Source organism: Pelobates fuscus, chromosome 4 (assembly GCF_036172605.1).
Source record: "Pelobates fuscus isolate aPelFus1 chromosome 4, aPelFus1.pri, whole genome shotgun sequence".
NCBI lineage: Eukaryota > Metazoa > Chordata > Amphibia > Anura > Pelobatidae > Pelobates > Pelobates fuscus.
The window spans coordinates 331771919-331916097 of NC_086320.1; positions in this window are offsets into that span (position 1 = coordinate 331771919).

Here is a 144179-nt window from a genome sequence, read left to right on the forward strand (position 1 = left end):
TGTTATGTGGCTCTTTGGCGTAGGTAGGGAGTCCTAGCATATTGAGCAGGGCTGGGCTTTTTTTTCTGGGTCGGAGATCTTATAGGTTTTGTCGTCCTTGGTGACCCATAGTGTTTTAGGGGTTGCCCATCTGTACGTGAGTCCGGCAGTTTGGAGAGAGGTGGTGACGGGTTGCAAGCTTTTGCGCCGTAGCAGTGTGGCCCTGCTTAAGTCCTGGAAGAAGTCAATGCGGCACCATTCAAATTCGGACAGAGATTTCCCCTTAATGGACAATAGGGCTATTTTGAGCGTCGTGTGTGGCTTGTGGTGATTTGGCAATCTGATATACTCAGTTGAAGTTGAAATGTTTGGCCTATCTTGAGGGTAATAGTGAGGCTTCAAGGCGCCGTATGAAGTGGGCAGTTCGTCTAAAGGTATTGATTCCAGGGCCCCTTTGATTTTTACATTCTTCTTTCTCCTTCTGTCGTCCAGCAGGGTGACTTGCCTGGTGAGTGAAGTGTGTGAGGCTTACATTTGTTGCACTGTGTCTCTCAGGTCATTCAGACCTCGTTGTAGGGTTTGCACCTCTTCCTCTGTGGCCTGGGTGCGGGCCGTGACTGTTTGGACTTCAGCCGCCAGGCCTTTAAGGTCAGCCTGCCACATTTGTTGGAGGTTTTGTTGTAGCCCAGTCAGCATTTCTTGGATGTCTTGTTTAGTTGCTGGGGCCCTTGTCCCACTGGTCTGAGGGGTCTCCCTATCTGCTGTGGTTGGTGCTAAGCTGTATGATGGAGCTTCTTCCACTGACTGTGTAGGTGAGGCCTCATGGTAGGTCTGGGCCCGTGTTGATGGCGTTTGCAGCATTATGCCTATGTCCCGCGGGAGAACATCGTTTGGGATAAAGGGTTGTGTTGCTGCCTCAAGAGCAAAAAGGAGTCACTTACGGAGCCAATAGCTTATAGGCTCCAACCCACGTGAGTGGTTTCAATCAATTGCTACTATTATTCATTTTTTATTTTTGTAAACCATCTGCACTATATTCTCTCTTTTTGTTGTTTTACTTTGTATGTACATTTGGACACATTGTATCACTATGTTGGAGGGGTGAGTATACCCCCTCATTATTTATATTAATATTCATTATAGCGCTCCACTCGCTGGTATATTGTTTATACCTTTTTATTCTTATATTTTGCACTTTATTGTGGATTAAGGTATTCCACTTTTTGTGTTGAGCTGCTTTTATTCAGGCACTTTAGTATATCACTCACTATCTCAGTAAGGGATAGTTATTGTTTTCTCTGTATGTCCCGCTGTGTCTGGAGCGCCTGCAGCATTGTTTTCTGGGACCTTCGCCCCATCTCCTGGTGTGAGTAGAAGTCAGGGGTGGCTTGCTGTATGCCGGTCTCTAGCCATGTTGCTAGCTCACCGGCTAGGTCTAGTGGTTGGGTGCCCGTGTGGTAGGCCGCAGTGCCTCCCTTGCAGCGTTTCGTGCCCAGTGTGTGAAGGAACGGCATCTGCCGGCTCCGTAGTGGGCTAGGAAGTGGGTCCCGCTCTTTGTTTCTGCAGGCTTGTCTTGGTTCGTCGGTTATTAGCCTTTTTTCGCCCTAATCCGTCGGAGCCGCTGGAAATGGCGACCGCTCTGGTGTGCTGCTAGGCTCCGCCCCCTGGTATTGGTTACTTTTGCTCACTTGATCTGTGAACAAAATGGTGGTAAAATGCTCCTAGAAATATACTGTATAATATTTACATAATATTATATTATGTAAATAGCTTAAAATACACTGAATGGCCCATTTTAGCTCCCTCTTTGTTTGCTAAATTCAGTTCCCAAACTGATTTAGTAATACTGAAATTCTGCTAAGCTAAACCGACATTTGGCTAAAATTTGTCAGGTATAACATACTTTAAAAGTTGTTTTCATCTCCTGCTCTATAGATTGAACTTTAATAATATACAGGGATTCTACATGGTCTAGCAAGCTATTAACAGAGCAGGAGATAAGAAATTCGAAATTACAGGAAGTGTTTTGGAAGTCTGTGTAAGTCACATTCAGGGAGGTGTGCCTAGATAAACAAAGTGATTTAACTCCCAAATGGCAGAGAATTAAGCAGTGAGACAGCAGGGGCATGAGCTATACAACGAAACTGCTTCAATAAGCTAAAGTTGTCCCTGGTGCAGTAGCAGTGACTTCAATGGCAGTAACATGAAGGATATAAGTAGAAAATTGATGACTCCGTTGACTGTGAAGTTATATTATTTCTCTACAGTTTATGCGCGGTGTAATAGTTAAGAGGGAGGGGCAAGTGTACACATTAAACTAAAATGAAAAGTTTGTAAATTATCATCATTACAAAATTTTTTTTCACAAATATGTGACTGGCGGAAACAGGCCTTCCATCTAGGCACTTAGGGAACTTAGAATAATATCCAGTTAGATATATTAGGGTTAAAAGAACACACCAAGCACCACAAACACTACAGCCTGCATAGTGGTTATGGTACTAGGAATACCCTGGCATCATCCTGGTGTCTGCGCTGTTTCCATTTTTCTTGAGCAAGAGGTGCTGGATGGTAATGCAGACATCCATTCACCAAGGGTGTTAACTGAGCACTCTCTGCCAAAGAATGAGTTCTTGTTGTCAATAAACATTACCTTCCAACATCGACAAAGTGTGACACCTTAATTTTAGCAGTGTGAGTGGGTGTGTGGCTAGGGGAGGGGCTATCCTGATATATTTTAGTTGACTATTTACAACAGTTTATGCAAATTAGATGTTGTTTATAACAAGAACAATGTATCTTACTTACACAGACTGATTTCTTAACACATTTACAGTAGTTTAAAGATACATTACTGTGAGTATTATTACTATTGAGCTCTGTTAAACACTCAGACACACCAACAACAAAGCTCCTAGAAATGAGGGGCATTAGTGTAGCAAAGAGTGACAGAGGGGTACAGATGGATTTGGTTCAGAAATAGGGACTGTGCCTCCTGAATAGGGACACTTGGGAGGTTTGAAACCGACGCTTGACTTCTCCATTTACAGAAAACAAGAAGCAGCTCAAACATCTGACTGTCCCAGCTAAATGTTAAACCGTACTAAACCTTGATTTCTGCTGGAATTCAGCAGGAGTGAGATACAGTAAAGCAGATACCAGTTGCACTATAGTTGTATGCTTTTTAAGTCTATAGATGGATTTGGTAACCTCACCTGGCTGGTGGAGTGAGGAAGACCTTGCGTTATGAGGTACATTTTGGAGTTACTAGGCCTAGAGAGATTATCCAGTCCAAGACCTCCAGCTCTCTCCTTTATATACATTTTTAATGATCTGAATTTATTTATTTACTTATTTTATTGTATGTTTTTTATCGTCTCTAGCAGGGTTTAGCTCAACACTGCCGTGTCGTTTTTAATATTTTAATTTTAACACACAGCATTCCATTTGGCAACAGGGAAAAACAGACTTACAACAACATTTACACAGGAAACCTTTATATTTCTGAAAATTAGATTAGATACTATACAAATCAAAACATGGTTTGTTTTTTTCATGCAAGAGAGATAACACCACATTCCTTGGGGCATTGCAACAATTCTGGCTACAAAAATAAATAATGTAGTAACAATTTGCAAAGATGTTTGCCCTTATTGTCTATTTAGGGTCTCAATTTCATATTTTTGTATAGGTTTTTCAAATGATTACATATGTTTGAATAAATATTTCAAATATTTTTGCAAAAAACTTATAATATGTAAAAATATATCAATAAATCAAAAAGATATAACAAATATTTTCAAAATATCATAACATTATTTGAAAAGCTTGTCCACAAATATTAAAAAGAGGCCTAAATTGGCAAAAAAAATATATAGAATATTATGGATTCCTATAGTTACAGAAAAGTATATATTGTCATGCTACAGTTATACAGATTTATTTACTAAACACTTACTAAACACTTGTACTGTACAGTGAGGGGGAAAAGTATTTGATCCCCTGCTAATTTTGAACATTTGTCTACTGACAAAGAAATGATCAGTCTATAATTTTAATGGTAGGTGTATTTTAACAGTGAGAGACAGAATTGAAAAAAAAATCCAGAAAAACACATGTAAAAAAAGTTGTATGATTTGCATGTCAATGAGTGAAATAAGTATACGATCCCCTATCAATCAGCAAGATTTCTGGCTCCCATGTGTCTTTTATACAGGCATCGTGCTGAGATTAGGAGCACTCTCTTAAAGGGTGTATAAAAGACACTTGTCACAGAAACAATCAATCAAATTTCAAACTCTCCACCATGGCCAACACCTCAGAGCTGTCTAATAGACATGTGCAATTCGTTTCGGTCCGAATGAAAATTCAGCCGAATTTCGGGCAATTCGGACATTCGCGTGCTTCCGAATGTCCGAATAGCTGAATTGCCGAAGTGCCTAAGTGTCGAATTGTCAAAGTCCCAAAGTGCCGAAATTACCGAATTTCCGAAGTGTAGTAGTGCCGAAGTGCCGAATTGCTGAAGTGCCGAAGTTCTGAGGTGTCAAAGTGCCGAAGTTCAGAAGTTCAGAAGCACAGTATTGCCTAAGTACTAATAAACTTACCCAGTGAAATTTTAAATAAAAAGTATACAAACATGATTCAGGATTCAGCTGTAAGCATTTGCAACACTTACAACAATCAAGTAACACACATATAATATGTAAGTTACTTGGCCAGTCAATGTAATGACAGGAAAGAATAAGTAGATAACTCCCTAATTCCCACGGTATTAGGGAGCTATCTACTAAAAGGCTGAAAGACCTGAATTGGTCTTTCAGCCAAATTTACTAATACTAAGTAAAGATTACTTAGTATTAGTAAATTATACCCCTACTCGCTATATCGCGAGTAGGGGCATGTTTGTTAAACAGAGAGCAGGTCACCCCTTAAACTAAAGGGGAGACCTATTGCCCCCCCCCCGCCCCCACCCCTGAGCAGCGGGTGGGGGCCCTAAAGTAAAAAAAGGGGGAGGACCTTTTGTTCTCCCCACCGGCGTCCCACCCCTGAGCGGCGGATGGGGGCCCTAAAGTAAAATAATGCCTCTCAAGGGTGGGGGCCGGGGGTGGGGGGGCAATAGGCCCCCAACGCCCGGCCCCCACCCTTGAGAGGCAGCTGGGGGCTCTAAAGTGAAAAAAGGGGGGAGGACCTATTGTCCTCCCCACCGGCCCCCACCCCTGAGTGGTGGGTGGGGGCCCTAAATAAATATGGGGGACCTAATGTCCTCTCCCCTGACACCTAGCCCTGAGCGGTGGGTGGGGGCCCTAAACAAGAATAAGGGGGGGACCTAATGTCCTCCCCCTGGCCCCCACCCCTGAGCGGTGGGTGGGGACCCTAAATACAAATTGGGGGGGACCTAATGTCCTCCCCCTGACCCCCACCCCTGAGCGTTGGGTGGGGGCCCTAAACTAGGATAAAGGGGGGACCTAATGTCCTCACCCCTGCTCCCACCCCTGAGTGGTGGGTGGGGGCCCTAAACAAGAATAAAAGGGGGGACCTAATGTCCTCCCCCCTGACCCCCACCCCTGAGCGGTGGGTGGGGGCCCTAAATACAAATTGGGGGGGACCTAAAGTCCTCCCCCTGGCCCCCACCCCTAAGCAGTGGGTGGGGGCCCTAAATACAAATTGGGGGGTACAATAGTTAATAGAAATCACAAAAAATCACAAAATATATACAAATTATGTACAATGTATCATAATAGTGATTTATTTTTAAATACGTTATAGTTAGAACTTTAGTTTGAAATTTGCAATTAAATTAAAAATCCATTATAATTTGATGTTGGTAAATAGACTATTTACAGACTATTGTTCAATATTTACTTTTATATTTTAAGTTAAATGAATTCTTTATCTCCTGGACAGGCGACATGTTTTAGTTGTAAAACAAATGCTTTCATTCCAGTCAACTGCATGTCTGCACAGTATGAGCACTCATGCTTAATAATTAAAGGAAGTAATGTATTATTGTATAATTTCCACGATATACATCCTAAATTCCATTTTTATTAGCTTGTATAAAATATTCAGAAATTAAAAGGGAACAGAGAGTAATTTATGAAGTTCAGAATTTGTAGCTGATTTGCTAACTTATTTTACTATAGCCAACCTGGATTAAAATAGTTCAGTAGTCCTTGAATTTGCAATCTATTTAGTTACATTTGGACATGCTGGACAGCTATAAGCAAACTTGCAGCTTGACAATTTCTCACCATTCTAAATTAACTGCTCCAAAATCTCTTTAGTAAATACAAATTCAAGGGTAATGTTTAAAGGGGCACTGTAGGCACACAGATCACTTAAAGAGACTCTATAGGCAGCAAAACAACTTTAGCTTAATGAGGCAGTTTTAGTGTATAGATCATGCCCCTTCAGTCTCACTGCTCAATTCTATGCCATTTAAGAATTAAATCATTTTTGTTTCTGTTTATGCAGCTCTAGCCACACCTTCCTTTTTTATTTTCAGTCAGATGTTAACTTGATTAAAAGTAGTTATCTATTGCTCTGTAAATGGAACTTTATTCACACATAGGAGGCTCCCGCAGGATCTACAATGCTATTAACAGAGCAGGAGATAAGATATTTTAAACAGAATGCGCAAAAAGAGAAAATATAAACATTAGATCTCACTTTACAGGAAGTGTTTAAGAAGGTTGTGCAAGTCACATGTAGGGAGGTGCGGGTAGAGCTGCACAAACAAAGTGATTTAACTCCTAACTGGCAGATAATTGGGCAGTGACACTGCAGGGACATGATCTATTCACCAAGTTGTTTTGGTGACTTAAGTGTCCCTTTAACCTATTGAAGTGGTCTGGGTGCAATGTCCCTGTCCCCATAACCCTGCAATAACCCTCGGCAGCATCCAGCTTCTGAAATTTCAGATTCAGAAAGCTTGGAGGGCCACCAGGCAGGAGCGTGGCTGATTGGCTGAGATGGTCAGCTGACGCTGGTACGAATCTTTGCAGGACAGTTTTGTAAAAGGGGGAGTCACTTATTGGCTGAGAGCGTAAGCTGATCGTTCTCAGCCAATCAGCGGCTCCCCTGCCCGTTATCCCTCCGCACTTCTTGAATCAGACATTTCAGAAGCCATCTGCCACCGGGGGGGAGCTGAGATTGTTGATGGAGGCAACTTCGCCGTGAAACCATTCAAAAAACGATTTAACCGCTGAAGGTACAAATGCGCCCGTGGGTTTCCTGGCACCAAAACCTTCATTAAAATAAAGTTGTTATGGTGCTGTATGAGGCCTGACCTGTCCCTTTAAGTCTCCATTACATGATTAAAATAAATATATATTTTTATTAATGTAGAACTAGATAGATGAGGTAAAATTGTTTTGTATTGATATAAATTATGAAGACTATCTTAAAGAAACAGCAAAACCTACATGCTATAAGTTTAATAGTAATATTATGTAACATATAAGTTTTCCTATGGAACAGCCAAATGCTTTTAAGCAAAGAATATTTTACAGAATTTTAAAATGCTGTATTTATACGTTTACCTTGCTACTCAATCAGCATGAATTCCAAATTCCACAAGCCAGCACAAAGATTGTGTTTCTAAATTATTTCTGATCTAATCAAATTAATGTATTCCGTGTTTGAAATATAATTCTCTCTAAAACAGTGCTCCTACCCATACTTTAGATTTATTTTCAATACTATATTATATACTGTTTATTATTTAAACAGTTCCCGATTACATTTGCTTATAAACTTCAGTAGCAGACACTCTCTTACAAAACGGATCAAGATTATACATTTAGCATTTATCTCATTATCTTCTCTGTTTATGTTTTTTTTATGTATTAACAATTTAAGAAAATTACAATTGTAACGAAAGCCAAACAAAAACTACAAAACAATGATTGTGTACCAGACATTACAATAACAATCTAAAGCATGTATAAATAATACTTGAAAAAGAAAAAATATATAGGGTTCTCAGAATTGTGACAATCTCAGTTCCCCTAAGCCTAGCCGAGTAAGATAAGAGATAAGCTAAGTAATTGGTAATATCACATACATTACAATACATGGAAATATACCCTTGGTGCTGCGTGTTTTGTAGTTCACACAGTGCAGTTTGTCTTCCATGAAAAGTCTGCTGATTTATACAATATCTGTATATTTATATTCTGCCAACTGTGCCAGGAAACACATTGGTAGAGGAAAGAATATTGTCGACAGCACATATCGCTCGTCAATCTACTATTTAGACACTGTGTAGTTTACTTTTTGTTATGCAGCTGCTGGGGAGATTTTTTTATTTTTTTGAGAATTATCCTGGAAACAAATGTCTTGGCTTTCCAAAAGAGAAGCTGTTGAGCACAGACCGCAGGTGGTCATTATTTGGCTTGTATTCAATTGTCTAGAACTCTTAAGGATAAAACTTAACCATCCATCTGCTTGTTCGTTTACAACAGACTGGGCCCAGTTTCTTCCTAGGAGGGTTACAAAAACACTACAAAAGCCTCTTATCTCAATGCCTTGTGATTGTGCCAACCAGAAACTGAATATTCAATTAATTTACATAATCCACAGTGAAACCTAGGGGATTATTTCCATTTTAATTCCAAGTATATAGTTTCCCCTTTTCTGTTTATTACCTATTTTTGCATAATGGGAGGCAAGTTGCGTCAATGTTTATTTCAGTGGGTGTTTTTTGTTTTTTCTCATGGGAACGCACAGTGACTTAAAAGGACAACACAAATGCTTTAATACCCAAATCAACATACAACAAACACAGCTGGAATTATTATGTTATAGGTGTAGTGTCAATATTGATGCAAGATGCAAATAGTTCATGTTTGGTTATATTGTTTACAAATTTGTTGGTTCACTCTTATTGCTCTCATAATTATTGCTTTAACAATATTTTGCCTGCATTTCATGAGGGCAACTTTGTTAAACACATATAGACCTGCTCATGAATGTCTAAAACAGGGGTGCTTAACTCCGATCATGCTTTGCGTGCCTTTAGAATAATTTAGATTGACAAAGCATCATGGAAGCTGTTTGAAAATATCTGGGGATCTACCTTTTGGGCACCCCTGGTCTAAAACGATTTGAAGCAACACAAGTCATTAAATTTGAGATCAAGAAAGATAGAGCTCTATTTTTTTTAAACAGGTCACTGGTTGGTTGCTTTTTCAACTTTCTCAAGATCACAAGATCACTTTACAGACTACCACAAGTCCTTTTGTTATGCTATCTTTGCAATGACCTGCAGTTTTAATTAAAGCCAGAAGCCAAAACAATGATGTTCCAGCTAAGTTACAGAAATATAATATTTATTAACTGGAATATCTCTGTGATGACAGAACAATCGTCTCCACAAGAATGTAAAAACTCCAATAGAAAAGCTTAGAAACCACAATGTCAGTTTTTATTTACTAGACAAGCTACGAGACTTGGATGCAAAGCTGATAAGTTTTTGACATTTATCCAACACCTCCTCAGAATATGGTTAGAAACTGGCAAGATCAAGGAATCCCCAGTGGCGTTGGTTGTTGTCTCATTTTCAAGACCAAAAAGCACCAAGATTTAATATATTTGCCAATTGAATGTCTCTTAGATAAATTAACCCATTTGGCACCAATGAAACAAAAAGGAAAAGCCCTTACAAAACAACATTCATCAATATCTAAATAATAAAGCTACAGTTCACCAACTATAGACCACATTTAGAAACATTTGAAAAGAACACAAAAATGCACATACACACACGTGCAATAGATCATGTATCCAACAATACGAGAACCTTATATTCATGAGTATTCAACTTGACAAGGAACAACCAATCAATATTAGCCAATATGTATCGATATTGCATGATATATTGTATTGCTGACTATGTTTTCCTTTGACAGTCCTGGGAGGGGAAGTTGCCTAAAATGCAAATACTATTGCTGCAATGAAAGTTCCTGCTGCTGTTGCTTTTTGTTAATGCTCTTGTTGATGGCCGGAAAACTGCTATGCTAAAAACACAATCACTTCAGTGATTGGACAGTATTAGGGTAAGTAGAACACACGTCTATCACGAAGGGTGATACTATTTTAAAATTATATAGCTTGAAATAATAGAATCTGTCACCTTATACTTAGCAGCATCCTACACCTGTATCTCATTATCATTGTCGGTAATGACGTTATTAGAAGGGCTCCCACTCCTTTTATGGAAAGCAAGGGGTGTCACATGTGTGCTGTATTTTCTTGGAACTGGTCCCTTTTAGACAATGACTAGATTTACCTGCACATCCACATTCTACTGGATCCTGCCCAAGACATTATGAAGACTCTGTGGCGGAAACCGCCTTGCCACGGGACATTGGAGGGGCCTGGCTGCCTGCCTCCTACCTGCTGACTATGGCCCCTGGAAAATTGGTAAGTTTGAACTATATTTGGGCATGTTTTAGTTTATATTGCTGCTGCTGGCCCTTTTAGAATCATCCGTGGACATATTGGGACGTTTGGGAATAATGTCCCTTTAAGACTTTGTAACATATCACAGTAATACTGTCTTAAATATTATGTAGGTATTTATGTGTTCGGTTAAACTGGGGATATGTAGAAATGTGTGTTTTATGTGTTAAATGTATCAGTATGTAATTTTATGTATTTTACTGTCTTTTTGTCTGCCATGTGGGTAATGGAGTTTTGCCTCAGTCCTTGGAGATAATTAGATTCCTTCCCCAATTATGTCCAGGCCAGAGGGGAGGGATTGTGAGGCATTGTGGGAGGTAACCGGTCTGAGCTGGAAAGTCATGCTGACAGGGGTTTTAAAAGATACTATTACTAACTTTTGAACCCCTGGTCTGATTCATGCCATTTTTTAATATGTTGTTCCCCTGAATGGATTGATTGTAGATATGTATTTTTATGTGAATGTGATGTATGGTTTTGAAGTTATAAATATTGGGTAAAAAGTATATTTTAAACTGTATGAATAATGGGATTATGTGTCACACTAAGGGGAGGGGATGTGTGGGTTGCACCCGTGATGCTATTGGTTATTTTAGGCCTCCCCCTGGGTGTGGCCTGTATGTGTACAGTTGTAATAAAAGCCAGGCTGGATGTGCCAGTCCAGAGTTCCTGTTTAACCCTCAAAGTGAAGTGTCGTCTCATTATTGGGGGAGGATTTATTGCATGCTGTTCCAGTTTGACTGCTAGGAGTGCAAACCTATTCGTATGGTTCCTATTCAACTGTCTACAGCATTCAGAGGCTTCAGAGGATTCATATGCTTCTCAGATTCGGTGATTGTGGTGTCTGCAGAGTGCTTGGAGTCCTCAGGAAGCGCTAGGAGCATCCATTAACGGAGGTACCCAGTCGGGGTGCCAGGCGATCCATTACAGACTCACTCCCTGATTTGTACACCCTAAAGTGGCATAGGATAAAAGCAGAATTCAATACAATGGACTGCACACATATAGCCATTGTTGATTCTCTGGATTATTGAGAAACTCTTTAGAAACCAATAATTGCATTTTCTAAAATCTGCTACATGTGATTCTAATGAGCTTGCAGGATTTACTAGACTATGAACACCTGGTCTTGTGACCTAAAACAAGCAATTTCTTATTCAGTAACTAGTTTCCATTTCAATTATCTAGCCATTCCTTCAAACTTTAAAGTGCTTTTGTTTTGATGGTTCCAAGTCACACACATTCTTAATAAAAATGATGATTACATTAATTATTTTGATTTTACATTATGATATTATTTAATTCATTCATATATTAATATTTACAGCTCACTCAACTTAGCTGAGTCTTTAAGTTTTAATGTTTTAAAGTGGGTCTCATGGCTTGATCAGACTCGTGACTTTCTTCAGTCAGATGTTCCTGGGAGATTAAAAGGGATTCTGTAGTGCCAGGAATACAAAGCTGTATTCCTGGCACTACCGATCCCTCTGCATACCCCTTCCCTCGCGCCCTCTCCTACCCGGTAAATGAAGGGTTAAAACCCCTTTATTTACTTACCTTATACCAGGGCCGATATCCCTCGGGGCTGAGTCAAAGCTCCACCCACTTCTTTGTCCCGCGACGAGCGGGGTCTAAGGAGCATGCGAGGCAAATGTTGTTCTATTAATTGGCATTATGGATCAGTCAATATTTAATATCAAATCTTATTGATTTTATTTCCAAAGTTCTAGTTTCCTATAATGGTAAATAAAATTAAAAATCTATTTTATTAACACCTTTTTATTTAATATGTTTCTTCTTGGCTTTGTGTAGTTTTTCTCTGAGTAGGAAAACAAAGTAGTATGATATTTCATGCCAAAATCTATTTTTGAAATTGATGCAATGCTACATACACCCGTCTAGACAGTTACATTAGTTTCACTTGTATGGATTAAATGATTTCAATCTTAAGAGTCAGCTGAACTTTCACACGGTATTTAACAGACCTGGCCAATGAATTCCTAAATGTAGGGCAAGCCGCTTTGTTTGACCTGGCTATGGCATTGTTATGTCTGGGTAAAGTAGATTACAATGGAGGTGCAGTGTTCCTCGTACCAGCACAGCACTTATTTTGTTTAGCTTCTCTTCAAAGTATTTCATGAAAGCTTGTACATATGTTATGTGTGTTCCCAAATATGTTATTATAACAGCACACGTTGTAGTCATAATAATGATTTGATGTTGACATTATCTAAGTAAATTCTGTGTCAGTTACTGAACAATAGTATAATTTAGATATGTCAATTAACAAGATGTGATTACTCGAGGTGTGCCCAAAAGGTAGATTTCCAGATGTTGTAGAAATACAATCTTTAGAATGGCAAAGGATCATGGAAGCTGTAATTGAAATATATTTGAGATCTACCATTTGAGCAGCCCTGGTTTAACCTTCTCAGATCACAGATTAATATTTACCACCTCACCGAGTTATTTTGTTTTACAAAATATATAGTTACTGGCGGAACGATTATAGAGAAGGCCCTGGTGCAATAATTTGTTTTGGGCCCATTTCTAGTGCAAAAGTGGCCAAAAGGTTAATCCCCACCTGCTGTACCAAGTGAGGATGTAACATTTGCCTATCCTTGCAGGGTTTGAATTGTGAGCAGTGTTTGTGCATGTGTAAGCATGTTTTACTATAGAGAATGTGTGAATGTAGCGGTGTATATGTATGTACTCTTAACTTTGGAATGCAGTGGTGTACTTGTGTGTAGTGTTTGTGTGTAAATGCAGGGGTCTGTTTGTATGTGGTGCTGGCTTTTAAATGCATTTGTGCGTTTGTTGGTAGTGTTGGTGTTTGCAGTGATGTGCTTGTATTTAGTGTTATTGTTTAATAGCTGGGATGTATGTTCATATACACATACATACTTACTAATCCAGATATACATTTGCATTAACACACACACAGATACACACATATAAACACACTGACACATACACACACATTCAGATACACATTGACACTGACACATACATACATACACTGACACATACACACAACCAGACACACAGATACACACAACCTGACACACTGATACACACTGAAAAATACAAACGCACATGAATGTCATAATTTTTATATTTGTAGTCACCCTATTGTTAACATACCTTTTATGTGCAGAAGGGTGTGGTTTTTGGGGTCTTTCTGCTGGCTGAGGGTGATGTAAGTGTGGGGCTGGAGCAACTCTCTCTCTCTCCTTGTTCTCTCCCCCTGCTACCTGTGCTTCTTTCTCTTCTCTGCCCCCCACGTGGTGCTCTCCCTGTAGCTGGGAGGAAGGGACTTGCCCTAGCTTCCTCCACGACTGCCGATATGCAGGGGCTGAGGATCTAAAATGTTCTAAAAAGGTTCTAGTGCTTCGTGAGGCTACTTACAGTAGAGGAGCTGGTGACTCCCCAGGTGAATATCAGAAAGGAGTGCTTGGTAATAGCTGCACACTGCTCTCTTAGTTAGGTAGCATGGCTGGGTCACAATGAATACCTGTCAGTGCAGCAGCTGTTTTATATCTTAGCTATGCTTTCATTTAGATCCCTGAGAGCTTCAATAGTATGATGATCAGGTGTGGAACAACTGGCACCAGAGCCACAGGCACAGCCAATCAGGTGGCGTGCCAATTTCCATTGCTTTCATGAGCAATATGTGGCCATTTCCAGGCTGGCACCGTTGGAGATTACCATGCTGAAATAGAGGAAGGCGTGGCTATAGGGAGTCTCACCGGGGCCAAATGTGAAGTTTGCACAGCAGGAAGGAGAGCTGGACTTAGAGAGAGAGTGAGCGTATCTATGTGTTTGTGTTGCATGCATGTGGATCAGTGTGTTTTGTTTCTCAGTAAATAGATGGTATGTATCAACTGCAGCTAATGAAACACATGCAGTGTGTCCCAAGCAGTGGCGGATCCAGAGCCTGATCTCGGGAGGGGCACTTGTAGATTATTTAAAAAAATAATCCAGGAACAATAACCACTACAGCTCAGTTTAGTAGTTATGGTACCAGTAGTGCCAGGATCCCATCCCAGAGTAAGTAGTCAAACCGTTTAAGAACAGTTTGACAACTTACCTGGGGTCTGCTGGGATATAAGGAATAGGAGCAGTGGTATGTGTAAGGGGTGATGTGTGTGTGTGAAAGGTGCAGTGTGTGTGTTTGTGTGAGCGCGAGAGGGCGGCAGTGTATGTCAGGGTTGCAGTGTATGTGTGGGGCAGTGTGTGTGTGAGAGAGCTGCAGTGTGTGTGTGTGTGTGAGGGGGCAGTGTGTGTGAGAGTTGCAGTGTGTGTGTGTGTGATGCTTGCAGTGTATGTGTGTTTGGGGCAGTGTGTGTATGGGGGCACTGTATGTGTGTGTGGGGCACTGTATGTATGTGTGGGGCAGTGTGTGTATGGGGGAGGACTGTATGTGTGTGTGGGGCACTGTATGTATGTGTGGGGCAGAATGTGTATAGGGGTAGCAGTGTGTGTATGGGGGAGCACTGTATGTGTGTGTGGGGCACTGTATGTATGTGTGGGGCAGTGTGTGTATGGGGGAGCACTGTATGTGTGTGTGGGGCACTGTATGTATGTGTGGGCCAGTGTGTGTATGGGGGAGCACTGTATGTGTGTGTGGGGCACTGTATGTATGTGTCGAGCAATGTATGTGTGTGGGGCACTGTATGTGTGGGGCAGAGTGTGTATGGGGGGTAGCAGTGTGTGTGGGGCACTGTATGTATGTGTGGGGCAGTGTGTGTATGGGGGGTAGCAGTGTGTGTGTGGGGCACTGTATGTATGTGTGGGGCACTGTGTGTATGGGGGTAGCAGTGTTTGTGTGGGGTACTGTATGTATCTGTGGGGCAGCAGTGTGTGTGTGTGGGGAGGAGGGTAGGGAGGCTTTTAAATATTTTTTTTTTATTTAATAATATAAATATTCATTATGTCCCCCCTCCCTTCTTACCTTTATTGAGGAGGAGGGGGGACATTTCTGGATCCCTGGTGGTCTAGTGGGGATTCCCTGGTAGTCCCAGTGGTTAGAGTGAACTCTAGCCCATAGCTACAGGACTAGAGTTCACTCTCACGAGATTTGGAGCGTTGCCGTGGTAACCGTGGCAATGCTCCGTGCTCGCGAGAGTAGGACCAGGAGGAGCTGCAGGCTGAGCTCCCGGGTCCTCTCTCCCTCCCTCCCCCCGCCGGCTGTCAGCACAGGCACATTGCAGGGCTGGCACAATGTCCGCAGGCACATTGCAGGGCTGGCACTTGGACAATGCCAGCCCTGCACTAGCCAGCAGGGGAGAATCTCGGGTGGGTGGAGGGGGCAATTGCCCCATTGCCCCCCCTGGATCCGCCACGGGTCCCAAGAAGGGAAGCCAGAATTTGCCCACATACAGTAAGAGCAGTTACGCCAAGCATCTGCACTACACTACCAGGGTTATTCATAAAAGTGAATTTCAAATTTAAGGTTAAAATAGCTGAACTGGAAACATTTCAATTCTCACTTTAGTAAATAACCCTGTAGGCTATACAGAAGAAATAAAAGATAGGTTAGCGCTAATAATACAATGGGTAGGCAGCGGCCTCACAGAGGGTAACCCTCTAACCCTCTTAGATAAGAATGTGTAACAAAAGAAAGAAAGGCTGCGCCAAAATTTAAAACAAAATAAATAAAATTAGTCCCAATATATATCAGAGGATAGAATATCTGTTCCACAGGTTCCACTGGTAGGGTATTTTCTCTGTCTGTGATACTTCAAATCGTCTCGTGATATGGAAAACACAAGAGAGAGGACCAATCGTGCAGAGTGTATAAAATAAGTAGTTGTAGAATAATAAGATATATTACACTCACATTTACATGAGCTATGACCAGCTCAAGGGTAACAGGTATTCAGCAGAATGATACCTGCTTGTAGGATATTTCGAATGCTTGTCCTCTGGTGTGTGATGGTATCCAACTCTCAGGAAGAAGAGAAAATAGGAACAGCAAATAGTGCTCTCTGATAGTATGATGAAATATAAATAAATAAAAATGAGATCTACTCACAAAAGTAGTGCAAGACTTACTGCCCTTTGAATAAAGCGTGGGCGGTATAATCCCCACCTCAGGATATATAAAATGCCAGGAAAGAAAATAATAAAATTGTGTAAAAAATAATAAAATAAAAATATATGAGTGGCACAATAATATAGCCAAACCTAATTTATTATTAAAATACACAATTTTAACCATTAACGCGTTTCACCACTGGGGTTTTATCAAAATGGAATCCTGTAGGCTATAACTGCCTGCAAGTATTCCTTAGCGTGCAATATTTTTGCTTCTAGAGTCAAAACAATTACTAATGCAAAAGGATAAGTTAGTGGAACTTTATGGGCTAAATTTAATTGTGTATCATGGTTAGGTCTCTATAGTTAGATGTCTGTTATTGAGGTATGAGTGAAAAAGTAAAAGGAAACTCCAAAATAAAGTGTGTATTTCTTAAATAAAAAATGAATAAACTATATAAGGTAATACATAACAAAAAAAATAATAATAATAATATTATTATTATTAAAAATACAAATATAATTACCTCTGTAAAAAAAAAAATATGAAAATGTTTAAATTAGTAGTTAAGGGAAAGGGGCCCTGTATGTATATGATAACATACATCCCACTTTAACCTAAACATAGGTTAAAATAGAATGTGTATATATTCAGTTGTTGTCTCATGTATGCAAGCCATAAGTAAGAAGCATAATAAAATATAAGCAGTTGAGCTATATGCCACTATGAAAAGTACATATCCGCTGGATATCAGTCTAAAGGAAAGGAAATTAGTCATTTAGGTAGCTCTGACAATGGCATGTGGGTCCTTTGACAAGTATTTATTTTGAATTATGTGGGTTTTGTTTATTGCTGTCACAGTCGGGCGAAGTCGTAAATGTCAATTGATCAATTTTATTATATGGAATTTGAAAGCAATAACAGTATAAAATATATAACACATTATTCCTAATCGATTTACGTTTATTTTAAATTCATTGTCACATTTCCAAAAAGCTTAATGACAAAGACATATAATGTATCTTTTTTTTTTTTTTTTTTTATTAGTAAATAGAAATCTATGGTTATTTTATGGAACAATATATAGTGAATTTGCAACTGTAAAAAATATCTCATACTTGTATTAACACATACATGTTACCTAAGTCTAAAACTTGTTATCCAACTGTAGGGCATTATTTGGAAATATATATTTTTATCTTCCTAATGCAAGTGCTGACTTACCATTAGTATGGTCATCCAAAGCTTAAAGGGAGATTCTAGTGCCCAAAGATAAACAAAAATCACTGCTTAGTAGATATACCCCAAATAAAAACTTGCAGGCATTTAATTATGCACTTTTTTTCATTGTACTTATATCTAAAAACAGCTTGCAAAAACTGTGGATTTCTTGTCTGCTGCCTTTGCAAGCCAACCTTTTCTAACCCCACCCAGATTCTCTGTGGCTGTCCAATCACAGACTTCCCAATGTAGTTCAATGAGAAGTTTTAGCAAGGCAGGTGCCCTGGGCAATTTCTGCCTCTTGAGTTCAGTGCAAATAAGCCAACCAAACCAGGAAGTAATAGAACCTGCTGTCTGCTTAAAAAGCCTGGGTGTGTAACCGGTATAATTTATAAAAGTGTCAATTTTTATTGAAATCTGCACTTTTTCCAAAATGAAAAAAATGACAAACTCTTAACACATTAAAGCTTTTCAGCAAGCTAAATTGCTTTAGGGGTCTGGAGTGTCCCTTTAACTGCTTCAACCTTGAGGATTCAGAGTACAGCACCTAATGGTGAGAAATTCTAACTGAATACAGCATCTAGTGGCATCTTGCATTATAAATTCTAACTGAATGCAGATAAAAATCTAGCAATTAATTTACTTAACACTCAACACCCAAAGAAGGGCAATGTTTACATTAACCCCACTCTAACCTTAAACCCATTTTGACCCTAACCACATCTTGATTTGAACATGTGACGTAGTAATTTAATGTCAACGCTCCCCTACATATAGCTGCTAAAAGTTCGAGTTACATATTGCATTTTATAAAAGATGTCCATACTAAATTATAACTACATATTAGCTATATTTTGTTGTGGTTGTTATGTTTTTAAATGGGAAAGCATTTGTATTTATTAATTTGTCTTGTATGTCATGTTGTCATGGTACAACTAAGCAGATTAAAATGAATAAGCACCCTTAAAGGACCACTATAGTGCCAGGAAAACAAACTAGTTTTCCTGGCACTTTAGTATTAATAGGTCCCCCTCACCCTCATGGCCCCACTTCCGCTGGGTTGAAGGGGGAGGAAGGGGTTAAAATCTTACTTTTATCCAGCGCCGGGCTCCCTCGGCGCTGGGGACTCTCCTCCTCCTCCTTCGGACGTCATCAGCTGAATGCGCATGCGCGGCAAGAGCCGCTGCACGCATTCAGTCAGTCCATAGGAAAGCATTCTCAATGCTTTCCTATGGACACTGGCGTCTTCTCACTGCGAAAATCACAGTGAGAAGCACAGAAGCGCCTCTAGCGGCTGTCAATGAGACAGCCACTAGAGGCTGGATTAACCCTAATGTAAACATAGCAGTTTCTCTGAAACTGCTATGTTTACAGCAGGCAGGGTTAACCCTAGATGGACCTGGCACCTAGACCACTTCATTGAGCGGAAGTGGTCTGGGTGCCTATAGTGGTCCTTTAATGCCACATGCAACACTATTGCACTAATGCCACATGCAACACTATTTAAAAAAAAACAGAGGCATGTTCTTGTACAACACTTCCTAAGCAGATGCCTGAGCTGCACCTTTACCTAAGCAAGGATTTCAATAGGATGTTGTGAGGTGAGGGAATTAGATCTCTTTCACAGTAATGAAGTTTTATTTTTAATGTGAGGATTGTCTGTTTATGACCAGATTCTGACCTTGTTCTCTGTCTTCATATTTGATTTCCTGTTGTTTGACTCAAATTGACTTTTTACCTTTGCTGTCATTCCTTTTACCATGCTGCCTGCCATAGCACCCTAAGATCTGTATGCTTCAGTGCTCAAAGAGGAAAAAAGTCAATATGTGCCCAGTTGTTGCGCACAACAAGTACGCTGGTGCTGCATCAGGCACACTTTCCCTGTGGTCCTGTGGCTCTGGTTGATGGAAGTCAGAGTTCCCATGCGGACTCCCTCCTATCCTTTCTCCTCCCTTGCGGCACGGTGATTGCTGGGAGAAAGTGACTGGGCAGTCCCTTCTTCCCAGCGTCTGACCTCATCACAGGGGACCCAGTCACGCTGTTAAAGCGCTGCAGCGCTGACCGGGCCCACTGGAAATTCATTGCCATCGGATGGCCAATGCTGTTAGGGGCTGCGTTACAAAGCCGGCAGGCATCTCTGTCGCAGGAGTCCTCAGAACGGCCGCGCCCCCTGGAGTGATGGGCCTAGTCGCAGCTGTGATCCCTGCAACTGCGGTAGTTTCGCCACTGGACAAAGGTAAAAATTTGCAGCAAAGTAATAAAAGTACATAAAAAGTCCAATCATAGGCGTGCGCACGGGGTGTGCCGGGTGTGCCTGGGCACACCCTAATCCCCGCGGCACGCCTATGGATTAAGTCCTGCAGGAACGGAGTTCCTGCACTTTTTATGAGCAGGAACACCGTTCCTGCAGGCACTCAGCGGCCTCAAATGCTCCCCTTCCTCCCCCTGTCATGGGGGGGGGGGGGCAAGAGGTGATGGACCCCAAACCCCCCTCCTCCCCCGGTCGGGCGCCTGTCTTTATCTCAGCCGCGGCGAGGGATATTCCGGCTCCCACCTACAGCAGACAGCCCGCGCGGTGAGAGGGAGCAGAGAGCATACAGCTCCCTCGCCGCGGCTGAGATAAAGACAGGCGCCTGACCCACTGGACCCCAGGGACAAGTCCACGCCAGCACTCCAGGTAGGGAGGCTGGGTGGACATTTTTTAATTAAAAAATAATAATTTGTGTGTCTGTGAATGTGTGTGTATGTGTGTGTCTGAATGTGTGTGTATATGTGTGTCTGTGAATGTATGTATGGGTGTCTGTGAATGTATGAGTGTGTGTCAGTGTATGTGAATGTGTGTGTGTGTGTGTGTTTGCTGTGAATGTATGAGTGTGTGTGTCTGAATGTGTGTGTGTCTGAGTATGTGTGTCAGTGTGTGTGTGTGTGTGTGCACATATAGATATATATATATATATATATATATATATACACACACACACACACATTGGAGTGTATATTATTTTTGTTGGGGGGGAGGGATCTTGGGAGAGTTCCCACACTTTATTCCCCAGGACTTTATTCTCCCCTGTCAGCTCACACAGAACCGGCGCTATCTGAGTGCCGGCTCTGCTCTAAGCCTCCATGGGCCGGCGGGGAGATCGAAGATCTACCTCACTGGCCCACAGCAGCATGGAGGGAGGCAGGAGAGGACCCGGGGAACTCCAGACAGCAGCTCCGCCAGGTTCCTCTCGCGATATCTTAGCTCAGATCTCGCGAGAGTTAACTCTAGCCCCGCAGGCTAGAGTTAACTCTCCACTGGACCACCAGGGATGGCACATGGCAGCAAGGATCCCCCCTCCCTACATAAGGTACGAAGGGAGGGGGGATATTTACTAATCTGCCCCCACCTCCACAATCCCTCCAAACATACAGAACACACACACATACAGCACCCACACACAAACAGCACCTACAGAAATACAGCACCCTCACACAAACAGCACACACACAGCACCCACACACATACAGTACACATACAGCACCCACACACAGCACGCTCACACACACAGTAAACTAACCACACTCTCACAAACACACAACACCCTCACACACAGCACACTAACAGCACCCTCACAAATACACGACATCCACACACATCACACAAACAGCACCATCACACACACATCACACAAACAGCACCCTCACACACACACAGCACACTAACAGGACCCTAACAAACACACACACACCCTCACACCCAAACAGCACCCTCACAAACACACACACACAAACACCCTCACCCACATAGCACACTACCAGCGCCCTCACACACACATCACACTAACAGCACCCTCACACATACACACACACAGCAGCACCCTTACACACAGTACACTAACAGCACACACACACACACAGCAGTGTGTGTATGTATATCTATGTATATATATATATATATATATATATATATATATACACACACATACACATGCGGCGTGTATTTGTGCTTTAGGGTGCACACCCTAATGCAATAGGCTGCGCACGCTTATGAGTCCAATCAAATCCGACACGTTTTGTGCTTCTCAGAGGATTTCTTCAGGGATATGTTAGACTCCTGTGCGTTATTCCCTTATATTTCCACAAGTGATCGAATAATCCGTTCCAGCTAATCATGTAGTGTTCCGGCATGCGTTCCACCTAAGTGCGCATGCGCGTAATTCATTTCCGCATACGTCATCCCCGGGGTGTGAAGTAAATGGCGCTTGCGTTCCACCATATGCGTTCTATCTGCTTATGATCATAATATCAACAGTGGTGCACGTTCCCACACATTACATATAAAAAAGAAACGAGAGCAAAAATGCATATATACCCAGAGATACACAGCACTACAATACCCTATGTATGTAAAGAAGAAAGGAAAAAAAGGAAGAGAAAGGGGGGAAAATTCTACCTACTGCAAAATTATTATTTTTGTATATGTTTTCACCTAGTTGTGGGTATACATATATATTTTTCCTGTCATATATTAGTGAGACACATTAAGGTTGCTCTTACTTTATACTGAGTGATTTCTTAAATTTACTTAAAATTCACTTACACCATATGGGCATATTGTGTTAAGCCCACCACTACGTCACAGTACTCCAATATCGGTGGGTACTACACTAATTTTAACATGGGAGATTTACATGACAACTTGCAATAACTACTTTAAGAGACTCCTCAATTTATGCTTTAACTGGATTTCTAAATACATTTTTAAAATGTGTCCGCTTTCTTTCAGTGAAAATTTCAATAGAAATTGGCACTTTTATAAATGTATCTGGTTACATTCCCTGGCTTTCAAGCAGACAACAGATCCTGTTACTTCCTGGTTTGTTTAGCCCAGTGGAGCTAAATTAAAACGCTTCTCATTGAGCTGCATTGGAAAGTCTGTAATTGGACAGCCGCAGAATTTCTGCGTGGGGTTAGAAAAGGGGGGCTTGCAAAGGCAGCAGACAAGAGATCCGCAATTTTTGCAAGCTGTTTTTAGATATTAGTACAATGAAGAAAAAAAAAGCATAATTAAATGCCTGCAAATTTTTATTTGGGGTATATCTACTAAACAGTAATTTTTGTGCATCTTGTATTTGGGCAGTAGAATGTCCCTTTAAGCTTTGAATGAGCAAACTAATGGTAAGTGCATTAGGGAGATAAAAAATATATATTTCCAAATAATGCCCTACAGTTCGATAAAAAGTTTTAGACTTGGGTAACATGTGTGTTAATACAAGAATGAGATATTTTTTACATTTGTGAATTCACTATACATAGTTCCATAAAATAACTATAGATTTATTAAAGGCAGCAGGCAAGAGATTGGCATCTTGTGCAATGAAACAAAATGGCATAATTAAATGCATGTATGTATTCATTCAGGGTTTATCTTCTAAACAGTGATTTGTATATTTTTATTTGGGAGGGGGGGGCGTTGGTGTGGCCGTTTAATTATGTACGGCAGTACTGGGACAATAATGAGATATTATGATAGAAGTTCCAGTTTTTGTCTCCTCTGCTTGTCTCCCACAATATTATCATGAGAGTAAAACTAAAATGACAGTAGCAGCTGGAGCATAACTCCCATTAATCTCATTCATGATAGGAAATGTATGCCCCAGTTCAAGCCTGAGCTGCAGTATAGACACAGTGACAGTCAAACCATGCATTATGCAAACATTAGAGTTTTCAAAGGTTAGGAGATGTCAGTGTAACTGTTTTGAAAAAAGGTACATCATGTCACTGATAATATTTGTCAGCAAAGAAAAATGTTATTTTGTCTGATTGAGTTTGAATTCATGTGACAAATACATTTTCTGTTTAAAAAAAAACAACTTATTGGGATACAGTCTTGTTTCCACACTCACTGAACTTCCATATATTCTTTAAAAATGCAATTAAAGCATTGTGTTACTTTAAAACTGTAAAAATAGCTAATAATTAAGTGTTCTTGCATAGCAAGACCACTTAATGTTATCTCACATATATATTCTTATTCTTATTATAGCCAAATTTACCACCCTAACTCCTCTCACAGTTTTTACACTACATAGACAGTAATATACCGAAACGTGCGGATTGTTCCCGATTAGATTGCTATTACTTTATGGAACGTTTCGCCGAATGGTTCACGGCATATCGTCGTTCTTGTGGCGAAATTGATCCCATAGGAATGAATGGCAAAATGTTCAAAACTAGAATGGGAGCTGGCAAAAGCTGAAAAATCAGGACATGATTTCTAAACTGCCACCACTCCCTCATTTTCAAGCCCACCTACACAAATCTTATATCAAAAGTTCAGCTATCCCTGCTGCCACTAAAAATGTCCACGGCTAAGTCCTGATAGTTTTCACAATATGACCATTTGTTTGCAACTCACGCCATCCATTGACATTCATTGAAACTTCACTCTGCAAAGCTCACATTTGTAGGGCAATATATAAACTGCGACTGTGCCTTCATTTTTTTATATTTCAGAGACATACCATGCATCAAAATGTAGGTCTGGGTCTTGTGATTCTCACAATATAAAGCTGTTTGCTGTAGGATGTATAGTTTTTAAAATACGATCGTTTGAAGATGGCAACCGCCAAAATACTACTGACCTGTTCCAGGCTGGAGCAGCAAGTGATGTCATAGACAGGGCCTTTTGCACCTGCTAATGGTTTGTATAACTGTATGTTTTAATGTAACTGTGAAGCACTTTGGGCAACAACGTTGCAATTAAATGTGCTATATAAATAAATAATAACAGTTACTCCGACCACTCCAGTTGTAGACTACTGGTGGAGGCAAGAACACTTCACACAATTTCCTCAGAAATTGTAGCTTTTCTAGTTGAATATATTGTTCAATATGGTCACTTGAGAAATTATCTTTTCCTTGACTATGCCAGAGGCCATTTGTACTTCTAATACAGCATCATACATTACTAAACAATACAATGTTTAAAAAAAATACTATAATTACAAAAAAACACTGGAACGTTAAACAAAAGTTATAAAAAAAAAAACAGCAGAACAAAACATAACATATGATGTTATTCATCTCCCCTCTCTTGATCGTAACCAAATGTTTAACAGTACCTGCCTGATTATTAACCAAAATTAACTTTTCAGGATCTCAAGTGAAAATATGGTACTATTATCATGGATGTATCATGTACAATGGACAGGAGTTAAAGAGACTCTATAGTCACCAGAACATCTACAGCTTAATGTAGTTGTTCTGGTGAGTATAGTATGTCCCTGCAGGCATTTTCATGTAAACACTGCCTAGAGAAACCTCCAGTAGCAGTCACTCAGACGGCCACTAGAGGTGCTTCCTGAATAAGTGCTGCACGTGGTGTTCAGTGACTCCACACTCTGCATGGAGGAGCTAAACTTTTCCCAATAGAGATGCATTGATTTAATGCATCTGTATGAGGAGATGCTGATTGAACACTGCAGTATTTGGCTCAGCCCCCACTCTGCCTTCATGGCTGAAATCATCAAAATTGACAATCTCAGCCAACTCAGTGCTTTACCATGGTAAAGCATTGGATTGGCTGAGATCGTCAATTCTGTTTATCTCAGCCAAGGAGGAAGGATTGGAGTTGGGGCCATTGTGCGGCTGGAATAAAGTTGAGTTTTTATCTTATTTAATGGGTGCAAGGGGGTGCTGGTCACCTAGATAGTGTTTTTTTTTTAACACTGTAGGGTCAGAAATACACATTTTTATACCTGGCACTATAATGTTCTTCTAAGCATTATTATGCAAAGCCACCAATGCCAGTAGTTTTTTTGTTGCTACTTTTTAAAACATCATTACAGGCTCTGTAAAATAGAATTGGGCTTATTTATTTAACTGGCTAATGACTTGCAAAGGAAACTTAGTAGAAAAATAAATACAGAAAAAAAATGCAGGGTTATGTACTAAAATGTGAATTGTCAAGAATTCAAATTTAATTCAGTCAATTTAAAATTTTAGGCCATAGTACCCAAACAGTGTTCTTACTTTGCTATTGCTATTTTGGCCTAACTTTTGACATTTATTTTGCATTCACTTTGATTTTCAACACTATTGAAACTAGTGGTTACACCTGTAAATAATTATTTATAAGACTTATTTATAAGATATTTTTTTTCAGGAAGACGGATTTTAGTCTTATGGTGTAAGTCAGACAGAGGAGATGTGGCTAGAGCTGCTTAAACAAAGTGATTTGATTCCTAAATGGCAGAGAATTGAAATTTGAGACTGCAGGGACATGGTCTACACACCAAAACTGCTTCTTTAAGCAAAATTTTTATTTTTGGAGATTAGAGTGTCCAAGCAGGGACTCTTTGGTCAGAAGCACCTGGTATCTACCAAGACTAAACACAGTTTAAACAGTTGAAATCATCTCAAAAGGCAACTGGTATTTTCATGCACACTAGCTCTTGGTCACCTACATTTTGATTGGACAATCTGTGCTTCTGTGACCAAAGAGGATTTAAATATGGCTGCTTCCATGGATCATAGCATATACCATGAGAAACACTGAAATAAGGTACTGTAGGCACCCAAACCACTTCAGCTCATCGGGGTGCAATGTCCCATGTCCCTTAACTCTACAGTGGTAGCTATTGCAGTTTCTGCATGTATATTAGGTCTCCCCCGCTGACTGACATTGGCAGGGAAAGAGCATGGGCGGAGCTGACCCAGCACAGAAGGACATAGGTGCTGGATTCAGGTCAATGACTGAAATGATTTTATCCTCTCAGCACCATGGGAGGAGGTGCGAGGGAGGGGGCACTGCAGGGGCCTATAGTGCCAGGAAAACAGGTTTGGTTTCCTGGCACTATAGAATCCCTCTAGCGTATTCATTTAAAAAAAATAATATGCAGTAAGACTATAATACAAGTAAGCATTTATTTGAAATAATAATGAAAAATAATTGCTTTCTTTTCACTGTTTCATAATAATGAGACTTGCTTGTATTGTTCTAAGAAGCTGGGGAGATATAACAGTCTGTCTGCACTGTAACACTTTTTGTGTTCATTATCATTAGTTCACAATGAATGGGATTAACAAAATCTCCAGTGATTACTATGGTTTTATTCATCTTTGTTCTTGCAGTGCTGGCCTAATACTAGTCTGGCCTCTTTCATAGCCATTTATGTAACTGGGCACATACGAATAACACAAAGTGTTTCTATTTTTCGAGCTAACAATATTCTGGCACTCGAGGCATAGACAGATTATCAGCCATTTCGAGAGGATTGTTAGGAAACACTCCCTACCTCTGACAGTTTGTCTTTGATGTGAGTTGATGGCTTTCTTCCAATAATCTTATGGTATAATGTGTGGCTCATTCTGTTTTTGTCTTTTACTTTCCCTTATAAGCTGCCAAGTAGTTTTATATACTGAAATGAATTCTTCAGAAAACAGCAATTTGCCTGTTGAATGTTAAGTGCATAAAATATGTAATGAGAAAAATGTGAATGCATATTTTCACTGTTTTAAGTGCGACTGGCACAATATTCTAGAATGTTGGTCATTGTCAGAATTTGTATCCTTCTAATAACTTGAAACAAAGGAGGTTATGTATAAAGAGTGCTTCTAGGCTAACCATGTAATAGTGGAAAATGTATTTCTATGGCAATTCGCTACATGTTTACAACCGTGACCTAGAATATATATTTATACATAATACCCCCACCCATTGTTTGAAAATGAGCAACAAAAATGTGAAGTGTGTAAGATCCACTGTTTTGTAATAATATACATCATTGGAGCTTGTTGATTAGTTTAAAAATTAAAGTTTTCCTCTCTCCCCAAATTATTTGATTTCCAATGTTTTTTTCTACTGGTGTACATTTACATGTCAAATAACTACATAGTAATCTAGGTTTTAAAAGCCCATCAAGATGAACCTTGCACGCATCATGTTTTATGAAAGCAAACACTCAGGCCTTTAAAAAAAAAAAAAAAACCTTTTTGAGCAGATAATTCACGTTTATTATTTTTACTATAAAGAACTATTTCTTTTGCTGTAGACAAAATGTTCTTTCTTTCAGTTTTAACGGATGACCTCTTGACTGTTATACATTCCTGCTAATGAACAGGTTACTATATAGCTGTTTCTGGTCATAAATAAATGTCTTTAATGCTAACGTACACACTCTGCAACATTATTAAAAAAAGAAAACAAATACAGTTTTCTAGCCTTCCTTTGTAACTAAACTCTTCCATTCCCCGCAATAATTTTTGCAGAACACCTCTGCACTCTTTCAAATTTCATACCATCCACTTGGGAGATCAGGTAGGGGACTTTAAATTACAAAAATGGGGGGTGAACAGAGTACTTCTTTCCCCCCTACGACCAGCTAGTAGGGGAAATTATATAATAAACTGGGTGATATTCTAATGTCCTCCTGGCCCCCACCAGTGAACAAAGGTGGGCTACCTATTAAACATGGGAACCAGGGGGTAAGTGCTATAACTCACCATATGGCAGGTGGGGCATAATGGAGATTAAAAACAGTTCATATAGTAATATAGGGGTATTGTGAATTCCCGTGGGCTTTTTATTTGCTTACTTGTTTACATTTTAAGCTGACACCATGGTTAACCTTCGCACTCCTGAGGATTATATAACTATTTGCTGCTGGCAAAATGATTGATTTTAATCTGTACATTTAATGACCAAATTCTGACTGGATTTGGCTTTAGTCTATATGAGAAGTGTCATTCCATTCAGAATTTGGAAATTTTCACCAGATTTTGTCCATCCAAACAAAATACAGTGTTTAGTGAAGAACTCAGTAAGATCACACTTTTTTCTGCAGTTGTTTGCAAAATTATTATTTTTCATTGCAGAGAGCCATCCATGAGTGCAGTGATTAATTTTTTTTTTAAAATAAAAACATACAATGTTATTCACTAATATGAGAATTCAGGGTGCATTCCAACTGAATTTCACATTTAAAGGAGCACCATAGGGTGAGGAACACAAACATGTATTCCAGACCCTCTAGTGTTAAAACCAACTTCTAGCCCCCTTGGAACTCCCTGGCCCCCCTAAATATAGCAAAATCTAACTTTTATTTCAGTCTGCTGTGGCTCTACCCCTGATCTGCCAATTGGCTGACATCATCAGAAGTTATATTCTGAGCCAATCACAATCCTTTTACATAGGAAAGGAATTAGATTGGCTGAGACTGTCAATGAGGCAGATCAGGGGCAGAGCCAGCAGAAGTCAAACACAGCCCTGGTCAATCAGCATCTCCTCAAAGTTCAGAGTCTCCATGCAGAGGGTGGAGAAACTGAATGGCAGTGCTGCACAATGTGCAGCACTGCCTCGGGAAGCACCTTTAGCAGCCATCTGAGGAGTGGCCAGTGGAAGTATCCATAGACTATAATGTAAACACTCTAATAAAAAAACAATGTTTACTGCAAAAAGCCTAAAGGGAATGATTAGGCTCACCAGAACAAATGTAATAAGCTGCAGTTGTTCTATAGTGACTATAGATTCCCTTTAATTAAGGTCAAAATAGCAGAACTGGCAACATTTTCTAAGTCAGTTATGCTCACAGTTCAACTACATTGGCCTTAAATTTGAAATTCTCTTTGAATTCACTATGCATTCTCCCTTTAGTGAATAACCCTGGTAGAGTAATTGTCTTGAATATACAGCAAACTCCTTTACCATATTTATGTTTTCTCAGCGTTTCCTTGAGGTCTCAAAAGGTCGATTTTTTCAGTTATTTAAACATTTAAACACTCCTGTAAGTTTCAATTTCACACAAAAGAAACCAGGAAACACTGTGAGACAATTCAACTACAGAAATAAACTAGAACAGCTACAATTTCTGGGGAAATTCTGTGAAGTGTTCTTGCCTCCACCAGTAGTCTACAACTGGAGTGGGCGGAGTAACTGTTATTATTTATTTATATAGCACATTTAATTGCAACGTTGTTGCCCAAAGTGCTTCACAGTTACATTAAAACATACATTTATAAAAACATTAGCAGGTGTACAAAAGGCCCTGTCTATGACATCACTTGCTGCTGCAGCCTGGCACAGGTCAGAGTATTTTGGCGGTTGCCATCTTCAAACGGTCGTATTTTAAAAACTATACATCCTACATCGAAGAGCTTTATATTGTGAGAATCACAAGACCCAGACCTACATTTTGATGTATAGCAGGGTGCCCCCACCCTCAGGGTCCCAATCCCGTGGCGCTGAAGGGGGAGGAAGGGGTTAAACACTTACCTTTTTTCCCAGCGCCGGGCTTCTCTGAAACTGCTATATTTACAGCAGAAAGGGTTAATCCTAGATGGACCAGGCACCCAGACCACTTCATTAAGCTGAAGTTGTCTGGGTGCCTGTAGTGGTCCTTTAATAAGGCTATAATACTCGAATTGGAAATATCAATGACTTAGAGAATGTTTCCAATTCAGCTATTTTAACCTTGAAGTTGAAATTCTCTTTAAATTCTTACTTTAGTAAATAACTCTGCTAAACATGGGATTTTCGATTCATTAAACATCCCTTTAAATTCTTACTTTAGTAAATAACTCTGCTAAACATGGGATTTTCGATTCATTAAACATCCCTTTAAAGAGCAGGATTTTTTTTATGTACCTTGTCTAAAATTTCCCAGAAAAACATTGTCAAAAGAAACAATAAAGACTATGATACTAAGTAACATTACAAAATATGGTATCACTTAATGTTTCCATCCACTGTTAAAATTTATTTTTCAATTTTGTATTAGCAACCATCATTTAAAAATATAAATTATAGAGCACTTCTTTTCTCATGCTCTAAGGTCAAACTAAAGTCCACCTGGATATTGTTTGTCATTTTATAAATTAAATTAACCTTCATTTGCAAACAGTTTATATAAAATTCCGCCTTCACCTTCACAATGGAAAAACCAAGCTGTACAAATGTTAATAATGGAAATACACAAAACCTATGCCAAGTAATAACCAAGCTCTTTTAAAACAGTAAGAGCAGCGTAAATGGAAGACACATACAGAGCATGTGGGATAAAATCTGATCTTGCGATGGTAGGCAATTTAGACAGATTTCAAAAACTTTTAAAAATTAAAAAATCTTACTTTAAAACTTTCATATTGCATACCAATTCTTCCGCATATAAAACTACCAGGTAGCGAGCACACTGCTAGTTAAATGGAACTCAAGTTAATGATCGCAAGATGTCTGGACTAGGATCAAAGCAAAATCAACTTTATTAGGTAGGCATGGAAAATAAAGTGACAATGTTTTGATCATAGTCCAGAGTGTGTCGGTTAATTTATTTAATGTAACACAGGAGTATATGGAGCAAAGTATACCTAACACATCGATAAGATGTCATGCAATGTTTGGGATTATGTTATTTTAACTTGTCAATTAGTTTCATTATATTTTAAAATAGTAGATGACACATATTTTATCATATATGACCCCCCTCTCCCCCCCCCCAACACATTGGAATACACATGGTGAAACAGATATATTTTGTAACTGTTTTTTTGTAGCAAAATAATTGTTATTATATGTAAGTGTCAAGGGGTCGCTAGTCTATTGCTGTTATTCCTTCAATCCTCCACTAGTCCTAATTCCAGATGTGCTGAATATTGTGATAGTATTATCTCTGTGTAGAGTTTCCCCAATATAATGGACGCAACCTGTCGTATTGGGTAGAAGAAGCAAACTGAGCTTAAATAGGCCACACTCAGCATTTTATACAATTCCCCTAGTATGGGGTTTCTAAGACAAAATCACAGGGGTTTCCTTCCCACAAGCCCTTGCATTTGAGAGACAATTGAGCTCTAATTAAGACAACTCAATTATCTCTCAAACATATATGAAAATACATGAAAACAGTACAGGAACCCCACAAAATTATAAGCCTGAATAGCCCCGATCTGAGCGCACAACATATCCAAAAAGCATTAAAATCGGCTCTGTAAAACGAGAATTATGTTCGAGCAAAGTTTTCACCAACCGGCTATGAGGTGGTAGCTCAAAACAGTTCCAGAAAATTGGTCAGGCTGGCAGGTCGACTTTCGGGGGTTCCTGTGCATACACCACTGAATGAATCCCCTGGTTTTTAAGAATTTAATGCTTCCCTTGTTCGGTAGTTTCTTACTCCCAAACTCTGTTGCAGCCCCCCCCCCCCCCCCCCACCACCACCCCTCACTACAGCCCCTGTCCCACCAATTGCAGTCCCTATCTCTTCACTACAACCCAGAACACCCTAACCACAACTACAGTCCCCCTATCCCTCCACTTGCAGCCTATATCCCCCCACTTTCAGCCCTTACCTCTATTACAACCTCTAATCCCCTTTTACACCCCATACCCTCACTACAGTCTCTATACCCCACCCCTGCCCCTATCTCTCACACTTCACACACTTCAGCCCCTTTCCCAAATGTTAACCATCCCTCTATTTCAGTCCTTACAGCCCCTATCCCCGACTATATTTTCTAGGCCCCCAATTACAGCTCATACCCTCCACTACAGCCCCAAACCCTCTGTCTCTGGCACTTATAAGATATTTGGGCACAAAGATGGCACTAGTGAGCTATTTGAGCACAAAGATGGCACTGGAAAGCTGGGCACAACAATGGCACTTTTTGAGGGCAAGGCTGGAACTGTAGGAAGTTGATGAATTGTTACCTGGTAAGGTTGGGGGGCCCAAAGAGATGGAATGGTTTCCATAGAAAATTGATGTGGTTAGAAGTGTTATGTTTGTGAAAGGGAGGGGTTATCAATATAGCCACACCCACGTGGAGTGTCAAAAACATTTCTGCAAACAGGCGTCAGTGACCCCAGGATCAGCCCTGCTAGCCATGCTCTCTGAATTTACAAACATTTGTGAAAAGAATGTGGCATTTTGAACTGTGACAGGATGTCACCTTTTGCAATAAGTCAGTTCATGAAATGTCACTAGGAACAGTAGCAACTCAACCATGAAGATGAAGACTACATTTATTCACAGAGTGGGATCACCGAGGGCTGAGCTGCATGGCGCATAAAAGTCGCCAAAGCTCTAGTAATTCCATAGCCGAAGAGTTCCAAACTTTCACTGGCATTATTTTCAACACAAAACTGGTGCTGCGGGAGCTTCATGGAATGGTCTTCCGTGGCCAGGCAGCTGCATGCTGCAAGCCTCACATCACCAAGTACAATGTAAAGCGTCGGATCGAGTAGTGTAAAGCACGCCACCACTGCACCCTGGAGCAGTGGAAATGTGTTCTGTGGAGTGACGAATCACGTTTCTCTGATGGGTGAGTCTGGGTGGGTAAGTTTGTCAGGTGACAGGAGAATGCCACCTGCCTAACTGCATTGTGCCAAGTGTAAAGTTTAGTGGAGGATGGATAATGTTAGTTTTACAGGGGTTGGACTAGGCCCCTTACTGCCAGTGAAGGGAAGTCTTAATGATTCAGTAGAGATGTCCCGAATAGTTAGCTGGCGAATAGTTCCTGGCGAACATAGCTTGTTCGCGTTCGCCACGACGGGTGAAAATATGAGATGTTCGGTCCGCCCCTATTCATCATCATTGAGTAAACTTTGACCCTGTACCTCACAGCCAGCAGACACATTCCAGCCAATCAGCAGCAGACCCTCCCTCCCAGACCCTCCCACCTCCTGGACAGCATCCATTTTAGATTCATTTGGAAGCTGCATTCTTAGTGAGAGGAGGTAGACAGTGTAGCTGTTGCTGATTTAATAGGGAAATCGATAGCTAGGCTAGTGTATTCAGTGTCCACTACAGTCCTGAAGGACTCATCTGATCTCTGCTGTAAGGACAGCACCCCAAAAAGCCCTTTTTAGGGCTAGAACATCAGTCTGCTTTTTTTTTTTCCTGTGTAATCTAATTGCAGTTGCCTGCCTGCCAGCGTGTGTGTCAGGCTCACAGCGTATACTGTGCCCACTTGCCCAGTGCCACCACTCATATCTGGTGTCACAATAGCTTGCATTAAAAAAAACAAAAACTTTTTGACTGTAGTATAATAGCAGTCAGTTTCCTTCACACGTGTGTGTTTCAGGGCCTGCCAGGGCACAGTGTCACACCAGTGCAACTCATATCTGGTGTAACAGTAGTGTACATTAAAAAAAAAAATAGAAATTTGACTTTGAAATAATAGCAGTCAGTTTCCTTCACGCGTGTGCGTTTCAGTGCCTGCCAGGGCACAGTGTCACACCAGTGCAACTCATATCTGGTGTAACAGTAGTGTACATTAAAAAAAAAAACTAGAAATTTGACTGTGAAATAATAGCAGTCAGTTTCCTTCACACGTGTGCGTTTCAGGGCCTGCTAGGGCACAGTGTCACACCAGTGCAACTCATATCTGGTGTAACAGTAGTGTACATTTAAAAAAATTATAATTTTTGACTGTAATAGATTGCATAGCAGTTAGTTGTCTGCAAGCGTGTGTGTCAGGCCTACAGCGTCTACTCTGCCAACTTCTGCCAGTGCACAGTGCCACTCATATCTGTTGTCATAGTAGCTTGCACGCATAGTACCACTAATCGAAAAAAAAATGACAGGTAGAGGCAGGCCACCCCGCAGGGGCTGTCGTGGTCATGGTGCTGTGATTCCCTTTGGCCCTAGAATAATGCCCAGTGTTCAGAGGCCACGTACCCTGAACTCGAAAAGTTCTGAGGACATAGTTGACTGGCTAACACAGGACACCCAATCTTCTACAGCTTCCGGAACCTTGACGCACCATCCTCCTCCAGCTTAGCTTCGGGCACCTCTCAAGTTACCACTCGCCCGCCTGCCGCCACCACCAACACTAGCACCACAGCCGCTTCACTCTGTCAGAGGACTTATTTACACATCAGTTGGAAGAAATGAGTGATGCGCAACCATTATTGCCCGAGGATGTAGATAACAGGGATATGTCTTAGTCAGGCAGTATTACACACCTGGACGTACGGTGTGATGATGATGATGTTGTACCCGCTGCTGCTTCCTTTGCTGAGTTGTCAGATACAAGTGAAGCGGTTGATGATGACGATGCGTCCGTGGATGTCACGTGGGTGCCTGCTAGAAGAGAAGAAGAACAGGGGGAAAGTTCAGATGGGGAGACAGAGAGGAGGAGGAGACGAGTTGGAAGCAGGGGGAGGTCGTCGCAAGGAGCTAGTGGCACAGTCAGACAGCATGCATCGGCACCCGGGGTCAGCCACACAGCACGCCAATCAACGCATGCTGTTGCCACCACCAGAATGCCGTCATTGCAGAGCTCAGCAGTGTGGCATTTTTTTTGTGTGTCTGCCTCTGACAACAGCGATGCCATTTGCAACCTGTGCCAAAAGAAACTGAGTCGTGGGAAGTCCAACACCCACCTAGGTACAACTGCTTTGCGAAGGCACATGATCACACATCACAAACACCTATGGGATCAACACATAGCAGCAGACAAAATCAAAGCCGCCATCCTCCTCCTGGTCCAGCATCTTCAGCCACGTCAACCACTGCTGTCCTCCTTGCCCCCTCTCAACCATCCGCCACTCCGTCTCTCACCTTGAGCAGTTCCTGCTCATCAGCCCACAGTCAGGTGTCTGTCAAGGACATGTTTGAGCGTAAGAAGCCAATGTCACAAAGTCACCCCCTTGCCCGGCATCTGACAGCTGGCTTGTCTGAACTCTTAGCCCGCTAGCTTTTACCATACAAGCTGGTGGAGTCTGAGGCGTTCCAAAAATTTGTAGCTATTGGGACACCGCAGTGGAAGGTACCCGGCCGAAATTTCTTTACACAAAAGGCAATCCGCAACCTGTACTCGATTGTGCAAAAGGAAGTAATGGCATGTCTGGCACACAGTGTTGGGGCAAGGGTCCATCTGACCACTGATACCTGGTCTGCAAAGCATGGTCAGGGCAGGTATATCACCTACACTGCGCATTGGGTAAACCTGCTGACGGCTGCCAAGCATGGGATGCGTGGCTCTGCAGAGGAGTTGGTGACACCGCCACAACTTGCAGGCAGGCCTGCTGCCACCTCGTCTACTCCTCCTACTCCATCCTCTTCCATAACCTCCTCGGCTGAGTCCTCTACTGCTACTGCGTCTTGCTCCACATCAACGGCACCCCCCCAGCTCCCCAGGTACTATTCCACATCCCCGATACGGCAGTGTCACGCCATCTTGGGGTTGACTTGCCTGAAAGCAGATAGTCACACCGGACCAGCACTCCTGTCTGAACACACAGGTGGATCAGTGGCTGACTCCGCACCAACTGGAGATCGGCAAAGTGGTTTGTAACAATGGAAGAAATTTGTTGGCGGCATTGAATTTGGGCAAGTTGACATATGTGCCGTGCATGGCACATGTGTGTAATCTGATCGTACAACGCTTTGTGCATTAGTACCCAGGCTTACAAGATGTCCTGAAGCAGGCCAGGAAGGTGTGTGGCCATTTCAGGTGTTCCTACACGGCCATGGCGCACTTTTCAGATATCCAGTGGCGAAACAACATGCCAGTGAGGCGCTTGATTTGCGACAGCCCGACACGTTGGAATTCAACACTCCTAATGTTCGAACGCCTGCTCCAACAAGAAAAAGCCGTTAACGACTATTTGTATGACCGGGGTGCTAGGACAGCCTCTGCGGAGCTGGGATTTTTTTTTGCCACGTTACTGGACGCTCATGCGCAATGCCTGTAGGCACATGCGTCCTTTTGAGGAGGTGACAAACCTAGTCAGTCGCACCGAAGGCACCATCAGCGACATCATACCATTTGTTTTCTTCCTGGAGCGTGCCCTGCGAAGAGTGCTGGATCAGGTCATAGATGAGCGTGAAGAGGAAGAGTTGTGGTCACCATCACCACCAGAAACAGCCTTATCAGCATCGCTTGCTGGACCTGCGGCAATGCTGGAAGAGGATTGTGAGGAAGAGGAGTCAAAGGAGGAATGTGGCTTTGAGGAGGAGGAGGAAGACCAACCACAACAGGCATCCCAGGGTGCTCGTTGTCACCTATCTGGTACCCGTGGTGTTGTACGTGGCTGGGGGGAAGAACATGAGTAGCTCGGCATCTAACCTTGTGCAAATGGGGTCTGATAAGAATAGTACTGATAAGAATAGTACTACTTAACACACCACTCCTATCTGGTGGCACATTAGATTGCACGGGCAGTGCCCCAAATTTGAAGTAGGAGGACCGACCAGGCATCTTTTTCCATCTCCCGGTTCCTAAAATTGATGCCAAATACACGTCCCCTGATAGGGGACGTAACAGGGATTAAACTGATAGGAATAGTACTACTTAACACACCTTATAATAACGCAGAGAGAGACAACGCAGAGAGAGGAGTCTGAAGAAGAGGAGTCAGAGGAGGAAGGTGGATTTGAGGATGTGGAAGACCAAACACAGCAGGCGTCCCAGGGGGCTTGTTGTCACCTTTCGGGGACCCTTGGTGTTGTACGTGGCTGGGTGGAGGAAGAGCTTGGTATCCAACCTTGTGCAAATGGACTGTTTGCGGTTGTTTGCAGTGCGTTAAACGGGGAGTTTGGTCTGTCACTGTGAAGCGGGCGTAACCCTTAAACTACCTGATCGATACAACATCATACCTGATGTTTTAAAGCACTTTATTCCAAACAATTTAGGAATGTTAGGTGATTTATGCCCTTTATGGATTAAAACCAGACTCTGCATCAACTATGTAATTTTCCATGGGAGTTTTGCCACGGATCCCCTTCCGGCATGCCACAGTCCAGGTGTTAGTCCCCTTGAAACAACTTTTCCATCACTATTGTGGCCAGAAAGAGTCCCTGTGGGTTTTAAAATTCGCCTGCCTATTGAAGTCTATGGCGATTCACGATCATATGTGGAAATTCACGTTCGCCATACGCGGACAGAACATTTTATGTTCGCGACATCTCTATGATTCAGTATACCAAGACATTTTGGGCAATGCTATGCTTCCAATTTTGAACTTTGTGAGAACAATTTGGAGAAGGCCCTTTTCTATTTCAGCGGCTGAAGTGGAATGGAGATTGCAAGCCAGACGTTCCCGTCCAACATCTGTGCCAGGTCTCACAAATGCTCTACTGAATAAACGGGCATACATTCTAATAGAAACACGCCACAATTTTGTGGAAAGCCTTCCCAGAAGAGGGGAAACTATCATAGCTGTAAAGGGGGGACCAACTGCATGTTAATGTCTATGTATTTAGAATGCAACGTCATAAGTCATAAATGTTGGTGTAAAGATCAGGCATCCTAATACTTTTGTCCATATAGTGTGTGTGTATATATATATATTTGATCTGTGAACCAAATGGTGTACTGCATCAGTGTACTGCAAAATATATATATATATAAAAAAAAATATATATATATATATATATACAAGCGAAGAAAAATCAGCACTCCCAGGATTTATCCAAAGTGAAATGTTATTTCTTTATTCCAGTAGTCAACGTTTCAGTTCCTCTGGGGAACTTTCATCAGGACAGAATACAAAATACAAATAAAATCAATCGAATTAAATAAGGGAAGTAATCAACTTTACTCACAGTTCAGGTTTGCAAGGAGTCAATCAACCTATCCTCCGAGCTTCTGGGCGGGTGCAGGGCGGTTCAATAGATCTAAGCGCGCGTTCAGATTACTTTCTGATTGCCCGCGTCCTCCATCACCATGGAGACGTCGGGCGCATGCGCGATTGCTTAATGAAATCTATCTCTGCTTACTGATCGCCCGCGTCCTCCATCCCCATGGAGACGTCGGGCGCGTGCGTCCTCCATCACCATGGGGACGTCGGGCGCATGCGTACTTGCAGATGAAAACTTCCTCTGCACCTTACCACTCGCACGGAGGCAGGAGAGCGCTCAAAATCAAAAATTGAACTCCCTCTTACCGGGGGAACATAAATCCATCCTCCTAGATAAGAATAAAAGCCTCCATAAATCAAGTATATAAATAACCTTAAAGTGACAGAAAACAGAATGACCATAGTTAAAGTGACATATTAATACATTAGACAATTATCAATATTATCTCAAACTCCATCTGATTATATGTATAGTCAGAAAATTTAAATCCACATGTAGTGAAAAAGGTCTATATAGACTATTTATAACTGCTAAAAAAGAACACTGAAAAAGTGATCAATCTAATGTGTGACATTACTATATTACTGTGTCCACAAAAGTAAGTGTACCAAACTTTTTGTCAAAAATTTAAAGTGGAAAAGTTTACTATTGATATCATAATTTTAAAGTGATGCTGCATCATCTGAAAAAAGATATACAGTGTTCAAAAATATACGTTCTGATGTGAACCTACTACAAACTCCTATAAAGGAGCATACAGTGTTGCGCATGTGTGCCTGCCCTTTTCAGAAAATAAACAATAGAAGGATAATTTTAAGTATGAGTCAAGTGCTCTCTCTATGTGCTCTACAAACTACTCATAGTAAGCACATTGCAACATGATTTCTATTTCCTTCCCCATCATAACTGGAGATCTCGAGATTACTATAATGAAATACATCTGATTTCTCAAAAACAATTTTAAAAAATCTTGGAATTCATCCAAACTTAATGAAATTTAAAATAAAGGAACACCCAATTCTTCTACCATATTCTTCCCTTATGCTATCTCTAACTAGCCCATATTTAGACTGTCTATAGCATATATCGTATCAGAGAAAAGACATATATGAAAGTTTCTCATTTAGGCCATTGGGAGCCAAAGTCCCCAACTTCTGGATCCACCAAGTCTCTTTTTGTAATAATTGTTGTTGTCTGTTACCACCTCTTCGGGAGATTGGAAGATGATCAATCGCTATACACTTAAGTGATGACAGTGGGTGGTTTTTCTCTAGGAAATGTCGTGCCACTGGTTTATCTGATTTTGTATCCCTATAGGCCAGTCTAATGCTGGACCTATGTCCTCTTATTCTTTCACATAGGGCCGTTTCCGTCTTGCCTACGTAATTCAATCCGCAAGGGCATGATAGCTTGTAAATCACGTATTCTGTGCGGCAACTGATTCTATGTTGTATTTTAAAAGATTGACCCGTATGGGGATGGTTGAAGCTCTTACAGGGTATCAGGTGTCCACAAGTCACGCAGCCTAGGCATCTTACACACCCATAATTTGTCACATTTTTACTTGTAGAAGTGTAGCTCTTGATTGGATCAGTGTGGACCAACAGATCTTTTAGGTTCTTATTATTTCTGTATGAGAACATTGGTTTATTGTGTAGACCCTTGGGGAGACTCTTGTCTTTCTCTATAATGTGCCAGTTTTTGGTTATCGAATGGCAAATTTTTGTTGTTGCTGAATTGTGAGTCATTGGGAATGGAATCCTATAACTCTTCTCCTGAGTTTTCTTTTCTGTTTCCCCCCTTCGATCTCTTGCTTTAGTCAGTGCTTTGCTCAACACTTTATTAGTATACCCTCTCTGTAGAAACTTGTCATACATTTCCTGTAGCTGTTTCTCACATTGGGATTCTTTAGAGTTGTTTCTCATTACTCTTAAAAATTGCGAGAATGGTAAAGAATTTTTCACGTGTTTAGGATGTGCACTCTCGTAATGGAGTAACGTGTTGCGATCTGTTGGTTTTGTATAGAGTTGATATTCTATATTTCCTTGGTCATATAGTATCTCCAAATCCAAGAATTGAATACTATGACTGCTGATATTCGAAGTTACTTTTATCGGGGTTGGCAATTTATTGAGATCTCCAACAAATTCCATCGCTTGTTGAGTGCTTCCTTTCCACAAAATTAAGATATCGTCAATATAACGAAAGTATTTAATAATTTTATCTTGCTGTCTGTTGAGAATATGCTCCTTTTCAAACTGGTACATATAGGCATTCGCATACATGGGGGCCATAGCAGCCCCCATGGATGTGCCAGCCCTTTGTAGGTACCACTTCGTTTCGAATCTAAAATAATTATTCTTCAATGCAAGAGATAATAGCTCAAGGGTATATTCAATTGGTGGTCCAGAATAAAGTGTTGTCTCGGATAGTAACTCTCTCATAGCCTCTATTCCCCCTTCATGGGGTATTACCGTATAGAGGCTAGACACGTCTAAGGTCATTAATGTGACTGTTCCTTCTAAGTTTTTAATATTTTTCAGTTCTCCTATTAGAGTAGCAGTGTCCTTAATGCACGTAGGAATTCCATTGACAGGTGATTTGAACAAAAAATCTAAATATTTTGCAATTGGTTCTAATAGGCCACCCACTGCCGAGACTATTGGCCGTCCCGGGGGTCTCTCTAGGCTCTTATGGATTTTTGGGAGCGTGTAAAGGATAGGAGTTTGAGGATTGTCTTCGTGCAGAAATTGGAACAGTTGCAAGTCAATAAAGCCCGCTGTAAGTCCAAATGTTAAAGTTTCATCAATAGTTTGTGCTATCTTTTTGGTGGGATCTCCAGTTAAAGTTAAGTAGGTGTTCTCGTCTTCCAATTGTTTATGGATTTCTAATGCATAGTCTGCATAATTCTGTATGACTATGCCTCCACCTTTATCTGCAGAGCGTATCGTAATGGTGGGATCTTTTGAAAGGCTTTGAATGATCTGGTTTTGTTTCTTAGAGATGTTAGGATGCTGAATCTGATGTTTTGATATTAGCTCCTCTGTCTCTGTTTTTACAGCCATTAAAAAGGTCTTGATAGTTGGATGACAAATTGGGGGGTCAAATTTGCTAGCAACTTTAAATTTCTGTTTTGTGATTTCCTCTTTTTCTGTTTTTCCATCTTGTGATTTGTGGAAAAAGTCCTTTAGTCTAAGGCTCCTCCCAAACTTGAAGAGTTCCACATCCCACTGGAATTTATTAGGCGATATCATTGGGATGAAAGAGAGACCTTTGTTCAGAACCTGTATTTCCTCAGCTGATAGGGACCTCTCTGATAGGTTAAACACCGGAATTAGCTCCTGAGAGGTGGTTTGTCCTTGAGTCCAGTGGGAATGCCCCCTCTGGCCCCTTCTTGTGATATGTCTCTTACGTTTCTGCGACTGCTTCTTGTCACTTTCCGAGGAGGGGACAGTGTGTCCATTTGATCGTTGTCCCCTAAAAAAGTCACCGACTTCTGTGAAGAGGTTCCTTCATTTTCGGAGGCAGATTCCCCTGAGGTGATGTCTATAGTCATAACATCTGGTTTAATAATCTTCTTTCGGAAGCGTTTGGGTCTGTGTCTTTGCTCCCCCATTAACCATTTGTACACCCGGTTCTCTCCATAATCCATCCTGACTCTTTCCATTTTTTGACGTTTAAACCTCACTAGTTGATTTTTGTATTTTAAAACTTCCTCATTCAATTTGATACTTAGACTAATGCCTTCTGGTGAACTCAATATAACAGCATTCTCACTTTCTGCTTGTTGTATTTTTAGTCTAATATCCTGGAGGTCTTCTTTTACATCTTGAATTATGATGAGCATCAGGTCCATAGAACATTTGTTCATAACAGCTACCCAGTTCTTTCTTACTTTGGGTTTCATTCTTCCTATTGTGGGCGCATTTTGCACCCTAAAGCCTCTTGGGATTTGTCTAGCCTTATGATAATCCGACAAGAAAAGACCATGTAGGTCCAAATCCACCTCTCTTTTCTTGAGTTTTAATAATTTGAAATAGACATCTTTGGAGGTAACAGTAGTGGGAAGCTCCAGACTAGTGGTGTCCCATAAGATGTTTAAAGCCTGTTCCTCCGTGAAGTGTAATAATTCCAATTGTGGAGTCTCTTCTCCTGACAGTAGATTGTCCTCCATTATCCCTTAGCGAGAGTTACTAGACAGGACTGATATTATTCCGAAAAATTGCAAAAAATAATCTTTGTATTAAAACTTCACCTTTATTATGTTCAATTAAGAATATCCAAAAACAATCCACAGCAAACCAAAAAAGGAAAAAATACGTAGAGGCTCCAAATCAGCCTATATGGTATTCATTAGCATCCACATAACAATGTAGATTCAAAAAAATTGTTTTTTAGATACATCTTGGGTTCCTTTAAAAATCCAAAATCTTACTGATTCATAAGATCTTATCTAAAGTACTTATCAATGTGCCGTCTGGTATGGTACAAATGCTTTAAGGAAAAAGATCTTATTTTCCATAAGGTGCATATATACACATAATTCTCATAGCAAAGGTCCCTTTAATAGAATCACTTGCTGAAATGCACTATAGTGCTTTTTGATGTGTGTGTTGCTTTAAATCAATTTCCATTTGCTGAAGTGCACTATAATGCCTTTTGATGTGTATGTTGCTTTAAATCAATTTCCACAGGGCAATCCCCAAAACCATACGGTGTATAGGCAACTCTTGATACTTTAGCAAAAAAGTTTTTTTAAAATCAAAAATTACTTCAAATTTCTTATCCATCGACAGACAATTTTAAGGTTACTTTTAATCCCTTTAGGGAAAAATAGTGGGTGCATAGGAAAGGGGTAGTGCCAAATCCCCCCTAGTATACAAAAAAGAAAAAATGCCTTGCACTCCAACTCACATCAATACGGACCCGGTGCTTGATTGCACAGAATAGATACAAGCGAAGAAAAATCAGCACTCCCAGGATTTATCCAAAGTGAAATGTTATTTCTTTATTCCAGTAGTCAACGTTTCAGTTCCTCTGGGGAACTTTCATCAGGACAGAATACAAAATACAAATAAAATCAATCGAATTAAATAAGGGAAGTAATCAACTTTACTCACAGTTCAGGTTTGCAAGGAGTCAATCAACCTATCCTCCGAGCTTCTGGGCGGGTGCAGGGCGGTTCAATAGATCTAAGCGCGCGTTCAGATTACTTTCTGATTGCCCGCGTCCTCCATCACCATTTCATTAAGTTTGGATGAATTCCAAGATTTTTTAAAATTGTTTTTGAGAAATCAGATGTATTTCATTATAGTAATCTCGAGATCTCCAGTTATGATGGGGAAGGAAATAGAAATCATGTTGCAATGTGCTTACTATGAGTAGTTTGTAGAGCACATAGAGAGAGCACTTGACTCATACTTAAAATTATCCTTCTATTGTTTATTTTCTGAAAAGGGCAGGCACACATGCGCAACACTGTATGCTCCTTTATAGGAGTTTGTAGTAGGTTCACATCAGAACGTATATTTTTGAACACTGTATATCTTTTTTCAGATGATGCAGCATCACTTTAAAATTATGATATCAATAGTAAACTTTTCCACTTTAAATTTTTGACAAAAAGTTTGGTACACTTACTTTTGTGGACACAGTAATATAGTAATGTCACACATTAGATTGATCACTTTTTCAGTGTTCTTTTTTAGCAGTTATAAATAGTCTATATAGACCTTTTTCACTACATGTGGATTTAAATTTTCTGACTATACATATAATCAGATGGAGTTTGAGATAATATTGATAATTGTCTAATGTATTAATATGTCACTTTAACTATGGTCATTCTGTTTTCTGTCACTTTAAGGTTATTTATATACTTGATTTATGGAGGCTTTTATTCTTATCTAGGAGGATGGATTTATGTTCCCCCGGTAAGAGGGAGTTCATTTTTTGATTTTGAGCGCTCTCCTGCCTCCGTGCGAGTGGTAAGGTGCAGAGGAAGTTTTCATCTGCAAGTACGCATGCGCCCGACGTCCCCATGGTGATGGAGGACGCACGCGCCCGACGTCTCCATGGGGATGGAGGACGCGGGCGATCAGTAAGCAGAGATAGATTTCATTAAGCAATCGCGCATGCGCCCGACGTCTCCATGGTGATGGAGGACGCGGGCAATCAGAAAGTAATCTGAACGCGCGCTTAGATCTATTGAACCGCCCTGCACCCGCCCAGAAGCTCGGAGGATAGGTTGATTGACTCCTTGCAAACCTGAACTGTGAGTAAAGTTGATTACTTCCCTTATTTAATTCGATTGATTTTATTTGTATTTTGTATTCTGTCCTGATGAAAGTTCCCCAGAGGAACTGAAACGTTGACTACTGGAATAAAGAAATAACATTTCACTTTGGATAAATCCTGGGAGTGCTGATTTTTCTTCGCTTGTATCTATTCTGTGCAATCAAGCACCGGGTCCGTATTGATGTGAGTTGGAGTGCAAGGCATTTTTTCTTTTTTTCTTTTTTATATATATATATATATATAATTATAATGTATTTATACAATGTATTTATTTTTTAAATCAGTTTTTATTAAGAAGTAATCTTTTTCACAGGTTACAAGAAAGAGAAAAGCGTGAGACTCACAGGTATTCCAATGCAAAAGCAGGGTTACAGATTACATTGCGCCAAGTAAAAAAACAAGGGTTTCAAGGAACACAAAATACAGCATAAAAGATAACAGTTGGTAACTGGTGTACTCTAATCCAGTTGTCTGTGTATCAAAGAAACCACATCTAACTGGGTACATAGCAAGAATCAAATGTGAATAAGGAATGTATCTGGGACATCAATGAGTGGAAATCGCTTCCCAAGAATTCTGAATGGTTAGATCCCCCTCCCTGAATCTAGCACCTACAGGTTTCTGCTAAGGATTTTTCCTCCTCAGTAGGGCTGTAAGAAGCACAGGTCAGGAAGGAAGGGAGAGAGACAAAAAAGGGGGAAAAGATCAGAGAAGGCAGACAATACAATAAACATGAACCCATGGCAGGCGTCTCCACCCCAACTCCTCATCCAGCACTCCTGCCCACTCATCCTGCTCCTTGACTTCCCCCTACTTGCCCAGCCATGATGAATGCAAACTGGGTCACCCCCATTTAACATTTTTGCTACTTATGCCAACAATAGCAGCATGTGACCCTCCACAGTCTGAATTGCCTCAACTTTCTGTAGCCAGCGTTTCATGGGTTTCTCAACTGTCTTCCAAAGGGCAGGAATCAAGGCCTTAGCGGCATTAAGAAAATGGCGCAGATTTGATTTCTTATAAGGCATAGCAGTATATATATACACATTTTCCCACTGTTTGGTTCACAAATCAAATGAGAAAAAGTAATCAATAGAGGGGAAAAACAGGAGGAGGAGTAAAAAAAATCTTTATTTGCATATTATATATTTATTAAACATAGATTTTTTTCTCCACCTCCTTGTTTTCCTCTTTATTGGTCTTCTCACTTGACCTGTGAATAAAATCATCTCTTTTTCTCATTAAACATCTAATTTTTCGGACAATGGGCAAAATTCAGAACTACAACGCAAAATAATTATGATCAACCATTGCGCACTTCAGTTGGTTTGTGATTTGGGAACATTTCGCCTAGGGTTTGGCGTCCTGGGGCGCTGTGACGGGCACACAGGGACGCCGCTCGATATTTTCCCGGTGCTATAATAAGAGCAACGGAACTGTGCTCTTCCCTGCCGGCTCTGCAGGACCGGAGGGGAGATCAGAGATCTCCCTCTCTGGCCCACTAGAACTTTGCTGACAGCCGACAGGGGAGAGAGGGAGAGAGGACACTGAGGGGCTCTAACCTACAGCTCCGCCGGGTACTCCTCTTGCGAACTAGGAGCATTGCCGTGGTTACCACACACACACTGCCCCTCAAACACACACTGTACCCCTCATGCACAAACTGCACTTTTATAAAGTGCCTTTTAAATGGGATACTCCTCAACCATAAAGCACTTGAGCAGGCAAGTTTATAAGGTTACTGATAACTCTTGGTGTCAGGATAATTCAGCAAAGATTGTGCCGTCACAACCCAGGCTGGAACTCATTATTCACAATTTAAATATATGCATTATAAATATACTGTATGTCAGCGTCAAAGCCACAGAACCAACACTTTCTAGATGCTACTGAAATCCAGGTTTCTGATGTCCTATAATTCAGGATCTGTATTTACATTTTGAGCTGGCGAGTCTCTGTGATTCATATTAAAAATTTACCCACGATGCAGTGTTAGTAATCCACATGCGTCAAACAGCTTCCTTCCCTTATTTACTGGCTGAGCAGTTAAAAAATATATTAAGGCCTCAGTAAAAACAACATTGTAACAGCATTTTTCTTCCATATTGTTAAAACAGAGCTTGTTCCAAGTTTCCAGCAGCTTGCGAATGTTTTTCTAGCAGCTGGGATAATTATGTTGGTGAAAGTAGGAAGTCTGTTTGAAGACATTAACACCTATATAAACCATATAAAGACTTTGGCTCTGGTAACTGTATTAAACATGAATAGGAGCAAAGGGGTATATTTCAAAATATATTCCACACTCCATGGTTCAGTATGTTCATTTTGAAGAAACAATGTTAAATCATGCTTGTAGGGATTCTAGAAGACTTGTCAGTGAGGAATTGTAAACACACATTGATAGTTTTAAACAGGGGTTCTCAAACTCCGGCCCCCCAGATGTTGCTGAACTACAACTCCCATGATTCTCTGGCTATCTATGTAATTCAAAGAATCATGGGAGTTGTAGTTCAGCAACATCTGGGGGGGGCGGAGTTTGAGGACTCCTGGTTTAAAAGCTGGGTTCTCCAAACTCTGGCCCTCCAGATGTTGCTAAACTACAACTCCCATCATTCTCTGACTGTCTATTCCATTCAAAGAATTGTGGGCGTTGTATTTCAACAACATCTGGAGTACCAGAGATTGGAGAACACGGGTTTAACCCCTTAAGACCGCAGGACGTACTATGCCGTCCTTATTTTGGTGGCTAAAAGCCGCAGGACGGCATAGTACGTCCTGCGATCTTATGTACTTACCCGGTCGCCGGCGATCCCACGCCGGCGATCGCGGTATGGGGGACTTACCTGGGAGCCCAGGGAGTCCCCCTGCGTCCTCTTCAGCCGCCCAGGGCCATGTGATCGCGAGGTCCTTGCGAGGACCCTGCGATCACATGGACGGCATAGCCGTCCAAGGCATTGCCAGCAGGGGGAGTGCCTGTAATGACAGGTACTCCCCCTGCTGTCTGAAAAAAAAATAAAAAATGTTAAAACAGTGTAAAAATAAATTATATATACTTAGATCATATATATATTTATTATATATATGATCTAAGTAGATATATACACACATATACACACATACACATAAATATGCATACACTGTCTACGTGTATTTTAATATTAATATATACATAATTATATATATATATTAATATCAAAATACACGTACAATGATATTGATTAAATATATATATAATTTTCATTATATATATATTTATATATAATAAAAAATAAATAAATATATAAATATGTTAAAAAAATAAATAAAAAAATAATAAAAAAATATAAACATAGAAAAATAAAAATAAAAACAAAACAATAATAGATATAACCCCAAAGAAAACATACATGTAATTAGTATTGCATGTTTTCCTTGAGGGATAGGAAATCTTAGCTTGCAATAGCTGCAGATGTAGTATCTGCAGCTATGGCAAGCAGTCCTCCTTTTTGCTGGCAAAGACTTTCTCACCAGTGCTGGTGAATAAAGTTTGTGGGACATACGAGCTTGTGCACTGCTGTCACAGATTCCTCAATGGGATTTATTACAGCTCACTGAGGAGTCTTTCAATGGCAGACACTCAGCACAATGTGCTTGTGCACCTGCTGCCAAGTATAAATACATTCTGGCTGTCTGCCTGACTACCAGGAAGGTGTATCACAGTTCATTTATCAATGTGCTAATTTATGTCGAGATTGGCCACCATATAAAATGAAAAAAAGAGGAAACACTCTACATAAAACTTCAGCAAAGGTAAAGTGCTTTATGTGTTTCAGGTGGTAATTTGTTTATAATGACAAAAAGAAATATAATTATATTTACTGCACTTACAAAAGACTTGCAGGATTATCCAATAATTTAGAATTGCTTTTAAATTGGGAAATCCACATTTTAGTCCAAATCGGAAAAGGTAACTGAATTGCAGAATTTGCGATTCCTGAGTGAATTTCTGATTATTCCTAGATTGATGAATACCATAAATATCTAGATATTAGACTTAAAGATTCATTTAGTTCTGAACTACTATTCATCTGGTTTTGGACCAATTGGGTGATTGGTCAAATCCCCAAGCTCCGAGCCAAAATTTACCCAAATCATGAATGCGCAATGGCTGAGCATGTTCTTTTGATTCATGATGCTGGAATCCACACATGGCACAAAATAAAAGAGATGATTGATGGGAACAAAAAGATGCTTGATGGGTATGGGACAGTCACTAAATGATAATTTTATTTAGTTGAAGAAGGGAGCAATAGAGGGGGAAAAAAGAATGAGCAGTTAAAAAACCAAAAACAGCAATGTTTTACACTGAAGGAGTTGAAACAAGAGGAACAACATGGCACCTAGAACAGTTCACTGAGATGAAATGGTCTTGTTGCCAATAATGTCATTTTAATGACCTTCCAAAGTCTAAATGCAAATCAGGCCTAGAAGATCAGAGTAAAACCTAGAGGAAGTGCAACATAGAGCAGAAAACAGTGAGTTGTGTTTAAGACTAGTAATCCCAGGACACTGAGACAAGAAACCTTCCAACGTTCCTGTATGTAAATAAAAAGAGCAAGGTCGTGGTTGGGTTGCATACATCAAACATACAGACATGCATTGGAACCCGCTCAACATGTTCACGTTCATAAATGGACTTTGCCAACATATCATATAAACATATCATGTATACATGGAAATAATGTGTATACATAAAATATTCACATTTTATTGAATAAAAGATACTAAAATAGCTTAATTTAGCAATTTTTTTTTCTTCATTATAGATCACATTTGAGAAAACACATGACATAATATAATCCATTGGCAACTTTACAGAGAGTTATTCCATAAAAACAAACCATGTACAGGAAGAAAGGTCATGAACCATCCTCAGGAAATCATACTTGTTCTGTTAAATAAAAACACAGTTCAGTGCACATCGGGCATTTTTACATAAATTTCATAGAAAAGTAGTCGAGACAATTTCAACAGTAAAGACATTGAAGAGAGAAGAGTAAAGAAGTACTGAGGATCCAAGGATGGATTCAGAGCTCCGTCTCGGGAGGAGCACAGCTAGATTAGATTATGATTAACAGAATAAAAATGACTATTTACACATGGAGATAAAACTCTGTATTGTTGTGTGCTCTGTAATACTCAAACAGACTAAATATTATTGTGGAGTTCTATGATAAACTCATAGGTACTATCACGACAACTATATGATCCAACACGCAGAACTATGTAACATCTACATAGAATAGGAAAACAGACAGAGTGTAAACCGGTCCTTAGAATGGCCGGGTTAATATGTTGAAGAATAGAGAATAGTCAAGAAAAAGCCGAGGTCAAGGGAGCCAGAAATACACAAGATCGATAAGAAAGCCAAGTTAGGGAAACCCGAAATTAGAATAGTCAGGAATGGCCGAAGTTAAAAAACAGAAATATCAATAACAAGATCAGAAAAATGCACTCTTTGATATCAGGAACGGAAACCACCACAGAGCAATAAGCTAAGGTATTCTGGGGTTTAAAAAACCCTCTTTGGGCTGTGATTGGTCAGAGCTTGGCCTCTGACCCCAGAACGTGCGTATGCATTGACGTTGTGATGTCACATGCACTTTCGCATAATGTTTGGAGGCAGGGCTACAAATGGATGCGAACTCGCGCTAGGCACCATTATGGATCCAGCGTGTGAAGGGATGGATGCCCCAATGGTCCGGCTCCTGGCTTGCTGCTACTCAGGTAATTCTTTAGTGTGGGCACACCGATTGGGTGCGACCACATGTGGCCGCGAGCCGGGGGCTGTGACAGATACTGCAAATTACTGCACAGTTTTATAATACACTCGTAAGAATTGCACACTACTGTGGAGCTAATAGTATGCTCATATGAACTACATATTACTGTAGATCTCTATAATACACTCATATGTGCTGTCGATTACTGTAAAGCTCTAGAATACATTAATATGTAGTTCACATTCCTGTAGGAATCTATAAAACACAAATTGCCCATTAACAAAATATCAAAACCAATTACCCATTCCAATGTCAAGTAGCCTATCCCATTTACATTCCTACATCCCTTAAAAAGGTTAATTGATAAGTAAGTGTTGGGATGTGAATATCTCCTTCTCACCAATATTCACATCCCAACACTTACTTACCAATTAACCCTCACTTTTATGTTAATGATATTGCTGATCACAATAAATTCTTGAATATTATCCATAAAAAGCCATTCAAATAATTTACCAAATACAGATGTTAAACTTACAGGTCTGTAATTCCCAAGTTGAGCTTTTGAACCTTTTTTAAATATAGGCACCACACCTGCTTTTCTCCAGTCCTCTGGTATGATTCCTGAAAGAAAAGAATCCTAAAAGTTTAAAAATAGTATAAATTCCCCAAGTACTCATGGGTGAACACCATCTGGCCCTGAAGCTTTGCTTACATTTACTTTATTTAATTGCTGTCGCACTTTTTCATGAGTTAACCAATCACCTCTTTGCTGTAAAGCTTTTCTAACAGGGATTTGCAAATCAACAGCCATAAATTATTCTTCCTGGCATATTAATGGGAAAAAGTTGAATTTCTGCCTTGTCTTGATCCTCATTGGTTAACACACCCATCTCAGCTGTAAATAGCTCAGCATTTTTACTCCGTTTACTACATTTAACATGTTTAATAACCTATTTCCCTTAACTGTACTACTGGTCTGCTCTGGCCTAGTCCATGTCTGGATAAGTAAAATCTCCAATGATTAACAAATTACCCAGATGTGCAGTCTTAGTAATTTGAGATAGCAGTTGTAGTTCCCCATCAGTATTAATGTTTGGGGGTTTGTAATATTTCCAATTATGAACTTTATACCATGTTTCTACAAAAGATGCTAGGTTTGTAAACATGCTGAAAAAAGTTGACAACTTCGGGGAAAATATATTTGAATATAACCAAACTACATCACCTTCAAAATAATTACAGGATTCCCTCACTCAACTCAATCATTCGAAATCCCTTTCGACCTCATTATTCTGGATTACTCTGTACCCACCAACCATGTACAAACATCGACAGCATCACTTCCCATCTTTTCTACTGCTGACATTTTCCTTGGAGCTGTTCGTGTCTAGTGTTTTTTTTTTGTGGAAATATTTCAAAACATCCTAGGTTTATTCAAATGGGATACATGTCTGATTGCGGTTTCAGCTGTGGTATGTCTATAATCATATGGTACACCTCTTTTAATGCGATGTCTTTATGTGCCTAACTTTTGTACACTCTTTGTAATCCTATTCTGATATATCTATAAAAAGGTGATTGACAAAAAATAAAAAAGGCTCATAGCTGCAATACTTTCCAGTTTATGAATTGGTTTTCTTTACAAATTCGGCATGGAAGAACTTAACTTTAACTTGAACGCTTTGCTTCTTGTTTAGCTTTATTTTGTAGATTTTACTTCAAACCGATTATAACATATCATACGTATATGTAATATATATACACATAATATATAAATATTGTTCTAATTATTTGTTGATTATAGAATAATATTGTTTTAGTTACTTATTAAAGTTTATTTTCTTTCTCAAATGCAACATTCAATAGGGTTTTTGGAATTGTAACCCAACATATTCCTCTATACTGCTTAAAATAGTCAAATGTTTTGAGGGAAAAAACTCCAAATCATGTTTAACATTACTATATTAGTTAATGATTAACATTAACTAATATACTTACTTGACCTCAATTTTACAAGTCATTTGTATATCAACTTCTTCATTGTCAATAGATCCTTTGCAGTATTGTGTTTGTTTGATGTACAACATTATTATTTTCTTTTTGTTTTGGTTTAGTCTTGTTAAGTTACATTTTTCTTGTAACACATAGAAGACAATCACTGTCCCAGAAAAATGTTTTGTTCCAACAATAGGTTGGTGCACTAAACATGTGCAGAAATGCATTCACATCCTGTATCGACAGAAACTATAACAGAAAATTATAACAAAGGAGGTGGAATGATATGACCTATACAAAACTAATCATACTTGCTATTGCATTCACAAGCGTATTTAATCTACTTTCACATTCCCACCTTAAACTCCTTTGAGTATACAGGAATAATAAGAACAAAGCACTATACCTTCAGTTACAGTGACTTGGTTCAAAGCTCGTGACTACATGTGTGATTTAAAAAAGGATTTGATGTGAAAGAATTCAGCACAGAGGGCATGTTTCATGTTTCGTGAAATTATTTCCACTTTAGCAAAATTACTCTTTTGTTGTTATAACGTATATTGCATATTTATAGTCGTATAAGTAAATTATCAATCATTCTATAATTAACTAGCAGTATTAGAGTATCTCTCTCTCTTTTTCTAGATAGAGAGATAGATTATAGACAGACAGACAGACAGACAGACAGATAGATAGATAGGTAATGTGGTAAGGTTTATGAATGCCTCCAGAACCCCATAACGACATTGTATCCCCTCAATACACGTTCCGCTCTTATATACCTTTTATATAGCATTATTTCCTAGGTCTAGGTTTAGAATTTTCAGTTTATGCTTAGTGCAACATTAATTTCTAACATATGGACATACAAAGTCTGGTCCTACAGACAGAATCCCATTCAAACTTACTTACAGAGACATAAACGTACAGACACACTTACATGCAATTATACACACACACACATATATATATATATATATATATATATATATATATATACATAATATTGTAAAGCGCTATGGAGTCTGTTGGCGCTATATAAAAAGTAATAATAATAATAATGATAATAATAATAATAATAATATATATATATATATATATATATATATATATATATTTACACACACACTTACAAATTTTGGTCCAACAGACAGAATCCAGTTCAACATACCCACAGAAAAATACATTTACAGACACATTTGGACACTTACAAAGAAACATGCACATATACACATTAATGTATATAACTTAATTACAGACTCACTACCTCCAGGCTACTTTCTAAACTAGTAACTTTTAATGAGATTGTAAGATTGTTTTAATTATTAAACACTGGACATCCCATTCAGATGTCCTGTTCGACATTAAATGGGATATTCTCTGCATGTCTGAGATGCTATCTTATTGGACCGATTACAAAAACGGCCTCAATTTTGCACATGACAAGCTGCCCTTTAACAGCTTATCCAGGAAGCCATCACTTATTAGAAGTAAGTCTCTTAGTCCGTAGTGGAAGAAGGGGAAGGGAAATTAAAGCACTGTTGTACGGTATGATGTATGTTTACCATTTATAATAGAAATTTGCAAGTTAACCCTAACTCTTTTCAAATAGGGAAACAATGTTAGTAGTTCACTCTTATTACTGAATCTCAGGTGCAGCATTCAACGGGTTATGTTACATTCGATCTATACACTCCTCCTTATTGTATTGTCTTTTTCCCAATTGTACAGAATATGTTTGGAGCTTTATAAATACCAGTAAATTATTAAATAAATAAACAATATGTGATGTCATCTTTGCAGATTCCAACTATCAAACTCATACATTATAAGCCTTGTGTAGGTAGGACCATCCACAAAGATATCAGAAAGTTTTGTGCGCAAAAACAGAAAGGCATTTTCACTTTCACTTGCACCAGCCCAAAAATTGCCAGTTTTCCATTGACTTGCTTTAAAGAGGGGCCACATTTTTCACCCTTTTTAGGGTTTTTTATCATGTTACCAGTCACCCACCTTCATTAGTTTTTTTTTAGCACATAAATTAATGTTTACGATTAAAACATTTGACCTGTGTGAGCATTTGCCTGCGTGAGAGCACCTTTATTTCCACCCTCAGCCGAAATATGAAGTTAAATCCTCAGGTTAAACTTTTAAATACAGTTACTCCTGATGACAATTCCCTTTTATGTTTTCCCCTTGTCAAAATGGTTCAAGGAATGTAGAGAATGCATGTGGTATTCATGAGCAGTCTTGGAAAACAAATATAGATAAGCAGAAAAATGTACTGTCAAAGTAGCAAACATTGTTGTCATGTGTTTTCTGCCACTTGTTAAACAGAGAAAACTGCCACAGGGACAAAAAAAAAATAGATTTTTATTTTAACTGTCTCAGTGATAGACTGTGCACTTATACACTGATCAGTCACAACATTAAAACCACCTGCTTAATATCGTGTAGGCTCTACACCTGATGGACTCCACAAGAACTTTAAATGTGTTCTGTGGTATCTGGCACCAAGGCATTAGCATCAGATATTTTATTTTCTGCATTTTATGAGGTGGGGCCTCCATGGATAGGATTTGTTGTTCCAGCAAATTCCAAAGATGCTCAGTGGGATTGAGATCTATGGAATTTGGTAGCCAAGGCAACACCTTCAACGCTTTGTCGTGTCCCTCAAACCGTTCCTGAACAAATTTTGCAGTGTGGCAGGGTGCATTATCTTGCTGTAAGAGGCCACTGCCATCAGGTAACACCGTTGCTATGAAGGGGTGTACATGGAACAATCTACAACAATCTCTAGGTAGGAGGTACATGTAAAGTAACATCTACATGAATGCCAGGACCCAAGGTTTCCGAGCAGAACATTACCTAGAACATGACACTACGTCGAGCTGCTTGTCTTCTTCCCATAGCACGTCCTGCTGGCATCTCTTCCCCAGGTAAATGAAGCACACATCTAGGCCATCCACCTGATCTAAAAGAAAATGTGATTCATTAGACCAGGCAACATTCTTCCATTGCTTTATGGTCCAATTATGATGCTCACGTCTCCATTGTAGGTGCCTTCTGTAGTGGACTGGGGTCATCATGGGCACTCAGGTCATTCTGTGGCTATGCAGCCCCATACGCAGCAAGCTGTTATACCATGTGTATGTTCTGACACCTTACTATCATGACCAGCATTAAAGGGACACTATACTCACAAGAACAACTACAGTTTTATGTAGTTGTTCTGGTGTGTATAGTATGTCCTTTCAGGTTTTTTAATGTAAACACTGCTTTTTCAGAGAAAAGGTAGTATTCACAATGCTGCCTAGGAAGAACCCTAGTGGCAGTGGAACCCTAGTGGCAGTGGCAGTCATGCTCGGCATGGAGGTACTGAACATTCTTCATAGAGATGCACTGATTCAATGTGTCTCTATGAGGAGATGCTGACTGGCACAGCGAGGTGTTTTGCTGCACATACTCAATAGCTTTCATATAAGAAGGTATTGGATTGGCTGAGATTGTGAAGTTTGATGACCTCAGCCAAAGAAGTGGAGCAGTGGTGGGGCCAACTACAAGACCTACATGGAGCTCAAAAAAAGGTAAATAAAACACCTTTTACTCTGATAGGGGGGTCGATGACCTAAATAGTGCTATTAGAACTATACATGTTTGTTTTACTAAATAGTGATATTAGAACTATATATGTTTGTTTTCCTGACACTATAGTGTTCCTTAAAGGTTGTCAGCAATTTAAACTACATTAGCTCCTCTGTGTGATCAGATCAGACGAGCCTTGTTTCTTAGAGCGAGTATGAAATAACCTACAGTAAGGATTAAGAGCAATGAGTCATATTACACTACCCAAAACATCTCATTTAAATATTATTTGCAAGTACACAGGAAAAGTAGTCACAATATAAATAGCATCCTTTTTCTTCATTTATTGATCATGTGGGACTCTCCATCTTTATGTGTCTATAGCCATTTTTTTCTTGATGATTTCATGTAACACAGTCATAGCCATTCACTAAACATTATAGTAGTTGAGATAATCTGTCCTTGAAACTTCTCTATTAATTCCTGACAATTCAAGATTATACAGTAACGACTGTATTCTAGAATTGTTCAAATGCCAAATAGCTGTTTTAGAATCAATTTAGCCATTCAATACCTGTGTGGTATTGAGATACAAAGAGCAAGCCTAGTGCAAAACTACTAATTACCTTGTAAATCAATTAAACCCTTTTAATTGCTATTTTACATAAACCCGGTCATATAATTTGTGAATTGTGTAAAAATGTAAGCAAACGAGATGAAAAGTTTTTTTTTTTTTTTTTTTTTTAACTTTATGTCCTTTCAGTTGGTCTTCAGCTAACTCAACAAGACACAGAGATAATGTGCACCGGCCTAATCCGCCCATTAACCACACCCTTATCAGAGAAAATTATGCCTTACATCATGTATGGGACACGATAAAATAAGGAGAGCATGGAAGTCGTAGATATTTCTTTATTCATGGTCTGAACTTAGTAAATTGATTGGAATAAATTTATTGGTCTAATTTTCCCTCAGAAATTTAAAAGGCCATTGCTTTTTTTAACTATCATTTTTTTATCAGGAGCAAAGATTTAAATAAAGATTTTTATAGTATTTGAATGATAAAATCACATGTATCTTTATTGAAACGTGTCATTTATCACACAGTTTTCACAAACATATGTATGATAAAGTCAGCGATAGGGTGCCTCCTTCTATATAACGGAGAGCTTGGGATTGCACTCTCATCACTTCCTGGGCACATTATTTCACTCCCCTATGAATAACTTTAACGAGAAACGATGGGTGCAAAGATAGAAAATGTATTGCTGATATTTAAAAACAAAAGTTGTATAAATATTGCTACCAGTCTAATGTGTTTTACCCTACACATAAGGACTTCTTTATATATAAAGTAAATAAATAGAACCATAAAAATACAATAATACCAGTTTAAAGATTCCCATAATGCTTCATCCATTGGTGGTCCCGTGGTTATCCTTCCTCTGACCTCCGCCTTGGAATGTATCACAATTAAGTCCAGTTAATCCAATTGAATTAGGTCTATCCACAGTCAGCTGATTCTAAGGAGTCTTTGCATATAGCCAACCGTGTGTTTGTTCCAAATTGCGTTCCAACATTCATGTGAACACTGCATTATCCAGTTTGATGCAACAACAATTGAAATAGAAACAAAGGCCAGGCTGCGTGCCAATCAAGCAGGCCAGACCACTTTGAGTAGAGCATGGAATGTTGTTTCTGCGCTCTCTCTGCAGGGTTCTTGTGCCATGATTGTAGTGCAAGTGCATCTATATATTGGACAAAAAATACAAAGTGATCTGTATAAAGGAACTTATATACTTAAATATAAAAGATTAGCAGCAACCACAAAGTGTGTGTATCTCCTGCATAACATACGCTACAGAGTAAGTGGATGTAGAGAAACTGAGTGGAAACCAGTTACCAGCAGTGATAGTAGTGGAGCGCAAAAAAATTTAACATACATAATTAATATACAGCAATTTTGGAATGAATACAGCAGTATGCTAGATAAATAAGAAAACACAATATAGTGTAGTATTTTAGATAAAGCCAATGTGAGTGTAAATATAATCGAAATGCACTCACATGGGTTAGAGCCAGATAAGGACAGGCTCAGATCTCACGAGCAGCTGTGTTCTAAGGGGACACAGGCCCTCTTCAGTCATTGTCCGTTGTGGCTCAATGGGAGATATAGAACAAATAACAAAAGTAGCTGCACTACAAAAGTACTTATCATGGACTTGGGCAGGGCCTGGGAAAAAATGTGGCCTGGGCATTTTCAATTACAGTAGTCCAAAGGGAAAAGATGGGGCCAATGACAATCATGCCCCCTCAAAGTGAGCATGGAGGTTCAAAGCTCTTCCAGGACAGCCTATGTGCAGAGTCCTGCTGAAGTGCTCTGGAATTAGAAAAATACCATGTATTTTTTCTGTGCAGCACAAGTGGATTTAATGACATGCGTGTTTTTGTGTAAATAGGTCGGTTTCAGTTGTGTTGTGTTTGAGGTGTAATTTGACCAGTCCAGGACTGGAATGGGGACTCTCTACAGTATTTCACCTTTTTGATAATAGTACAACAAACATGATCTATCATGTTGCTACTTGAGTAGTTGGATTTCCTAATACATTGTCCTCATTGATCAGGACAATGACTATAAGTATGATGGAATGTTGAACCTGAGTGTATAATGTTGATTTCAAGTACACAGCTTAGCTAGTTTATTTGCACCCATAAACAGATAATCCTTTGCTGCAAGTGCCTGATTACTTTCCTTTTTATGTTGACGTTTTACTTTACTTTTGTCAGAGAAACTTTTGACTAAGTCTGAGAACACAAGTTGTTTATATCTTATAACTAGTAGTATTTGTTTTCAATTATTGCAAGATTTAACAGAATCTTCCTTCTGCCCTGCAGACACTTCCCTGTGAGTTACACAATTCGTAGCCAGTTTACTTATGTTCTAGGTGCAACAAACTGGAAATGGTCAAGATATTGTTTTTAGGATGGAACAAATTGTCCTAAAGCATAGAAATTTGTAGCAATATAATATCCTAACTATGTTAGCTATATGGTCCATCTTAGATTGCTTTTATTCTGCTCCCTGAATGTTTTCCTTCTTAGATGTTATATTCTACTATTGTACCCCTTGTGTTTGACAATACCTCTATGTCAGAGATGACGGGCTTTTGGTACTTAAGGGGTCAAAGGCACTCAGTCTCTAGCAGGACCAATCCTAGGGTCACTGACGTTTGGGTGCAAGAATATTTTTGTCGCCACTGTGTGGGCATGGCTATATTGATAACTCCTCCCCTTCACAAACATAACACTTTTAACCACATCCATTTTCTATGGAAACCACGCCACATCTTTGACATCACCCAACTTCAGCAGGTAACATGTCATCCTCTTCCTGAAGTGCCAGCTTTGCCAACAACAAGCTTATTGGTGCCATCTTTGCTACCAGCTTCCTATGGGCTGCAATTGGGTGGTGTAGGAAATATTGTAGGGGGAGGGGCTGAAGTCAGGGGATGATTGTAGTTGAAGAAAGGGGGTGTAGTATTGGGAATGTGGGCTGCAATTGGGGGGTGAGGGACTGTAGTGGGGAGGATAGTGCCTGTATTTGGGGGGTAGGGACTGTAGTAAGGGAATAGAGGGTGTAGTAGGGGGTATGGGGTGTAAGAGGGGGTTTGGGGCTGTAGTGGGAACAGAGGCTTTAAGTGGGGGGGGATAGGAGCTATAGTCGAGGGCATGGGTTGTAAATGAGGGGTTAGGAAATGTAGTGGGGGATAGGGGGTATGGTAGGGAGTTAGGTGCCGAAGTGTCGAGGATGGCTGCAATTTTGGAAAGGGTTTATGTAGTTGTAGTAGGGGATAAGGGCTGCATGTCGAGGAATAGAGACTGTATTGGGGGTAGGGGCTGTAGTAGGGATATGGGATGCAGGGATAGGGGATGATGTTTGATTATAAGGGCTGTAGTAGGTAGGCAGGTAGGTTAAGGGCTGTAGTGGGGGACAGGGACTACAATTGGGGGTTATGGGCTGTATTTGTGGGTAGGGGCTGTAGTGTGGGATAGGAGCTACATATAAAGGATAGTGACTGTAGTGGGGGTAAGGCGCTATAGTATATATAGGGCTGCAGTTGTGGGTTATATGTTGTAGTAGGGAGTTAATGACTGTATTAGGGAGGTTATGGGCCAGAACCTCCCTACTACAGTCACTAACCCAATTACTACAGTCCCTAACTCCTTAATAGGATGGCATAGGGACTGAATAAAAAAAAAAAAACACTTGTTCATTCCCCCCTCCCTGATGCTTACTTTGAGCCAGGGGTGGGTGTGGGGGGGTTGTCTGCATTCTTGAGGGCATCTAGGCTTGTCAAAAAATGGGTCTGGATTATAATCTGCCTGTTTCAGCAGGTTTTGCACATGCAGGTTTTCCATTGATCTGCCATTCGTGCTGCAGCGCCAGCTTCCCATGAGGGGAGACATGCTATTGGCATTTCTATTCAGGGGACATAATTGCCTGATAGCACCAGGGAGTGGGTAAGAGCCCACAGGAGAGAGAACCAAGAAGTCATCTAGGTAGTAACACAGAGATAGCACAGCAGTAGCAACTCCTGGCCCCTGCCAAATGTAAGTGTCTAATATCTTGTTGTCTCCCTGATAGCCCTTGTGACTGCCTTAGGGCTGGTTAAGCATGGGGATTTACTCAAATATATATTTCATATATAAAGTCAGGGACGTCCAGGAGTGACAAGTGGAGGACATCATTTCAAACAGAGAGCACTGTGCAACCTGTCACTAATAGTTTCAATAACTCATATTGCACATATCTACCATCTTCTTTAAAGTGCACATTCACTCTACAGCTGAGACCTGAGACACACATGCTGTGACTAGTTGAAAAGTTGTGAAGCTTCACACTGCGGGACTGGGGCTGTGACTCTGAAGATTGATCTGATTTCAATCTGTTTTAGTCTCTAATGATTGTTGCTTCTGTTAACCATGTCAGCTACTTCTTGGATTCATATAAATACTGCAGATTAATTATATTGCCAGCTTTAAAGGTAAAAAGGAGTCTATAGGTATTCTGCTGCTTTAACCCTGTGCACACTGTGCTGATAGCTAATAGTGAGTCAGGAGTACCTGACATAGTTGGAATCTATTAGTACCTTGATGCTTTAACCATGTGCACGTTGTGTGTTGAGAGCTAATTGAGTAGCTGACATGTTTCATAACAGCAGCGATATTTAATAGAAAGTTAGTTATCAAAGCAAGAGCACTACTGAAGATGAGATCATGTAAGGGAGATCTAAGAGAGGGCTTGGAAGATATATAAAGAGAGCCATGTACTGTGTGGGGATATCTGTATTGCAACTCTGTGTAATCCAGCACAGTGATGCTGGATGTGTGGGATAGGTATGAGTATCTCCTCATTGTGTATTATTATCTCTGTATTTTACTCAGCTCTACCTGTTATATGGGCATATCTGTAGTCTACCAAGCCTTGTGTGTTGTATAGGTATCTTTGTATTGTGTTATATTGTATATTGTATTTCCGCTCGTATTGTATAGGTATCTCTGTACTATTGGTAAATGGAGGGGGGGAAGGGGGAGATGTGCAACAAGGTAATCCCCCCTCCCTCCCCCAGAGAAAATAGTAAAGGGCCAATGCTCTCCATCTCCCTTGCTCTGGATTAAAGTTTCTACCTGAATAACTTTTTAGTGGCTGCTGACAAACTCCTACTAGATGTGCAAGAGACCTCCAATCATGGGCATTTAATTCTGGTCTGGAATGGGTCTATTCTTATCACTTAAACCTCTGCCTAGGGATTTAAGAGATGCATAGTTTATTGCCCAAGAACAGTTTCACTCATCGGTTAGGTTGAGTGGAACCGTTCTAAAACGGCCTTCAGTTTACGTTTAGCCCAGTTCACTTTTTAATGAAGACGGCAATATGCAGCTCTCATTAGAGTGCAGTCAACACATATAGTCAAGCGATAAATATCGCTCCTTTACATATCACAGATATTACAGATCAAGTCATATGGCATTCCATGATCCATATTTCATTTTATAGTGGCCAGCGTCTTTCCATACACCAATATGCCCTCTCATCTCATACTAGATATATATTAAGCTATCATTGCAAATGCTATTTACAAAGTGTCATCTGATTTGATATATATTATTTACCATATTTACCATGATCTTATATAGCATTTTACATAGTTTTTCTTATATTCTATAATCATTCTGTATGTTATAATTTGTTAAGTTATCTTAAATGCTGTCTTTTTAATTGTGTTCTTGCAATATGGTGAATCCCCCTTTCCATATTCATCCCTTTCTGTCCCAGACAAAACTCTAGTTGTTTCCTTTCCTCCTGGGAGTCTAGGTTACCCAGTCATGGCTCAGGAGGATTACAAAAGCTCAGTGTTTCTCAACCTTTTACATAGAAATTCCCTTACAGGTCTAAAAAAACAAAAAATACTAAGCATCCCTGTCTCGAGAAAGTAATTTCTAATGATTTTAATTCCAAATGAAATGTGTAGACACTGATATGTGAGTCAATCCCATATTGGAGAACAAGCCTGATTTAAAGGTAGTGAAGAATATTTTAAGAATAAATATTGAATAATGTGAATATTGTATATGTAAGCAGGAGTGCGTAAACTATTAGTCTGAAGAATAAAATTCACAAAATGAATAAAATAGTTATTCACATAATAGTTACACAAAGGGAAACTGACACACACATTTATACACAAAGGAAACTGACACATACACTTACTTGCATACACTTACACACACGGAGGACATTTACACTCACTGACACACGCTCTCACTGATTTGACACTCACTGACAGACACACTCACACACTAACTGACACACACTCTCACTGATTTGACACACACATCTTTATGGTATTCTTGCTATGCTCTCTCATGGGCCGTTTAGTGATGCCGGGCCTGGGGTGATGCCAAAACCCAGCTCCCGGCATTCAAGAGGGAGCAATGCTGGAAGAACACACAGATTACAGCTCCCTCACAACCCGGTTACTGCCTCTGTATTTTGCCAGAGTAGGCACCCGCCAGCCATGTAAGCAGGTGTCCACTTTGCCTTAGTACACAGTCTGCTGCCTCTTGGTAGGCTCTAAGGTGGCCAGCCGGCTGGCTCTTTGTATGCCCCTTGTATTTGGTGTACGCTTACCACATGTTGAGAAACCAGGCAACAGCTGAGAGAGCAAACAGAGAGGTAATTCAAGTATTGTAAGTATTAGCAAGCAGAACAATATCTAATAATTCGCTGACAATACATACCACAACTTTTAGTGAATTGCTTTTTAGTGAGCACAGTTTAAATGGATCTGCATACCCACAGTATGAAACAATGAGTTAGGTATAAGGACAAGGAGCAGGACCTAAGAGAACTTCACTACTTGCCTGTCACCTTGTCACAATCCATCACTGCCTGACTATGATATATGCTGGTGATGACATCTCGCACCAACAGTCTGATTATCAGTGCGGCAACAGTGACCAGCACTGAATGTAGAATGTGTTTGTAAAGACGCATGTTCATTTTTCAGTTGTCAAACGGCAAGGGTATTATGTCATTTATTAAGTAACTTTTTTTGCTACTTTCAAATAAGCAAAAGTTAAACTGTAATGTAATTTGCTATAATGTATTGTTCCCTTGCAAAATATGTACATTTTAATAGGGCTGGTTTATGTAATGGAAACCAATATTTGTTAATGGATTTTATAGACCAGGGGTTCCAAGCCCAGTCCTCGAGTACCGCCTAACAGTCCAGGATCTAGGCATTACCCAGTTGTGTCTAAGGTTTTTATAGAAAAGAAAAAGAAAAAAAAACACTTTAGACACAACAGGGTAATCTCTAAATCCTGCACTGGTAGGGGATACTTGAGGACTGGGTTGGGAACCCCTGATATAGACAACACATAAATGTTGATGAATTTGAAATTAAAAATGTTAAAGTAAAAAAAGGTATTGGAAGTTCCCAGTCAAATCCCTGTTTGGTAGTCCTGCCTGCAGCCGCAAGCAGATCCCTCCCACATGAGGTTGAAACCTCCAATCATATATGCCTCATTCTCGCTTATTGGGATAAATCCTATCCTATAAGTATAGTGTAGGGCAGGGGTAGGCAACCTTCCGCACTCCAGATGTTTTGGACTACATCCCCCATAATGCTTTTACACCCATAATGCCTGTACAGCATCATGGGAGGTGTAGTCCAAAATATCTGGAGTGCCGAAGGTTGCCTATGCCTGGTGTAAGGAATTATGTGATAAGTAGTTTATCCCAAAAAAGCAGTTCGAATATTCACACAGGATGATTCAAACTGCTATTGTAACCTATAGCAGATTATACACAACTGCTACACAGTTTAGGGAACCAAGTTGTGTTAAAAGGGAAACTGTAACGCCTTATTTAGCCCTGACCACAATCTCACTACTGAGGTGGGTGTAACACTTCTCAGGCCCCCGTGCACTTCTCTCTTATTTTTCATGGCACTGACACACTGGCTTAGTCATGTCACTCCATTTCTATTCTCCCTTGCCAACGCAAGCAGCATTGGCAAGGGAGTTGCCATAGCAACCAGAGCTCTTGCGCTGTGGCCGCTATGGGCGGAGAACAGAGGGACTTCTTCTGCTCTCTTTGTCTCTCAATTCCTTCAGCACAGAGTGTCTGCCGAGGAATTGAAATTCAGATGGTAAAAAATAAATCTATAAACTTGCTAGCAAAATTACTAGCACAATTTAGAGATGGAATTTCAAGCTCTTTTAAAAAAGCGTTATTTTAGCCTTGACAGTTTCCTTTAATGTCAGCCAAGTTGCAGGCAGCACATGTGCAAACCATGATTTTGGCATTCCATAGATAGGTACAACTTCGATAAATGAAACCTGGAACTATGAGACAGACATGAGATTGGGCTCAGGGTTCTCTAAACACCAAGAACCTTGCAACAATGCTAAGTGCTTAAAACTAAGACTTACTCTTACATACATTCTACATAAATGCTCAGTTTTTGTTTTGTAATATCATGCAAACACAATGTGTAGAATGTCTGAGAGAACATACCCTACTGATCAATTGCCAACAGCTTCTTCAACTTACATATAGACTTGAAAATCAGGTATAATGTCATTCTCTCCAGTTCCATTCTATTTCCATGGCAACGGAAATTTCTTTTAAGTCCGAGTTCAAAAATAAACAAGAGGTTAAATATTTTTTCAAGAACATTATGCAAAGAGTGTTTGGTGTGCGTGAAATGCTCTTGCAAAATATGAAAATGAGTTGCGTCATATAGTTTAATTTAGTCATGAAGAATACGAGACTAATTGGATAATGTTAACATCAAAGAAAAAAATTATTTAAAAACACAGTAATGTTCCATAAAAATTAGAACAAAAACTAAACTCAAAGGATAATCTCTAGGTCGATTTTAGGGAAGTACCTTTCTTTCCTTTCTGATTACTGCTTTAAGATGTAGAGGCGTCCACAATTTGGTTTAATATTGAAGTTGGCACTTTGTGTAGTATAAAATTATTCACTGTTTTTTCCTTTGATAATAGACAATTAAACCTCCTTTCAACCATAGTTTTTACAATACTGACACACAATCACCCTTCAGCATAAAGAATTTGCTTTGCCAGCATTTTAGCTGTAAGAACTTTATGGGAGATGTAGTCCACAACATTTGGAGTGCCGAATTTTGCCTACCTCTGCAGTCGACGATGATGCGAACTAGGAAGAAAAGCAGAGTGAAAAAACAAATTGCTCTGCTTAGAGTAGAGTCGTGAAAGTATTGTGGGCCAGGGTTCCGAAAATAGTTAGATATCCAGGTAAGAAACAAAAATGGAAAAAGGGACGAGCTGCGTCCTAGAAGGAACAAGAGCATTCATAGATATTAAAACAAAAAAAAGGAATGCTACCTCCCTACCCTTCTCAAGTGGAAAACTATAGCATGCTCTGGCAATGCATTATCAATTAAAATGGCCAAGGTAGACAAATACTTTCCTGTAATCAGGAATTCTGCATTATTTTGATTATAACAAAAGTAACTCATGGATTCAATAAACTACATTGTGCTGCTTTTTTGTACTTGTGCTTATTTGTCAAAACCATTTCAAATCTAGAACCAGGTTTTATAGCAGCATGACATAACCTGCAGCAATATTTGTCAGCTGCTTGCCTAGAAATGGAATTGTATATGAAAGCCACTGTGCTTTTATGTAAGATTTCGTAAAAAGATATGTATCAAACACACCCCAGAATATTCCTATGAAGTGTGTGATATTACTGTTACTTCATATCTCCTAATAGTGGCCTAAAGCAGATGCTTTCACATTAATCTATTACTCATCGCTGAGTAAAATCCTGTAAGTACAATCCTTTAATTACCTTGATGCTCATACAATTTCACTTTTCCTGTACTAATATAACCTGACAATGTTATGGAGAATGTGAGGTGAGATGGGAGAAGATGTTTTTTTATACAAAGAATTAACCAGAGCAGTTTGAATTCTGTTTCCACTTGGGCCACTGAACTCAAACAAAGAAATGGAAGAAGTGGAGCTGAACTAAGGCAGAAATGGATTGTTCCTTCCAATCGAAGAACGCATTCATTTTTCCATGCTTCAGAAAACAAAGTGCTAGTTTGAAGAGTGCTGTTGACTGTACTAGGCTCCTGCTAGCTTTAAGGGAATGGTCTAGTAAAGATTAAAGAGAAACGTGCATATCTTTGTCAAATGCTAGTAAGCTAGTGATTCTGTCAGAATCTCTGTTCAGGTTTGAGGAACAATTGATCCATGTCATGGCTTCAAAGATACATTGAGAATAAATGTGTTAAAATGTCAATAATCACACTATGCATTTCATTCTATCTTGTTTAGTCATTCATAACATTTTAATTTAAAGTCCAATGCTGTCAGCCAGGCCCCAATAATCTGGATGATACATGGCTTAGTTACCAGGGCTGAATTGTCACTCAGCAGTGGATAGTGAAGGGTGGAAATTTTGAGCCCTGGTATGAAATCGGGTGTGGTGAGATGTGACTTTCACAGATTGACTAAAGGCCTACATAAATATAGAATACAGGGCTCAAGGAAGAAGGGTTTGATGGACTAAAATCCAATTAGAACATGACAGAAATAGAGCAGACAGATTTGAACATGTCTGTCAAATATGACAGAGCTAGAATGAAAAGAACACTGTAAGGAACACTGTAAGCATCAAAATCACTATATCTAAATGTCATAGATACTGTCCCTTTACTCAAACAATGTAATAGACAGAGAGACATTAGAGGTACTTCTGCCTTAAGACCTTCAAAAACCAAAAGGTCCACACATTCAGCATAATTCCGCATAGCATTATAACACTGAATATCTCTAAAGGTTCTTATAGAGAAGCACTGGATTCAGTGTTTCCATGTAAAAGACATCAGCTTGGAGGATTACAAGGACTTTAAGGCACACTATTGCTCATTTAGAACAGAGAAGAACAAAGGGCCACAGCAACATTAACAGCTCAAATGCATAGTAAAAGAGGTCAGGGAGGTATGAGATCATGGCAGAGTGGATGAGTCCTGGGGCTGGTTGCAAGTTGTGCAACTATAATGGCCTGACTGACAACCTCCAGGCCAACCCCACTCAGAGCACACAATGCAGAGAGCACTGCTGAAGTGCTTCCTGTATGTGCTCTCACCAGTGGGGCAACTAATGTAGAGAGGGCCATAGTGCAAGAAACGTTTGGATGCCCCTCTCAAGCACAACACCAAAAGGTAGATCTCCATCTGTCGTACAGCTCCCACAATGCTACGCTACTAGGGGATCTACCATTTTCTCATCTTTGTAGTTTTGTTTATGTGAGCAGTGTTTTTTTATTTAGAATTTGTGTGCATGTAGGGATGTATTTGTACGAACTGTTGCATTGGACTGCAGTAGCTTACTTGTGTGTAGTGCTTGGGTTTAAATGCAGGGGTGTGTTTGTATGTCGTGTTGGCTTTTAAATTCAGTTGTGCTTTGTTGTGTAGATATACATACACACTGATACATACACTCAGGCACACCCACTGACCCATACACACACTCAGATACACACACTGACACATACATACTCAGGTTAATGCACCAACACATACAGACATTTTGGCACACAGAAGGACACATTGACACCTATATACACCTTGACACACAGATACACATACACCCACTGGCACACAGATACACTAATACAAAAGCACACACAAACACAATCAGGTCATAATATTTTATTTGCAGCCACCCTCCTGTTATCATACCTTTTTGCTTGGGGTCCAAAAGCTGCTGGCTGAGGCGGATGGAAGAGTGGGGTGTGGAGCAGCTCTCTACTTGCTTCTCTCCCCTCTGCTGCCTGTGCTGCCTACTCCTCTACATCCCGCATAGACTCTCTCTATGCAGGTGAGAAGAAGTGACTGGCACTGACTTCCTCCAAGGCTGCTGGTATTTCAGCAATACCCATCACGTGTCTCCTTAAAGGAACACTATAGTCACCTAAATTACTTTAGCTAAATAAAGCAGTTTTAGTGTATAGATCATTCCCCTGCAATTTCACTGCTCAATTCACTGTCATTTAGGAGTTAAATCACGTTGTTTCTGTTTATGCAGCCCTAGCCACACCTCCCCTGGCTATGACTGACAGAGCCTGCATGAAAAAAACAAAACTGGTTTCACTTTCAAACAGATGTAATTTACCTTAAATAATTGTATCTCAATCTCTAAATTGAATTGAATCTCTAAATTGAACTTTAATCACATACAGGAGGCTTTTGCAGGGTCTAGCAAGATATTAACATAGCAGGGGATAAGAAAATCTTAATTAAACAGAACTTGCAATAAAGAAAGCATAAATAGGGCTCTCGTTACAGGAAGTGTTTATGGAAGGCTGTGCAAGTCACATGCAGGGAGGTGTGACTAGGGTTCATAAACAAAGGGATTTAACTCCTAAATGGCAGAGGATTGAGCAGTGAGGCTGCAGGGGCATGTTCTATACAACAAAACTGCTTCATTAAGCTAAAGTTGTTCAGGTGACTATAGTGTCCCTTTAAGTGCATTGTCCACCCAAAGTTGTGCCACTGGCTTGCACTGTGCAAGCTGGGGACAGTTGTGTATTACATAAATAGTTTTTCCATAATTATTAAAAAATTATTTTAATGCCACCTTTGAATGCTCCTTTAACATCCCTAAAGTAAACATCTGTCCTATTGTAGCTTAAATCAAAATGCAGCTATAATTGTTAAAGTTTGTCTTAAGTATGTTCTACATTTAAAATACTAATAATTTATTTATTATGCTATCCAGGAAATACTTGAAAACATGAGAAATCACAGGTTGTCCATCCTTTTGAAACACATTTGAAATAATAGAGAAATGTAGACAGATATACAAAGTTGTATCATTTAGGCAGCTGCAGGTATGTATTTTTTTTCATTTATGTGTCTTCCCACGTATGCAGCTCACATGACACACATTTTGGTAGCTTTAGCAGAGGGATCACGTTACTTGCCTGAGGTTTGGTAGAAACCAGTGCACCTGCATCACGTGCATTAAGATATCCATTTAGCATGGTTCCTTCTTTATTTTCTTCATTTTTCTTGTATTTTCTTTATATTACAGTGCTTTTGAGTGAAACTATATGTTATGAGGCTTACAAGGGTTTATCCACTATACAGATATTACAAACAACAAGTTGTGCCACTATAAATAGACTAATATAACAAATTATTGGATAAAAAGGGAACAAAAAGTACATATAAAATACACTGCTCCAAAAAATAAAGGGAACACTTAAACAACACAATGTAACTCCAAGTCAATCACACTTCTGTGAAATCAAACTGTCCACTTAGGAAGCAACACTGAGTGACAATTGCATGATTTTGCTATTACATGACGAAAAGTCATGATTTTATTAAAGACACGGAGGCGAGTATTGCATAACCCTTTCTTTACTGTCCACCAATAGCAGCAAAGAATACAAATATAATGAAAAAATGAAGAACATACATTAACATAGGCCCCTCCCCGCTCAGGTCCCGGTATATTAGGCAGCACTTCCCTTCCATAACCCTCTTTCTGAAGATGCGACTTAGTAACAATGTCCGAACAAGAACGAAAACAGAGTCCAATAGTCCAAATAAGAAATTCTCACAACAGGGAAGCACGACCAGATGAGCTGTAGGACCAGAGATTTTCAGCGGGAAGAGTCCATTCAACTTGGATAACAGCATGCCATCTCGTTGGATTAGGCTGTGAAAACATAAAGAGACAGGAGCCGAGAGGTTAAGATCGATAATTGCAACTATTGTCAGGTACCAACTGAGGAGAAAATTCCAAATAAATACAAACCCACATCTTAGTGTGATTAGTAAGCCTATCAAAACATAAACCTATCCTTGAGACATGGCCCCACTTACCGTACCCAAATCTTCCATGTGACTCGTTGCAACCTACGAAATAAGGGGTGGGGAGACATGAATAATAAACGTGGGTGGGACAATACTCGCCTCCGTGTCTTTAATAAAATCATGACTTTTCGTCATGTAATAGCAAAATCATGCAATTTTATAACAAGACACGGAGGCTCATATTGCAAGTTTAAAGCTGATTAACTACGGCCGTAAAAGAATGTGGGGCCGGGCGAAAGTAAAATTCACGGAAGGTAGATTCCCTAGACCAGTCGGCTGTCCTCATAATATCTTCCAGACGAGCCCCTGCAGTCATCATCGAGGATGCTGAGGCTCCCCGGACCGAATGGGCGCCGAAGATCGTGGTATCGATGCCTGCCTGATCCAATAACCATCGCACCCATCGTGACAGTGTGGTGCTAGAGACCGGACGGAAAGGTGGCCGAAAGGATAGGAACAGCTGTGGGGATACCTGTGAACGATGACATCTGGTACGATCTTCGTATTCGCGAAGGCAAGTCACGGGACATAACGCTGGAGAGGTAGAAAAAGCGGGGTAGGACACCGACTTGATAGAGGTTTTTGTCCGGCGACTAATGTTGAACGTGACCCCGTCCGGGGTGTATGACTTGGCATCGAAGTCCAGGGCTCTAACGTCCGAAACTCTCTTGCAGGATACGAGGCAGAGCAGGCAGACCAATTTGGCAGAAAGTTGCTTCAGGGAGAGCGCTGAGTTAGCGGGCCACGACGAGATAAAGGATAGTACAATGGACACATCCCATGACGTGGAGTAGCGAGGTCTGGGTGGTCTGGAGAAACGTGAGCCCCGAAGGAGCCGGCACACCAAGTGATGTTGACCCGCCGGGCATCCATCGAAACCTTGATGAATTGCTGAGATGGCTGACCTGTAAAGGTTGATAGTCCTGTAAGCCTTCCCCGCCTCGAAGAGGGACGTCAAAAATTGCAGAACCATGGTTACAGGGTCCGAAACGGGATCCACGTCCCTAGCCATGCACCAGCCAGTCCAAGCTCGCCAAGCTGACCCATAGGCTCGTCTAGTTCCTGGGGCCCATGCTTCCGCCAACAGGCATCTAGTTGTGTCCGAAACTCCTTGGATTTCCCAGGGTCCCCGGAGATCCGCCATGCCAGGAGTGGGAGGGAGCCGTCCAACCGGAGCGGATGACACCGTCCCATCGGGTCTAGCAGCAGATTGTGGTGTGGCGGTAGCAACCGTGGGTAGTCCAACGTCATCTCGAGAATCTGGGGGAACCAAGATTGGGTGTCCCAGAATGGGGTTACCATGACTAGTTCTGCCCGGTGTCTGCGGGTCTGAAGGAGGGAGCGTGGAATCATGGAAAACGGTGGAAAGGCATATAGGAGGTCCCCGCTCCAGTCTTGCAGGAAGGCGTCTACTGCCTCCGCCATCGGGTCTGGCCTCCAGCTGAAGAATCGAGATAGCTGGGTGTTGAGTCGGGAAGCGAAGAGGTCGATAGAAAAGGGACCCCAGAGAGATGATAAACTGGAGAACACCTCCGTGTCCAACTTCCAGTCGCTGGAGTCTGAGAGATAATGTGACCCCCAGTCTGCTTGGACGTTGTGCAGACCAGGTAGATACTCCGCGTGAACCATCAGGTTCCGTTCCAGGCAGAATTCCCAAAAGTCCTTCGCCAGGGTGGCCAACACTGCTGATTGTGTACCCCCCAGGTGGTTGACATATCTCACCGCCGAGACGTTGTCCATTCGTAGGCGGATGCAGGTTAGGGCTCTGTCCCTCGCGAAGCTGCGGATGGCGAAGGAGCCTGCCAGAAGTTCCAGTGCGTTGATGTGTAGCCGTGACTCGGCTGCCGACCAACGACCCCCTGTAGATATCCCGTCGCAATGGGCCCCCCATCCGTGGAGGCTTGCATCGGAATCGATTGTGAATTCCGGTTGCGGGCCGAAGATCGCCTTGCCGTTCCATGCAGAGAGGTTGAGAATCCACCAACACAATTCGTCTTTCGTTTCGGTGTCCAGTGACACTTGGTCTGCGTAAGACGCACCGGTTCTCAGGTGTGCGATCTTCAGGCGCTGCAGTGCCCGGTAGTGGAGTGGGCCCGGGAACACTGCCTGTATAGATGAGGCCAGTAGGCCAATGAGCCGCGCCAGCTGTCGCAGGGTGAGTTGGGGCCGAACTAGAGCTCTGCGTAACTCCTTGCGTATGGTGAGAATCTTGGACCTTGGCAGGCTCAGAGTCGCCTCCTTTGAGTCTACGAGGAATCCTAGGAATTCCATACGCGTGGCGGGGGTTAGGCATGACTTTTCCCAATTGATAACGAAGCCCAAGCGGGAGAGGAGGTCTATGGCCAGCCGTAGGTGGGCAAGGAGAGTGGAGCGATCTTGAGCCATAAGGAGTATGTCGTCTAGGTATACGATTAAACGAACTCCCCGGCTGCGTAGCCATGCCATGACAGGACGTAGTAGCTTTGTGAAGCACCACGGTGCTGAGGAGAGGCCGAAGGGTAGGCATGTAAACCGCCAAGTCTCTCGTTGCCATTGGAAGCGTAGGAGGTCTCGGGAGTCCGAGGCAATTGGCACCGTCAAGTATGCATCCTTGAGGTCTAGCTTTGCTAGCCAGTCTCCGTGAAGGAGAAGGTCCCGTAATAGGTGAATACCTTCCATCTTGAAATGGCGGTATCGGACTATGGCATTGAGGGGGCGTAGATTTATGACAGGCCTCAATTGTCCGCCTTTCTTTTCCACAAGGAAAATATTGCTTATGACCCCTGTGGGTTCGGGAGGTGCTTTTTCTATAGCCCTTTTGGTAAGAAGGGTGGAAAGCTCCATGTCGATCCGTCTGCGATCCTGGAGTGAAAAGCAGATCGGTCGAGGAGGGGGAATGTGTACGATGTTGTCTATCAGTTCTATGTGAAACCCTCGAATGGTAGTCAGTACCCAGGGGTCTGAGGTAATTTGTGACCAAGCTGGCAAAAAATGTCGGAGTCTGCCCCCTACACAAACATGAGAAAAAACATGAGGTTTGAGGTAACTCACCGTAGGGTCGTCTCAAACCAGGTTGTCCTCGGAAGCCTCTAGATCGCCACGGGCGTCCTCGAGATGGGAAGAAGGAGGGGCGGGTGTTAGCCTCCTGGTATTGGGAGCGTTGGTGAAAAGAGCCTCGTCCCGTGCCACGGGATTGGAAATAGTTCCGGCCGGACAGACGGCTCCTGGATGTGCCGGCCCTGGTAGAGACCCGTCCCTGGAATACTCGCCTCATAGAGGATTGAGCCTTATCCAGGGCAGTAAATGCCCCAACGAAACGCCCCAAGTCTTTTATAAAGGAATCGCCGAAGAGGAGGCCTTGGGCGTCCTTACCGGCTTCTGTTAGGGCGAGGTTCGCCAATTTGGGCTCTATCTTAAATAAGATAGCCTTACGTCTTTCAATAGATAAAGAGGTGTTAAGATTCCCTGCAATACAGATTGCTCTCTGGACCCAACCACGTAGGTCTTCAGGGTCAACCATGCGGTTTTCCACTCTGGCGCCTTCCGCCAAATCAAAAAGTTTAGCCAAAGGGCCAAATATGTCCAAGTGCTTATCCTGGCAGGATTTCAAGGCGGATTCGAGCCCTTTACGGGGGTTCCAGCCTAGCTTGGTAAGGAATTGGGTCATCTTGGGGTCTACCTCTGGAGTGTCGCAAACTTTGTTAGGCACAACAGGCCTTGGACACTCTGCCCTCAATTTGTTGCGTGCCGCTTTACTAAGTGGGTGTCGCACCCACTTCTCTAAATATGTGGCAACATGGTCAGCCGGGAGCCACTCTGCCGACCTCGGATGGTGTAAATCATCCGGGTCGAAGAGTGGAACGCCCGACGGGTCCACAAGGGCGGACTCCGCGTGTCACGACTAGTAATGTGGTCCAGCACGCAGAAACTATGTAAACATATACATAAGTAAGAAAAGGAAAATAATAGGATAGAGCGTAAACCGGACCTTAGAATGGCCGGACTAATACGCTAGAGACAGAGAATGGTCAAAGGGAAAGCCGAGGTCAAGGAAGCCAGAAAATACTCAATACCGATAAAACAAGCCAAGTCAGGGAAACCAGAGATCAGAATAACCAGGGAAACACCAAGGATCAGGATACCAGGAAATCAGAAACACAGAATCAGCACTTTCAGGAAACCAGGAAACTGAAACCACGACATGGCAAAGTAATGGGGAAAGCTAGGGGTTTAAATACCCCTCTCTAGGCTATGATTGGTCAGAGGGCGACCTCTGACCCCAAAACGTGCGTGTGCGTTGACGTCGTGACGTCACGCACACGTTGGTATAATTCTCGGGGGCGGGGCTAGCAATAGACGCGACCCCGCGGTCGGCGCCATCTTGGATCTGGGCGCGATGCCCGGAAGAACTACGTGCGCGGTTCCCGGCTCGCCAACGAGCAGGTAAGCTTGTGTAGTCGGAGCGGTCGTGCCGGTCGGGCACGACCGTGAGGCTCGGCGGGCCGGTGACCGCAACACTACCCCCCACTCGAAGACCGCGCACCGGGCGGGAAGGACCCGGCTTAAGAGGAAAGCGGTTGTGAAACGACCGGATAAGACGGGGCGCATGGACCCGGTCAGCAGGAACCCAACAACGTTCCTCGGGACCATAACCCTTCCAGTCAACGAGATAGGACAAGACACCTCTGGATAATTTGGAGTCCATGATAGAATGGACTTCGTATTCTTCTTGATCACCCACTACCAAGGGCGGAGGAGGAGTGGATACCCTGGTGTAGCGATTGCAAGTAAGGGGCTTGAGCAGAGACACATGGAAAGTATTCGCTATTCTCATATGAGCCGGTAGTGCCAAAGAATAGGTCACTGGATTAATACGTTGGGTAACTCGAAAGGGACCAATGTACCGAGGGGCAAATTTCATGGATGGGACCTTAAGCTTGATATGTCTTGTGGAGAGCCACACCCTGTCACCTGGAAGATAGACAGGATTAGCGCCCCGTTTCTTGTCAGCTTGGACCTTTGCTCGGAATGAGGCTTTTTGCAGAGCTGAATGGACGGAATCCCAGGTATCATGAATCGATTCTAAACGGGTGTTCAAATCGGGGATATCTGTGTCTGAGAATGCAGAAGGTAAAACAGTGGGGTGATAACCCTGATTAACAAAGAATGGACTGTGATTAGAAGATTCATGAGTGGCATTGTTTCTGGCGAACTCAGCCATGGGTAAGAGCTCATACCAGTTAGATTGATTGGCATTTATAAAGCAACGTAAATAAGCTTCTAAAGACTGATTCGCCCTCTCTGCTGCTCCATTAGTTTGAGGGTGATATGCTGACGAAAAGGAGAGTTCGACGCCCAATTGTTTGCAAAAGGAACGCCAAAACCTAGAAACAAACTGGGTACCTCTGTCAGATACTATGTTTTTGGGTACACCGTGCAACCGAAAGATCTCTCTCAAGAATATTTGAACTAGATCTTGGGCAGATGGTAATTTTTTAAGTGGGACGAAATGTGCCATCTTCGTGAATCTATCAATAACCATAAGAACTGTATTAAACCCGTTAGAACTGGGTAGATCCACAATGAAATCCATGGCCAAGTGGGTCCATGGAGCACTAGGTATGGGCAGTGGTTGTAACAGTCCAGGAGGTGACCTAGGAGGAACTTTAGAAACGGCACATATTTGACATGCCCCAACATAATCTTTGATATCGTTTCTAAGAGCAGGCCACCAAAATCTCCTGGAGACGGCTGAGAGAGTTTTATGGACTCCAGGATGGCCCGCTGTGAGGTTGTCATGGAACAAATCTAGTACCTTCTTTCGAAACTGAGGTGACACATACAGTTTGTCCGGAGGTTTTCCCACAGGTGCCTGAGTTTGATCTGCTATTATGGCACAGAAGAGTGGAGAAGACACTTCGGAAACAGTAGTGGCAATGAGGCATTCAGGAGGTACAATAGGATATATCACCTGTTCTGGTACTTCATCTGTCTCAAACTGCCGAGAAAGTGCATCTGCCTTGGTGTTTTTAGTACCAGGCCTGTACGTAATTACGAAATTGAATCGGGAGAGGAACAATGACCACCTAGCCTGACGAGAGGACAGTCTCTTAGCGTCCCCAATATAAGCCAAATTCTTATGATCAGTAAAGATCAAAAGTGGCTCTTTGGAACCTTCCAAGAGATGCCTCCATTCCTTAAGGGCAAGTCCAATGGCCAAAAGTTCCCTATTCCCTATGTCGTAATTCCTCTCTGCAGGTGTGAGTTTGCGAGAGTAAAATCCACAGGGATGTAAAGGCGTATCAGGACTTTCTCTTTGAGACAGAATGGCTCCAACTCCTGTTTCTGATGCATCCACCTCGAGGATAAATGGTTTGGATGGATCAGGATGGGTCAGGACAGGTGCTGAGGAAAATAAAAATTTTAATTGTTCAAATGCCTCTCTTGCTTCTTTGGGCCAAGATATACAATTTGCTCCTTTTTTTGTTAAATTGGTTATAGGGGAAATCACGGAGGAAAATCCCCTTATGAATTTGCGGTAGTAATTTGCAAAACCTATAAAGCGTTGAGTAGCTTTAAGGCCCTTGGGTAATGGCCACTGTAAGACTGCCTCCAGTTTGCGAGGATCCATCTGGAAACCAGACGGAGATATAACGTATCCAAGGAATTGTATCTCCGTTTGGTCAAACTGGCATTTTTCCAGTTTACAGTAAAGGCCGTTTAGTAACAGGGTTTTCAGTACAATTCTCACATGATCGTGATGTGTCTCTAGATCTGGGGAATAGATGAGAATGTCGTCCAAATACACTAGAACGAACATGTGAAGGTACTCTCTTAGGACATCGTTAATAAAATCCTGGAATACCGCTGGAGCGTTACATAATCCAAACGGCATAACCAGGTATTCGTAATGTCCCATTCTGGTGTTAAATGCGGTCTTCCATTCGTGACCGTCCTTAATCCTGACTAGATTGTATGCACTCCGGAGATCGAGCTTGGTAAAGACTCGAGCTCCCTTCAATCTGTCAAATAGCTCTGATATAAGGGGAATAGGGTAGGCGTTTTTAATGGTAATCCTATTCAAACCCCTATAATCAATACAAGGGCGTAGGTCTCCTTCTTTTTTAGAGACAAAGAAGAATCCAGCCCCGGCTGGTGAGGAGGACCTACGGATATGACCCTTTCTGAGAGCATCCTTAATATATTCCTCCAAACAAAGATTTTCCTGGGGGGACAAGGCATAGATTCCTCCCTTGGGAGGCATAGTCCCTGGTAATAAGTTTATAGTACAGTCATAAGGTCTATGAGGAGGTAACCCTTCTGACTGGACCTTGTTAAATACCTCTTTCAAATCCATATACTGCTGTGGAATTTGTGTGGTCAAGGGAGGTGTAACAGGAACATTGATGGTGCAAATAGGTTGTGGGATTTGCTTAAAGCAAACACCTTTGCATCTCTCACCCCAACTCACAATCTCTCCTTCAATCCAATCCAAACGTGGATTGTGTTTCAGGAGCCAAGGAAAACCGAGTATTATCGGCACTGTAGGTGAAGATATAATTTGAAAGGTCATTTCTTCAGAATGGAGAATACCCACTGAAATAGTGATTGGCAGAGTTTCGTGTGTGATGAAAGGCTGGGTAAGAGGCCTTCCATCAATGGCCTCGACTGCTATAGGTTTCTCTTTATGTCTTAAGGGCATGAGATGTTTTGCAGAGAATTCTTTGTCTAGGAAATTCTCCGCTGCCCCAGAGTCAATCATAGCCTCACACTGAACAGTAGTGTTCTTGAAAGATAAGGTTACTTTGACAAGGAAACGGTTCTTAGTCAATTTAGGGGACATATACATCACACCTAAGGTCGGTCCCCGTACGTGCCTTAGGTGTGCAAGTTTTCCGGCCGAACCGGGCATGACGATCTTAGATGTCCCTTCTTGCCACAATACATACATAACCCCTCGTTACGTCTGTGTTGTCTCTCTGCCTCAGTGAGTTTAGCGCTACCCAATTGCATGGGTTCAGGTTCCGGAAGAGGAGTTTGGCTACTCACCACTGGGTTAGAGAAACGAGGGGCTATGGACAAATTAGAACGTCTGTTACGTTGTTTGTTTTTCTCTCTCTCTCTGAGCCGGTTATCAATGTCTATCATGTATGCAATAAACTCGTTAACCGGAAGGTCTCTAGCTGCAGTCTCATCTTGTATACTCTCAGCTAGACCCTCAGAGAAAGCAGCCACCAGACCACTATTGGTCCAATCAACCTCAGATGCTAATGTCCTGAACTCTATTGCATAATCGGCTACAGAACGACTGCCTTGCTTGATTCTCATAAGGGCTTTGGCAGCGTTCTTCTCCCTGCCTTTAGGTTCAAATGTAGCCTTAAAGGCCGTAAGAAAAGTATTGTAATCACGGGCTACTGCGTCACCACTTTCCCATAAGGGGTTAGCCCAGGTTAAGGCCTTTCCTGTTAATTGGTTCACCAGATAGCCAATTTTCGATCTATCTGTTGGGAATGAACCTGGGGAGGCCTCAAAGTGGTATTCAATTTGGTTTAAAAAACCTCTGAATTCCTTGGAATCACCTCCATAGCGAGGGGGCGGTGACAAGGTTATGGACGGTGGTTTATGTGGTACGGGAACCACTACAGGTGGCGGAACCACAGGTGGTACCGGAGGAACCTCTAAATAGGCAGTCCTCTGGAGCAAGGTCTGAAATGCCTGGGCAAATTGGTCTAACCTGTGGTCCATATCCTCCACCCTACTCTCACAAGCGATCATATGCTTGCATAGTTCTGCAGGATCCATGGCCATGTCGTAATGTCACGACTAGTAATGTGGTCCAGCACGCAGAAACTATGTAAACATATACATAAGTAAGAAAAGGAAAATAATAGGATAGAGCGTAAACCGGACCTTAGAATGGCCGGACTAATACGCTAGAGACAGAGAATGGTCAAAGGGAAAGCCGAGGTCAAGGAAGCCAGAAAATACTCAATACCGATAAAACAAGCCAAGTCAGGGAAACCAGAGATCAGAATAACCAGGGAAACACCAAGGATCAGGATACCAGGAAATCAGAAACACAGAATCAGCACTTTCAGGAAACCAGGAAACTGAAACCACGACATGGCAAAGTAATGGGGAAAGCTAGGGGTTTAAATACCCCTCTCTAGGCTATGATTGGTCAGAGGGCGACCTCTGACCCCAAAACGTGCGTGTGCGTTGACGTCGTGACGTCACGCACACGTTGGTATAATTCTCGGGGGCGGGGCTAGCAATAGACGCGACCACGCGGTCGGCGCCATCTTGGATCTGGGCGCGATGCCCGGAAGAACTACGTGCGCGGTTCCCGGCTCGCCAACGAGCAGGTAAGCTCGTGTAGTCGGAGCGGTCGTGCCGATCGGGCACGACCGTGAGGCTCGGCGGGCCGGTGACCGCAACACCGCGGTCGCGGAGTGCCTAGTCCCTGGTTCGCCTCCGGACGTCTCTGCCTGGGCAGAGGGAAGGAGGTCAAAACCTGAATGAGCGGTATCCGCTTCGGAGTCGCTGTCAGACTCAATCTTAGCCTCCTCACTTGACCCGATTTCTGAGTCGGAGTCGCTCTCTACCTGTGCTCTGGCACATTTCCATAGCCGCGCCCGTTCTGCCTGGCGCGGAAAGGCTCTCTTGCGTGGTTGTGACACGCTTTCAGGGGCGACCGAAGGTACGCCAGTCATGGTGTTTCTGGAGGCAGAGGGACCTTTAGATTTGTGGGTAGCTTTCCTGGGTAAATCTCCCGGTGGGTCCACAGGAGGACGCGGCTGAGGCGTCGTGGAGCCCGAGTAGCGCTCGTCCAAAGGACGTGGCTGTAGGGCCTGGGAAATGGTGTGGGAGAGAGTAGAGGACATGGACCCCATGGCTGCCATAATGGCGTCTGTCACTGAGCGCTGTAGCGCTAAGAACTGAGTCCCATCTGAGTGGGTAGTTCTGTCGGAGCGAGCAGGTGAATTACCTGAGGCGACAGGGCCTTCTCCCCTGCTGAGTGGGGTATCAGACTCCCCAGAGGGAGGTGAACCAGAGTTTAGTCTGGGTTTAGGCATTTTAAATAGAGTGAATCAATAAATCTAAAGAAAAAACTGACAAGGAACAGTTTTTTGGGTTAGTCACCCAAAGTACTAACAAGCAAAACAAAAGCGATCTCACCAGGGCCCAGACCAGTGCACACTCTGACAGGGAATAGGGAAGATGACAGGAGGTTAGAAAATGGCCGCCGAGAATCTCGCGAGATTCGCGGTAAAATGAAGTAATGTGAATAAAAGAAAAAAACCAAACATTCGGTTAAAAGAGGTGAATTAAGTGAATACAATGGAGAGTATAGGACAAAAAGCAAAACTGCCGAATGGGCCGTTTGCAAGAAACAGGCGAACGCGGCAAAACAGCCGAATGGCCTAAACTGCCGAACGGTGATAGCGATGAGAGTGCACTATGAAAAGACAGCTAAGGAAAAATGTGCGCAAGATGGCGCCGATGCGGGAAAGCAATGAAGTAGGCGAATAACGGGGATTAAGAGAAGACAGAGAGGTCTGGACCCTGGGCACAAAAAACAACTACCAAGTGTAGTAGAGAGGAAATACCATAAAAGTAAGAATCAATAAGGTAATCAGGATAGAAAAAATTATAATACAAAATATTAATAAAGTATTAATAAAATATATAAAATACCAATAAAATAATAATAACAATAACAACAATAACGATAGTTAACGGTTATACAGAAAAAACAACTAATACTGATAATATAAATATATCAATAAATGTAAAACAGTATTGAAAGAAGTGACATGTACTTATCTTTGATCGGAGCAGCAAAGAAAGAGGGTTATGGAAGGGAAGTGCTGCCTAATATACCGGGACCTGAGCGGGGAGGGGCCTATGTTAATGTATGTTCTTCATTTTTTCATTATATTTGTATTCTTTGCTGCTATTGGTGGACAGTAAAGAAAGGGTTATGCAATATGAGCCTCCGTGTCTTGTTATAAAATCAATTTCACATGCTGTTGTGCAAATGGGATAGACAACAGGTGGAAATTATAGGCAATTAGCAAGACACCCCCCAATAAAGGAGTGGTTCTGCAGGTGGTGACCACAGACCACTTATCAGTTCCTATGCTTCCTGGCTGATGTTTTGGTCACTTTTGAATGCTGGCTGTGCTTTCACTCTAGTGGTAGCATGAGACGGAGTCTACAACCCACACAAGTGGCTCAGGTAGTGCAGCCCATCCAGGATGGCACATCAATGCGAGCTGTGGCAAGAAGGTTTGCTGTGTCTGTCAGCGTAGTGTGCAGAGCATGGATGCACTACCAGGAGACAGGCCAGTACATCAGAAGACGTGGAGGAGGCCGTAGGAGGGCAACAACCCAGCAGCAGGACCGCTACCTCCGCCTTTGTGCAAGGAGGAACACGAGGAGCACTGCCAGAGCCTTGCAAAATGACCTCCAGCAGGCCACTAATGTGCATGTGTCTGCTCAAACGGTCAAAAACAGACTCCATGAGGGTGGTATGAGGGCCCGACGTCCACGGGTGAGGGTTGTGCTTACAGCCCAACACCGTGCAGGACGTTTGGCATTTGCCAGAGAACACCAAGATTGGCAAAATTGCCACTGGCGCCCTGTGCTCTTCACAGATGAAAGCAGGTTCACACTGAGCACATGTGACAGATGTGACAGAGTCTGGAGACGCCATGGAGAACGTTCTGCTGCCTGCAACATCCTCCAGCATGACCAGTTTGGCAGTGGGTCAGTAATGGTGTGGGGTGGCATTTCTTTGGGGGGCCGCACAGCCTTCCATGTGCTCGACAGAGGTAGCCTGACTGCTATTAGGTACTGATTTGAGATCCTCAGACCCCTTGTGAGACCATATGCTGGTGCGGTTGGCCCTGGGTTCCTCCTAATGCAAGACAATGCTAGACCTCATGTGACTGGAGTGTGTCAGCAGTTCCTGCAAGATGAAGGCATTGATGCTGTGGACTGGCCCGCCCGTTCTCCAGACTTGAATCCAATTGAGCACATTTGGGACATCATGTCTCGCTCCATCTACCAACATCACGTTGCACCACAAACTGTCCAGGAGTTGGAAGATGCTTTAGTCCAGGTCTGGGAGAATATCCATCAGGAGACCATCCGCCACCTCATCAGGAGCATGCACAGGCATTGTAGGGAGGTCATACAGGCACGTGGAGGCCACACACACTACTGAGCCTCATTTTGACTTGTTTTAAGGACATTACATCAAAGTTGGATCAGCCTGTAGTGTGTTTTTCCACTTTAATTTTGAGTGTGACTCCAAATCCAGACCATGGGTTGAAAAATGTGATTTCCATTTTTTTATTTTTGTGTGATTTTGTTGTCAGTACATTCAACTATGGAAAGAACAAAGTATTTCAGAAGAATATTTAATTAACCCCTTAACGACGCTGGACGGAAATTTTCCGTCAAGGCAGACCTACCCTTAAGGACGCTTGACGGAAAATTTCCGTCATTTACTACAGTTAACGCCAGATCGCGGCGATCGCGGCGATCGTGGGGTTAACGCTGTTGCTGGGTGCCTCGGCGTTTGAGGAAGCCCAGCATCAGCCAATAGCGCTGTCCCAGCACATGTGATCGCTGTGACAGCCAGTCACAGCGATCACAGTGCTGCTGGGATTTCCTGATCCTCCTCCCTCCACCTCTGTGTGTGTTTAGAAGTGGAGAGAGACGGATCTGTTGAAATTTTGTGTCCCTGACAGACACAAAGTGTTTAAAAGTTAAAAGAAAAACCTTACCCCCTTTTCCTTTGAAAATTAACAAGGGTTTAACCCTTTGATCACTGGCAGCAGTGATCACAATACTGATCACAGTACTTTACTGAGATCAGAGTTTTTTTTTTTTTTAACCCTCAGGGGTTAACTTTATTTTCTTTTTAACCCTCAGCTATTATTTTCAGTTAATTAGTTAGCTGGGGTGGATGGAAGCTAGGGGGAAATTGGGGAATCTAGCATTAGTGTAGCTAGGAAGCTTAAAAGTTTTAGAAAGTTATTAAAAGTTTGTAAAAGTTTGTAAAAGTTTATAAAATCATGAAAAAAAAGTGAAAAAAGGAAAAAAAAGGCAAAAAAGTTTATTTTAAGTCAAAGCATTTCTGCTTTGCTAGGTGTAAGCACTGTGTTTAGCGGTGATCTGATTTCTGTTTTTACCCACAGGGGTTCATTTTTTTAAGTTTTTAGAAGTTTTTAAGAGTTTTAAAAAAGTTAAAAAAAAGTATTAAAAAAAGTTCAGAAAACAAAAAAAAGTATAAAAAAAGTTAATAAACAAAACAAAAAAATACGTTATTTAGTTAAAGTTAATTTTAAGCTTTCCCCATGCTTAGAAGGTTTAGTGCCGAGGAGGCATATAATATATTAGCAGCCGACTCAGAGGCAACCGACACTGCCTCAGAGAGTGTAGAGGGTGACTATGTGCCAGACACAGATGAAGAGAGTGACGATACCCCTGGCACTGCTCCTGGCGCTGATATCTGGGTGCCTCCTAACAATTTTGTCCCCGACATCCCTCTGTTCACTGCGACTCCTGGTATTCAGGGAGACGTGACCAGCTATAACTCCCAGGATTTTATGGAGCTGTTCCTTGGGGATGATTTTTTAGGGCAGATAGTTACACAAACAAATATTTATGCAGCGCAGTATCTGGCACAAAATGCAACAAGTCACCTTGCCACAAAAGGGAGCTGGTACCCCACCAGTGTGCCAGAGTTAAAACAGTTCTGGGCACTAACCATGCTGATGTGAATTATAAAAAAGCCCAGCATCCGAATGTACTGGTCCAAAAACCCAGTATGCAATACTCCCATTTTCTCTCAGACCATGAGTAGGCCCAGATATGAATCAGTACTGCGCTTTCTGCACTTCAATGACAATTTGAAGTGCCACCCCAAAGATCATCCGCAGTATGACAAACTCTATAAAATCCACCCCCTAATTAACCATTTTAATAAAGAATTTGGCCTAATTTATACTCCCCAAAAGAATATATGTATTGACGAGTCCCTAATGAAATACAAGGGTAGACTGGGGTTTAAGCAATACATACCAGCCAAAAGATCCCGGTATGGCATCAAGCTTTACAAGTTATGTGAAAGTAGCAGTGGGTATGTTTATACCTTCAGAGTATATGAAGGTAAAGATAGCCACCGGGATCCCCCAGGTTGCCCTGATGTAGTTGGGACTAGCGGAAAAATAGTTTGGGATCTAATGAACCCACTACTGAACAAGGGGTACCACCTCTACCTTGATAATTACTACAATAGCATACCCCTTCAAAAAATGCTATATTGTTTTGAGACTGTGGTCTGCGGCACTATCCGCAAGACACGCACTGGCTTCCCCAAGGCTCTGGCAGAGAAAAAAATTAAAAAGAGGGAAACTGCTGCTCTATGCCAGGACGAACTGCTGGCTCTGAAATACAGAGAAAAAAAGGAGGTGTTCATACTGACTACCATGCACAGTGAACACACACGCAGGGTCGCAGTCCGTGGCAGACACGAAACAAGACGGCTGCCTGTCTGCATTAAGCAATACAACAAACACATGGGGGGAGTTGACCTGTCTGATCAACTGCTGCAGCCATATCTGATAATGAGAAAGACCAGGGCCTGGTATAAGAAAGTGGGCATTTATTTAATGCAAATGGCTACTCATAACGCATTCATCCTTTTCAAAAAGGCAAATCCTCAGCTGAAATGTACTTTTCTTACATTTCAGTTCCAGCTAATTTCGGTGCTGCTCACTGAGTGCCACAGTGGGGAGCCATCAGCAGGGCCTAGCAGCAGAGATATTCAGACAGGTCACTTCTGCTTTCCGATACCACCAACCCCCCCAAAAAAGACCCCCCAGAAAAGGTGCAGGCTGTGTTACCAGAGAGGCATTCGAACGGAGACCAGTTTCTACTGCCCTGATTGTCCCTCTCAGCCTGGCCTTTGTATTGGGAACTGTTTTAAATTATTTCATACTCAGGGCCAATAAATTCTCAATACAATTAATATTCTTGTTGTAGTTCTTCTGTTATTTAACCACTGACTATATATATATATATATATATATATATATATATATATTATTATTATTTTTTTACCTTTTATTTAGTTAATTGGGGTGGATGATAGTTCCTGGGAAATTGGGGAGTTTAGTGTGTATGCTAGGGGTAAAAATACAAATAAAAAAACCCCACAAAAAAATTAAATAACATTATTATAACATTGTTTTGTTAAAGTTCTTGTGTAAAAAGTTCAAAATGCTTAGGAAGTACAGTTAGAGAATTCTGACAGCGGATTGAGATGTGACAGACAGTGCCTTAGAGTTTGATACAAAATGGGACATGGACCCAGCATGCAAATTCAAAGTTTGAAACAAACCTGAAATGACCGAGTCTCAAATTTACCCCTTCAACATCCACATATACCTGAGAAAGGTACACACGGGGGTATTGCTGTACTCAGACGACATAGCTGAGTGACATATGAAGCGTTATACTGCCGTAGCACACCTAAGGATTGTAAACTATGCAGTAAAATCTCAAAGTGTGTGCCAAAAAGGCAGAGAAAATGCTTACTACTACTAGACTTGGTACTCACTAGCGAAAAAATGATCCCACCCTAAGGTTCAAAATGGGCCTTTTGAAATACCCTGGGGTGTCTTCTTTAAAAAATGGTAGGCCTTTGTTGGGGAAGTTTGAATTCTCAACCTGTCAAATGCCCAAAATGGGACATGGACCCAGCGTAAAAATTCAAAGTTTGAAACAGACCTGAAATTGCAGAGTCTCAAAGTTGCCCCTCCAACATCCACATATACCGGGGAAAGGTACACACGGGGGTATTGCTGTACTCAGACGACATAGCTGAGTGACATATGAAGCGTTATACTGCCGTAGCACACCTAAGGATTGTAAACTATGCAGTAAAATCTCAAAGTGTGTGCCAAAAAGGCAGAGAAAATGCTTACTACTACTAGACTTGGTACTCACTAGCGAAAAAATTATCCCACCCTAAGGTTCAAAATGGGCCTTTTGAAATACCCTGGGGTGTCTTCTTTAAAAAATGGTAGGCCTTTGTTGGGGAAGTTTGAATTCTCAACCTGTCAAATGCCCAAAATGGGACATGGACGCAGCGTAAAAATTCAAAGTTTGAAACAGACCTGAAATTGCCGAGTCTCAAAGTTGCCCCTCCAACATCCACATATACCTGGGAAAGGTGCACACGGGGGTATTGCTGTACTCAGACGACATAGCTGAGTGACATATGAAGCATTATACTGCCGTAGCACACCTAAGGATTGTAAACTATGCAGTAAAATCTCAAAGTGTGTGCCAAAAAGGCAGAGAAAATGCTTACTACTACAAGACTTGGTACTCACTAGCGAAAAAATGATTCCACCCTAAGGTTCAAAATGGGCCTTTTGAAATACCCTGGGGTGTCTACTTTAAAAAACGGTAGGCCTTTGTGGGGAAAGTTTGAATAAGCAACCTGCTATTAGAACCCAAAATGAGTCATGAACCTATAAAATTCTGTGAAAACTGAAATGGTCAGGTCTCCTATATGGCAGTGTAGCGTCAGGAAATACGACTAAAGGCATACATTGGGGGTATCGTTTTACTCATAGGAGATAGCTCAGCATAATTTAGGTTGTTTGATCATATTGGAACATCTCAAATATACAAAATGCCCAGCACAAATGTAACGCATAAGTTAAAAATGCGAAAAAAAATTTTTTACCACAAACTTTGACATATAATGGTGAAAATATGGCGACATGTTAAGGCACAATATATGCCATATGAGATACCCTGGAGTGTCTACTTTCACAAATGGTAGGCCTTTTTGCGGTTTTTGAAACAGTCAAACTGCTATAATGGCCCAAATTGAAACATACGCCCTGCAAATCCGTCTCTCAAAATTCTACTCTAAAACCTGAAATGGTCAGGTCTCCTTTATGGCACTGTAACGTCACCAAATAGTGTCAAAGACATACATTGGGGGTATTGTTTTACTCAGAAGACTTAGCTGAGCATAATTAGGGGTGTTTGATCATAGTGGAACATATCAAATATACAAAATGCCCAGCACAAATGTAATGCTTAAGGAAAAAATGCGAAAAAACATTTTTTACCACAAACTTTGACATATAATGGTGAAAATATGGCGACATGTTAAGGCACAATATATGCCATATGAGATACCCTGGAGTGTCTACTTTCACAAATGGTAGGCCTTTTTGCGGTTTTTGAAACAGTCAAACTGCTATAATGGCCCAAATTGAAACATAAGCCCTGCAAATCCGTCTCTCAAAATTCTACTCTAAAAACTGAAATGGTCAGGTCTCCTTTATGGCACTGTAGCGTCACCAAATAGTGTCAAAGACATACATTGGGGGTATTGTTTTACTCAGAAGACTTAGCGGAGCATAATTAGGGGTGTTTGATCATAGTGGAACATATCAAATATACAAAATGCCCAGCACAAATGTAATGCTTAAGGAAAAAATGCGAAAAACATTTTTTTTACCACAAACTTTGACATATAATGGCGAAAAAATGGCGATATGTTAAGGCACAATATATGCCATATGAGATACCCTGGAGTGTCTACTTTCACAAATGGTAGGCCTTTTTGCAGTCATTTGAACAACCAAACTACTATAATGCCCCAAAATAAGACATAGGTCCATTAAATCCATCTTTGAATTTTCTAACTGTAGAAACTGAAATAATCTGGCCTCTTATATTTCATTGTAGCTTCCCAAAATAGTGGCAAAGGCATACAAGGGAGGTATTGTTGTACTCAGCAGATGTTGCTGAACACAAAATGGGATTTTGACCAGGAATAGCACACAGCAGCTTTACAAAATACACATTTAAAAAACCTTGTTATATGTGTGTATTTCAAAAAACAGAAAAAACACAATTTTACTGCAATATGTAGCAGAGATTGGTGGGAAAATGGCTATGTAAAAAGTGTCAAAATACCCTTAAATAAATAGCCTGTGATGTCTTCTTTATATAAATATATACTTTTGTGTAGCAATTTTGTTTTCTGTGACAGCTGTCAAACTTACAAGTCAAACATACCAACTTCTAAAAGATTTTCACATTTAAATTTTATATTACTCCTTGTATTTTGTGACCTGTAACTTTTAAAATAAGCTGAAAACCTTTACATATTATGCACTTTGAAAAACAAGACACCTAAATGAATTTATTTTGAATTACTTTTCCTAAGCTGGACATATTATACACACACTATTATTGCCAAAACTGTGAAAAATATATATATTTTTTTCATTTTTTTTTCATTTTTTTTAATGTTTTTAATAATAAATTCGATTTTATATATGTATAAGTCACATCAAAGTAAAGCCCATCTTGTCCTTTAAAAAAACGATATATAATATGTGTTGGTTCAATAAATGAGAGCGATGCAAATTGCAGTTGAACACAAACAGCAGAAAATGCAAAAATAGCTTGAGTCCTTAAGGGTATGTCCAGCTTCTGAAGCTGCGTCCTTAAGGGGTTAATTCAGATCGAGGATGTGTTATTTTTGTGTTCCCTTTATTTTTTTGAGCAGTGTATATAATATACAATGAAGTAAAATACAATAAAAGAAAAGAAAAATAAGGAATAAAAAAAGTACAGAAAATGTATTGCATGAGTTCTTTTGCAGTCTCATCTGTCCTCGTTGGGTAGATATGTGGGTAGAAGAGAGAGAAAGACTGATAGTGGAGTATTTAGTATATTTAACAGACAACAAAGTGCTCAAATGCCCACTCACATTTTATAGAGCCTAAATACACACTCCAGTAATATCAGCATGCAGCATTATCCCCACTACAGCTACTTGAGGAAGTCTTATTGGTGAAACAAGATCATGGATTCTTTTATTATTTTTTTTATATTGTTATTATCAATAAAGTACTGAGGTCCGTCTATTTTTGATCCTGCTAGCCTATATTTTTTTTTTATTTTTTTTATTTTACTCTATCATTGCTCCTGGCACTACATGAAGCACATCTTCTTTAAACTACTAATTTTAAATCCTTGGTGGGAATTGTTCTACCCACGCTGCAAATACCAAGCAAATCTATTGCTCAAGAAATTGTAAGTATATTTTCAGTTCTCTCCATATAAAATATTAAACAGAGAACACTATTTTCCATCTCCTTTTTATTATTTATGTGAACACCCCTGGAGGACAAATGTATCAACTATATCCCTGGGTGGAGAATATACCACCATATACCTGAAAATCAGAGCTTTAATACAACGCTCTACACTTGTAAGGGTACATGTTATATTATTTGGTACCCTGTAGTTATACTATTGCACTATTCCATTTTACTCTGTTATTTCATGTTCTACTGGGGCCTATAAGACTGACTCGGCCTACAGCTTTATCCAATACTACCGCTCCATGCCGATATTACTGGAGCTTGTACGTAAGTTCCCTAAAATGTGAATGGGCATTTAAGCACTTTGTTGTTTGTCACTAACCAAGTATACTAAATACTACACTATCAGTATTTTTCTTTCTCGCTCTTTTCTCCACATATCCACACAAAAACGATGGAATAGACTCCAGAAGAACTTGGGCAATTAGAAGAATTTCTGGACTTTATTGTATTCCTCATTTTTATTTTATTTTATTGTATTTCACTTTATTTTATATATGCTATAGTATATATTTTGTCCCCTTTTTATTCAGTAATTTGTTTTCTTAGTTATGTTTTTTATATTGGCGCAACCTGTTATTTGGTTACTTAGAGAGGGGTCCCCATGGGGCTTAGAGGGGTCCCCAGCTTAAGAGATTTCTGCCTTTGGTTTCCCTGCACAAGAACTTTCAGCTCTTCACCTTTCTTTTGCTATTTTTGTGTTTACTCACTTTACAATGAGCTGTAGGGAATTCAAAACTATATTCTACTAAACATTTTCCAGCTTAATTTCCAACTTGGATTATTTTGGCCTCTTTTGTAATCTGGCTTGTAGTTCAATATAATTCACCCTTTAGTCTTTTAAATAACTTTGTTGGTTTCGCCTTTTTGTTTTCAGAACTTTGGTCTATAACTGAAACTTAAAAAATGCTTTGAAAACATAAAAGCAATATGTATAAGAAAGGACACTGTTTGCTAACCTAAATGAGTTTGTTCATTAAAAACTATCTTGCAGTGATTTGAAAGCCATCTTGTGAAATTAAGGCATAAAGTTCTGCTTTGTAAAAATTCTCAGCTCATGGTCACGCATTGGGTATTGTTGCCTGAAGTTGTCAAGTTAATTTTCAGTTTGCTACAATCCAATGTTTAATGAATATACCATAAAGACACAAAACACCATATTTATTGTGTTGGTATCAGCAATATATTTTGAACAATGCAACACAGAGGGTGGAAGCAGAATGAGTTACCCACCTGCATGATTGCGTGAATAGTGATGCACCATATCTCAGCATCCACTGTCTGTTATAATGCCATCTGCCAAAGGGAAACCAGGAAAGCTAAAGTGCAGGTAGCAAATGCATAATTCAACCCTGAAATGTAGATTTTAGTTTTTCACTATTTGTTTTTTATTAATTACACGATTACATACAGGTTTCCTTCTTGTGTATTGGGGTTCGTATTAGACCACCAAATATTATCATTAACCCCTCTCATTGTACAAAGGTGAGGGCATGACCGATCCTAGGTGGGTGGAGATTGCTCAGGTGCTCTGTAGATAGGCGAGGTGTTTGACGCTAGGCTCCACACCTCAAATAGATCCCACCCCTTTTTGTTTTGCTCCACCCCTAACCGCCAGCACTGCTTGAGAGGGGCAGGGCTAAGTTGAGGAGGTGGGATCTATCTGAAGGGGTGAAACCTAGCACTGGACACCCGCCTTTCTACAGAGCACCTTGGGGGTCTGCACCCACCTAGGATCGGCCCTGGATGAGGGAATAGGTGAAGCCAAACAGAATGTACTCTGCTATTTTATTTCAATAATATCCCCATCTCACCACCAACAGGATTATTAACTAAAGTGAGAATTGCTGGAACTTCAAAGCGAACTCAAAGTATATTCCAAATTTAAGGCCAAACTGGAAATTTTCTTCAAGTCAACTATGCTTCCAGATTGGCTACTTTGGCCTTAAATTTGAAATTCACTTGTAGTTCAGTTGGACTTCTCACTTTAGTAAATAAGTGTGTGTGGGGGCGGGGGGGGAGGGTGATATTTGTGCAGTCAGTGGAAATTTAGTTAAAATAAAGCTGATTATTTTACAGGTAACTAAGTCCTTCAAAAAGCTCCAGACCCATTTACTCATAAAATATTTTCACTAAATAGTAGTTCATTGCATGTGAAAAAAACGTATTATGGCCATTGGGTAGAACAATATTTCCCCCTTCCCATTGGTTTCTGTGGCGAAAATAAGTTGTGATAAATTACAGTTAGTAATTAGTTAACACGTCATGAACCATTTTTGTGATTATGGCATAGTAGTTAAATAAGTAAAATAATTAGAATCATGCTCAAAATGTACCAAAGGAAAACAGAAAAAATAGCTTCCACTAGTAACAGTTTGCAATGTTAAATTAATAATTTGCTGTCAGAAGTGGTTATAGTAATTTCATAACATGAGATTTATTCAGGCTTTGTGGATTTATTGGAATGTACTGATACATTATGCATACATTTGCTTTACATTTTTTCTAATTCCTTACTGAATTCTTTGGAGATTTTGTCCTGTTTTCTTTTTTCTGATAAGCAAATACAAGGTGTTGCAACATCCCAAACAGCACAGAGGCATCCATTATTTTAACACCTATTTTAATAGCTGAGTCTGTGCAAAAGCATTATTGAACCTTACATATATCCAGGGACGTTTTAGCCGCGAGGCAAACAAGGCATTTGCCTTGGGCAGCATTTTCCAGCATTTTCCAGGGGGCGGAAAAAAAAGCCGCCCCCAAATGCCCAAGGCAAATGTCTTGTTAGCCTTGCGGCTAACTGACATGCCGGCGGGCGGCGAGGGAGCATTTCCTCTGAGCTCTCTGCTCAGCTCCCTTGCGCGCCGCACAGTGAGGCTGGGAGCCGGAATATGACGTCATATTCCGGCTCCACCTCCCAGCCTCACTCTGCAGGCGGCACGCGAGGGAGCTGAGCACAGAGCTCAGAGGAAGTGCTCCCTCGCTGGACCACCAGGGAGAAATATGACCCCCCCAGCATTCCCAAAGGAGGCTGGGGGGGGTAAAGTAAAAAAGTGTTAATGTGAGTGAGTGAGTGTGTGTGTCTGTTAGTGAGTGTGTGTTTGTCTGTTAGTGTGTGTGTCTGTTAGTGTATGTGTCTGTTAGTGTGTGTGTCTGTTAGTGTGTGTGTGTCTGTTAGTGTATGCGTATCTGTCAGTGAATGTGTGCGTGTATTTAGAAGGCGGGGCGGGGGGAAGAGTTGGGTGGGGGTGGCACGGGAGGGGGTCGCCTGAGTTTTGTCCTGCCTAGGGCAGCACAAAACCAGGATACACCAGGCCACTTCTGGGATGGTAGTGGTCAGGCAAGAGAGCAAGCTGCACACAGAGATAAACTCACCCATGAAAGGGGAAAGTCTGATCATAAAGTTGGAGTGACCACACATAAAGAGGTTGACCAGGATGACTGACAGCCTGCCCCCTCAACATAGACCATGCACTGTTCACTCTGTGCATGGTCCTTGTTTCATGTACCTTCCTGCATCTTGAAATCTACCTGACAGATTTGCAGGACAGGTCCTTAGGAGTCATTTTGCTTGGTTACTGTCCCAAAATCCAAGTTTGGGACTGCTGCTGCCTATTCACAGTAGGTTATCTGGCAAACAAAGCAGTAAAAATAGGGATGTGCATGGGGAAAAGTTTTGGTTTGGTTCGGCATTCCGAAATTCTGGACTTCGGCAATTCGGAACTTTGGAAATTTGAGACTTCGGTTCGGCACTTCGGAATTTCGGCAATTCGACACTTCGGCAACTTCAGCTCTTCGGAATTTTGGAACTTCCGCATTTCGGGACTTTGGCACTTCGGGACTTCTCTTGCAGCCGCTTAGTAGATAACTCCCTAATTCCCACGGTATTAGGGAGTTATCTACCAAAAGGCTGAAAGACCTAAATTGGTCTTTCAGTCATATTTACTAATACTAAGTAAAAATTACTTAGTATTAGTAAATTTTACCCCTACTCGCTATAGCGCGAGTAGGGGCATGTCTTTTAAACAGTAGGGGCATGTCTATTAAACATTGAGCAGCACTCTGATATTTTAATATTTTATTCTGTATTCTTAATAAAGGTATTTTGGCTACTTTTAATAAACCTTGATTGTGCCATTTTACTTTTTTATTAATTATTTTATTTATTTATTTTTGCTTGGTATCCTGTTTTTATCCTTCCTGCTGAGTATTACTCCAAGACATCCTAGGTGGGGATTATACCAATTACGCCCAAGTCATTGAGCAGTTCATCTGCTCAATCATATGTAAGTACCCATTTTATTTTATATACTCCTTATATACTATTTTATACAGTGAGCACTATTAGTTGTCTCCTTTTTCTTTTATCATATATATATCTATACAAGACTTTCCACTCTACGCGTATCCTACAAGCGGGGATTATACCGCTGTACGCCATTTACACTAGAGCTGGTTCAAGCTCTACCGCACGTGAGTAGTACTATATTAGTCTCTATTGTTGTTATACCATCTTTACTAGACGTACTGCCCTATCATCTGTCTTTTTTCTCCACATAAAGGGGGAAAAAGACCAACACCGCTCTACGTATCTCATAAGCAGGGAATGTACCGCTGTACGCCATCCACACTAGAGCTAGTTTAGCTCAACTACACATGAGTAGGACTACCATAGACTTTTTCTTCCTGCTATCCCACCTTTTTACTTGACGTATTTGCACTATTATCCTTTTCTCTTTTCACATACGGATACTGGAAAGCTGCCTCCATTTGATCCATACAGAGAATATCCCTCTTCATAGGCCGTTGATGCCCCATCAGGCTCCACTAAAGAGTTTGTTTTATACTACTTTGGACTTTGCTTTTCACTATTTGGACTTTGTTCATATTAGCTGCACTACAGCCAGCTTTGGCGCAACCTTCATTTGTCTTGTTTTGTGTATTAACTCTGATTGGTTAGCTTGAAATCCAGCCAATCAGAGTGCTCTGTGTCATTTTACACAGTGTGGGGAAGTTCTTTGGAATTTTTCCACGCTGTGTAATTTGACTCATTCGGATGTATCCGAATGTCCAAATTGCCTGAAATTCGTCCGAATTGCCATTCGGAACGAAACGAATTGCACATGTCTAGTAAAAAACAAGCATGCATAGTAAAGAGCAGTAAGACCATTAATACCTGTGTGTCCTAACCTGCATTTTACAATTTCTTGGAATAAAATAAACATGCATAGTAAAGAGCAGTAAGACCATTAATACCTGTGGGTCCTAACCTGCATTTTACAATTTTGAGGGATAAAATGGCTAAAGGGAAAGGCAAGTACACAGTGTAATACTCATGGGTCCCTATCTAACAATATTGTTAAATTCCATATACGTCTCAGCACCCATCTTAAGGGGCAGGTAAAATACAATTCTCATAACTTGTTATCTAATGTATAGAAGGCAAATAGACTCACAATGATTCATCACATTTAACAGCAAATTTTCTTCGCAAAATGATACTGGTGGCTTTCTTGTATTACACCTACCCCATAATAGTAATCATCATTGGCGCTGGTGAAATTTAAAGATGCGCTAGACTCTATCACTGCAAACTTATACTGTCATCTCACTGGTTGGACCCCGCCCATTTAATCCCATGTTCTCAGCCCATGACCCCTCCTGTTAATCTTCCATGTCCTGTTCAACACCGTAAACATAAAGATACACAGACTTAGGAAACAACAACCACTTTAAACAAGTCTCACTCCAAACCTAATGCTGCTATTCTTTCACAGCCCTAGAAGACAAGGCAATATGCATCTCTGTCTTATTGTGAAAATAATTTAAGGCCAAATAGCAGACTAAGCAAGTCTGTGGATTTTATACTCCGAGAATAGGGCATTTAATTATATACACTAATATCTTGACTAGTTGCTCAGCTTATCAACAGTATCTCCTAGGCATGTGCGTGATCCAAAAATTCGGTTTGGAAATTTGGGTAAGAAAAACAATTCGGCATTTCGGGACTTTGCCACCTTGGTTTGGTTCAGCACTTCCGAAATTCGGGACTTTAGAAATTCGGGACTTCGGCACTTCGGTTCGGCAATTTAGGACTTTGGTAATTCAGGACTTTGGTTTCGGGACTTCAGCAATTCGGGACTTAGGCAATTTGGAAAATCTGTAGGGCTCCCTAATCCTACCTTAACCCTAACCCTACTCTAACCCTACCCTAACCCTAACGCTACCCGAACCCAACCCTAACCCTACCCTAACCCTAACCCTAACTCTACCCTAACCCTACCCTAACCCTAACCCTACACTAGCCCTACGTTAACCCTACCCAAACCCTACCCTACCCATACCCTAACCCTACCTTAACCTTAACCTTGCCCTAACCTTCACACTCACCTAACCCTACCCGAACCCTACCTTAACCCTACCCTAACCCTACCCCTACCCTAACCATACAATAACCCTAACCCTACCCTAACCCAACCTTTCCTCTACCCTAACCCAGCCCTAACCCTACACTAACCTTACCCTAACCCTACCTTAACCCTACTTTAACCTTAACCCTACACTATCCCTGACCCTCACCTAAGCCTGCCCCTACCCTGACCAAACCCTAACCCTATCCCACCCTACCCTACCCTAACCCTACCCTAACCCTACCCTAACCCTAACCCCACCCTAACCCTTACCCTGTCATCATTCACGTAATTGTCCCTCCCTCTATTGTTTTGCCACTTTTCAGATATCCAAAACACTTCAACACTTTTGGCTATTCGGTTCGGTTCGGCACTTTCGAAATTCGTGACTTCAGCAATTCGTGACTTCAGCAATTCGGGACTTTGGCAATTCGGCTTGGTTCAGCACTTTTGAAATTCGGAACTTTGGCAAATTCGTCCAAACTCACATTTGGACCAAAATGAATTGCACATGTCTAGTATCTCCAGCTACTGTAGAAGAGGGGATAGGATACTGCAAAAGTAATAATGATAGATACAACATGCTTTTTTGTGATATGTATATAAAATTATATATATGTACATATATATATATAATATAATATAATATAATTTTATATATATTTTTTGTAAATATATATATGTAAATATATTATATATATATTTTTGTAACTATATATATTTATACACACCAGTTTTTCTATCATGAAATGTTTTGGACCAGAGTCTACATCAAGCATGTCAAACTCACGGCCCGCGAGCCACATGCGGCCCAAATGAATATCTTTGCGGCCCAGCGAGCCGCGAGTACATGCTTAGTGTTAAGGCAGGGTAAATTTCAGCAGAGTAGGCACCTGCAATGTGGGGAGAGCAGGTGCCTACTCTGCTGAAATATACCCGGCTGGGGCGAGAGGAAGGAGGGAGCTGGCTGCAGCTTGGGAGCGCTGGATGCTCTTCCAGCTCCTCACTGCTTGTGTGTGCCCCCTGTGCTGATGCCGGGTCCGGAATATGACGTCATCACTAAACAGCGCGTGCGAACAGTGAGGAGCAGGAAGGGAGACCCCAGGGAGGAACCCGCACCAGCTCCCAAAGGTAGGGAGCAATCAGCCATAGCTAAAATGATTTGTGAGTGTGTGCAAGAATGTGTACATGTGTGTGTGTCTGTCAGGCTGTGTGTGTCTGTCAGTGTGTGTGTGTCAGTGAGCGTGTGTCAGTGTATGTGTGTCTGTGAGTGTGTGTGTCAGTGTGTGTGTCTGTGTGTGTCTGTCAGTTGTGTGTGTGTGTTAGTTTGGCTGTGAGTTTGTGTGTGTGTGTGTCTGTCTGTATGTCAGTGTGTGTGTCTATCTGTCTGTCTGTCAGTAAGTGTTTGTGTGTGTCTTTCAGTGAGTGTGTGTGCATCTGTCAGTGTGTATCAGTGTGTGTATGTCTGTCAGTGTGTGTGTGTGTTTATCTGTCAGTGAGTGTGTACGTGTGTGTGTCTGCCACTGAATGAGTGTGTGTGTGTGTGTCCGAGAGTGTGTGTGTGTCTGCCTGTGAGTGAGTGTGTGTGTGTCTGTCAGTGAGTGTGTCTGTCAGTGAGTGTGTGTTGGTCAGTGTTGCAATGGCCGCAGCTGGACAGTGGAGAACCTGGAGGTGCCCGGAGGCAAGCAACACCACATCATATTCTGACGTGACATCAACTCCACCATCGCATGGTTTAAAGGAGTAGTGGGAGGATCCGCTTTGGCACAGGGTGTGGACGGCGCCATTGGGGGTATACCAGAGGTTGGAAATCGGAGTCGCATACTGGCAGCGGCAATGTGAGTGCAGTCTGCTTGTTGGCTAATATTGTTTTTTTTCCTTTTAAACAGGGGCAAGGGATTTAGTAGAGGGGGACTGTGGTTTCGTAGAATGGGGGACTGGGATTTACTAGAGTGGGGGACTGGGGTTTAGTAGAGGGTGGGCTAGGGTTTAGTAAAGAGGGAACTGGGGTTTAGTAAAGGAGGATGCTGGTATTTTTTATACTGTACTTTTCAAAATAAACCAAGTTTTTACAAAAATGTAAGTTTTTTTGGCCCACATAAACTTGAACCTTGTTTATTTGTCCCGTGCTAGCCTTTGAGTTTGTTATGCTTGGTCTACATGTTTATCTATTTCCACACTCCTGGCAAATAATACAAATACATTTTATAGTCTAGATTACCCAAAAAATTAACACTGCAAGACACTAGCTCGTTTTCTAACAGTTTTGTCCTTTTAAGTGACTATCCTGTTGTGTTACTTAATAGGATACTACAGGAATCCAAACATATTAGGTTCAATGTTGGGCAATAGTTAGTTATACCACAGGGCTATATTTACCAAGGATGCTCTTCTGAGGCAAACCACTAAACCCTGAGCTACAATATATTGGTTTCCATGGAGACTGCTCATTAGTTTGCCCCAGAAGAGCACCTGCTTTGGCTTTGATGAATATATACTCCCATATACAGCCCATATTAGGTTAATTGTCATTTCAACCTAGAAAGAAATTGCCTGTGACCTTACATTACCTTATTACCACAAGAATAATAGTAACTAATTTACCCAAATTGCCTAGAAAGTCCTTTCACTCTTAAAGGCCTGACGAATGTACTGCTTGCACTGTGCAATTTGCCATTTGCTACACTTGTTAATACCAGTGGATCCATTTCTTTGTTGGCACGTTTTACATATGAATTCTTTTTTTTTTTTTTTTTGCTGCTTTTGTTTTTAGCGTGGCTTAGTCTGATTGATTGGCCACTCAGTGTTGGCATTTTCTTTTCAAAGTAACCATCTGCTAATGAATGGCTAAGAAAGAGGTCCCCAAACACAACAAGCCAAAGCACTGAATTTGACCCTAGCAACTTTATTTAAACAGGAAACACCTTACAGGCTCATTGCTCCTGCAGTACATTCACATTGAGGATTTCTAAGCTGCGTATTGCCCTTTGTCTTCTGCAATGTCAGTCTGGCTAGGGGCCAGGATTTAGAGCCTTCTCTCTCTTTTTTTTTCTTCTATACAAGTATCAAGGCAGCTGGGAAACCAGAGACATAAACACAGAGAAACAATTTCTTTTGTTACCAATTAAGGTAAAGGAAGAGAACAAGACCAGAGCTAGTTCTTTGCCATCTCTTACTGAAGTAACCGTGCGTGTGCGTTCGTGCATCTTGTTCTAAATTATAATCGTGTCTGCCACAGTCATGGAAATACACTGGAGACTGCAGTAATATTTTGCTAATGGGATCTACATTATTACATATTTTGTGTATAAACCACAATGCAAGGCTTTTATTCTTTTGGAATGTGAAGTACTGCATAAATAAAAAAAAAGTCAATTAAAGTAAGGAGTTGTTAAGACTATCAAGGTTATTCATTAAAATGAGAATTCAAATCACACTTGATATTTTAAGTAAAAGTAGCTGAAATTGAAAAATTCTCACATTCAGCTACGCTTTTAGTTTGGCTACTCTGGCCTTAAATTTGAAGTTCACTTTGAATTCTTAGTTTGGTGAATAACCCTGTATGTTGTTGTTAATTTACTGGTTGCTGGAAAATAAATTATAAATCTTGCGTAGTGACTGAGTTATCTTGGAAGGCAGAAAAAAACTTCATTATATTTAGTAGCACAGCTTGTGTGTTGACTTCAAAGTGTAACTCACCGCTATCTGTGTATGCTTGTTTGGACAGCACCGCAAGAAAACATGGCGGATGTAGGAAATTAAAGCTGAAATGGGTGACTCATCTTCTCTGTGATGCCAACAAGACATCTAACAAAGATTAAAAAATAGAAACAAAAAATACCAAACAAGCATCTGAATCTATTGAACCTCTCATGTCCAGACTGGACATTTTGTGTTCTATCTATCATCATGTATATATGTACAAAAAAGACACGTTGGGCCTGAAAACATTAGCTATAGTGTGTTGTTTGAGCAAGCGAAATACATGGAAAAGGATATTTTTGTCTCGATGTAGCAAATGCAAAATACATGTCTGCAACCTCTACATGCAGATAATGTCTTTACTTTGAAACATGTTTCACTGTGAATGCTACTGTTATAGTCTTTAAACCATGTTAGGTTAGAAATGCAGGCTCATCCTGACTTTTAGTGGATGCATTTTCCATGTTCTGGCATTGAAAAGTTTAAAAATGCTATTTTCGTATTTCTAAATTACTTCTAAAATTATAACAAGTATAGTTTTAGCAAAGCAAGTTATAAATAGGCAATATAATTAGAGGGTTGGGTTTGAATATATATTTCTCAATGTATTTATAACTATAGCACCAGTATAATTAAGTCTGATATAGTGCAAATAGTTAATACTTAAATAGTGAAAAGTTGTCAGACTAACATGTAACATATAGGGGCTTCGTTACAAGAGGCAATTCAGTGGTAACGTTCTAAAAGTAGAGTAAACATAATGTAAACTGGTGGAATGTTCCTGCACCACTTCTGGAATTTTGCCAATACTATTCTTTTTTTCTTTGTACAAAGGCCCTATTATATTGTTCAGCATTCTGGCACCTATTGGGCTAAAAGATGTTCCCTGTGTACTAGCTATGTTTGATGTACTCTTTCATACAGTGCGTCTAAATGATTTTAAGACTGAACATCAAGAATCTAGAGCACGATTGGTGACGTGTGTCTAAAAACAGAACAAGGGGAGGAGGGAAGGAAATCAACCAAAGACATCAAATTCAATGGACCCAGTGGTATGTTTATTTAACAAAAAGGCAGGAAAGACGTTTGAAGCATCATGTACAATTCATAAGGACATGCATGTGCATTGAAAACTGTTGGAAACAAAGGAAGATGATATCAACAAAAATTCCAGGAGACGCAATAGAAAATATCAAGGCTAACATTTGAATACTGTGATTATTACTTTATAGATTGTGTGTTCAAAAAACTTCAAGTGTCTTTTTTTAAACAAACTGCTGAATTAGAAAATATGTTTGTATTTTTAGAATAAAATCTGTTCTTTTCATGTAAAATGATTTCAAAATATTTTTAGAAGAGTCTAAAATACATATCAAGGGGCAGATATCTAGGATACACAATGAATTGCATTACTGTACTCTGAATTGTGAGAATTATTGCTGAAAACATATTTTTTTTTTCTCCAACTAACAGAGTATGGCGTCAACTCAAAAATCTGAAGTTCTGAGGGTTAGATTTTATGCTTCGTTGAGCAGATCCACTACCACTGCACAAACTTGTTTTTATTACATTTACTTTTATACACTCAGTGTACAGAGCAGCAGAAAACGTTGTCTCTTTATAAATAATAATAGCCTGGTGGGAACCTTACTGCCAACACCCACCAAACAAGGCTGAACTTGATGCACTTGCCTCTTTCAGTCTATATGTCTAAATTACACATAAACAGAGGAAAGGTCTGGTGCTATCAAAATCTGGTACTAAAATCTTAGTAGCAATTCACTTAATTTGTCTCCCAACATCATAACATCATAAAATATAGCATTAGAGCACATGGCCACATGTACAATAATAACAATAACATGCAACACCGCTTAGTGGATAAGGCTCCAGAATACTTAATTTCCAGTGTTGTAGGCATCTACGTTTTACAGCATAATTTGACAGGAAAAACAGAAAACAATACCCCTCTCTGTATAACCCCATAGCCCTCCCCAAAAGAAACATTTTGAATTGGAACTTACATTAATGAAGCAAAAACCCCTTGCTCTGCTTTTCAAAGTTAGTGTGTTGGCCTTCAACAGCCACCATATGCAAGGTTTACTCCCTTGGTATCTAAGTACCCAAATATATATTACTATGAACTATATTTGTAGGTAGTCTATGCTCATGTAGCCCCTTGAACCACCCATTATTTCCATGTCTCACATTTTTTTCTCTCCCTCTTGTATGAATACATTTCCAGATATAAGTTAAAACGGTGGTGTCCAAAAGGTAGATCCTTAGATGTTTTAAACTACAACATCCATAATGCTTTGTCATTTTAAAGGCATGCTAAGCTTCATGGGTAGTTCTACAACATTTGGGGATCTACCTTTTGGGCATCCTTGAGTTAGATCAATTATACCAGGTTTCCAAGAGTGGATGGGTAGGCATTTGCACATCCAATTGTGCAAAGTGCATGTTGCACTGCTGTACCTTACCCACAGTGTATCATACCACAGGATAGATTGCATGAGCACTATTGTAGTGAGACAGTCCGTAATGTTGTAGTCGTTTAACCCCTTCACAAGCAAGATCATTTTCAACAAAAAATGTAAACGTTTATTTGATGCTAGAGATTTATTGTTAACATAAACCTTGATGAGAAAAGAGAAATTTTGTGTATTTGTTTGTTCAGTTTTTTTTTAAAGAAATATTTGGTGGGTAAACATTTTAGATAATATATAGAATCCCTTACCTTAAAATATATCAGATGGGATCTGAAATATTAACATAGGTGCGGAAATACAAATCTTGTCACGAACAGTAACTTCCCCTTTAATAACAATAAACACTACTTACGGGTATTAGCAATGATATGACGGCCTTTCTGGGACTATGTTAACATTTCCATATAAATGTTTAGTTAGTTCTATGACGTACTTTTGTTTAAACTATAGAATGTTTTTGCTGTAACTCTTAAGCAATTAAGTCTTTTCTGTTAGCACAAGTCCAAACTTTGCTGCACTTAAAAGCAAGAACAAAACGATTCAGGCATAACTTGTTTCTTAATGGGTTTAAGCATTGCCAAATATGGATCTACGAGAGTTTAATTGACACATCTCACATCTGTTTGACAGAAAGGGGGCTTGCTTTCAATTTCTGGATCACATTAAGGTGGTTTATTAACAAAATTTTGTGTTGTGTGGCGGTGATGCACTTTAAACCTAACATTCTAATCAAAAAAGAAAAAAACACTGCAGTTTGGTAAATTTTTTGTTAAAAAGTATTTTTCAAAATGGATTATCTGTTTACATTTAAAATTATAAATCAATATATATGCAAGTTTAAAGAGCACTTAGTATTTTATTTATTTGTTTATGAAGGTACATTCTGCAGTGATTAAGGTCTAAGATGTAGTGCAGTAATAAAACTGGGATAGTTGGTCTCTGCAGTTTACTCATGTCCTCATTTGGCCCTGAACTCAATATGAAGATAGAATCTTTATGAAATATTCATATTGACTGTGTTCGAATTTTACTGAACTTCCCACCCAGTCAAGAGGTATACTGAGGTAAAGTAGGGGCTACCTTGTCTCAGTATATTTCCTACACTTGACACTTCTAGATACTGGGCAGAGTTACCGCCACCTAAAAGTGTCAACCCCCGAGCCATCACCAGTGACGGCAACAGGGAATTGGCTTTGTCTATGGAGGATTGTCTATTTAGCACGATGGCCAGTCCAGGCCTGGGTGATGGACAAACATTTGATTTATACATGAAACAGCAATTTTCGCTGTTGGTAGAACTGTGCACAACTTTCTTCATTGCCTTTATTGCAGACACCCCAAAACTAAGCTTTGCTTTATTAACAGCCAATTGACAAGGGAACTGTCTTAGTGCCTGTATTTTTTATTTTTTTTAATAACTGCTGCTATTCTCTGAAAAATGTGCAATAATGGAAGTGGTTTTAGTTAGGACTTGCAGTTTTTGACCCAGAAGGCAAGTACGAACAAACAGTCTTTTTTATTTACACATGAAATTCATAGATCTAAGTGTAGCTGATCCTATTCACGCAGAACATTCTATATAACAATATATAGAGAGATTTGACAGATGAGGGATGTTGGAGTTTCAGGGTGTTCCATCAGGTACCCTTGCAGCCTCCATCAGTATGACCTGCACAGCATGAATGAGCTTTTACAGAGATCTGTCCCAGAGATTCAGACTCTACTTCCCACCAAATTCATTTCCACGAGTGACAACTGACGTGTTATGAATGTTATGATCATTGTCTGATCTTATCCTGCGATCATTGTCAAACACATCATACATACGCATTGTCGTCTGGCATCCTGGTCAGCCTCAGATACCACAGTCTACCACGAAATAACATATATATAATCAGTGATTCTAAATTCAGGGTAGTCAGCCCTCTTTTTTAAGGAGAGGAGAGCATTTCTAACCGCCAGTGCCTTCCATGAAACTTCAGAAACTATATAAAAAAAATGTAACTATATAAAGAATGTAGATATTTTTGGAACAATTTTTTTTTTTTTTTTTTATCCACACCAAGGCTTATCTTTGAATTTAATTCAAAAAACCTTTGGTAAACATCCAAATTTAAGGTCACATGTTGTAATTGCTCAGTAACAGAAAGACATTACTCTGAAAGATCAAAAGGACTTCAGTGTTTTTGTGAATAATTCTATTTGTGACTGTGCATGTAAACACTTTACTGTGTAGTCTTTGTCATAGGATGTAATGATAAAGCATGTACAAATTATTTAGGATTACTATAAACAGAGGGTAGTATGTCCTCTCCTGTGAAATCACATTGTCTTGGTGGGTGCAGTTATAATGAAAATAATGCATGGAGTCAGAGAAAGGGATCCGCCAATCATCATACCCTAAACACAATCAGAGGTAGTAGTGTTACTTTTAATATATATATATACTGGACTAATAGAGCTAATCCAATCTACACTACTATATATATATTTTTTTTTTTTATTTTTTTTTTTAAGTTAGGCTGATTTACTTTTTCATAAAAGTCTTATTTAATTTCTGATGGCATTGGCAAGATGTTGCTGTTCATGCTAAAATGAGCAGCTTTAGCTAGACTGCATGCATCCTTTATATATCTCTGTACTAATTATAATCTATTGTTTTCCGAATAGACTCGAACAAGCCAGATAAGCTGAGTTCGTAGCATACCATTCAGAGAATGTTGCAATGTTCCAAGGATGTTCACAGCTTGTAGTATAATATGACATGTTCTCAATATGCAGTAATATAATTTTTTGTTCCCATAGGATACACGCATGAAAGAAAGTTTGGTTAAAGAGCTATTTCTTGTGAGAATGTTCTAGTTTCTGAGCTGTTGTAGAAATGTACTCATTTTTTAAACAGGGTGCCCAAAAGGTAAAACCCAGGATATTATGGCTTGATAACTCCTATGATACTTTGTCGGACTCTAAAATCATTCCATCCAAAATTTCAAATGGACAAAGAGGGAGTTTTTAATTTATGGGTGTGAACAAGGGTGTACCAACGAATGGTGCTGTTCTGAGAAACTTTTGGTGACTTAATAATAACAAGGCAACTAAAATGTAAGTTAGAACAATAACAATGTATATTATGTATACCAATGGATTTCTAAACACTTGTGCTTAGTGCAGTTTAAAGGCATATTATTGTAAGAAATATTGCTCTGGAGCTCTGGTATAAATGTAGACACACCAATAATACCGAAGAGAGGGGGAGATACAGCCCTCACTCAAATGGCAGCAGGTTCTGTTAATTGGAAACTTGAATGCCAAGGAGGACCTTTGACTGATCTACACTAAAGCATTTCCTCATGTGGAACTAAAACCTTGCCATTTTTCTACACTTTTTCAAGTAAAGGAGTTATTTGTGAATTACCTGGGAGTGCTGATTTTCCTGTACTGTATACAAAGTGCATTCGAGCACCGGGTCAGAAGACAGGGAGTAGGATTGCAAGGTCTTTTTCTTTTATATATATATATATATATATATATATATATATATATATATATATATATATATATTGAAATAAGTATGGATGTGTGTGTATATATATATATATATATATATATATATATGCATCCATACTTATTTCAATTTATACTTGGCGTAAACCTGTTTTTTCTTGTTTTTTACACCAACAATACCGAGCTGTGACAAGAGGGACATAAGGATAGAAAAGAGGGAAAGATGCATTTGGGCCCAACATAAGGACTGCCACTCCTAAATAGAGACACTTGGGAGGTATGCACAGTGGTAATGCATCATGGAAGTTGTAGTTGTGAAACATCCTGAGATCTTCTTTTTGGCAACCTTTATATAGACTATAGTCTGTAGATCTTCAGGTAAAAAAATGCACAATCCATGCAAAATCCACACTGCGAGTGACTTGACGTTTCACAATTCCCAGAATGCATCCACAAACAGTGGATTGTGTGATGCTGTATAAAACTATTAGCTTTTACCATACGTGCATCCATCACTGAATCAGACATCTTGGAGAAGGTGAAAACAAGTTTCATAAAAACTTTTTACTCTGTTTACTTGCTGCTGATTGTTCTAGTACAGTGATGGCGAACCTATGGCACCTGCCTGCCTGAAATGGCAGGCGCCTACTCTGCTTCCATGTCAGGAGGCAGGGGGAGGGATCTGTGATGCAGCTCCCCTGTCCTCCCGCACGATGCTGTGTGGAGCGTTGCCGAGCATTACCATGGCAACGCTCCACACAGCATCGCGCGGGAGGACAGGGGAGCTGCATCACAGATCCCTCCCCCTGCAGTGCTTACCACCAACAGACCACCAGGGATGGCTGCGCCCCCCCCACTTCATTAAAGGTAAGACACACAGCACCCCTACCCCCCCCAGAAGTACCCGTACCCCCCCAGAAGTACCCCTACCCCCCACAGCACCCCTACCCCCCCAGCAGTACCCCTACCGCCAGCAGTACCCCTACCCACCACACACAGTATCCCTACCCTCCCAGCAGTACCCATACCCCCCAGCAATACCCCTACCCCCCCAGCAATACCCCTACCCCCCACAGCACCCCTACCCCCACACACAGTACCCCTACCCCACAGCAGTACCCCTACCCCCCCCAGCAGTACCCCTACCCCCCCACAGCAGTACCCCTACCCCCACAGCAGTACCCCTACCCCCCAGCAATACCCCCACCCCCCAGCAGTACCCCTACCCCCCACAGCACCCTTACCCCCGCGGCCCACCCCTACCCCCCACACAGCACAGCACTCCTCTCACACACACATTACCCCTCATACACACACACACACACACACACACACACACACACATACAGCACCCCTCTCACACACACACACAGCACCCCCCAACACACACACAGCACCCCCCCAACACACACACATAGCACCACACACACACACACACACAGCACCCCACACACACACACACAGCACCCCACACACACACAGCACCCCCCACACACACACACACACAGCACCCCCCACACACACACACACACAGCACCCCACACATGCAACACCCACACACACGCACCCCCCCACCCTCCCCACACACACACACACCCACACACACCCTCCACACACGTACCCCCCCACACACATACATCAATGCAGTATGTGTGTGTATTCAGCAGTCTGTGTGTGTGTGTGTGTGTGTGTGCGTGTATTCAGCCGTCTGTGTGTGTGTGCGTGTATTCAGCAGTCTGTGTGCGTGCGTGTATTCAGCTGTCTGTGTGTGTGTGTATTCAGCGGACTGTGTGGGTGTACTCAGCAGTCTGTGTGCGTGTACTCAGCAGTCTGTATGTGTATTCAGCAGACTGTGTGTGTGTGTGTATTCATCAGTCTCTGTATTCAGCAGTCTTGTGTGTGTGTGTATTCAGCAATCTGCGTGTGTATGTATTGCATTTGTTGGAGATACTAATAAATATAAGCTTAATTTTATCTATTTATAATGTATCATTGAACTCTCTGTGTTCTTTTAAAACAAAAGTTATTAGTTCGGACAACAGTACGAGTTGTTTTTTCTAAAATTAAACCTCAGTATTTGGGTTTAATTGCCGTGTTGGCACTTCAAGGAAAAAAAAGTTGGCATGTATTGCAGTTTGGGCACTCGGGCTCAAAAAGGTTCGCCATCACTGTTCTAGTACAATGAATTGATTAAATGTTTAAACTAACCTGAGTCTGTTTTTCTTTTTTTATATAGCAGGTCTAATTTCAATACCGTTTTAAAACATGTTACAATCACATACAGATTTTTATGCTTCCGTGTTTACTGTATTTTTTTTAGTTTGCCTTTTTAAGAAAAAACATACACCTCACTAGAACAATTTTCGGTTTTTTTCTACAACCGACATCAGTGTCATAGTCACATGCTTCTGAGTGATTAATGAATTACATTATGTTATTTTTAGAAATACAAATTACATCAGCTCCCTAGATGCTGGATTAGAATTGTGCCTTTTCCTTCCTAAAAAATAATAAAAAAATACCACTTTGATAGTGTATCCAGCCTTTGCGTTATTCTCACTAACCTAACCGTTTGTATTTCATAAAGTGTGTCCCCTGTGTTCTAGAACAAAGTATTCTGTTTATCTTAGAGAGGTGTGGTTTTCTACTTTGTCAAAAAATTGACCATAAGTCAGTTTCCTTTTGTCAGATACAGAGTGGAAACATTAGAAAGGAAGTTTGTTCTAAGATTTCAAGCCCCGCCAATGTAACATAAGTCCTTAACAATATTGTGAATACTTGACAAAACATTTCTTTGCCTACGGGAACTGGAGAGGTCTCATTTCATTAACAACGTCGAGTTAATTCTTGGTGGCATTGGAAAGAACTGTGCTGTTCATGACAAAATTGAGCAGCTTTAGCTATGCAGCTTGCGTCCTATATTCACTAATGATGCTCTATTGTTTCCAGAATACACTAGAGGAACGAGATAAGCAGAATTCAGAGAATGCAGCATCTTTTGAGTCTGTTCTAACATCATAGTCTAAGATCCTGCAATCTTAATATGATCAATGATATGATTTCATTTCTTACTGGGTGAGGTTCAGCTGAGTATGAGAAGTTAAAGGACTACTGTAGGCACCCAGACCACTTCAGCTCAATGAAGTGGTCTGGGTGCCAGGTCCCTCTAGTTTTAACCCTACAGCTGAAAGCATAGCAGTTTTAGAGAAACTGATATGTTTCACTGAGGATTAATCCAGCCTCTAGTGGCTGTCTCACTGACAGCCCCTAGAGGCGCTTTCACGATTTTCACTGTGAAAATTACAGTGAGAAGACACTGGACGTCCATAGGAAAGCATTGAGTAATGCTTTCCTTTGGGCGGTTTGAATGCGCATGTGCATTGAGAGCTGACGTCGAAGGGGGAGGAAAGGTCACCAGCACCGAGGGAAGCCCGGCGCTGGAGAAAGGTAAGTGGCTGAAGCGGTTTTAACCCCTTCAGCCCTGATGACCCTATAGTGCCAGGAAAACTAGTTTATTTTCCTGGCACTATAGTGCTCCTTTAAAAGCCTTTACTGCAGATAATAAATAATGTCCCTATACTATTTTTAACCCCTTAAGACCGCAGGGCGTTCTATGCCGTCCTTATTTTGGCGGCTCTAAACGCCGCAGGGCGGCATAGAACGCCCTGCAATCTTTTCTACTTACCCGGTCGCCGGCGATCCCACGCCGGCGATCACGGTATGGGGGACTTACCTGGGAGCCCAGGGAGTCCCCCTCCGTCCTCTTCGGCCCCCATGGGCCATGTGATCGCGAGGTCCATGTCAATGCCAGCAGGGGGAGTGCCTGTAATGACAGGTACTCCCCCTGCTGCCTGAAAAAAAATAAAACATGTTAAAACAGTGTAAAATAACATTATATATACTTAGATCATATATATATTTATTATATATATGATCTAAGTATATATATATATACACATACACATAAATACACATACACTGTCTACGTGTATTTTAATATTAATATATACATAATTATATATATATATATATTAATATCAAAATACACGTACAATGATATTGATTAAATATATATATAATTTTCATTATATATATATTTATATATAATATAAAATAACTAAATATATAAATACGTTAACAAATAAAATTGAAAAAATAATAAAAAATAAATAGATAAAAAATATATAAACATGCGTAATTTCGTTCTAACTGTATTTTAAAATTTATATATATACTGATATCAAAATACATGTAGAACAAAATAATATATATATCTATATACATAAGTATATACGTATATATCACTATATATATATATCTATATATAAATAAAAATAAAAAAAAATTATATACATTTATATATACACATATATATATATATATATATATATATATATATAATTCTACGTATATATTTATGTAGTAATTTACATAATTAGGTCATTTTATTAATTACAATTTGCAGGACCTGCCTGACAACCCAGGCCGAAAGTTCAGGGAATTAAATTTTCTAGAACTATATTTAACCCTGTAACTTTTCAAGACACCATACAACCTGTACATGGGGGGTACTGTTTTACTCGGCCGACTTCGCTGAACACAAATATTAGTGTTTCAAAACAGTAAAATATATTACAATGACGATATCATCAGTGACAGTGACATTGTTTGCATTTTTCACACACAAATGGCACTTACACTGACGATATAATTATTGTGATACGTTTTACTGTTCTGAAACACTAATATTTGTGTTCAGTGAAGTCTCCTGAGTATAACAGTACCCCTCATGTACAGGTTTTATGGTGTTTTCAAAAGTTACAGAGTCAAATATAAGGTTTGCGTTTCAGTTTTTTCACATTAAAATTTGCCAGGTTGCCTTTGAGACCGTATGGTAGCCCAGGAATGAAAATTATCCCCATGATGGCATACCATTTGCAATAGTAGACAACCCAGGGTATTGCAAATAGGGTATGTTCAGTTTTTTTAGTAGCCACTTAGTCACAAACACTGGCCAAAATTTGCATTCAAATTAGTTTTTTTTTTTTTTGTAAATCTCTTTTTTTATTGAGGCATAAATGTATGTGGGTACAGAAAGTAAAAAGGGAGACAATAACATTTCAAACAAGGCAAGGCATATCATCTCTATATAATGCTAGCCTCATTTTTTGTGTAAAATATTAAGGTTACGTCAGACGGTTATTCAGTTGCTGGATATATAAATACATGCTGAGACTAGGTTAAGGAATCTAAGAGTTGTGTAAAGTCGAAGTATACAAGCTGAACAGTGACACAGTACGACGTCTCTTATACAGGGCTGTCTCATGCGATACCTCGTGAGCAGGCTAAACTATTATTGACAAGAGCAGCTTAGTTACAGTATTTTCAGCGGTTCTGTAGTCCAGCCCAGATAGGGTGGCTGGGAGATTTAAGGCTAAACTATGGCCAACATGGCGCGTGTGTGAGTTTAATATGCTTGTCATTAACAGGCTATGTATCGAGGGTCATTTTATATGAGCATAAGAAGACAATAGGATAACATAACAGTACATACCCCGCTTATACCTGTAATATGAGGCCTATCTAACCATATAACAGGATTAAAACTTATATGATGCAAGAAGGTAGCTATGTAAAGCCAGTTAGTATGGCTGGAATATGCAAGCCATGCCCAGTGCTATAAATGTGTAGTATAACATGCATAATAGTCATAGGTAGGCACTGTCTTAGGACTGGTAATACAATCTAAGTATAAAAGCATAGGTAGCGAGCTAAGTCATATAAAGAAGAAATGCTAATGATATGGTTCTATGTCAAACAGATGCACAAGTGTTGCACGGCTGTGCTATTCATAAGTCTGGCTAAATGTCATACTGGGACATCGGAGCATCGCTGGGTCAAGGGGTCCTGACAGTGACGGTTTCGCAAACCTTGTGGATCAGTCCTGGCGGGGTGTACAGCTCCCGGCTTGGTCGCTGGCCCCGGCCCACTTCCTCAGCCGATCCCTTCCCGTGGCTTTGTGATGATTGAAGTTGGAGGGATCCGCAGGGTGCAGGTGTGTAACCAATCTGGCGAATTTCAATGTGAAAAAACTGAAATATGTAACACGCTATATTTGACCCTGTAACTTCCCAAAACACTATAAAACCTGTACATAGGGGGTACTGTTTTACACGTGAGACATCGCTGAATTCAAATAGGTGTATTGTATTGCAGTAAAAGCAAACAGTATTTTTACATTTACAGTTAAAATGTCACGTAGAACTAAAAGATTTTTTAAAAATTCTTATTTTCTCCCATTTTTTAATATTGTTTTCATATTAAATTATGTCCCATACCTAAATATTTGATGTTAAATGAAAGCCCTGTTTCCCCTGAATAAAATGATATATAATAAGTGTGGGTGCATTTGCAATATTGCAAAAATTAGCAAAATTTGGGTGCAATATGAAAGAGGTGAATTACGGTTGGACAGGCATATAGCGCAAATGCCAGGTTTTGTTTAAGTTTTTTTTGGATCACAACTTGTACATTTGGCTGCGGTCTTAACCCCTTAAGGACCGGTGACGGTTCAGGACCGCCATCAGCATTTTACCGTTGCCGACCGCTGACGGTCCTGAACCGTCACAGCGGTCTTATGTACTTACCCGATCGCCGTCGTTCCCCCGGCGGCGATCGTCGTTGGTCCAGGTGTGGGGAGACTGCCTGCAGCCCAGACAGTCTCCCCATGGCGGATTAGGACCCCTGTGGCCATGTGATCGCCCAATAGGGCGACCACATGGTCACAATAGGTGTCCTAGTCTCTGCCTGCAGGGGGACTGTCTGTGCTGACAGGCAGTCTCCCTGCAACTGTAAAATCAAAAAAAAATTAAAGTTAATGTTAATTAAAAAATATATATATTATATATTTGTATATATATATGACATATAGGCATATTATATCTATATAATATATATCTATATATCATATATATAATGTCATGCCAAGTGTATTTTTATATTAATATGTACATATATTAATATAAAAATACACGTATAATTAAACTACACACGTATATATATATATAATATATATAATAACTATATATATTGTATATATATATTATTATAAAATACAAATAATAAGTAATTTAAATTAAATTTAAAAATTTAAAAATAATAATAAAAAATTAAAAAAGTATTATATATCTATATGAAATTTTATTCTAATTGTATTTTGATATTAATCTATATATATTTATATCAAAATACACTTAGAACAAAATTGTATATATATCTATGTATATATAAATAAATAATAATAATACAAAATATACATATGTCCATATACAAAATTACATAAATAATTATATAAATATACACGTAGACTTCAAATATATAAATATTCATATATATTTAAATTCTACATGCGTATTTATGTAATATTTTTACATAATTAAGTAATTTTATTGATTGCAATTTGAGGGACCTGGCTGCCAACCCAGGACGAAAGACCGGAGAATTTAATGTGCTAGCACTGTATTTTACCCTGTAACTTTCTATGATGCCCTAAAACCTGTACATGGAGGGTACTGTTTTACTCAGGAGACTTCGCTGAACACAAATATTAATGATTCAAAACAGTAAAAAATATCACAGCCATGATATTGTCAGTGAAAGTGACTTTTTTTTGCATTTTTTACACCCAAACAGCACTTCTACTGATGATATAATTGTTGTGATACGCTTTCCTGTTTTGAAACATTAATATTTGTGTTCAGAAAAGTCTCCCGAGTATCACAGTACCCCCCATGTACAGGTTTTATAGCGTTCTTGAAAGTTACAGGGTCAAATATATGGGTCACATATTTTTACGTTGAAAATGGCCAGGTTGGTTACGTTGTCTTTTGAGAGCGTATGGTAGCCCAGGAATGAGAATTACTCCCATGATGGCATACCATTTGCAAAAGAAGACAACCCAAGGTATTGCAAATGGGGTATGTCCAGTCTTTTTTAGTAGCCACTTAGTCACAAACACTGGCCAAAATTAGCGTTCAATTTAGTTTTTTACTTTTTTCACACACAAACAAATATGAACGCTAACTTTGGCCAGTGTTTGTGACTAAGTGGCTACTAAAAAACACTGGACATACCCCATATTGAACACCCTGGGTTGTCTACTTTAAAAAAAAATATGTACATGTGGGGTGTTTTTCAGAGATTTATGACAGATAATAGTGTTACAATGTCACTATTGATAAATTTAAAAATTGTATGTTTTGAAACCGCTATATCCCACTTGTACTTATTGCCCTATAACTTGCAAAAAAAAGCAAAAAAGCATGTAAATACTGGGTATTTTTAAACTCAGGACACAATTTTGAATCTATTTAGCAGTTTTTTTCATTCGCTTTTGTAGATGAGTAAATGATTTTTCAAGTAAAAGTCAAAAAACATGTATTTTTTAAAAAATTTTATCATATTTTTTTATTTTATTTTAATTAAATTACATGAGATTATATAAATAATGGTATGTAAAGAAAGCCCCTTTTGTCCTGAAAAAAACAATATATAATTTGTATGGGAACAGTAAATGAGAGAGCGGAAAATTACAGCTAAACACAGACACCACAAAAGTGTAAAAAAAGACCTGGTCGCAAATGTACAACATCGCAAAAACAGTCCGGTCCTTAAGGAGTTAAGGGTTTAAAACATACGTATGTTTCTGTTTTGTTTTGTTTTTTAATATGGCCTTTTTCAGACTACTATTGAGAATGTAACATTTGTTGTCAACAGTACATACCATAATTGATCAATTATTTCCTCTGTGTGGTGGTTTCATGTTCCATGTTAGTCTTGCTTGCATGCATGTTCATTCTATCCTCAAGTTTCGGTGGGTTCTAGTCTGGTCAAGCTGACGAGTTCCCTCGTTTCTCCATTTTGTTAGGTTATTGGTTAACTTTGGTATTTATTAGTAAATTAATATTTATTTATTTTTTACTAGTATTTATGAAGTGCCGACATAAACAGTACAATATCAAGAGATAAATACAAAAGGTAAAGAAGGCACTGCCCTCAGCTGAGATCTAACCATTGAAGCACTTTTATACAAAGTGCTTTGTCCCCTCCTAACCCTGCAATGTAAAACATTACCGTTTTTAAGAAAATGTAATGTTGATATTGCACAGTTAAGTCCACCTCAACTGGTTGTCAGTAGGATTTCTACTAGAGGTGCTTCTATTGCACTAATCAAGTATAACTTGATGACGTGACACAGAAGCCCCATAGAAAAGCATTGATTCAATGCTTTCCAATGGAAAAGTTTGAATGTATGTGGTGCTAGCCTTACTTACGCAATAGGTCCCCATGGTGAGCATTGGAATGGACCATAATGAAGGTGGCCATGCCTCCTCTGAGATGTCATTGGGGGAGGTTAGCTAAGCAGTATCAAGGGTGCCTCAGCACTTGAAAAAGTTTCATAAGTTTCATAAAAAGAGTTTTAAACCCTTTCTATCCCAAGGGGGGAGGGGGAACTACCAGGGAAAGGGATACTATAACTTTAAGGATAACGATTTATATTCCTAATGTTGTAGTGTTCCTTTAAGGTATTTGCTAAATCTTTAATCTAAATTTAAAAAAAAAACAAAAACAAAAAAAGATCATCATATGAAAAAAACAAGTTAAAAGTGATTCTCACAGTTTTATTCCCTGGTGTAATGTCCAAAGTCGGGACTGTACCCATCAATTATTACAAATTATTATATTCCTGTAATTATAGCTTATCTAAGGTACATGTAAGTTTATTGTGATTTATAGTTTTAAGTTCTGATAGCATAATCCTTTTAACAATACACATATCAGTCAGATATTAACCGCGGGCCTTAGAAAGTAAATAAATAACTAAATAACGTATTTAGTTATAATTTTTTTTTTTTTTTCCTGAAGGAAACATCTTATTGGGATTTTTTTAGTTTTCAAATATGTCCTGAAGACCACATACAAATATTATGTTACAGCTATAATATGAGGCATATACAATACAATATAGTGCACAAAGCAATTAAATAAAAAATAATCAAACATGATTAGGCATCTTACTATTAGCATGGTTGTGGTGATTGTGCAACATATTATTGAATAACTAAAGATACCCCAGATATGTGTGAACTCCATTTCCCACGATCCATCCACTACCTATATTGTGCACAATGACAATTTTAGTTCACAATCATCTTTTTATTTATACACCACTCCAAGTTATTACATCCTTACAAGTCTCTCAGACAGATTGATTCACTTTTTATTGAAGAAGAATTAAAAGTTGCAGCTGCCCTTGTTGTATGACCTTCTTTAATGAAATATTCCATGTCTGGGTCTGTTAGGAATGAAAAGAACAGATTGGAAAACAAATGGTATTATTTAATTCCCAGGGTGTTTGTTAATGTTGAGACATGAGAAGGGTTGTATTTTGAAAGCATTCTCAGCAAATCTTTGATGTCAATTTATATATCGATTAGCAAAAGCTGAATGAGTTAATGAGTCATCTCACAGTAAGCCGCTCAATGCATGAAATACAGGATTTGTGTTAAATAGCTCACATACCCACGTACTGTACAATAATTTGGAAATAATTAACCAGATGAATGAAAAAGTATGTGACTAGTACCATATGAATGACCTTTCCCCCATATGCTAATAATACTGGAACAAACCACACCTAGGAAACAAGGAGATTACATGTCCGTAATGAATGAGTCAGATGAAAAATACTTTTTCAAGTCTTGCAAAGTCATATAAATAAGGCAAGCCATGAGTTTTCTGAATTCAGCTTAAGGGTTTCTAACAGTTACCTGAGCACGTTATAATTTGTCAGGTACATGTAGGGAATATACTCATAATACGTCATTCAATACGAGATAATTAAGAGCTGTCACTCACATGTGTATGCATGTCTCTTCTTGCGCTGCTCTCATATTACATTATTACCATTTACTTATATACCTGAAAACGAATCTATTACTACACCTTTTTTTGAGCTCCATATTTAATTATTAATTGTGCATAAGTCATATTTTTATTATAATGAGTAATATGCAATGTTATTTTATCATTAGTATCACATAGTTCAAATACAGAATCAGTATGCATTTTTTTATTTTATTTTTTATATATCATTTTTAAAGGGAATACACAGTTACAGCAATAGAACTGTGATACAGTGAATAAATGCAGTAATTAAAGAAATAAATATAGTACAAGATGTATTCGATAGACTGAAAAAAGTTGAAACACTAAATTGTCATTCTCTCTGTATTGTCCTAAAATCTAGTAAAGGAAACGTAAGAAGAGATTGTGCACATCAGGGGTTCCCAATGAATTTTTCCTGTAGAACCTTTTGACATTGTGGAACCCCCCAGAAAAAAAAATTGCGCTGTAGCACAAGCCTATTAATTAACAGAGCGTTTTCTTTTTTGGCAAATTTCTACAGATAGTAAACAGATTGTACTACTTAGTAGCAGGTGTGCTTCTGTGTGTAGAGTTGGTGTTTGTATATAATTTTAGCATTTTCATACAGGGGTTTGTTTGTATGTTGTGCTTGCATTTATGTGCAATGGTGTGTTTGGATGTAGTGTTGGATTTTAAATGTGGATGTACATTTGTGTGTATTATTGGTGTTTGAGTGAAGGGTGTGTTTCTATATAACTTTAGAGTTGGAGTTCAGGGGTGTATTTGTGTGTCATGTTTGTGTTTACAGGGGTATGTTTGCATGTTGTGTTGGTATTTGATTGTTGGGATATCTGCACATACACACTTACACAGATATACATAAATGTTAACAAACAGAAACACACATAGCCGGGGGTGGTGCCCGACCGCCATGCTGACCGGTGGCAGGCTGGAGAGGCTCCTGCAGGAATTGGCCTACTTTGGGGAAAATACCAAGCTTAAAGCCTGTCTCAGAGCCAAGAGGCCACCTCTCATGTCCGGGTGGTTGCCGGTGCCACTGCGGTCCCCGAGATCGGGAGTTTTGCAGCCCCAGGGGGAAATGCAAGGCTTTGGGGCCTGCAGCCTATGTGGGTGGAGAGTGGGGCGGACGGCCACCGTCCCGCGTCGGAACCTGGCTGCCGTACAATAGCCCAGTGATGTGTCTCACGGGTCCCTGCTTCCCCCCATGGACCGGGGGGGTTATCCCGGTCCACACTGGAGGGAACCACCGCCCAATCCTGACCCTCCGAGTCTGCCTAACACTGCGCATCCCACGCCTGGGCACCAAAATGGCGGCGACGCGACTGAAGCCGATAATCGCATCTGCAGCTACCTGCAAGCAGCTCGGCCCGCAATAAGCAGCATACACCATGGGCCACGGAGCCCGAACCAGCAGACAAGCGTCCGACCCTCTGACAAGCCCCTACTTATCCACTCACGGATCAAGCCTGGCTCCACGACTGCCTTCCCGGGTGGGGAGCCCCCAAAGTTGAAACATCAAGAGCGGGGGCCGGAGGCGTGGTAATCGCTATACCACCCAAACAGAAGCAGACATCAAGTGTCAGGGGGATGAAGGAGCAGTCCACCGCCAGCAAACGCCGCAGATCTGCAATAAATACACCCCAGAGGTCCCAGGCTACAAGATCAGATGGAATGGATGACACAAATGGCAGTGCAAACACAGTGGTGCCTGCAGCCCCAGGACGCCTGGACCTTGCCAGAGACACTGGCTTCATGTAAATTGAAAGCAGCCTCAGACCTCATATGCTCCGTAGTATACTGCTGCCACTTAGCCCGTCTTAGCCTCAACTCCAGTGGTCATTTGCTCACTTGTTAATCACTTGACAAATTAAGCGAATATTCCTTATGCCTGATGTTCCTTACCTGTAAACTTCCTACATGGTCTTACACGCAGGCACACATGCAGCTATACTAAACTAAGCTCATGCAGCGTAATCACATCTCACAGGCACACCACACTACATAGCAGTGGATCATCAGTCCAGTTCAGCCATTCTCATTATGCTTGCTGATGCTCCAACGTTAACCCTGTAAGCAAATACATATACCAACACTGATGTAGGGATTGACAAATTGCTGTTAGCCTGATCTTAACCTGTGTGGTTGTTTATATTAACATTTAGCCTGAAAGCTTGTGTCATATAATCGTTAATTGTTTTGCTTGTCAATATAAAAAATGTACCCCTCACATGCCATGTTAACTAACTGCTTATAATACACTTGTGGATGCTGTTGTGGCACCGTAAGATTAAAAAAAAAAAACACAGCCATATACACACGGACACACACACTGACACATAGATACACAGACATACACACACACGGATACACACACTGGCACATACACACACAGAGATACACACACTGGCACATACACACAAACACACTCAGATATACACAATGACAGATACACTGACACACAGATACACACTGGCACATGCTCACAAAGATACACACACTCTGGCACAAAGATATATGCACACTGACACACAGATACATTGGCCCATACACTTACACAGATGCACACACTGGCAGATACACACACTCAGATAATCACACTAACAGATACAGATACACACTGGCATATACTGGCACATAGGCACAAAGATACACACCCTGCCACAAATATACACACACAGGCACACAGATACACTCACTGGCACATACAAACACTGACACACAGATATATACACACACATAAACACACACTGACACACAGATAAACACACCCACTGGCACATACATGCACGGATACACCTTGGCCCACAAAGAATATGTTTTTTTCCCTAACACAGGGTTCTCCATTTATTTATTTATTTCAACTTTTATATTACTTCTCTTCTATTACTTACTGTAATATTGCCTGAGGTTTTGTTTTTTGCTGAGGTTTTGTATGTTGCATTCAACAACAGCTGGAAAGGTAAAGAACAGACAGACATACAATCAAAGACAAAGCATACTGACTCCAGCTCTAGTATCTCCGTAACATAATTGATTCATGGAAAAGCCAGTTCAGCCTTTAAACCTGCTGAGGTCAAGAACATGAGTACCATTAAGTTGGATAATATTATGTCCATATCCAAGCTAAATGTACTTTTTCTGGTTAAAGTGGATCTGTCACCAAAAATAAACTTAATCTAATCTAATTTTATATAGTTCCTTGTGTCAGAATCTCTTTATTTATTTATTTTTTTTAACCTGGGGGCTTTTCATAAAATACATAAAGAGAAAAAGGGACCATTTAAAAAAAAATATATAATTTGTATACCATTAAAGATGACAAAACTTGTGAATGCGTGTAACAAACCACTGGGGTTGTGTTCGGTCCTGGAACTAAGGTGCTGTAACAGCTATCCCTTACAAGCACGATCCACAGAGATCCTGAGGATGTCATGGGGGCTTTAATAAAAATAACAGTAAAAATCCAAGGCAAAGGTATCAGAAGAAGGGTCAGGCAGAAATCAGAGTCAGATGGGCCAGAGATCCGGGCGGGTGCCAATCAGCAAAATCCAGAGAGCAGGCAAAGTCAGGAAACCAGCAAGGACAGGAAACACAGAAAAGCAAACGCTAGGAGTTCTGAGGCAGGCAACAAAACAACCAAGCACTGACGGAAAGGTGTGCTCTGCTTATAAAGCAGTGGCTCAATCACATAACCTGGTCTCACCTGTAGGAGTGGTTACCTGAGGTCAACGGGACTGACTGTGGGACTCAGCACCGTTTTGGATGCATCATTGTCCTGGCTTCGCTCCTCAGCCACACCTCCTCCATCCTCTAACCTGCAGACCAGTCTCCTCATGCAGCGGCTGCCATTTTGGAATTCTGGAACAATCACTCAGAGTTTCCTGGCTGTGAATCGAGGTTCAGAGTATGCAGATTGGGGTGCAGCAGCCACAGGCTCTATAACCGCTGCAGAGTGACCTCCAGGGCATTGTGGACATCCTGGGACAGGTGAGTACCGTCGGCGACTGTGACAATGCCTGGAGATTAAAGCAGGGTTCTGTTCTGTAACCAATACAATTTACTTACAATCCTTCAGTAGAGTCCCACAGACGGGCAAACAGCAGACATCACTCAGAGACCCAGACGAACCATAGCCACAACAGAGGGATAGCCCATACCGTGAGAAGCAACACATAGATGCCAGACCACCCACACGCTGAGCAGAAATTGACGTTAAGACGCAGGCCAGGAAACAATATAACCCCCCCATGTCACATGGTGTCCAAACCCCTAACTCCGAATAGACATGCACCACCAGCAGACTACAGAATAGCGACTCACCCCCACCCCACAACAATGATCAGCCCAGCCCAGACTGATCCTAAACTCAACAGCACGCAAGACCCAACCCCACACGGCACACCGTACCCAAGGCAATACAATTCAGAATCAGAAAAGCTGTAAGAGCGCGGCAGTAACAACACGCACACGGCACAGCGCACCGCGCACACACAGTATAAAACCCAACACACACAGAGAAACCGAGCAGACGCTACCGACACACAGCCACTTAGGAGACGAAGGACCACAGACTACTACTAGAACTAACTACTATTTACGACAAGCGGAGGGATAACCCACCACGGACGAACTACCCGACACCCCCACAGGTGTAGGACACAGAAACCCCCGATATTAGGGGGCCATACAACTCCCGGAAACGACCCAAGCCCACCAACTGGTGGAGCTACACGGTCAATCCACCGGGACGATTGTCCATTAACCTAAAGTTCACAGTACTTCTACGGATTACGTAGACCCACACAGCACTAGCACAAGGAGAGACTAAACACAGAACCGCACCACATTATACAAACACACTAACCACAACCTCATCCTCCGCCCCTTCCTGCCCTTACCCTCCTATCCACCCCCTGCGGCTGCCCTGACGATGCCGACCCCGAGCCCCGACGGGTACACCCGGGAAGACCTGAGCATACTCTCCTACAATGTAAACGGCCTCAACGTCAGAGAGAAGCGCACAAGGCTCCTGAGAGACCTGAAACACTACAGGGCGTCGGTGGCATTTATCCAAGAAACGCACTTCCAAGAAGGCAGGGCGCCAGCCTTGAAAGACCGCAACTTCCGAACAGGGTACTTTAGTAACAACCCGGATAAAAGAACACTAGGAGTCTGCATTCTCTTTTCAAACGGGACCCCATACAAGGAGATAGCCACCCTCAGGTGCAAACAAGGCAGATACCTTTTCACAAAAGGCACAATAGTAGATCAGACCTACACATTCGCCAACCTGTATGCTCCAAACACGAAACAGCACTACTTCCTCCGGAATGCCCTAAGCACCTTGATGAAATTCACGGAGGGCACCTTGATCATCGGGGGAGACTTGAACTTGGCACTGCACCCAGATCAGGACTCCACGTCACCACGCGGAACAACACCACGCGACAAACACGCCAACACACTCCGCCTTCTACATGCCCACCAATTAGCAGACTGCTGGCGAGCACTGCACCCAACAACCAAGGACTACACCTTCTATTCACAGACACACTCGACATACACGAGATTGGACTACTTCCTGACGACACATCACAACCTGAACCTGCTCCGAGACGCAGAGATCCTACCAATGACCTGGTCAGATCACAGCCCAATACGAATGCGGCTCAAATCGCCATTATACAGACCCCGGCAAATGTCATGGAGACTAAATGAATCGATCCTTTCGGATGGGGTGGAAGCAGACAAGATCAGTAACACCATAAGAGAATACTTTCAAACCAATGAAACGGAGGAAGTGACACCGCTGACGTGCTGGGAAGCGCATAAAACGGTCGTCAGAGGCCGGATCATCGCCATATGCGCAGCCCGCAAGAGGGCGGCGATGCGGGAGACGCTCGAACTCAGCAAAGATATAGCAGCCCTGGAGGCCAGACACAAACGAACCCTTGACGCACAGACGTACAGAGACCTAACAGCCAAACGAACCCAACTTACAACACACCTCAACCGAGCCATCCAACGCTCATACCAACACTACAGACACATGATACATGAACATGGCGATAAATGCGGGAGACTGCTGGCAAACCTTCTGAAACAAAGAAAAACTCAACTATACATCCCCAAGATAAAAGATACGCAGCAACGACTCAAGCACCTCCCAGACCAGATAGCGACAGAATTCCACACCTACTACCAGGGCCTATATCACCTCAGGCGAGACGAACAGGGAAACCCACAACCGGACAAAACCGATGCCATACACAGATACCTGAATTCGGCACACATGCGGGAACTACAAGAGGCCGACCGAGAAGCATTGGAAGCCCCCATCACAACGGAAGAACTGGCGTACGCGATGAAGAAGGCGAAGACGGGCAGAGCGCCGGGGCCGGACGGACTCCCCCTTCAATACTACAAAGTCTTCGCACAGGAGGTCGTTCCGAAACTGCTGCGAGCCCTGAACTCCATTCAAGAGGGGGCCACGCCAACGGCGCAGTTCACCTCGGCGAATATCACCCTGCTGCCGAAGGAAGGAAAAGACCCGACAGTGTGCCCAAGCTATCGCCCGATATCGGTACTAAACACCGATATTAAACTCCTTGCCAGCGTCATGGCGTCGCGGCTGGCGCCACTACTGCCGGCCACGATCCACCCGGACCAAACTGGATTCATCCCAGGCAGGGAGGTGAGGGACAACACGATCCGGGCCCTGAATATCATAGCACACGTCAGGACCCAGCAGCACGGAACCCTCCTTCTGTCCACGGACGCGGAGAAGGCGTTCGACCGGGTGGACTGGGACCTGCTGATGGAAACCCTCCACGCCATAGGAATAGGACCAAAATACAGCACCTGGACGAGGGCACTATACACCTGCCCGACGGCACGAATCAGGATCAACGGCGCACTGACAGACCCGTTCCAGATCCACAATGGGACCAGACAAGGCTGCCCGCTTTCGCCGTTACTATTCGCGCTGACGCTGGAGCCATTCCTGAACAGGATCAGGCACAATGCGGACATCCAGGGGATCAAGATAGGGGACACACATCACACAACACTAGCGTATGCAGATGATATGCTATTCGTGGTCACGAACCCGCAAACCTCCCTACCAGCGATACAGAAAGAATTCGAGGAATACGGGCGGGTCTCCAACCTTAAAATCAATTACACAAAATCTGAGATACTGAACTTGACCATCAAACACGCGGATAGACAGACCCTTCAGAGACAACACCCATACCGCTGGTGCGACCACCGCATGCGATATCTAGGGGTTTGGCTCACCACCAACCCGGCAGACTTGTACGCACAAAATTATCTCCCCATATTAAAAAAAGCGATGGAGGAACTTCACGGATGGAATGCCCTCTACATTTCCTGGCTAGGGAGGATAAATGCGGTTAAGATGACACTACTGCCCAAGCTGCTGTTCGTGTTCCAGGCAGTACCGATCCAAGCCCCCCAAACATTCTTTAAGGCACTGAAGGCCGAGGTCCGCAAGTTTATATGGAAAGGCAGGTCCCCACGCATAGCACACAACCAGTTAATCCTACCTAAACTTCGAGGAGGCCTGGCACTCCCTGACTTTGAAAAATACTACCACGCCACACACCTAACACGAGTGGCCAGTTGGACGATAGCCAGCGGCACAAAACCATGGACCCAACTGGAATCCGACACCATCAACTGCGACCTTCGGACGCTACCCTGGATACCCGCGGCGGCATACAGAAGTAAACACATCACCAACCCCTTCGTGGCGGCAACCATGAAAATCTGGCACAGGCAGGGGCTGAAACAATACCTAACGACAGACCCAGGTCCGCTGCTGCCACTGAGGGGCAACCCGGACTTCCCAGCGGGAGACATTGGTCCCAGACCGGGCCCAACGGGCCACACAGCTATCCCCCGCATGAAGGACGTCCTTGTGCACCCGTTCAACATTCGGCCATTACCAGAACTCTTCCCAGACAGACTACACACATTCTCCCATACGCTGGCCAGAGCACAGCTCTCCCAATACGCCAGATCGATTCCACAAAAACCGTCCCTGACGAGGGAGACGACACAATTCGAACGAATCTGCATGCAAGACAAGGAAACACCCCGAGCCATCTCACAGATATATACCATACTGATCACCAGCAGATACATATTGGCGCCGCCTTGTATAAGGAATTGGGAGGAAGACCTTGACGAGCCCATGTCAGAGGCAGACTGGGACAAATGCCTCACCCTAGTACAAAAAACGCCTAGCTCCGCACGCCTACAAGAAAACTCCTACAAGATACTCACCAGATGGTACTTGACACCAACAACACTACACGCTAGGAACCCAGACATGCCAGATACCTGCTGGAGATGCGGGGAGGAAACAGGCACATTTTTACATATCTGGTGGTCATGCACACGGCTAACGCCATTTTGGGACACGGTCAGGGACGTCATACGAGAGGTGTCAGACGAGATGCTCCCAAGAACCCCGGCAGCCTTCCTCCTCCATCATACCACCATAGCAGTGCAAACATACAGCAGGTCCGTTATACCGCGACTGCTAAACGCAGCCAAAGCTATAATCCCCATCTATTGGAAGCAGGGAAACGTACCCCCGATATCGCGGTGGGTGGAAGAGGTGGAAACCACCAGGAAGTACGAAGATATAAAGGCAAACACCCCGAAGCTCAGAGACCGTTACATCTCACGCTGGTTTCACTGGATGAGGATAACCACATCGAACGACTTTCAACTACGCCTAGTCCAGCAGTAACCGGGGGAGACGAGAGGAAGGAGAGAGCAGCAGGGGAAACCAGAGGGGGGGCGGAGGGGTGCGGCGGAGTGGAGCAGCAGCAGGGGAAGGAGCCACAAATGACCCCATACCCTTACACCAACCCACCATCCCCCACCAAACTTGGACCAGACCTACTACCATGTCACACAAGACGGACACGGCAGCGACACGCGACAGACAGGGGAGAGATACCCCCCACTGAACATGTCGGACTAGAGACACTACACACACGATACAACCCAACATGAGGACACAAAGACCACGTCCCGGCCTTGACAAACAAACAACCGAGACGCAGAGAGAAATATACAAAAGGGCTACACACAAATACGTTACGACAATACTCTAAACAAACACACACACACGTACAGACCCCAGACCCCAAACCGAACTCTCAGACAAATACGACCCACAGGATTGGGGCACACACACAGGCCTACATAGAACGCACACTAAGACGCTAGCCAAGTCAGCAGGCCAACTACGTTAAATACCAGACAGCACGACCAACTGTTTACAGGCAACTGGAAATATGCTGGAGCACACAAATGTGCAATGGTCTAAAACGCATAACTAAGACATACTCTTCAGTTAATAGTTCTTTGTTCATTTTTCTTCTTCTTAACTCGCTACCTTTGTTATACTAGTTCAGTACAGAATATTCTTGTTTATCGATGTCCAACCCTGCAAAGCTTATATAAACGTAATATTTGTGAATACATGCCTACAATGACTCAATTGCCTCTGCGTAGGCAAATACATGATACTCAGACGAATTTGCCCCATGCTAACTGAAACTTAAATACGCACGCCTCTGCGAAGGCAACTACCTGCTTAAACAGTTTTACACTTGAAACCTGCTTTTATGTTGTGATAACAATAAAAATATTTAAAACAAACAGCAGACATCATGAACACCACAGAACAACATGGCTGTGCCCAAGTGTTGAGATCCAGCACAAGGAAGAAAAAGTAATAAACAAAAGAAAAGCAAGTGGCAACATAGAGAGTATAATCATTAAAATACATTGAGCATAAGGAAAGGGGAGCCAAAAAAATTACTAATATTCTGATATTATTATTATTATTATTATTGTAAATTACTAAATGACTGCACAAATATGTGCACTCGCTACTATGGGTGCCACACTATCACAGGACAGGAAGGAAGAGGCTGCAAAGTGACAGTAAAGAAACAGCTCATTAGCAGAAGGCAAAAGTTTTCCTGTTTTGGGGCACAGAATTGTTTTTCTGTGTAAGGATCAACACTACTTTGATCATCAGTTCAAGTGTCAACATCATTACTCTTATCATTCACCCTACTGTCATTAGATGAAAGTCTTCCCTCTTGTTTGTCTATGTTTTGTTTAAGATGAAATGTGTGGAGGGTTCTTGCGTACTTGACCATTGTCTCGAATTTGGTACTGTACACAGTTAACAGATGTAGCCATAAAGTTGGGCATTATCGTTCACTGCAGCTTTTTTAATTACAATTTCTTGAAGTTAATTATGCAGCTATAGAGATGGAGCATGCTCGCTATCTCAACAACTGTTATCAGCACCAATGCAAGACACAGTCTCACCATCTTTTAATTGAATTACCACTTTACATTTTTGAACATAAATATATGGGTATATTGCTGGAAGAATGCCCTTGAAACCTCCAACTCAATATCCCTACAATAGTAATATTTTATGGAATAGGAAGTATATGAGGCTCTGTGACAAATGGAAGAGACAGGTAGAGAAGCAACAGCAATGACCAAAGGAGGTGGAGAATTGGGTGAATTGTCTTTTTTACAATATAAAAGGTGATTTACTCTGTTTGGCTTTAAGGGGATGTTACATTCACTCCCTCGACACTGATTATTTATAAAAACAATGAAGAAGTACACCTCTTGTATGGTAAAAAAAAAAAACATTGAATATCTTTATTGATTAATAGACATTAATAGAATGTACAATACGGCTGGAACAAGCAGAGATGATACCTGGATCAGGACACGTGTTTTGTGTCGGAAACTGATTATTCCCCTCCTACTTTTGCAAAAAAAACTATTTCTTTCCACTCCCACTCATTTGCATAGGTTACTTAACAACCAGTGATAGGGAAGTAGGGAAGGCATATGTAGATGATTCATCATGGTAATTGCAAAAAAAATTGCAAGAATGGAAACCTAAAGTAACAGTTGGGGTACTTAATGCCCCTTCATACTTTACATGATCAGCTTCTCTCCAAAAATAAATGATCCCTAGTCCCTAGTTTAACCATGGTGTTCAGCCAGTGACCCCCCCCACTTTCTCCACTCCATGTGGACTGGGGTGATAGTACATATATGTCTATACTTGGGAGCTCCATACCTCACCTTATATGATGGCATGAAGTGATGTCCAGTCTCTTCTTTTTTAACTACCAGAGAGTGGCAAGCCCCTGACTCTATTCCTCTGGCTTCACTCTCCTAATGTAGTATCTAAGGATGACCAGTTCAAATATTCATCAATATGAAATGAAGAACAATTAGTTATTATAATAAAACAAAATAATAAATAATAATAACAACTTAAAGAGACAGTATAGTCACCCAGACCACTTCAGCTCAATGAAGTGGTCTGGGTGCCAGGTCCCTCAGGTTTTAACCCTTCACATGTTAGCATAGCAGTTTCAGAGAAACTGCTATGTTTAAATAGCAGGGTTAATCCAACCTCTAGTGGCTGTCTTCCTGACAGCCGCTAGAGGCGCTTCTGCAACGCTGGATGCGAAATTCGCATCCAGCATGCAGAATGTCCATAGAAAAGCATTGAGAAATGCTTTCCTATGAACTGTTTGAATGCGCGCGCGGCACTTGCCGCGCATACGCATTGCGCTCCACTCGGGAGCTGACGTCGGCGGGGTAAGAGAGATCACCAGCGCTGAGGGAGCCCGGCGCTGAATTAAGGTAAGCTGCTGAAGGGGTTTTAACCTCTTCAGTGCCACCGGAGGGGGACCCTGTGGGTGAGGGTCCCCCAAGGATGACATAGTGTCAGTAAAATGGGTTTGTTTTCCTGACACTATAGTGATCCTTTAATTTCATGCATACGTATGTTCTTTTTAATACAAAATGACTTTAGTTAGTTACACTTTTTCTAATGGAGAAAGGTAATTGTATACTGCTATAATAACAAAGGCAAAAGCGTAGGTTAAAATAATTGCACTCTGAAGGCGATAAACACAACTACATGGGAATATATTGTAGCAAAATCTTCAAGTATAATTGTGTTGGCACTTGCATAGAGCCCCTGTAATGTGTTGTCATTCTAGAGTAAAGTTTAAAGTCCCCCATAACAATGTTTTAGTTTGGTGTCATGACACCATAAGCAGACCCCCATTCTTCAAGTGTCAGTGCTATTAAAGTTTTTATTGTCTCTACTATTTGTGATTCTATTGTTATGAAATGAGGACCGTTTTGTTACTTGTGTTGCTGTTCAGTTTCAAAGATTGTAAAATGTCACACAGCGAAAAATCCCATGCCCTTTCCTATTCTTAACACAGGGAATCTGGGACCTGGACATATGTGTTTTTAGCACCAAACAATGCATAGATGACAAAACTAGGGTTATCCAGTAAAAAAGCAAGTTTTTCCTTGAGAAATCTAGATTACAATAGTAAACTTGAATTAATTCAGAAACATTAGACTTATGTTAACTGATATAGGCCTAGATTTATTATTTTTGAATAAGGTTTTCAAATTATTTAATATTTTTGAATACAATTTTGAAATTATTTTTTCAACATATTAAATTATTTTAAAACAATCAAAATAGATGATATATTCAAAAATATATTAAAATATTCTACAATATATTAAATCATTTAAATGTTTCTCCAAAAAATATTAAATTATTTGAAATGCTTAACAAAAAAATATTAAATCAAGACCATATTTTGGCCTGAACATTTCCAGTTGGTTTAATAGTTGAAACTGTCATGTTAATGAGCCCCAAAGCAATTGCATATACATATACACTTCCAAATATTATTGATTTATGGAAAAAATAAATATTCTCATACATACTAATTATTCCACCAAGTTCAGTTATGATCCTGAGTTAAAAGTTATCATCATTCTATAAAATGTTTTTCTAAAAACATAATACATTAAAATTTATCATCATTCTATAAAATGTTTTTTTAAAAACATAATACATTTTTCTTGGTTGAATAATAATATTCTACTTAAAATCACCATCAGACATTCTTAAATACATTTGCACCATTTTTATTTAATTATTGGCATGCAGGATATTTCTTTATTGACTGATTTGGTGAGCACCATGATTAGGGACGAAAACCTAAAAAATATAATTCATTTATTTTAGAAAATACTTTTCTTCTTTTATTTATCAAATGCCGGGTGTTAAGATACTAAAAAAACACAGGCTAATGCAATATAGATAATATCAATAAGAAGAACATAATAGGTATAATAGGTTGTGTGAACCACCTAAAGGATAATGGACAACACATAGCTCTGCTACTTAAGTAAACTTTCATTTACAGATATTGGACAATATTTATCTTAAATAATATTCTGTTCAAACACTCTACTAGTTGTGATCAATTCTATTTTCTCCTTTCCTAAAATAATGAGTCTAAAAAAATTGGGATTACCCAATATAAAAATAACCGAATTTTCAATGAGTTCAATAGTTTTTCATTACTTAATGACTTAGGTTATTGCACAGATAACAGTAAACAGGGATTAGTTCAGGTAGGAAGTCAATTCTATCCAGCTGAACATCGTCTAAAATTAAATTGGCATATGAAACATTATGGAACTAAATTTAACTAAATCATTAAATTAAATGAAACAGTTCAACATAGAAGTGATTAAAACACAGATTGATAGATATTAGTTAACACAAAGGTAGTAGTATATATGGAAAAGTTCAATAAAAGGCCTCTGTACTAGGAATGATATAGCAAGTAATACAAGGGAGAAACATTTTTAATAAAGATGATTAATCTTGTATTTTTTTGTCATATAAAGAGCCAGAATATATTAAGACTACATGAGTCATATACATAAAATATGTGCTTAATTTTCATGAGATTTAACTTCAAAGTAACTTGAATGATATTAGAAATGACTGATTTGTGGATGGAGTAAAATTGCATGTGGTTTTGAAAAAATCATAGAAAAATGTCTTGCTACAAACTTACGATACTTGGATGGTAGAAAAGGCAACAGACAGTAGGTGTACGCAGCGCATCCTCCTAACACCACAGCAACAGTGCCTGCTTTAAAATGTTCATGCATGGCTGCAGTGCAGGAGGAGACAGGGAAACATCACATTAAGGTGTAGAGGTTCTGGTGACCCTTTATCTAAATGGAAAGCCTAGTGTTCTCATCCAGCTTCCACCCAAAGCAACAGATGTGGGCAATTAAATAAAATAAAAGGGGGGACATAGTGTCCTAGCCCCCACTCATTAGCAGTAGGTGAGGGCCATAATTGATAAGGGGGTGGACCTATTGTCCTCCCCTCAGCCCCCACGCATTGGCGGCAAGTGGGGGGCCCTAGATAATAAAGTGGGATTGGAACTATTATCCGCCCTTAGCCCACACGTTTGGGAGAGAGTTTGAACAGTATATCATTGCAAATAAATATTTGAAAACTATTGGTGGTGGGACTGGGGGGAAGATAGGGGGCATAGGGAACCTGTTCCAGGTCCCACCTTATTGGACTAGTGACTGGGCAGCAGGTTGCTCACTGTTTAGTAGACATACCCTTACTCGTGGCACGGCAGGTGGAGGCGTGAGGGAGGATTTAACCTTATTTACTAATACTAAGTATTTTTTTAATTTTGTATAAGTAAACTTGGCTAAAAGAACAAAATAACAAGAAGAAAGGGCTTTTCGTAATTTTATTTTTCCAGCTTCTTATTAGAGAGCACCCTAATCCTTATGGATTGTCATAAGGATACCAAAAAGGAGCTATCTACCAAACAGCTTCTTAACACATTAATTCAATAAAAAATACCACAACTCCTACACCTGTGGCGAGACATGTTATGAATTTTCATCAGGGCTGTGTTGACAACTTAAGGTTTCAGGCTATCGAGAAACTGACATCTAACCCTAGAAAAGGGAACTTCAACCAACAGCTACTTCAAAAAGAATCCAAATGGATATACACGTTCAGGACCCTCACGCCACAGGGACTGAACGAGGAATTTAACTACACACCATTTATACACTAAACCATACTCCCTTTGGATTCATTGTGTAGACATGATTAGAATCTTTCCTTCTTTCTATTTTTGACGCAATTACACACTTTCCGTATATAGTGTGTAAAATATGTCAATAACTTTTTCTTCTCTCCATTCTGTCATTTTTTGGCACTTATCTAATTATATCTAATGACCTTTATGCTAATATTCATATTTTAGACCAATCAATTTATACTGATTTTTGATCCTTTTTCTTTACTCCTTTCTTATTTATTAATAAGTTACTACCTTGAACTACAGAGATAATAATTATTTACAGCGCCCCCTGCTTATACTTTTAAGCAGGATCTGTCCCATATCTTACACCTATCAAGATTTTCCCCTGTTCTGGGAAATGAGAAATAAGACATTGATCAGCTACAAATAATAAAGAAATCGCTATACTACACCTATAATATAGCTTACATTAGCACTAAAGAAATCTTTGTATTTATTAATGTGCAATCAGGCACCGTAAAGTTACATATCTTCTTTCAAAGTTTATATAGGAGACACATTCTGACTGTATTTCACTGTCCATTGCCCATATAAGGGCGGAACGATTAGTTCCCTATACGGTACTTGCCTAACTTAAGCATATTACTCATACATTACTAATCTTCTCCAATCGGAATAACAATGTACCTACGAAACAACAATTGACATTAGCTTAGGAATGGCAATGCATGCCTCCTATATACGTATTGGGAACTTCCTTTGTTCCGCTAGCAGAATCAAATAGGAGAATGTGTCTTTTTCGATTGTTTCCTTTTAAATGACATTAACACAGCATAGGAATGGTGATACATTCCCACGCCATACGTATTAGGATGTTTCTTTGTTCCGTTAGCAGAAACAAATAGGAGAATGTATCTCGTTCGATTGGGTCCATTCAATTGTACCGCTGCCCTATCCATTTAGGGGCAGATGGATCAGCCCCCTGTGTGGCACTTGTTCCACAAAATATGTATGCATAATTCTATCACATCAGGTTACATTAACCTTAGGAATAACAGTAAATTTTTGAGGCTGCATAAGTTTATCACATCAAGTTACATTATACCGCAATTGCGATACACTAACGCAATATGTAGGCTGTTTAATATCTACACTGTTTTTATACAATATCTGTCTTTCACATTTATATGAGCTGAGGATTTGACTTAAAATAAGTAAAAATGGTCCTCTATGACCACCGTCTCACGTCAGTCACAATTGATGACGTGAGCACTTTCGGGACTCCAATCAAATGTTTGGGCGCCGTATTTAAAAACCTAAACGGCTATTTCCAAATTCCCCGTGAAAAGCCGCCTTACCGGCGAAACGCGCGTCGGGGTTTTTCTTCAATTCCTCCTCAACACCTTCAGCACTTGCAGTGATTATTCTATCAAATATCAAGAGTTACTTAGACTTTGGACGGGTTGGGAGGAAAACGAAGCATTTCGCCGCTCGTATTACTCAAAGCTATGATATATTTAGCGTTGTGACACGAGACCGTACCTTACAGGTCAGACATTTAGATGCCAGCTAGTCAGCTTATTTATTGGTACATTTTATTAGAGAGGTGCCCTTGAAGGCACAGTTACAGATTGAGGGTAACATTTATTTTTCCTCTTCCTCTCTTTACTACCTGCAGTTAGCTTTCTTATCTGACAGGTGCCCTTGAAGGCACAGATATACCTTTACCTTCTGACCACTTCTATATTTGGGGTTTACACCACGGATTTGTCCCAGAAGGTGTTGACATATTTATATATATGTTCTGTGCATATGTCTAACCGCAGCTGATATTTAGCAGTTCAACTAGACGGCATTCTTATGTTCCTAGACCAGGGGTAGGCAACCTTTTAGCAGCACTGTGCCGATATAGGATTGTGAGGTCCCGTAGCGTGCCGGTCCTATTTTTTTAAATTTAGGTGTGTATGCTGCCGTATTCTGCGTGTTATTTTTACTGCAGTTGCTTTGCATCATTGTATTTGTGCGTATATGAGCTATTATATTGTATATGTTCATTAGTAGTTTATGGTATCGTGTATGATACATATGAATGAGGGCTGTGTATGAGGTCTGCTTGTGGAATTGTGTGTGGATGGATATGTCACATTGTGTGTTTGGTAGTGTGTGTGGGCTGTTTGGGGTATTGCATGTGAAAGGCTGCATGTGGGGTTTGTGTGCATGTATGTGGATTGTTAGTGGGTTACGATTGTGCAGGTAGTGTGTGTGGGCTGTTCGTATTATTTGTATAAGGGGAGGGTTATTCTTCATTTCTGTGTTATGAATGTAAATTAGTGATCGTAAAAATGTCTATTTACTGTGTATTCCTGTATTCATTATCTACTCAAAATGGCTGCTAGAGCACCCGCTCCCACGGACTAACTACCTCGTATAACAAGATGGCGCCTACATCCGGAGTAAAATCCCGGGATGATGGTGACATCACGCCTCGTAGGATGTGCATTAGATAAGACACTTAACACCTAACCAATTAGAGATGTATTCTCTCTATTATCTACATTTTTGCATATGATGTATTTTTGCCTTTATACGGGGCTTGCCGCCCCCTGAGTAAACATTACGAAGTTTTTCATTAACCTGATACCTGTGTCTCAGTGTAATTTACTTCAAAACGTGCACGCATTTATTTTAACAATTTGAAAAGGAGCAGATACGCAGATAAACACTTGGTTTGATCCACAATATCTGTGTATATCTAGCAGTATGGTTGGCTTCCCTGGGTTCCAGTGGGGACCAGGCTGGCCTGGTACAGGTCAAAGACAGGAGCTGCAACAGGAGCTGCAACAGCAGCTGCAGGCTGCTATACTACGTTATGGATTCCCATTCACAAGTGCTTGGAGGAAGTGATCTGAGATCATTTCCTCTATGTGCTGCAATGTTTAAATTGAGGATTGTCCTTCACCATCTTTTCGTATTAGCAGATATTTGAAGTTTTACTGGGACTCCTGATAGGCCAGAGCCTGTTTGGCTCTAGCAGCCTTGAGTGCCGTGCAAAGACACCTCGAGTGCCGTGCACGGCACTAGTGCCGTAGGTTGCCTACCTCTGTCCTAGACCATTGTAAGTGTTATTTTGGTTTATGATTTACCTTCAACAAAGTACCATTTACAAATTGTAGCATCTAAATGATTTCTACTTTGCAGTACTAAATTAACTAAATTAACTGTAACATTATACTCCTGATAAGTTGCAACAGTAGATAACCACAATAACAGACAGCGTCGATTTCAGCACTAGGTATCCTAGTCTATCGAGACATTGTTACACCGTAGACATATAGACACTGTCTGTTAATTTTTTTAAATCTTACATTTTTTCACTTTATCTCTCTATGTCTTGGTATACATATATCTGAAAGTACTAAGATCAAATGTGTGAAATGATCACCTTGTATCCTGTTCACTATTAAAAGTTATATTTTATATTTTCTATATTCTCTAGGCAGTGTTCCTCTTCTCTTTCCGTTGAATCAAACATTTGCGTTTAGGGTTAACCCCTTCACTGCCTTGCTACTTTACCTCTATACTAGGCTTTCACTCTGTTAAAAAAGCTTCTTAATTTTGTACCCTGAAATATGGCAATCCCACAAAGGTACAATTTAGGGAGTAATTTGCTAAACAACTGTAAGATGCAGGCACAGTCAAGGATCAGAATTTAATTTGTCAGTGTGAAATTCCAAAATGACAATAATGGCTGACGCGAATGCGCAAACGGACCAAACTTGGTTTGGCCATTACAACGCATTTTTATTTATTTTTTTACATAATGTATTCAGACAAAACTAACATTTCGGCAGCGCCCAATTTTAGTGACAACCAATGTACAAAATGAACTTCACCAATGTAGTTAAAATTTTAAAAATGCTTGTTAAAGTGAATCAAGGTGATAAAATGAGCTAAAATCTATATAATCTTAATGATTAATTAATAATTGTAACTCCTGTTTTTTTTTTTTTTTTTTTAAAGAAGATATAACATAGACAATATATTTCTTGAATCTGTATGCACAGATTCTAATGACTTTAACTTATATTAGACTTATGCATGATATAAACATTTTGTTCCTCTGCATTGATTCAAATTTTGGCTTGGTTAGACTGATTACATCCATGATGTTGTTTTGGTAAAAATTATTTGGATTAACTGTGAAAGGCATGCGAATGTACCTATTATCTAATTTAAAAAAGTAAAGTGATTCAATACAGGTGATATATTTATTTCAGTAATGCAATGTAAAAGGGGAAACTAATACATGAAATAGCCGCTTTACATGCAAAGCAAGATAGTTCAAGTCGTGATTTTTCATAAGTGCGATGATTATGCCTTATAGCTCATAAAAACCCCAAATCCACAATCTCAGTAAATCTCAGTGTACATAGAACAATATCGGACCTCTGAAAAGTATAAGCATGCATAGGGACTCAGTACTTGGTTTGGGCCCCTTTTCCAGCAATTACTGCCTCAATGCGGTATGGTATGGAAGCTATCAGTCCTGCTGGAAAATGAAGTCAGCATCCCCATAAATCTAGTCTACGGAAGGAGGCATGAAGTGCTCCAAAATCTCCTGGTAGGCGGCTGCGTTGACCCTGGACTTAATGGAGCACAGTGGACCAACACCAGCAGATGACATGGCTCCCCAAATCAACACAGACTGTGGAAACTTCACACTGGACTTCAAGCATCTTGCTGTGTGTGCCTCTCCATTCTTCCTCCAGACTCTGGGTTCTTGGTTTCCAAATGAGATGCAAAAGTTGCTCTGATCAGAAAAGAGGACTTTGGACCACTGAGCAACATACCAGGTCTGTTTTTCTTTAGCCCAGGGAAGACGCTTCTGACGCTGTTTGTTGTTCAGGAGCGGCTTGACAAGAGGAATACGACATCTGAAGCCCATGTCCAGGATCTGTCTGTGTGTGGTGGCTCTTCATGCACTGACTCCAGCCTCAGTCCACTCCTTGTGAAAGTCCCCAACACATTTGAATGGCCTTTTCCTGGCAATCCTCTCCAGGCTGCGGTCATCCCTGCTGCTTGTGCACCTTTTTCTTCCACACTTTTTCCTTCCACACTTTTCCCTTCCTTTGGGAATGTCACGTCCTGCTCTGTTCTGTGGAGATGTCTGGCAATGGCTTCTGGTATCCAGTACTCTTGTTACAATTCTTGTTTAGTTTTTCTTGGTTTTTTGGTTTTCTATTCTATGTCTGGTTTTCTTTATGCTGGGATTTCTGGGTTCATTCCTATAGTCCGTCCCTGGATTTCCCAGTCTCTTGGATTCATTTAAATGTTTTTTTTTTATGTTGCCACACCCGTTTGTTTTCCATCATTCCTTTTTGTTTCAGTGTCCTGCAGGCAGCTCCTCAAGGCTTCTGCCCTTTCTTGCAGGAAAGTGCTATATATGTATTCTTTGGATGTTTTAGCATACATTAGGCAGTGTAGGACCTGCCAGATATGGGGTACATTGGCGTTGTTGGTAGGCTTATGCAATGTATGATCATATAGTGTGACTAAATCCCCATGATTTCCATATGTAGTACTTAGTTATTTCTCCTCTTGTTTTGCCTATGTTATCTTGTCTTGTTTTAGTTTGTATACCCAGTCCATGTACAGTCCTGTCCAGTCATGCCCATGTTATGTTCATGTTTTCCTCATGTCTTGTGTATATGTTCTGGGTTTAGCTTACTAGCCTTCTCTGGTTCTGGTTCTCCTAGTTTTGTCTTGTTTTCATGTTTGGTGCCTATCTCTAGTCTTGCCTTGTTTCTAGTACTGGATATAATCTTGCTGCAGAGCCTCCCTATTCAGCTCCTGGGAGGTCTGCTTAATTTCCAAGCTCCTAGTTCCTGGTATCCGCTGAAGCTGATTCAGGGTCTTGGTATGTGGCTGCACAAACGCTGGTGCTCAACACCGGGGGGCGTGCGGTTACCCTGCACCAGACCCTGCTAATCCACCTCCACACTGTGACTCCTACTCTGAACATCAGGCATACTGGGTCCCGGTCCTGCACCGCCGCCTGGATAGTGTCTGGGTCCCGGGCACCAGACTGCCACCCTGACAGGGAACATCCAACTTCCTTCGCAATTACCTTTTTGAGGCTTTCCCTTCTTATGGAGGGTGTCAATGATGGTTTCCTGCACAACTGTCGGGTCAGCAGTCTTCCCCATGATTGTGATTCCTACTTAACCAGACTGAGAGACCAGGCTCAGAAACCCTTTGCAGGTGTTATGGCTTACTTAGCTGATTAGAGTGGGACACTGTGAGCCTAGAATATTGCACCTTTTCACAATATTCTAATTTACTGAGATTGTGGATTTGGGCTGTAAACCATGGTTTACCATGAGCTGTAAACCGTAATCATCGCACTTATGACAAATCACGACTTGAACTATCTTACTTTGCATGTAATGCGTCTGTCATATATTAGTTTCCCCTTTTATGTTGCATTACTGAAATAAATTAACTTTTGCACGATATTCTAATTTTTCAAGTATCACCTGTAGTTGAAGTATGAACCAGTCCATCAAGCATTCGTCTGCGGGATTCTTTTAATCTGCAAGTACCTGTTACTATCTTGACACAGCACATCCATCAGTTATTCTAGCTTCACCAACTTTTTGATATCTCAAAGTCTTTTGACTTTCTGTTAAGATAAAAAAAAAGAAAATCATCATTAACTAGAATTCTATTCTGAGATTGCTTTCTGAAACTATTTTCTATGTGAGTGCAACTTATCAAAACCTTCAACCTTGAAAGGTGAATCAGGAGCATACTACCAAAGAGAGAATGGAAATTCAGTTATCACATACACTTCACTTCTTAATGATCACTGACAAAAAAAATATCCTTACCCAGCCCCCTTTTTATGGAGGCAGGGACAGAACTCTGAATCCCCAAAAAAATGGAATGGCTTGTCCATTGCCCATGTTGTTTGTTTGTTTGGGATATGTTCATAATGTGTTTCGGAGTTACGAAATTCAGAAGAAATACAAATTGCCCAAGATTCAGACAATACCGAATGCACAAGAATAATAGCTATAACAGATACAGTGAGGGGGAAAAGTATTTGATCCCCTGTTGATTTTGAATGTTTGCCCACTGACAAAGAAATGATCAGTCTATAATTTTAATGGTAGGTGTATTTTAACAGTGAGAGACAGAATAACAAATGAAAAATCCAGAAAAACACATGTCAAAATGTTACAATTCGATTTGCATGCCAATGAGTGAAATAAGTATTTGATCTCCTATCAATCAGCAAGATTTCTGGCTCCCAGGTGTCTTTTATACAGGTAACGAGCTGAGATCAGGAGCACTCTCTTAAAGGGAGTGCTCCTAATCTCGGCTCATTACCTGTATGAAAGACACCTGTCCACAAAAGCAATCAATCAATCAGATTCCAAACTCTCCACCATGGCCAAGACCAAAGAGCTGTCAAAGGATGTCAGGGACAGGATTGTAGACCTATACAAGGCTGGAATGGGCTACAAGACCATCGCCAAGCAGCTTGGTGAGAAGGTGACAACAATTGGTGCAATTATTCGCAAATGGAAGAAGAACAAAATAACTGTCAGACTCCCTCGGTCTGGTGTTCCATGCAAGATCTCACTTAGTGGAGTTTCAATGATCATGAGAACGGTGAGGAATCAGCCTAAAACTACACGGGAGTATCATGTTAATGATCTCAAGGCAGCTGGGACCATAGTCACTAAGAAAACAATTGGTAACACACTACACCGTGAAGACTAAAATCCAAAAAAGCGCCCGCAAGGTCCCCCTGCTCAAGTAAGCACATGTACAGGCCCGTCAGAAGTTTCACAATAAACATCTGAATAATTCAGAGGAGAGCTGGGTGAAAGTGTTGTGGTCAGATGAGACCAAAATCAAGCTCTTTGGCATCAACTCAACTGGCAGTGTTTGGAGGAGGAATGCTGCCTATGACCCCAAGAACAGAACACCATCCCAACATGAAGGTGGCAACATTATGCTTTGGGGTGTTTTTATACTAAGGGGACAGGACAACTGCACCACATCAAAGGGACAATGGACAGGGCCATGTACCATCAAATCTTAGGTGAGAACCTCATTCTCTCAGCCAGGGCATTGGAAATGGGTCATGGATGAGTTTTCCAGCATGACAATGACCCACAACACACAGCCAAGGCAACAAAGGAGTGGCTCAAGAAGAAGCACATTAGGGTCCTGGAGTGGCCTAGCCAGCCTCCAGACCTTAATCCCATAGAAGATGTGTTGAAGGAGCTATAGGTTCAAGTTGACAAACGTCAGCCTGGAAACCTTAATGACTTGGAGAGGATCTGCAAAGAGGAGTGGGACAAAATCCCTCCTGAGATGTGTGCAAGTCCGGTGGCCAACTACAAGAAACATTTGACGTCTGTGATTGTCAACAAGGGTTTTGCCACCAAGTACTAAGTTGAAGGGGTCAAATACTTATTTCACTCATTGACATGCAAATCAATTTATAACTTTTTTGACATGCGTTTTTCTGGATTTTTTTTTGTTTGTTTTTATTGTTATACTGTCTCTCACTGGTAAAATACATCTACCATTAACATTTTAGACTGATCATTTCTTTGTCAGTGGGCAAACATTCAAAATCAGCAGGGGATCAAATACTTTTTCCCTCACTGTACAGTACATACTTCTAATAGTAAGGGTGCAATAAATTCATATACACGTCTGCAATGCCGTGAAGATCATCATGGGGAGTCACATATAAATTCCTATAAAATATAGAGCTCAATTAAAAATTCTGGTTCTTGCTTTCAAATCGCTACATAATGCTGCTCCCACCTATCTATCCTCCCTTATACACAAGTATGTCCCGTCTAGGCTCTTACGATCTGCTGAAGACTTACGTCTATCTTCTGTTCGTACTCCCACCTCTGATGCTCGCCTTCAAGATTTCTTGAGGGCTGCACCGTTCCTGTGGAACTCACTTCCTGTCATGACTAGTAATGTGGTCCAGCACGCAGAAACTATGTAAACATATACATAGGTAAGAAAAGTAAAATAACAGGATAGAGCGTAAACCGGACCTTAGAATGGCCGGACTAATACGCTAGAGACAGAGAATGGTCAAAGGGAAAGCCGAGGTCAAGGAAGCCAGAAAATACTCAATACCGATAAAACAAGCCAAGTCAGGGAAACCAGAGATCAGAATAACCAGGGAAACGCCAAGGATCAGGATACCAGGAAATCAGAATCACGGAAATAGCACTCTCAGGAAATCAGGAAACTGAAACCACGACATGGCAAAGTAATGGGAAAAGCTAGGGGTTTAAATACCCCTCTCTAGGCTATGATTGGTCAGAGGGCGACCTCTGACCCCAAAACGTGCGTGTGCGTTGACGTCGTGACGTCACGCACATGTTGGTATAATTTTCGGGGGCGGAGCTACTCTTAGGCGCGACCACGTGGTCGGCGCCATGTTTGATTCGGGCGTGATGCCCGGAAGAACGGAAGGAGCGGTTCCCGGCTCACCGACGAGCAGGTAAGCTCGTGTTGTCGGCGTGGCCGTGCCAGTCGGGCACGGCCGTGAGGCTCGGCGGGCCGGTGACCGCAACAGTACCCCCCACTCGAAGACCACGCACCGGGCGGGAAGGACCCGGCTTAAGAGGAAAGCGGTTGTGAAATGACCGGATAAGACGGGGCGCATGGACCCGGTCAGCAGGAACCCAACAACGTTCCTCGGGACCATAACCCTTCCAGTCAACGAGATAGGACAAGACACCTCTGGATAATTTGGAGTCCATGATAGAACGGACTTCGTATTCTTCTTGATCACCCACTACCAAGGGCGGAGGAGGAGTGGATAACCTGGTGTAGCGATTGCAAGTAAGGGGCTTGAGCAGAGACACATGGAAAGTATTTGCAATTCTCATATGAGCCGGAAGTGCCAAAGAATAGGTCACTGGATTAATACGTTGGGTAACTCGAAAGGGACCTATGTACCGAGGGGCAAATTTAATGGACGGGACCTTAAGCTTGATATGTTTTGTGGAGAGCCACACCCTGTCACCTGGAAGATATACAGGATTAGCGCCCCGTTTTTTGTCAGCTTGGGCCTTTGCTCGTAATGAAGCTTTCTGCAGAGCTGAATGGACGGAATCCCATGTATCATGAATTGATTCCAAACGGGTGTTCAAGGCAGGAATTTCCGTGTCTGAGAATTCAGAAGGAAAAACAGCGGGGTGATAACCCTGATTTACAAAGAATGGACTATGATTAGAAGATTCATGAGTGGCGTTGTTCCTGGCGAACTCAGCCATGGGTAAGAGCTCACACCAGTTAGACTGATTGGCATTTATAAAGCAACGTAAATAGGCTTCTAGAGACTGATTCGCCCTCTCTGCTGCTCCATTAGTTTGAGGGTGATACGCCGACGAAAAGGAGAGTTCAATGCCTAATTGCTTACAAAAGGAACGCCAAAACCTAGAAACAAACTGGGTACCTCTGTCAGATACTAAGCTTTTAGGTACACCGTGCAACCGAAAGTTCTCTCTCAAGAATATTTGAACTAGATCTTGAGCAGATGGTAATTTTTTAAGGGGGACAAAATGTGCCATCTTTGTGAACCTATCGATAACCATAAGGACTGTATTAAACCCGTTTGAACTGGGTAGATCCACAATGAAATCCATGGCTAAGTGGGTCCAATGAGCACTGGGTATGGGCAGTGGTTGTACGAGTCCAGGAGGCGATCTAGGAGGAACTTTAGAAACGGCACATATTTGACATGCCCCAACATATTCTTTGATATCGTTTCTAAGAGCAGGCCACCAAAACCTCCGGGAGATGGCAGAGAGGGTTTTATGGACTCCAGGATGGCCTGCTGTGAGGTTGTCATGGAACAAATCTAGTACCTTCTTTCGAAACTGAGGTGACACATACAGTTTGTCCGGAGGTTTTCCCACAGGTGCCTGAGTTTGATCTGCTATTATGGCACAGAAGAGTGGAGAAGACACTTCGGTAACTGTAGTGGCAATGAGGCATTCAGGAGGTATAATAGGATATATCACCTGTTCCGGAGCTTCATCTGTCTCAAACTGCCTAGAAAGTGCATCTGCCTTGGTGTTTTTAGTACCAGGCCTGTACGTAATTATGAAATTGAATCGGGAGAGGAACAATGACCATCTAGCCTGACGAGAGGACAGTCTCTTAGCGTCCCCAATATAAGCCAAATTCTTATGATCAGTAAAGATCAAAAGTGGCTCTTTGGAACCTTCCAAGAGATGCCTCCATTCCTTAAGGGCAAGTACAATGGCCAAAAGTTCCCTATTCCTTATGTCATAATTCTTCTCTGCAGGTGTGAGTTTGCGAGAGTAAAATCCACAAGGATGTAAAGGTGTATCAGGACTTTCTCTTTGAGACAGAATGGCTCCAACTCCTATCTCTGATGCATCCACCTCTAGGATAAATGGTTTGGTTGGATCAGGATGGGTCAGGACAGGTGCTGAGGAAAATAAAGATTTTAACAGTTCAAATGCCTCTCTTGCTTCTTTGGGCCAAGATGTACAATTTGCTCCTTTTTTAGTTAAATTGGTTATAGGGGAAATCACGGAGGAAAAACCCTTTATGAATTTGCGGTAGTAATTCGCAAAACCTATAAAGCGTTGAGTGGCTTTAAGGCCCTTGGGTAATGGCCACTGTAAGACTGCCTCCAGTTTACGGGGATCCATCTGGAAACCAGACGGAGATATAACGTATCCAAGGAATTGTATCTCCGTTTGATCAAACTGGCATTTCTCCAGTTTACAGTAAAGGCCGTTCTGTAACAGGGTTTTCAGTACAATTCTCACATGTTCGTGATGTGTCTCTAGGTCTGGGGAATAGATGAGAATGTCGTCCAAGTACACTAGAACGAACATGTGAAGGTACTCTCTTAGGACATCGTTAATAAAATCCTGGAATACCGCTGGAGCGTTACATAATCCAAACGGCATAACTAGGTATTCGTAATGTCCCATTCTGGTGTTAAATGCGGTCATCCATTCGTGACCGTCCTTAATCCTGACTAGATTGTATGCGCTTCGGAGATCGAGCTTGGTAAAGACTCGAGCTCCCCTCAATCTGTCAAACAGCTCTGATATAAGGGGAATAGGGTAGGCATTTTTTATGGTAATCCTATTCAAACCCCTATAATCAATACAAGGGCGTAGGTCTCCTTCTTTTTTAGAGACAAAGAAGAATCCAGCCCCGGCTGGTGAGGAGGACCTACGGATATGACCCTTTCTGAGAGCATCTTTAATATATTCCTCCAAACAAAGATTTTCCTGGGGGGACAAGGGGGAGGCATAGTCCCTGGTAATAAGTTTATGGTACAGTCATAAGGTCTATGAGGAGGTAACCCTTCTGACTGGACCTTGTTAAATACCTCTTTCAAATCCATATACTGCGGTGGAATTTGTGTGGTCAAGTGATTGGCAGAGTTTCGTGTGTGATGAAAGGCTGGGTAAGAGGCCTTCCATCAATGGCCTCGACTGCTATCGGTTTCT